This window comes from Panthera uncia (assembly GCF_023721935.1).
Source record: "Panthera uncia isolate 11264 chromosome C1 unlocalized genomic scaffold, Puncia_PCG_1.0 HiC_scaffold_4, whole genome shotgun sequence".
In the NCBI taxonomy this organism is placed as follows: domain Eukaryota; kingdom Metazoa; phylum Chordata; class Mammalia; order Carnivora; family Felidae; genus Panthera; species Panthera uncia.
This window is the reverse complement of record NW_026057585.1, coordinates 62340008-62483199: the sequence shown is the minus strand read 5'-3', so window position 1 is coordinate 62483199 and position 143192 is coordinate 62340008. Positions and strand designations below refer to the sequence as shown.

The 143192-nt window shown below is 51.6% G+C and overlaps 1 protein-coding gene across 1 annotated transcript; it reads right to left on the bottom strand.

Moving 5' to 3' along the window:
* Positions 1 to 27501: 27501 nt before the first annotated feature.
* On the bottom strand, positions 27502 to 118123 carry GLIS1 (GLIS family zinc finger 1). Its single transcript, XM_049617150.1, has 9 exons — positions 117952 to 118123; positions 110357 to 111239; positions 49372 to 49533; positions 44687 to 44797; positions 40896 to 41022; positions 36122 to 36278; positions 31071 to 31249; positions 30284 to 30451; positions 27502 to 27993 (listed from the first exon to the last, which is right to left on the bottom strand). The coding sequence occupies exons 2-9, from the start codon at positions 111149 to 111151 to the stop codon at positions 27836 to 27838; spliced, it is 1857 nt and encodes a 618-aa protein (XP_049473107.1). The 5' UTR covers positions 111152 to 111239; positions 117952 to 118123; the 3' UTR covers positions 27502 to 27835.
* Between the last annotated feature and the right edge of the window lie 25069 nt (positions 118124 to 143192).

The window sequence follows — 143192 nt, the reverse complement described above, 5'->3', positions numbered from 1 at the left end:
GGGCAAAGGAGCCCGCGTGATGCTGTTTGCAGCCATCTGGCTTGGCCCCTCAGCACAGAATAGGGCAGAGAAGGGCAGAGGATAGGCTGGAGAGGGGCAATCAGAGAGTCACTATTGCAGTCCACCCCTGTGCCCCTCAGTGTCTTTGCTCTTCTCTCAGGGCAAGAGACGTTCATCTTCAAAATGGGGGGCGAGGCAGGAAGTGCATCAGCTGCTGTATCGCCATGGAGTGCTGTCACTCAGTCATGCTCCCACCTGAAAGCTAAACTAGAGCACGAGCTAGGTGGCAAGAAAGGGGAAGGAAACTGATCGATCAACGTACGATAGATAGCGGTTGCAGTCACCATGTCTGTAGTGGATTGAGGGGCAGAAGTCAGGAATCATTACTACTTTCTTCTAGCCCTCATTCTATGTCCCCCTATGCTCTGTAAGGGCTGGTGGGAGTTCCGTATGTGGTAGGGTGACCCAGTTCTGAACACCGCCTCCCCTCCCCGCCCCCCACGGGGCCTGAGTCCTCGGTCATCCTGTCTTCGTTGCATGTTGCAGCTTCCCCCCAGCTGCCATTAGAGGACATGGAAGCATCTCTCCTTGACCGCAGTAAGTACACAGGCTGCAGGCAGACGTTCCTTTTCCCCATGTGCAGCAGAGCTCGGTTGCCTGTTGGGAATCAGGACCACCATCCACCCCCACCCAGGCCAGTATGGCAACTCTGCCTGTTAGTTCTGTAGATCGCGGGGGTCAAGGTGGCTAAGAGGAAGCCTAGCTCCTAATTTAGTGGAATCATGGCTGTGGTTCCCAGTGGAAACCGCTGAGAAAGGCTACTGGGAAATAGCTCCCCCAAACCTGCTGAGACAAAGGCTGCTATCATGGTGTGGATTCCTCAAAAGCAGACCCCCCCCACACACACAAGATGAGGTTTGGGGGAGAAGTGATTTATGAAAGAAGTACTCTTGGGGGAGGCCAGGAAGGGTGAGTGGGGAGCAGGACAGGGAAGAGAGAGAAGCCAGGCTGATGCCATTTCAGGTAAGCGCTCAGCCTCAGTGTGACAGCTCTGGAGTATACATTATGCCTCCAAGTTATCTGGATGAGGTCAGAGAATCGGGCTTTTGCGCCCCTCTGCCCTCAGTCACTGGTTAAGGGCTGCCCTGGAGGGTGATGTACATGCCCAGGCACCTCCAACCGTCTGACCTGTGGGCCAAGCAGGTTCTGGGAGCCCAGGGGATGGTCTCTGCAAAACAGCCTCAGATCCATCTGTCAGACGCAAAAACACACTGAAGCCAGGAGGGGCCCAAACATGGAAAAAAGGAATCTGAGGGAAGCTGGGCAGGGTTCGATACGATCTGCTGTGTTGCAAAGATGGGAAACGAGTTATGGCAGAGAGTTATGGAGGTGTGAGAGTGAGTGGACTATGGTGATGGTTGCATAACTGGGAATACGCTAAACACCATCGGGCTGTGCACATTGAATGGTTGAACGGTACGGCATGCGAATTCCATACGAGAAAGCTGTTATTTCAATTACAAAGTGAGCGGGGATGCTCCTGGCGGGAGACAGCACCATCCACTGGTCACTGATTAAGGCACACTTCCCATCCTATGTGACAGATCTGCTACCTCCCCGGGTGCTCCCTTCCCACTGGTGCTGTAAAGGAAACTTCAGAAGGCCGCCCCTCCGCCCCTGCAGGCTAGCTGCTAGGTGCAAGCCCACCGCCACGCTTCTCTCCCTGTTAATTGCAATCCTTGGTTGGAGGCAATACAATGTGGCAGGCCCTGGTGGCGGATAAAGCATTCTGCAGGGTCACAGATGGTGGTGCTGGCAGTTGTGTCCGGGAGAGAAGGCGACTCTATACCCAGATTCCATGAGGATTCATGGATGCACTCCTCATAATGGAAGACGCCCAATGTGATCAATGTGCCATCATCATGGCTTCCTGGGGAGCGGTGCCCAAAGCGGGCAGCTTGGCCCGAGTTATCGGCAGACTGGGCACTCAACAGCGGCAGTCGCCAGATCAGCTTTGGTAGGGGGAAGTCCATGCTGCTGAGCCTATGAAAAGCCCCTACCCTTGCCATTATGGACTGAATGTTTGTGTCCCCCAGTAATTTACATATTGGAGATGGGGCCTCTACTGAGGAAATTAAGGTTAAATGAAGTTATACAGGTGGAGCCCCGATCTCACAGGAGTAATGTCTTTATAAGAAGAGACACTGAGAGCTCCCTCTCTCTTCCTCTCCATGCACGCAGAGAAGAGGTCATGTAAGCACACAGGAAGACGGCACCACCTACAAGCCAAGAGAAGAGGCCTCAGAATGAAACCCGCCTTGCCGGCACCTTGATCTTGCACTTCCCAGCCTCCGGGACTATGGTTAGTGAAATTCTGTTGGTTAAGTCACCCAGTCTGTTATGGCAGCCCAGGCAGACTAATACACCTGCTGCCATGGTCGCTTTGCTCATGAGCCCATGGAGTGAGGACAGGACTCGCTGGGGAGAAAGATTAACTGACATCCCGAGGATGGGCCATCTTGTTCCTCTAGTTCGTGAAAGCCTCTTCTGCAGTGGTTACATGTACATGGGAGATGGATGTCTTCACACACGGCCTGTTTCGAGAGGCTGGTCCACATACCTGTCTCCTTGTCCCCAGCCTCCCAATCTTGTTCTTTCCAAGTTACTGTGCAGTCAGCTAACCCAGGAATCTCTGCCCACGAATCAGTGTGGACCCACACCTCAGGCTATCTCTTTTTCCACTGGAGGGGGCAGTCAGGTACCACCTGAAGTTCTGCCCACGGGAAGCTCTCCCTTCACGACTCTCTTTTGAGGCAGCCCCGAGTTGGGGCTGTAACGCAGCCTCCACCCACTCCAACGCACACTAATTTGTGACCCTGCCTCCTAGTGGTTTCTCTTCTGCTAACTGGTGGAAGGGAGTTCCCCCAAGGGGTTGTCAGAACAGCGGCACGAGGTTCCATGGGCATCAAAGCCATGTGTTCTTTGACTGACTTGTCTCAGTTTGGACACGCATCTGCATCGAATGCAGAAATGCTGCTGCTTGCACCTAGCTTTACAGTTCGGAGGAGCAGATCGACATCAGTGCGTTCCTTTGCTATTGCTGCAGTGTGACCAATCGCTACGGACTTCGTGGCTTAAAACAACACCCACTTATATCCCCACAGTTTCTGTAGGTTGGAAATTGGGTAACTGCACAACTGGGTTTTCTGCCCGCTGTCTCACCAGGCAGAAATCAGGGTGACAGCCAGGACCGCGATGTCATCTGAGGTTTAGGGTTCCCATCCAGACTCATTCAGGTTGTTGGCAGAATTTGGTTCCTGGCAGTTGCAGGACTGGGGTCCCCGTCTTCCTGCTGGCTGTTGGTTGGGAATCACTCTCAGCTCCTCCCGGCTCCTCTCTGGTCCTAGCCACATGGGTCTCTCCCAGCATGCTAATTTCTTCTTCAAAGCCAGCAGGAGATTCTTCAGTCAGCTAGGACAGGGTCTTACATAAGGCAATCACAGGAAAGACGATTGCATCATACTTAGACTCAAGCAAAGGGGATTATACAGGACACATACACTAGGGGGCAGGATTCTTGGGCTCATTTAAGAATTCTGGAGGCGCCTGGGTGGCTCAGTTGGTTAAGCATCCGACTTCAGCTCAGGTCACGATCTCACAGTCTGTGGGTTCGAGCCCCGAGTCGGGCTCTGTGCTGACAGCTCAGAGCCTGGGGCCTGCTTCAGATTCTGTGTCTCTCTTGCTCTCTGCCCCTCCCCCACTCGTGCTCTGTCTCTCTCTCTCTCTCTCTCTCTCTCTCAAAAATAAGTAAACACTAAAAAAATTAAAAAAAAAAAAAAGAAATCTGCCTGCACACCTATCATTTCATAGGGTTCCAGCTGGAAACAGCATGCTCAAACTGAGATCATTTAAGGGGGAGGTGTCCATAAGGGAACTCATAAAAAGATCTGGTAGGCAGTAGGAAAGTGCATAGGTTAGTGCAATAAATAGGAGCTTCATTAGCATCCCCAGGGCTGAAAGAATGAGGGACAGAGCAGCTAGTGGGACCTGGAAGGAGACAGTCATGTAGCGAAGTCTGCTATGACAGAGCAGTGACCTCTCCCAGAGACACCCTGGAGGAAGGGAGCTGGGAGAATAACTGCTGTGCCCCCTGCGCCACCCCCACTCCCCTCTCCAGTCTCCTGCCAGGGCTCCTCAGTGGTAAGCTCAGCCAGAGGCCAGAGGGCAAAGGAGCCCCTTAATACAGTCCCCACAGGTCGGCCTCCTGGGGCACAGAGCAGGGGAGAGGACAGGGGACAGGGAAACGTGGGCAGCAGGAGGACAACCAGCCAGCAGCTCAGGTCACATAGCCCTTTGGTGTCCCGAGGCTGTGGGGTCCAGTCTCTCCCAGAGCAAGTGGCCAGGCTGCTTTTCTAATACGGAAGAACTGCCAGTAGAGAAGAGCAGGCTGGGCTCCAGGACCTCAGCAGTCTGTGCTGATGCTGTGGGACATGCCGGGGATCCCACCCCCGCCGCACCCCCACATTCCACGGCCCGCCGGATCTGCTGGGCCACGAAGCCTGTGTGGCAGGGCAGCTGGTACCATAATCTGGACAAAATTCAGAGCCCTCTCCTACTTCAGGCCCATCCCAAACTGGCAGCTTGCTAATTCCCCAGTCAGTGGGTCAGAGCTGGCCCCCAGGTATGGTGTAGACAACTTCCAAAATCCAAAAAGATTTTTCATTTTAGAGGTCTTTCATTTTAGAGGTGATATTCCAGATCCTATCTCCTCCTGGCCTCTGCTCTCCTACTGAAAGCCAGAGAGTGAGGGAGCCCAGGAGGTGCTGTCTGCAGGGGTCAGCCCCTGTGGACACGAAGCAGGGTGGACAAGGGATCTGTGTGTGAGAGGCAAAGGGAGAGCAACCAGCCCACATCTCAAACCTGAGGGGCAAAACAGAGCTCTCACTTTAGCAAGCACTGCTTGCCCCCCCCCCCCCCCAGCTCGCCCCCCCCCCCCCGACAATGGCTGTGGCCTTCTAACTGGCTGGTTTGCCTCCCTCTCCTCCCACCCCTCACCGTGTTCTTCATACACAGCTAGAGTGATCCTTATAACCAGGAATGCACTCAAGTCACTCCCCTGCCCCAAACCCCACGGTGGCTCTCGTTGCTCTTCAAGTAAAACCCCAACCCCCGCGCCTGGTCTCCGAGGTAGGTTCTAGATCAAATGGCTCCCACCCGGGCTGGTCCACGAGACAAATTCATCATTGGTCCATGCATGAGCCACTCTGATTTGCTTGCTTGTTTTTAATCATGTGATAAGTACCCATGAATCCACTGCTCCAGACAAAAGCCCTCCACCCAGCCATCTGGTCCCCAATCCTGCTCTCACCTCCCCCACCCGCGGTCACCAGCATCCTGAATCCCAGGGCCTCATTTGCTCGCTTTCCTTTTTTTATTTCATCACATCCATATGTATTCCTAAATGGTTGGCTTTTTAAAGTTATTTTAGGCTATTGTCTTTGGAGCAAACTTTTTTCACTGGATATTATATTGCTCACACTCATCCATGTTGTTGTGGGCTGCTGTGGCCCATTTGTTTCACCCGCCGCATGACATTCTTGTGTGGCGTCCCAGGTTTCTCACACTCTCCCTCCTGCTGGCACTCGGGCGTGGGGGTTCGGCTGTGGGGCAGTGCTGCTGAGGACATCACCACCCAGGCCCCTATTGGTCTACCTCTCCCCTCCCCTTCTACCGCTCTTCCCCTCCCGCGCCACATGCCAGCCATGCTGGCCTCTTTGTACACACTCTGAGCTCATCCCTGTCCCAGGGCCTTTGCACCTGCTGTTCCCTCTTCCTGGAATGATTTTGCTGGCCCTGCTTTTTTATCTTTCTGGTTTCAATGCAATGTTACCTTCTCAGATGCCTTCCCTGGCTCACCTGTGTCTACAGCCCTCCCCTCCCAGGAACAGTCCCCATGGGCCCAAAGTCTTGGGCAGCTCAGGGAAGGATGGCTGGAGCATGGGGGCACAGTGTTGGGGTAAGAGGTGGGCCACAGACGCTGTTTGAGAGATGCAGAAAGGCCGCTAAGGTCCTCCCCCAGGCCTCTGAGGAGGGGCAGCTACCATATATACTCGAATATAAGGCAAGTGGATTTCCCCCCAAGTTTATCCCTCAGAAGAGAGAGGGCTGCCTCATATCTGCATCTTTATGTAGTTTCACACTTATGAGGCCCTTGTTCAATTACTTTATTTTGAAAACGCAGGTTTTACTTGCGAAATGCACATTGGACTAAACAAGCTCCAGCGTTTCTGACAGTTCTGAGGATTATCTGGAGAAGTGGTAGAAAAGAGAGATGGAGAGAACCTTATCACTGGCAGAGTGCCATTCAGAGGGGTGTGACTTGACAATCTTCAGGAGGGGAAACTGAGGCCGGGGGAGGTGGGTGACTTCCTGAAGTGCAGACCCAGGCCTAGAATACAACGTCCCTGCTTCCTAGATCTTCAGGCATTTCCAGGACAGTCTGGATGGAGAACAGCATCTCAGGCACAAGGGACGCAAAACCTTTCTGCTTTCTTGGCCTTGAAGGCAGGAATGAAGTTGTGTGCTTTGTAGCCAGGAGACCTGAGTTCTGATTCCCAGCATCCTCGATACCCAGCTGTGTGACTGTGGGCACATTGGCCTCCCTCTTGGAGCCTCGGTTTCCTCCTTTGCTGAACAGACACAATGGTCGTGCCCTGTCCTAGGATGTCGTGAGGGCCCCGCTTCTGCAGGGTGGGGAGCCGTGGACCTGAGGGGACGCTGGGTGAAGAAGCCGTGGCCCCTGTCTCCGGCAGTCCAAGGGGCAGGGTGGGGGCCTGCTCGGGCGTATCTTCAGTGCATGGAAGAACAGGGGCAGGAGTGGAGCTGGGGGCCCAGCAGGTCCGAGAGGTCTCTCCATGGGAACATGTGTTTGCCACCACAGGCCCTGAATGTCTTATAAAACTCACAATTTGTTCAAAAGAATAAACAGCATGGGGGGGGGGGCGGTGCAGAGCCTTCATCCAGGGCTGGTGGTGGGGCGGGGAGCGGCTCAGAGGCTGGTTTCCATTTAAACCAGATTTGGAGGCATCTGTTCTTGCAGAGCTCTGGGTCTGGGAAGCCCTGCCTGGTACAGCCTGTGTGCTTGATTCTGGCCCTGGATGAAGGACGCGAGGCCTCACTTTCTCCATCTGTGAAGCAGGGATAACAATAGGATTATTCTATACACTGTAGGATTAATATATGCATAGGGCTTAGAAAGTGCCCAGGAAGAGTGAGCTGTTATTCTTACAGGAGACAGGCATGTATGTGTTCTGTGACGCCTTGAGGGATAAGTGCTATGACAGAGGAAGCTGGGACCTGAGGGACCCAGGGAGGCCACTGGCTGGCTTGAAGACAGACAGAGGTTTCCTGGAGGAGAGGACACCAGTTTTCCACACATAAAATGGGGACAAGGTGGACAGAGATGGGACCTGGCAGATAAGCAGCACATGTAAAGGCTCTGAGGTTGGAAAGAGGTTTCCACACTTGAGAAACCAAAAGAAATTCCCTGGGCCTGAGACATCCAGGAGCCAGGTCACAAGGATCATGGGCTGCCCTTAGAGGTTGCCGGAACCAGCCTGGGGCATCACAGAAGCCTTCCTAAGGGAAGCGACACTCAGGCTTGGTGTTGAAGAATGAGAAGGTATTACTTCGTGAGGAAAGGAGAGAAGGGTGTTCTAGGCAGAGGGAATAGCACGTGCAAAGTCCTGGAGACCCAAGAGAGCAGGGCTTGGTGAGGTGTGAGCCTGGCTAGCTCATTGGGCGAATGGGATCAAAAGTGTGTACTGGGCTCAGGAACAGGAGGTGATGGATTGGGGCGCCTGGGTGGCCCAGCCGGTTAAGCATCTGTTTAGCTTTTGATTGCCATCCACGTCATGATCTTGTAGTTTGTGAGTTTGAGCCCTACATCAGGCTCTATGCAGACAGTGTGGAGCCTGCTTGGGATTCTCTCTCTCTCTCTCTCTCTCTCTCTCTCTCTCTCTCTCCCTCTCTCTCTCTCTCTCTCTCTCTCAAAAAAAAAAAGGTGATGGAGTGAATGTAAGGCAGGAAGGGTTAGTGAGTGAACACTTGTCTTTTAAAAACTGGGCTCTGAAGGGAGGACAGAGATAGGAAGTAGCTGGTGAGGGCAGGGGGTCTGTGTGTGTGTGAAGATGAGCTGAGAACTCTAAGTGCTGATCAGAAAAGGGCGGAAGAAAGGCTGCAGATGGAGGGGACGGGAGGTAGGGCGTGGAGGAAGGGGAGGACCAGGTTTTGTGGCCAGTTGTCACAAGAGGGCCATCAGATGGTGGGTCTGGGGGAGCAGGAGGAGAGGCCTGTGGCCGGGGGTCTAGGAGACAGAGAAGGAAGACGGAAGAAGGCTTGCTGTGAGCTCCAGTAGAGGCTGTCGCCGGCACCTAGACAGGGTTGGCTCGTGGGGGTCTCTGCGGTGTGAGCCTTGAATGGGTGGAGGGGTGTGGACCTGGGGGAGGGGCCCCGGGCCCCAAGACTGGGGCAGCCCTGGGGCTGGGATGTGAATCCCAGCTGGCCCTCAGCCTTAGTGTCCATCCTGGCAGTGTTGGGGGTCTGGGGCAGGAGGAGCAGCTGGCAGTCAGGCTGTGGGGAGGGAGGATGGTGGAGGCAGTGGGGGGAGCGGGGGAGAGGGGAGTGGCTGACCAGAGGACTCTGAGGCCCCTGGGGCAGGGGTAGGGGGTTGGTGAGGGTGGCTCTGGCTTCTCATCTGGTTTCCCTGGCTCTGGAAGCCCCCTCTCCAGGACCAGCCAGTGCAGGATGTTGCACCCTCCCCAGAACCTTTGCATCTACTCCCTGGGCACATGTCACACCTGCCTGGCATCTCTAGGCAGCCCTGTGTTCTTGGAGTCCTGAGTTGGTGGGAGATTAGTAATCTCCAAAGTCCCTTCTGATGAATTGGTTTGGTTGTGTCCAAGAGCTTGTCCAAGGTTTCCGCGTGAGTGCAAGGAGGTCCAGTCCTCTGGCCCCTTCCTCCACCAGGAGCAGCACCCCGCAGCCTGTCTGGGTCCCCCAGTCTCTTGCCACCAGCGCTTCCAGTGGGGAAAGTGCCTGTGGGAAAAACTGAAGGAACAGCCACTAGGGGGCGCCATGACCCAAGCCAACCAGCTACTTCTAGCGAAAGTGCTTGTGGTCTTTATTATATATTTCGAAGGGGCTGTTAGCTGCAATGAGAATTCTTAATTTTATCATGGTGTAGGGTTTCTCCTGTCCTTGAGAGGAGGCAGGGGGCCCAGCTCCGTTCCCAGCTCTGCCAGAGGCTTCGTGCCAGTCCTACTGAGTGCTCTCTGGGCCTTTTTCCCCTGGGTCTACGGTAGTATCTTACTCACTTGGGTGGGTGAAGGAAGGAGAGGGCCCGAAACTGCCCGTGCCTCGCCGCCCTACACACTGCAGTGATCGTGTGCTTGGCCCCACCCACCAACTGCTTGTGGAGGCCTCCATTCGTGTGTTCTTGGTCATGAGGGTGTCTTCAGGCTCTGTAGGGCTCTGGGGTTTGCTGAAAATGTTTCCACACTGGCCCAACCCTCACAACCCTCTGGGAAATCAGGGCAGGAGTCCTGACTCTGCTGGTGTGGAAACTGAGGTGCAGGGAACTGAAGCTTGAATGCTTTCAAGCTCACCTGCCTGAAAATGCCCACAGCTTTGCACTCTGGGCCTTGGGCCCAGGGTGGGCTCTGTTTCTTCCCTGCTTGCTCGGAGTGCCCAGGAGGCAGGAATCCCCTAGGACCAGGGTTAGGCGCCACAAAGATACTCATCACACCAGGAGAAGGCTGCCCCAAGGAAGGGCACTGAGCCCAGACATAGCCCTGGAACATGGAACATGACCGCCAACCTTAGAGAGCCTCAGAGGGGCCGGGAATCTGCATTTGTAGCACTTGCTCCAAATGGCTGTGAACCAGAGGACTGAAGGCCACCGAATGAGAAACCACTTCGTAGGTGGACGTAGCTTGTCCACGGGCACTAGGCCGGACGCACCTCCAAGCTCAGCAGTCACACTTCAGTTCCTTTCTTTTTTCATTCAACAAGCATTAACTGACACTCCCCCACTGACCTGGCTCCTGGTGAGACCACCCCGGTGCCAGCGCACTCAGAGAGAAACCGCTGCCCGCAGAGCCTAGGAGGGAGCCGCCCGCCTACTATAGACAATGCAGGGCGATGTGACTGGTGCCGTGACCTGGCAAGTCCAGGGAAGAATGTTGCAGACAGAGGAACAGCACGAACAAGTGCCTGGAAGCAAGAGGCAGAACTGAAAGAATGGGAGGGGAGAGTGTGATGGGAAGAGGGCCAAGGAGGACCTCTGATATGGAGGACCCGAGGCCTCACGAAGGCCTCTGAACTTTCAGCTGGGGGTAGGGGAGTTTGGATGTCTCTCACACTGGTCTGCAATTGTCTTTTCATTCGGAAGTCTCCCGCCAGCCTGGGGGCTCCCATTGCTAACTGTGTGAGCCCACCCTTGGTACCCCCAAAACTCTGCCCCCTAGTGCTGAGCTGTCCCCATTGGAAAGCAGGCTGGGAGGGGGCAGTGGAGTTGCGGGGGTGGGAGCTGAGGCTGCCAAGTAGGCAGTGAGGTGGGGGTGGAGGGGGAAGTGGGGAGGGAGGGTAGGGAGCAGCTGATTTGTTTTAGAGCGGGAGGCTCTGTGCTGCTTTCCTAAACTTCAGCATCAAAGGCTGCTTGGAAACGTGTATAGAATAAGGTGGAATATTATGGAAATGGTCTCCTCTGCTCTGTGGCCTGGGAATTCACGGTCATTGAGAAGAATTTCCCCTGGTCCCATATTTCCCCTTCTTTGAAAGTAAGGCTTTTGGATCAAATAAATGTAAATTATGGTCCTACGTTTCTTCTGAACTCAACTGACTTCACTAGCCATAACATAAGTGGATTGAACTTTTTTCAAACCATCCTTCCAGCATTGGAGGGTCAAGCAGACTTGCTTCCAGATTCAGTGCGGTAACGTTCCAGTTTTCATCTTTCCCGTGACCATCACTTGCAGTCATGGGCACCCGAGGGCTGCCTGGAAGAGGAGGCCCTGGCTCCTGCCCTAACTTGGCCATGCTAGTTCCTTACCCAAGTGTCAGTGTCTTCTAAGCTTCATTGTCTTCTCCTCCCAACAGGGATTAATTATACCTCCTGCTCATTCACTTTTATTTTTCTCAAAGTAATATGAACACATTGTTTCAAAGAACCAAATAGCATACCATGTATGGGCTGCAAACAAAAATCACCAGTCCCCACATTATCCCGCTCGCCCAGCCCCGACCCCAGTACCACCACTTTCCAGAGGCAGCTCCATTCAAATCCTGATGCCATTTTTTCTTACTCACTTTGATAACTTCAATACGTATTATACATGTACCAATACAAGCAATGTTAACTGCTTGTTCTTGACTCCTCACTTTGAGGTATTTCTATTGCCTTCCTGGGGAGGGCAGTGATGATCTTTCTTCTGGTGCTGCCACCACTTCCCTTGTCCCCAGGCTCCCAGTAGTTGGGGCACATACATTTTCATTAAATAGATATTCTGGATTTATGTAATCATGACCGTGTAACTGTACTCAGCTCCTCCAAGTGCTGTACTCTGATTGCTTTCTTTTTCTCCTACTTTTACCGTTTTCTGGAATAACTGCCTTGTTTTCTCGTTTGTCTGGTTTTCTTTTTTTTTTTAAATTTTTTTTTTTTAACGTTTATTTATTTTTGAGACAGAGAGAGACAGAGCATGAACGGGGGAGGGGCAGAGAGAGAGGGAGACACAGAATTGGAAGCAGGTTCCAGGCTCTGAGTCATCAGCCCAGAGCCGGACATGGGGCTCGAACTCATGGACCGTGAGATCGTGACCTGAGCCGAAGTCAGACGCTTAACCGACTGAGCCGCCCAGGCGCCCCTGGTTTTCTATGTTACTAGTGCTAATTCTTCCCAAACCAAACCCTCCTTTTAAAAAAAGTTTTATGTATCTAAATAATCTCTACACCCAACAGTGGGGCTTGAATCACAACACTGAGACCAAGAGTCACGTGGCTCTTCCGACCGAGCCAGCCAGGTACCCCTTTCCCTAACCCTTCTGATAGCCACACACACCCCCTCTCCTAATCACGTGTCAGAGCCCCAATTCAGCCCTTGACTCCCCCCGCAGCCCTGCTGCACTACTGTCTGCTTGGCCTTCTCCTTGACAGTCACTTGGACTGGACCCCCTCTTGGTAAGATCCCATGTCTCCTTGTCCTTGTTTTATTTTCTCAGTTTAGTGGAGCTCATTCTCCAGTAACTTTTCGAAAAATAGCCTTGGCATGTCTGAAAATATCTTTGTTCTACACTTACCCTTGGTTAATAGTTTAGCTGGGTGTAGAATTCTAGGTTGAAAATTGTCTTCATTCAGAATGTTTTAGACTTTTGCTTTCCACTTGTCTATCTTCCAGTGTTGCTCTGAGAAATTCCATGACATTCTGATTCCTTATCTTTGTATGGGGCTTTCTGTTTCTTCTCCATCTACTCTTTTTAGGGTTATGTCCTTTATCTTTGGTTTTCTGAAGTTTTCAAATGATGTGCCTTGGTGAGGGGCTTTTTCATCCATTGTACTGGGCATGCAGTGAACCCCTTAAGCTGCCACTCACATGCTTCTGGAAATTTTTCTTATGTTTCTTTGATTACTTTCTTCATTTTCTCATTTCTCTCTTTCTGGAACCTTTATTAGTCAGATATTGACTCTTTGGGTTGACCCTCAATCCTTCTTATTTATTTATTTTTTCCTATTCTTGATTTCTATGTGTTTTTACATACTCTCTGAGCAATTTCCTTCATGTTACCTTTCAAAATGTCTATCAAAGATTTGATTTCAGTTATCTTGTTGGTTTATTTGTTTTTTCTCTTCTGCCTGCTTGACTCTGTTTCCTCCAGGGTTTCCCCCCATGTGTTCTTGCAGGCACTAAAAATCCGATAGGAAACTGCACCTGATTTCAGTGGGGGAGGAGCACGGCTTGTTGGCTGTGGGCTTCACTGGGGTGAACTGGTGGTGAGTCAGCTTTTTCAGGAGGGCTCCAAATGCCCATTTCCAGAGGCCAATTACTCCAGAGAAGATTCTCCATCCTCCTGTCTTCTGCGGCTGCTTGGGTGTTTCTGGGCCAGGATCCCCTCTGGTTTGGTCTCTGGAGAATGACCTTCATCTCCCAGTCTCCTGGGAGTGGCTGTGCGAGTTGGGAAACGAGGTACCAGGGAGTCTAAGTGCTTCTACACTGACTTGCCATCAGCCCCCTTCTTTTTAATCCTGCCCCTTCCCCCTTCCTCGATATCTGGTGCCTGTGAGTCCTGAGCCATTCTGGGGCTCTGTGGGCAGCCCTGCTCATGTCTGGCAATGCTCCCCCCACAGACATGGAGCTGCTTCTGGCTCACTGGTTCGGGCTCTGCTCGCCACCAGCCGCATCTTCCACTGGCAACTCTCCCATTCTCATGGTCTTTTTGATTTCTGTACCGTCACCTTCACGGCGTTTTAGAAGGAGATGAGATCAACACTTATGTCTAATTTCTCTCCATTATTTCAGTTAGACTTTGCTCATGTCAGGCAATCAGAGGTGCCAAAGAAACGTCATTGTCATTATAACAGCCAATGTTTGTCCAGAGCTTGCTCCATCCCAAGAGCACTATGAAGTATGTGACCATGTATTGTCTCATGGGATTCTTACTGCCCCCTAGGAGGGAAATCATACATGTGAAGCTGGGCTCAGAGAGGTGGGGGACTTGCCCAAGGTCACCCAGTGAAGCCATTCAAATTCCTCAGCCAGAGTCAGAGCCCTGGATAGGGTCCTGGTTTGCCGACCTCTCCAGCCTCCTACCCCCCCATGCCACCCCTCCCCACTGCACTGGACTGAACCATGTCCAGTACTCTGCTCACCCCACATTCTCTCTCTCACTTCCATACCTTTGCACAGGTGGTTCCCCTGGAATAGGAACAAAAGACATTGGGGGATAGCTTGCTTGTAAGAATAAAGATTACCTCCTAAGGCAGGGGTGAAAGCCCTCAACACACCTCCCATGATCCTTTGTGTCTATAGGAGCACCTCTCCACAGCCTTTCTTTGTGGTTTCTCTAGAAATAAAACCTTTTCCTTTAACAATTTTCATTTGTGGGGCACCTGGGTGGCTCAGTCAATTAGGCGTCTGACTCTCGATTTCTTGATTTCTGCTCAGGTCATCATCTCACGGTCATGAGGTTGAATCCCAGCTTGGGATTCTCTCTCCTTCTCTCTCTCTGCCCCTCTCCTCCTTGCTCTCTCTCTCAAAATAAATAAATAAACATTTAATAATAATAATAATTTTGATTTGTATAAAAGGTTTGTATACCCTTCCTAGTGATTCCTCTTTTTTTTTTTGCACTATAGGAGAAATTTTTTAATTAATTAATTAATTAATTATTGAGAGAGAGCAGAGTGTGAGCAGGGGAGGGGCAAGAGAGAGGGAGACACAGAATGTGAAGCAGGCTCCAGGCTCTGAGCTATCAGCACAGAGCCCTACGCGGGGCTCGAACCCACACTTGTGAGATCATGACCTGAGCCAAAGTAAGCCGCTTGACTGACTGAGCCACCCAGGTGCCCCAAGAGTTGTTTTTTTAAAATAATTTGTGCCGGACCTGTTAGTTTTCTGTCTCTGAGGTGAGACAGCTGGCCAAGCAAGGGAAGGGTTACATACTGATGAGAAACACAGTGCCAGTGGGAAAAGTCATAATTAGTCATTTGCTGCTGCCAAGACACTTATTAGACTGCATGGACTTTGCCATCATTAAGAGGTTTGTTAGGAATTTAGCACACACTCTCTTTTTAAAAAAATAATGGCTTTATTGAGATAATAATTTACATATCATACAATTCACGCGTTTATAGTGTATGGCTCACTGGGGGGCCTGCGGGGCTCAGGTGGTTGAGTGTCTGAGGGGCTCAGGTCATGATCTCGCAATTCGTGAGTTCGAGCCCCACGTTGGGCTCACTGCTGACAGTGTGGAGCCTGCTTCAGATCCTCTGTCCCCCTCTCTCTTTGCCCCTCCTCCACTTGCACTCTCTAAAATAAATAAACATTTGAAGTGTAAAACTCACTGATTTTTATTTTATTTTATTTTTTAAAATGTATTTATTTATTTTGAGAGAGAGAGAGAGAGAAAGCACGAGGGGGGTAGGGAGAGAGAGAGAGGCAGAGAGGGAGAATCCCAAGCAGGCTCTGCACTGGCAGTGTGGAGCCCAAGGCAGGGTTTGAACTCAGGAGCTGTGCAATTATGATGTGAGCCGAAGTCAGATACTTAACCGACTGAGCCACCCAGGGGCCCCACCTCGCTGACTTTTAGCACATTCAGGGGTGTGCAACCGTCAGTACAATCAATTTTAGAACATTTTTATCACCCCCACAAGAAACCCCATACTCATTAGTGATGACTCCCCATTCCCTCTCAAGCTTACATTCCGGGACAAACATGCATCTGTTTTCTACCGCTATATAGTTGCCTAGTTGGGACACTGTGTGTAAATGGAATCACACAACACGTGATCTTTTGTGACTGGCTTCATTTCACTTCGCGTCGTGTTTTCGAGGGTTGCCCATACGGTGGCAATATTAATGCGCCATTTCTATCCACTGCGGAATAATATTCCATTGTATGGATATACCACGTTTTATGTTTACGATGAGCATTTGAGTCATTTCCACTTTTCGGCCATCGTGAGTCATGTTGCTGTGAACGCTCACGTACAAGATTTTGTCCATTTTGTACATTTGTGGGCTTGGGTTTTAATTTCCCTTGGGTTTTTATTCCACCTGAGAGTGGAATGATTAGGTGATATGTTAAGTCTAGGTTTCACTTTTTCAGGAGCTGCCAAACTGTTTTTCAGAGCCATCCTGGTGAGTGTAAGGTGGTATCCCACTGTGGTTTTGATTTGCATTTCCCTGGTGGCTAATGATGTGGAGCATCTTTTCGTGTGTGTGCGTGTGTGTGTGCACGCGCGCGTGTGTGTGTGTGTTTCCATTTGTAAATCTTCTTTGGAGCAATGTTGCTTCAGATCTTTTGCCCATTTTTTGACTGGGTTGTCTGTTTCTTACTGAGCTGTAAAAGTTCTTTATAGACTCTAGACACAAGTCCCTTACCCTTACCAGATACACAAATTGCAAGTCTTTTCTCCCATTGTATGGATTGTCTTTTCATTTTCTTAATTGTGTCCTTTGTTTTTGTTTTTGTTTTGAGAGTGTGCGTGAGCAGGGGAGGGGCAGAAGGAGAGAGAGAAAGAACTTAGGCAGGCTTCACTTCACACCCAGCACAGAGCCTGATGCGGGGCTCGATCTCAAAGCTATGAGATCGTGACTTGAGCCCAAATCAAGAGTCGAACACTTAACCTACTGAGCCACCCAGACACCACTTAATTGTATCCTTTGAAGCACAATTAAAAATTTTTTTTTAATGTTTATTTATTTTAGAGAGAGAGAGAGAGAGAAGGGGAGAGGCAGAGAGAGAGGGACACAAAGAATACGAAGAAAGCTCTGAGCTGTCAGTGCAAAGCCTTACGTGGGGTTCTAACCCACGAACTGTGAGATCATGACCTGAGCTGAAGTTGGACCTTCAACTGACTGAGTTACCCAGGCACCCCTGAAGCACAAATTTTTTAACTTTAGTGTAATTTATCTTTGTTGTGTTATGTTGCTATGCTTTTACTGTCATATTTAAAAAAATATTGCCTGATACAAGCTCATGAAGATATACATATTTTTTCTTAGAGTTGTATAGTTCTAATTCTTTCATTTAGATGTTTGGTTCATTTGAAGTTAATTTTTGTCTATGATGTAAGATAGGGGTCCAACTTCATTCTTTTGCATGCAGATATCCATTTGTCCCAGCACCATTTATTGAAAGGACTATCCCTTCCCTCATTTGTCTTGGCATCCTTGCCCAAAATCAATTAACCATAAATGTGAAACTCTGTTTCTGAACCCTCAAGTTAATTCCATTGATCTGTATCTCTGTCAGTACCACATTGCCTCAATTACTATATAGCTTTGTAGTCAATTGTGAAATTGGGATGTGTGAGTCCTCCAAATTTGTTCTTATTTTTTTGAGAATATTTTGGCTGTTTCGGATTCCTGGACGATAACATGAGTGTTATAATCAGACTGTCAATTTCTGCAAAGAACCCAGGTGGGATTTTGAAAGGGACTGTGTTGAATCTGTAGATCAACTTGTGGAGTCTTGCGCTTAACAATATCCAGTCTTTTGATCCATGATGATGGGTTGTCTTTCCATCTATTCAGGTCTCCTTTCATTTCTTTCTACAATGTTTTGTAGTTTTCGGAATACACATTTTGTCCTTTTGTTAAATTTGCTACTAAGCAGTTCGCTCTTTTTAATGCTATTGGACATTTTTTTCTTAATTTCACCTTTGGATTATTTATTGCAAATGCATAGAAATTCAATGAACTTCTGTGCATTGGTCTTGTATCCTGCAATGTTGCTGTACTCATTTATTAGCTCTAATGGTGGATTCCCTAGGATTTTCCATATACAAAATCATGTCATCTACAAATAGAAGTAGTTTTACTTCCTTTCTAAACTGGATGCCTTTTATTTTTTCACCCGATAGCCCTTGCTAGAACCTCTAATATCCAGTAGAAGTCAGTTAGGTCTACTGGTTTATAGTATTCTTCAATTCTTCTATTTCCTTGCTGATCTTCTGCCTAATTCTATCCATTATTGAAAGTGAGGTAGTCAAGTCTCCCCCTATTGTTGAATTTATTTCTCTTTTTAATTCTGTCAGGTTTTGCTTCATGTATTTTGGGCTCTGCTGTTCAGAGCATATATGTTTATAATTGTTATATCTTCTTGATGGATTGACTCTTTTATCACATGTACCCCTTTGTCTCTGATAACAATTTTTCAATTTTGTTTTAAAATTGATTTTGGACAGATGCACAAAAGATGTTAGAACAGCAACTTCTTCCACGGGCTCCTGCTGGGTTCCAGGCAAGGAAAATAAGAAGCCTATCTCAGCCTCTGTCAAAGGGTCACTCTCCCCTTCTCCTTCTCCCTCGAGCAGTAGTTCCAAGCCTCAGTGTCTTCTCCTTTAAAATGAGAGGATTGGGACCTAGAGTCGCTAAGATTTTCTGCAGCCTTTTTTGGACTCTAGCATTCTGTAGCTAGTATTATTACTGTGTTATTTTTAAATGTTTACTCTATCTCTAGCACTTTCAGATGTCTCATCCCATTTATATAGCTGCCAGGAAGGTAGACATTTTTGTCCTTATTTTATAGCTTAGGAAATGAAGTCTGCTGGAGTAAATTTGGAAAATAAGAATAAGCATGAAGAAGCAATAAATGTCACCATCAACCCCATCTTCCAAAGATAAACCACTCTTAACCTTTGGAAGTACATTTGTCTGAACTTTCTTCTGGGTGCATATATATTTTTAGGAAATTGTTTTTACACCACATGTACTGCCTTATTTCACTGTATAATGTACCCAAAATATTGAAGGAAGGATTTCCTCACAGTTGGAGCTGAACAAAGATGAAAGAGACCCCCTCATTGGTAGTAAGCACCTTATCAGTGGGAGTGTGTGAGCACAGCACTTGGTTCGCACACGGGGACAAGGACTCTAATGGGCTGTTTATGAGCCTGTCTTCTCCCCAGGACTGTGAGGCCGCCCAGGGCTGGGACCAGACTGACGAATCCCACTTTCCTGTGCCCAGCTCAGAGAAGACGTGGAGACAGTTTGATGAATTGATCGGCACGAGCCAAGGGACGCAAGAGGGAAATGAGAAACAGCTGAGTCTAAAGTCTCTCCGGGCTGGATCTCTTCAGGAAAAGGATTTGTGACAGAAGTGTCCCGACCTGGGCTCTACACTCAGGGGCAACTTTCCCACCTACCCTTTCTGTAAAATGGGGATTGGCCTTTCTGAGATGGCCTGGGTGCAACTCTAGGCCTTGCTGACAGACGGACCTTAGAGACTGGAGACTCGGGAGTTGGGGCCATCTCCCAGGGCGGGGGTGGGCGGACAGGGGACGACAGCTGTGTGGGAGTCTCCAGCCAACCTGTTGGCATCTACGCCATGTGACATACTGAGTGCTGTGTTGTGTGGATGGGAGACTTGGGTAACTTGACCTAGAGCAACTCCCTGTCATTGGGAGATAAGATACCTCAAAAAAAAGTTAGGGAAAGGCTGACCAGCTGGGTGGGGCCGTGGGAGTCCTGGGGCCCCGGCTAGGCGTCTGGAGACCTGTGAATCCAGCCTCTACCCCTCTTCCATTTGCTGAGTGGCCTGGGAAGGCCCCACTCCTCCCTGCCTCTCCTGGTCCCGAGCCTGTGACCCTATGAGCTCATCCTGAGACCCTGCACACCATCCAAGTGGATTGCTGGGCACTGACTATGCTCTGGTGGTCGTAGCTGCAGAACTGGACGAAACAATGAAGGTCAGTTTGGAGGAAGTAGGATTCAGAGAGGCAGCTTGTCCTGGTAAAAAGAAGAGGGGTCTCACAGTCCAGTGGGCCTGTCTGGTGCTCTGAGCCTGGATTTCCTCTTTCTTTCTCTCTAGGTTGTTTGAAGAGAGAATGAGTTAACATAGGTAGGTGGCTGGAACACAGAAGCACTTAATAAACGGTTCTAACGAGCAAGTCTTGGAAGTTATCGAGACCGAGGCAGGCACTTTCTTGGCCAATGGGAGGGAGTAGGTGGCACGGACTGTAGAAGACGTCTTGACCTTGGAGCGACGGCTTTGCTTTTAGACAGCCCTGGCCTGTCAGTGGGCAGGGTCACATTCTATCTGTTCCTGCAATGGAATGGTTTTTCCCTCCCCAATTATCAGCCTATGCAGGGAGATGGTAAAAGCAGTGCCCATTTCTGGGCATATGTCCAAATGGCCATCAAGAGGGCTCCATGGAGGAAAGTCTATTTCAAGAGCACATTAAATGCACAGAGAGACATTGAGAGAGAAGGCAGAGATTCGCAAGCTACGAGAAGGCAGGTCGTGTTGGGGGCACTTCTGGGTGCTGGGCCCTGAAACACGTTTAGAGAAGCCTACCTCGTTGGACAGGTAGATGAATTCTTGAAGAAGCCTCAAATTCTTCTTTAGAACAAAGTGAGGTAGAATGAATTACTCACTTGCTGAATTGATAAATGAAGGCCACCTCCCTGCCCCCCAGTACTGTGGTTCTTCATGGTCACCAGATGCTGCCACATCTGGTTTCTTATCTTGTCCTCAGTACAGCCCTATGTGTGACCATGGTTTTCCATTTCTCAGGTGAGGGCACGGAGGCCCAGAGAGAACATGTGACTTGCGTAAGGCTGCAGAGTCAGAATTTGAATCAAGGTTGCAGGACCTGACTAGACAGGCTGGGGTGTTCTGACCCGCGAGGCCTTTGCCCAAGATAGCATGGGATGTTGTGAGCACTGCCCTGGGAATCCTGAGATCAGATCCATTGCCAAATCGCCACATGTCCCCAGCCAAGCAGACCATCTTCCTGGGCCTCAGTTTCCCTACTTGCAACATGAAGCTTGGTTTAGAATTATGGGGAAAATACTTGGGGCGTTTGTCTTAACGGGCAGTCCTAAAACGGAAGCACCATGGTTATATTTCTCGAGCACCTACTATGTGACAGTATTGTCCCATTTAATCTGCCTCCTGAGGGAGGGCCATTGTCTCATCTTACAGAGCAGAACCCCAGACTCAGCGAGGGGACCTGTCTACAATTCTGAGCAAATCTGGAGACAATGGAATCCCTGCTGGCAGCACTCTAGGCCTCACCATCTTTTGAGAGCTACAAGCTTCCTGAGCCTCAGTTTCTCCATCAATAAAAATCGAGAGGCGTCTGCCTGTCACATTCCAGACCTCTCTGGGGCACGGAACCACCCAGTAAAGCCGATCTCCATGGAGATGGCTGCACAACACCCAGCGTCTTGCTTGGCCTGGCACACACCTGGTGCAGGACTTAGTGACTTCACCCCCTTTGCTTCCTAGCAGAAGACCTGATCCCCCCCTGCCCTTCTTTTCTGGGTGATCAGACTCCACTCCCCCTCCAGGTGTGGCCTCAAGTTGCTCACCGTCTGGCAGTGGCATGACCCACACGGAGGAAACCTCAGGTGAGGGCGAAGTGCCAAACTTGGGTGAAAACACCAGCTCACCTGGGCACAGCCCTGCACGGCCCACAAGGCCGTGGCTCCCGTTCCACTAGAGCTCTTGATTCCCCAGGTCGTAACTGGGAACTTGTCGCCTGATTCTGGGAACTTGTCACCACTTGGCATCCCAGTGCACTGTCGGGAGTCTAGGGACAGCAAAGTGCTGGGGCTCAGAGGTTGGCCAAGGGCAGGGTTTTGCAGTCGGGAGGAGTCTGAAGCCTGGCTGGGCAGTGTGTGAGGCTGGCCACCTCTCTGGCCATCAGTTTTCTCATCTGTAAAATGGGGACGGTAACAAGACCCTCCCTGCAGGGCTGTGTAAGGGTTAAATAATTAGCACGTGTAGAGCACTGACATTGCCTGGCCTGTAGCAGGTGGAGCCTCTGAACCAATGCTCCAGCCCTCCCTGGGCACCTGCCGGGGAGTCCTGCCCTCCCTCAGAGAGCTGATTCCATTGCTCAGAGGCAGGATCTGCATGTGGAGGTGTGGAAACTCCCAGATGATTCTAATGTGTAGTCACCGGAGGTAAGAAGATGGTTCTGCTTTAGCTACTCATCCTGCAGATGGGTAAGCTAAGTTGTCTGGGGCACAGCCTTTCCTTCTCTGCGACTTAATTTCTTCTCTTGTAAATAACCACCGTCCCTCGCTGCCCCCACCCTTTGGGGCCAGTCTGACCTCTTGAGCCTCGGTTTCCCCATCTGTGAGGAGAAATGCCAGTGAGATGCTGTCCCACCTGTGGACTGGCCACCTTTCAGACTCCAAAGACCGACAGAAGCTCACGTGCTCCAGCCTGCAGCCCTATATCAACACCGCTCTTCCCCTGCAGTCTCCAGACAAGGTTTAGTTTCCTAACGCATGGGCTCCTTGTTGGGGAAACATGAGAACAGAGGCTCCCATCATGGCTGCCCCTTCCTGCTGTCCTGAGCTGCCTGGGTGTGAGGTCTGCCAGCCCTGAACCTCTGAGAAAATATTTAGGCAGTAACCCAAGCCTTGGCCACCTGCTTTCCCTGCAAACGTGCAATTAATCACCTGGACACGCTCTGCCCTGTGTCCAGTCTCAGGAACGATGCCGGCATGGCGGGCCCCACTGCTGCCTGTGTGGGCATGAGACAGCTGCTGTCTCAGCTTGGGCCTGAGAAGCCTTTGGAGGTTGTGCAGCCCAGCCCTTGACCCAGGGGCAGGACTGCTTCATAGCATCCTGCCCACTCTTGCTTGCACACCCCCAGGGATGGGGAGCTCGCTTCATCCCAAAGTAGTCCATTCTACTTTAGAGGGCTTTGCCTTTTAGAAATCTGAAATTTGCCCCTCAGCCCCACTCCCTGGGGTCCCAGCCTACTTGGGGGTCTCCCAGTACTGTCAGCACCCTCTCTTCAGGGCATTCTGCTGAGCTCTGGGGTTGTGTTCAAGGTCCCCCCCACCTCACCTCGCCCCCGAGTCTCCCGTACTCTGCAGCCACCTTCAGGTGTGAGGTGAGCAGACTTCTCCCTGACCTGGCCCTTGTTCTGCACAAACTTTTATTTGTCACTGGCAAATTAACCCAAAGAACCAACTGCGTTCCAGGCCCTGTGTTGGGCCCTGGGGACATAAGGCCTCCAACATAGGTCCTGCTGTGACAAGACAGTCCTACAGCAAAGGTGAATTTGGGCCCCAGACCGTCCTCCAGAGCGCTAGCCTGAACTTGCCTCCTGTACCCATCTAGGCTGCCAGACAAGCAAGAAAACCCCGGCCTGGCCACACTGGGGCTGGGTCAGCTTTTTTTCTGGAAGATTTCAAACATACTTGAAAGTACAGAGAATATAATATAATGAGCCACAGAAAATAGTATCATGGGCCCGTCCTCCAGCTTTAGCATCATCAACTCGAGGCAAAGCCTGTTTCCATCCCCTCCATGCACTCTCTTCCAAATTATGCTGAAGCCTGGTTGCCCCAGTTCTTTGCTCTGCCCTAAAATCACCCACTGGACCAAATCCACCACCGTGTCCCCCGCTCCCTGGCCCTGTGGGAGCTCAAGCAGCTCCCTCCCTCCTGCAGAGACTGGGACACATCTCCTGGGTGGTAAAGCCTGGCACGTGGCTTCCTGGAGGCCTGATTCCTCACCAGCCCCTTGACAGGCCTTCTGCTCGGCCTGCTGCACCACAGGCCTGGGGCCCCTGGGAATAAATTGAGTTTTGGCTCCAGAGCCGCAGGGCTGATGAGAGCGGGCCTTTCCTTCCTGGTTCACGTTCCGATGGCGTTTCCCTTCAGAGACACGATCACTGAGAAACCTATAAATCCCTGGCAGGGCTGACGGCCCAGGCGAGTATATAAATCAGGACTTGTAAAAGCCTAATGATTCCCCCCGGACGGGGGAGAAGGGAGTGCGCCAAAACTCCTCAGGCTGCTCCCCTGGACCCCAGTCAGCAGGGGAGGGTGGGCCGGGCGCTGGTGCCACAGACCTGGTCTGGAATTCCAGTTCTGCCCTCACTCTCTTGGTGGCCTCAGTTCTTTCCTCCGCAAAATGGGCTTAATCGCACATACCTTGTGGAGTGTCATGATGATGTCACGTAGGTTCTCTCGGAGCCATAAAGCACGGGATGCTGTCATTTTTCAGGCCGACTGACAGGAGGTGGTGGACACAGTGTAGGCTGGGGACCAGGGAGCTTGGGTGGTCCCCTGTGGGTCACTGACCTGCTCTGTAACTTTGGTTGTGTCACTTTGCTTGGAAAACAAGGGGTTGGACGGGGTGGGGAGTTCAAAAATGATTGTTGTGGCCCTAATCTGCACGAGGTTCTGTGTAGATGGGCCCTGGTTCCCTTGCTCCTGGCTCTCATGCTCCACTGATGTATTCAACAAACAAGTACGGAGCACCTACTATGTGCTGTGCGGGCTGGGCAGTCAGCGGTGAGGAGGGCAGAGCAGGATCCACCTCCCGGGGCCCATGGTCCAGGGGGAGCTCCCCCTACCCGCTCCCTTCACAGCAGCGGGCGGAGGGCATCCTGAGGGATAAAGCGGGCATAGCAACCCCAACTCCCCCCTTGCTTGGTGTCCCATTCTCCATGTCCCCTGGGTTTCTCCATCCATGGAGTGAGAGGGGGCGGTGCCGGTGGCCTCAGTGGGCTTCTTAGTTCTGATGGTCTGGGTCATGGGGGACCCCGACGCCCAGCAGCAACAGAGACTCTGGAGGCAGAGGGAGTCCAGGCAGATCCAGGAATGGGGAATCTCTGTGCCCAGCATCAGGGGACACTGGGCCTGGTCATGAAGGGCAGAAGGGGAGGTCTTGAGACCCACTCTCCCCAGAGACCCCTGGCAGGTGGCTGAGGAGGGGGTCAAGTGACCACAGACCCCTGCCCCAAAGGCCTGTCTCACCAGCACTCTTCCCCTTTTTGGCCTCCCCTCCTTGTAACCACTAAGGCTCTATGTTGCCTTAGGCCCCAGACAATGAGGCAAGAGCCAGTGAGGAGGGGGACAAGGCAAGGAGAATAGGGGCACAGAAGACAGACCTGCAGTTTAAAGAGGGCAAGGGAAAGACAAACAGAAGAAAAAGAGACACAGGGAGTGAACTTGGAGGGGCAGAGGAAGGGGGGAAGGAGAGAATTGGGAGGGGGACAAAAGGGCACAGCAGAGATGGGGAGACAGAGGGAGGGCTGGAGGGGCAGAGAGCTGCTAGGGGACCAGGGGTAGCAGTGAGGGGGAAGCAGAGAGGAACAGGGAGGAATGGAAGACAGAGGAACAGGCAATAGAAGACAGAGGGACAGGGGGACAGAAGACAGAGGGACAGGGGATGCAAGACAGGACAGGGGGAGATGGAAGACAGAGGGCCTCTGATGGAGATGGGGACAGGGCAGGTGGGGGGCAGGCCAATATGAGCCTGGACTGGACGGAGGGCAGGGCGGCAGGGGCCGCCTGGAGTGGCTGGGCTGGAAGGGCAGTGTGGTCCCCTGGCAGGGCTGGGCACCATGCCGGTACCCTGGGTCCCCCTTTAGGGGCTCTCGGGCAGACTTAGCTCCACTGCCCTACAGACCCTGCAGTGCCCAAAGCCTTGGCCCATCCCCCGGGGCCTCTCCAGGTAAGAAGTGCCACCTGACCCAACGCCCCCTGTGTGAGGGTTGGCAGTAATCACCCCGCCCTGTGACGGCACCGCACTCCTGGCCGCAGTCCCTGGCACTCGGGCAGAGCTCAGGAGGGGCCTCGGTGGTCAGTGCTTTCTAAACAAGGGACGAAGCAAGCATGGCTGGGAAGGGAGCTCGGATCCAGTCTCTCGGCGGGTCCTGCCCCAGGGGCCCACCGGCTACTGTGCCCACTCGACCAGGATGGAGACCTGCAGGCGTCTGGGAGGAAGGCCTCCTGGCACCAAGAGGAGGAGCGGAGGCTCAGAGGAGACCCCAGCAGGGGAAGGGAACAGTCACATTTACAGCTCAGGGGCATGATAAAAGCTGCTATTACTGAATCCCTACTGTGTGCCGAGCCTTTGTCTCCAGCTCACTTGTCTTTTTCTCTTTTGTTTGTCTTTGCCTTTGTCCCCCTTTCTCCCTCTCTCTGTCTCTCAGAAACTAAATGGGATCCAACTGCTGGCTCCCTGTGTGTTCTCCTGCTCACAGCTCAGCCCTTTCATTATTAATAGAAATATGTCCTCATTGTACAGCTTAATTCTGCTTATCTGGAGTGGATTAAGTGCTTACAATGACATGCAGTATTGATTCCTGAGCATCCCTGTTAAAGGAATTTTGCCACGACCTAATTAGTTCCATAAAACCAGTGGAGGATGGGACGAGGGGGCCAGGGGAGCCTGGGAGTCAGGAGTCCTGGGTCCTCATCCCTGATGACATTAGGGATGCTGTGTGACACGAGATCAGAATCTCCCCACTGCGGGCCTGGACTTGGCCTGCTCTGGGAGCCAGAGGTGGGAGCCAGGTGCCCAGAGTCCTCCAGGGTAGGAAGTGTGGTGGGTGAGAGCATGTGCTCCGGAGCCCGATCCCCAGGTGTGAATCCCTGCTCTCCCACCCACTGGCTGTGCGGCACGGACACGTTACTTCCCTTCACGGTCCCTCAGTCTCTGCATCTGTAAAGTGGGGTAACCGTCAGGCCCTGGCAGGAAACAGACGGCCCTCTGAGTGGGGCGGTTGAGGAGGGTTTAAGGAGAGGACTCCGTACAACGGTGGGGGCCAGTGGCAGGCAAATGAGGGACAGTGCGGGGTCTGACTTTCCTAAGAGTGGGAGCAGCTCCAGCCCCAGCCCATGCCTGAAGAGGGAGGACAGGGGGCCGCTGCTGTGACCTGCAGTGTGGAGAGGGCCACCTGACTGGAGCCGGGACCTTGAGTGAGAATGGGGCCTGCCCAGGGACTCTTGCTCTCCGCCCGCACCCCAAGCTGGGCTCCTCATTGGCTGGAGCCAGCTGGGAGCCAGAGGGAAGGGCTGACAGGTCAGCCCTAGACACAGAGTAGCACTCGCGGCCTCCCTCGGTCGCGGGGAGAGAGCAGGCACGCACACAGGGTGCAGTCTTGGTTCTGTCACCACTTGACTGGGTGGCTTCTCTGAACCCCAGTTTCGCACTATGTAAAGAGGGATTGGCTAGATCTTTCCATCTGGTTTGCCTACCTAACCCAGCCACAGGGAACACAGAGGTGTTCCTTTGACCTGGCTCTGAATCCTGACTGCTTGCCCGCAGCTAAAGGGGGCTAGGAAGATCCTCGTAGAGCTGCTGGAGGAGGAGGGCCCGGCACGCAGTAGGCATGCAGTACACGTGACTTCCCTTGTTTCATTTCACTTCGGTGGCGACGAGGCAGAAATTTTCCTGGAGGACTTTTCTTTTACCAGGTGACCTTCAGGGGGACACAGTGAGATGCAGGACAGCGTCCAGGCCATCTGCACAGGCCTGGATGATGGGGAGGGAGACGGGCAGGGGGTGAGCCCTGGTGCCCTCAGAAGTGGTTTCCTCTCCCCCCTCCCAGACCTCTCAGTGCGGGGTGGACCTCTGTGTACCTGGGATGCTGTCTGCAGCCTGGCCCAACCGCGGGCCAGAACTTAAGTGCCTTCTTCTGCCAGCTGAGAAGTCAGTGCAGAGAACAAAGGTCTAGTCAGGTGATCCGGGTTCCAATTTTAGCCCTAGCCTTGGTCGGCTCACCTGCCTTGCGGCGCGGTCCTGGGACTAGCACATGGTGGGGGCCGCGTGAGGTGGGCGCCCATCCCCGCTGACGGAATCCAGGGCCTGGGCTGGTTTCCGAGCCTCGCACACCGGCTCTGTTACACACCCCTCCGCCACGCGGCTGGTCTCAGCCTCTACTCTGCTGGCTCACAGGCAAAACTAGGCCCCCATGACTCGTTTCCAGTTTTTAATGTTTTTCTTGTAAAACCCAAAATATAAAACTGGAAGGGGAATGGAAAACAAGTTCTGTACATTTTATATACACGAGGTCTGTGATTTCAAAACCATTGGGGAGGAAAAAAAGGAAGGCACAGTCAAGGGAATGTCGGGGGGTCACGGATCCTGATGGGTACCTCTGAGCACCCAGCTCGGGCTCAGGCGATTGTCCCTGGCCAGCGCAGGGCAGCCGCCGCAGACCCAGCACCCTGAGTTTGTGGGGAGCCTTGGCCTGGCGGCTCAGGCTGGGTGCACAGAGGGTGGGGACAGATGGCAAGTGGGCAAGGTAGTGTCTGCGATGGAGGGAGGACAGGTGCAGGCTGGGCCTTCCTTCAGGTGTCTGCGTAGATGGACGGGATGTGACTCAGGCAGTGGTCAAAGGCCCCATTGGGGAAGAAGCCGCAGTCCTCGGGGCCACTGGACACAATGTCTTCAGATGACTGTGGTGGCAGTGCTGTGGGGCATGGGGCTTCGGCCAGGGCCTCGTAGCCTGTGGGTGTGGGAGGGAACAGGGTCCGGGCTGGAGGATGCAAGGGCTATGCTTTGTCATTGTCTCCCAGCCCCCTGACCCCACCTTCCTGTCCAGGATCCCTTCACACAGTATCCCTTCAGTGGGGCCTGCTCAGAGCCTCTGTTCTTCCGGACAGGGGAGCTGCTCGGTGGGAGGAGGTGCTCCAGGCCTTGCACTGCCAAGGGACCCGGGGAAGCTGGACAGACAGCTGGCTGGCTTGGAGCAGTCCGTCACCCAGCGCTGGACTGTAGGGCCGAATGTGGGGGAGGGTGGGATGGGCTATCACAGCTCTTGTCCTCGGGGGCTGGGCCCCTCCTGGCAGAGCAGCACAGCGCATCCCCCACCCTTTCAGGTTCCTTCACCCCACCAGACACGAGAAACCCAAAGAAGGGACCAGCACTGACTGGGCTCTTACCCAGGTTTCACTGAAGTCTTACCTCCCTTCAGTCACAACAATCCTGTGAGGTAGGAGTCATTATTCTATATTATAACTGAGAAGATGGGTTGAGAGAGGCCAAGACACTTGCCTGAGGTCCTATTGCCAGTAAGTGGGGGAACTGGGATTTGAACCCAGATCCATTTGGCCCTGAGACACCTGGTTCTTCCATTGGACATGCTCCGCTGCTCAGAGGCCCTTACCCTGGAGGGGCCTGGAGAGGTTGTCTTATCCAGTCCCTGCCCTAAGGGCTCTGTCCCTGAGTTGCTGTCACAAATCCGCATAGCCCATGACAGGCAGGCCTCAGTCTTCCCATCTGTGCAGTGGGATCACGACGAACTACTACCCCGAGGCCCCACAGCCCCACCCTATCAGTCTGGATCAATCCCGCGTGTCTATTCTCAGCTTGGCAGAGGACATACAGGCAGATGCACGGGGCCTGGGACGGGCACTGAACACCGGGCTGCCACCCAGATAGCAGGGGAGACGGGAGGCCAGAAGAATCCACCACCCTGTTGTGGGGGCATGGAAGCTGCCTCTTGCCCATCAGAGTTACCTATTTCTGCTGCTAAACCCCAAGAAAGCTCGCCGCAGGCCGGATGGAGCAGGGGGAGGATGAGGTGGTGAGCCAGCAGTGCCGGGAACAGCAGCCAGGGCCTCATTCGCACACCAACCCACGCATGTGCACACGCGGAACACGCCCCACCCACCTGCACGCACCCTGTGATCGGCACACATCTGCCTATGGTGCATGTATGTGACCCGCGTCTACCTACAGACACACTTACACCACGGCTGAACACAGTCTGTGCACACACGGGTCATGGGATGGATAACACACAATGTGTCCACACAGACGGGACCACAAACACGTGACAAAAGAAGACGTACGTGGACGTGAGAACCTGTGTGTGAACAGGAACACATGGACCCTCACGCAGATGGACCCACAGGTTTCTGCAGGCTTGTCTGTGGCCTCATTACTGTCCCTATGTCCTTAATCCTCGATCCCCGGCTGCACACACCCAGAGCTGCCCAAGGGGCCTCTGGCACAGGGTCTCAGGCTCCCCTTTGGGGCCCCCAGCCTGCCCAGAACTTATAACTTCCAGCTGGACCCAGGCCTGGAGGCTGACTCGGGGTGGAGCTGGGCTTGGGGAACTCAGGGAGGGTCTGGCCGCCCCGCCCCCCACCCCCAACCCGATGCCCCTGCTCTGATCAGCACTGGCCCCGCTGGTCTGAGCCTGATTCCACCCTGGGCTGTGCAAAGCCCTCCCTCTCACTGGGTTTCTCCACCCCAGCCAGGGGGCATTACGTGGGGAAGGCCCAGGGCCCTGTAGGGGACACGGATGCAGCACAAGGAACAAGCACAACCTCTAGGTCCTGTCTTTCCCGGTAGGGTGGCCTCTCTGGCCTCATTTTCTTTATTTGTTAAAGAGAGATCAGTATTTGTCTCTTTCCCTGCTGTCTCCCCAGGGTCCACAACTGTGTACATACTCTGTGCTCACTAAATATTTAAAGGGAAACCTCAACTAGCCTGCAAGCGCCCAGTTTGAGTCTTCTGTCTTCAGAAACCTGCCAGAGTCCAGACACGTATCACACACCTGCTGTGTGACAGTGTGGAAGAAACACTGACATCGGAGGTAGACAGGGTGCAAATCCCAACTCTGTGGGGTCCTGGGACCTGTGTGAGCCTTTATTTCCCTTTCTGTAAAATGGAGAGGACTCTGCCCCTCTGGGCTGTCCCAAGGCTTCAGGACAATGTGCACAAGTACCCAGCACAGGGCTGGGCCTTGGTAGGTGGCCAGGGAAGAGAGGCGTGCAAGTGGGGCTCACCTGTGGCAGGTAAAGGTGCACTGAGGCTGTGGTAGCCATTAGGCCGCAGGGGGTTGAAGCCGTGGGCTTCCCCGGCCAGACTGTCCCCACTGGCTGCTGGCTCGGCCGTCCGGTAGCAGTCACCATAGGGGAAGCAACTTTGGATGGAGTGGAAGCTGCCCTGGTACCCTGCAAAGGGAGGCGGCAGGGGATGCGTTAACAAAGGAAAACCGCCCAGGGCAGAGAGGGGACCATCCCGCTGCACTGTCCAGCCTCCCGCATTGTCCTGTCCAGGCACGGTGGGTGCAAAGCAGAGAAGAGAGCCCCAGGGTGGAGAAGGTGCCAGGGGTCCTGGGCCCCTTTCCCAGTTCTGTCTGGCACCGGAGGGGGTAGGGCGAGGCGGCCTCACGTGGCTGTGCTGGACTTTGTGGCTGACATAGTGCTCTGAGGGAGGGGACCGTTGGCCCTCCATCCCCACCTCCTGAGATGCCCGCTCACTCACCTCCTCCAAGCAGCAGGCTGTACCCACCCCCCTGCCAGTGTAGATGCTGTTCCCTCCGCTGGGAGAGCCCTGCGATGCCTTGTCAATGGGACAAACGCTTCCTCACCCCTCAGGTGGAATTTCCTCCAGGAAGTGCCCCGGACAAGGTATGTCGGGTCACCCGACTCCTGGTTTCTCTCACGGTGGCCCTCAGTGCCCTCCGTCATTCCGAGTCCCCGCCTCCCTGCCCTAGGTCAGTGCCTTGTTCCTCCTGGACACTGGAGGAGTCAGTGGAGGTATATGGAGAGGCCCTCAGCCAGAGCTTACCTTGGGGACTGGGCAGAGGCGGGGGTGGAGGGCTCTGGAAAGGCGGGTAGGGTGGCTTGCTGGGGAGTGTGGGGAAGGGCTGGCCCCCTGGAGAATGGCTCTGGGAGGATGGTGGCAATGGTGGTGGCCCAAGCCCCTTCAGTGGGCTGACCATAGGTGAGAGGAGGCCGGGTCCCAACCTGGAGAGAACAGAGATGGCCATCAGCAGGAGAGGCTCTGGGGGCAGTGTGTGGGGTGGGGAGTGGGGGCCAGAGGCATGGCTGCTGCTGCTTGCTTCCCTCTAGCAACGCTGAGCTCACTACCTGCTCCGCTCTGACTTAAGACAGTGCAGTTAGAAGAGGAAGCTTTTACTTCTGAGTTTGTTCAAACTGGAATTAAATGTTAAAGTCCTCTGAGCTTCAGAATCCAAAGGAATCAGTAAAGAACTTCTATCTGGCATTTAGGACTGGAAATCAGCAAGGAACACTGGTTATAAACATGGGCCTTGGAGTCGACAAAACTGTTTTCTACCCATCTGCTCTCACTGGCCATGTGACTTTGGGCAAGTTGCTTAATGTCTCTTAAAGCCTTGGTTTCCTCACAGTGTGGCTGTGTCTCCCCCTGGTGCACTTACTACTCTTATCACCCAGGGCTAACCACCAGCCTCCCCCACTGGATCCTGACACTCTCCCTCTGTGCTTGCCGCTCCGGCCGCCTCTGGAGGACAAGCCCAGGAGCAGGTGCACTGAAAGCTCTCGTGCTTCCTTAGCAGAACATTCCATGGCACTTCCAGTCCCCACTTATTGAGCCTCTGTCTCGCCTCAGGCCCCATGAGAGAAGTTCTTGTGTCCGCCTCACAGATCAAAAAACCAAGGTTCAGAGAGGCTGCTCACCAACTCCTGGCCACACAGCACTGACCTCACAGGTTATGACAAGGGTAAAACTAAATAAATCAAAATAGACAAAGCACCCAAGATGACATCAGAGGTATTCTCAGCCACTCCACGAATCGTCATCGTTATTCTAAAGATGTGGGAAAGAAAACTAGAAGATAGGTCTGATGTCCAAGTTGGGCTTTATTCCCCTGCACAGTGTGCCTTCAGGGGCCTTCTGTCTCCATCCCTGGACATCTCCCCTCCACTTGCATACATCCTGTGATGGGGGGCTCACCACCTCCATTCATACAGAGCCTGAGGTGGTACAGGCCCAAGTCTGGGCTCTCTGGAAGCTCATGTTCTGAAACGCGGCTGTAGTAGTGTAGAGCTGTTTAGTTACCTTGAACCCAGCTGAGCCCATGTGGGTCATCTAACTGGACTGCATATCACTGTGAACTAGGTTCCTTCCTCACACTGCCACCTAAGCCTCTGGAGTCTGTTCACAGGAACCAACATGGCCCTGAGGTCGGATGGACTTAGGGGCTTTTGGGACCAGGCTGAAGGCTCCTAGCCTACAAAGCACTTACATGCATTGCAGAAAGGGTGGGGGGTAGCTCAAAGAGTCCATCTTCTTGTTGGCATTTGGGATTTTGGACCATCCACATTAAAATATAGTATAAATTCAATGTCACAGCTGTAGGTGACCTTTTCAGGCCAGGAATATTACCCTTGCCTACCCTCTAAAACATGATGGGTTAAAGGGACAGATCAGTGCCTTTCTCTGAAACAGAGAAAGATTTGGGGAGAGGCCAGTGGGCTCCACGTCTGTAACTCTGCTGGGTCCCCATCTGCTCCTCCAGCCTGGGCATCCTGCCGTTTCTGCCCCTTGGCTGCACTGCCATCATTCATATGTCTGGAACCCCACCACTGTGAGCGTGCTGAAGACAGAGGGAGGGCCTTAGGCCTGGGTCCCTAGTCCCCAGCCCAACATCTAACACATTCTAGGTACCCCTCAACCTCAAGTTAATGAACTGAATCCTCATCGAAGCTCCATAAATTCTCATTATCGTCATCATTAACATTTTTAGGCCTCTCTCACAGGGCCGTCAAGTGGGACAGGGTCTACCACTGCAGTCTGTAAACTGTAGAGGGCTGTGCACAAGCTGTGTGTCCTCACAACAAGTTCTCTGGCTGAGGCCAGAGAGGCTGGGCCGTGGCGTGGCCAGGGGGGTGGGTCCTCCTTCAAGCCCTCTTCATGGGGTCCACTGGCCTTACGCCCACCCCATCCTGGCACCCATACACAGCTCTTCCCCGACTTCCTGATCGTCCCCTCCCCTGGGAGCTCATGGGGAGGGCCAGGTCTCTGCCTCTGAGGCACTCTGTGCTTAGCACTGGGCCTGACACACAGCAAACAGCTGATAAATACTAACAAATGGGTTTCTTAATCACTCAGCTACAAAACCCAGAGATTAACAGCATTGCAGAATTAAGGAGAACCAGATCTGAAGGGGGAAAAAAACCACGCATTCTCAAAGTTTGTTTTTCCTGTCTCAAACCTGCCATAAATTCACATTTGCCACCTTCACAGCCAGTGAAATTAAACAGAACACGACTCTCCACAGCAGACGTGAAGGCTGAGGTTACGCTGCTCTACCTGAACTCTTTAAAAGGAAAAAAAGATCATCTGGAGCTCCTCTTCTGAGTCATGCAAATGATTCCTAAATCAAATATTTTTGCTTCAATTGGAACCTATAAAAATTAATATAAAACCTCACTGGCTTGGCAGACTGAGGGCTTCATACCTCGTATGGGGCTGGGGGAAAAAAAAAACTGCCTTATTCGGCGTCTAATCTGAGCCAGGGTAAATAAATTTGGTCATGAAGTCAGGCCCTCTTAGCATATTTTTGAGTGAATCAGATAATTCTGTCAAGCTATTTAAACGTCCCAGCAAACCACCGGGGAGCTGCGAGTGGCCTTCCCTGTTGACTTTGGCAGGAAGGGGAGGCTGAAGGCCTTTTCCCCGTCTTGCCTCTCTTCTCAGGGGCTGAAAAAAGAAACCCATTCAAGCCGGGCCCGGGCCTGGGCCTGGTGTCGGGCTTGAGGGCCCTCCTCTCCTGCAGCCCAGCCCAAGGAGCTGAGGCGCCTGGCTGTTGGGATGACCCGAGCCCTCGCTCCCACTCCCGTAGGCAAGGGCAGGCGGATGGCGGGCCCGGCTGTCCTGGTCTTGTCATCACTCTGCCTCTCGCTGCAGGAATTCTTGACCGGCACTTATGCAGGCGGCAGGCGGGTGATGAATGAGGCAGAGCAGAGAGCACGGGCCTGAGCAGGGAAAGGCCTGTGTGGTTTATTTTTCCTTGGTTGGAGATGTTTTGGGGCCGGCTGGTGGGTGAGCAGGTGGCCTGAGCCGGTGGGTGGGGAGGTGGGTAGTGTCCGTGGAACCTGTCCCAGATGACACATACAATGCCAGGCATGTGTATTTCAGTCATGGCTGATCCTCACCACCTTCTTAGAGGAGGGTATTTTAATACCTATTTTACAGAGGAAGAAACTGAGGCTCAGGGAGGCCTGGTTCTCTGGGCCCCCCTTTGAGCCCCATCAGGCAGCCTCTTCGTGCCTCTCCCCCCACTCACAGTCTTCCCACTTTCCCTGCTCCGTGAACAGCACTTCTGCCTCCCCAGGGGCTCATCTCTGGTGGCTCCTCCCTCCTCCTCTCCCTGCCCAGTGGGAGTTTCCCCAGCCCTGCTTATGCTCTGTCACTAATGCCTCCTGGTGTTCCTCCTCCCCACCCACCAGCCCTGGCCCAGGCTGCCATCCACCCACATTTGATGCCTGCCCTGGCAACCAGCCCCACACTGCAGGCTGCACTCTCCTCCCCGGACTGACCACATCTCTGCTCGGCACCCTTCGGATACACTCCTGCCGCAGGCCTCGTGATCTGGCCCTAGCAACCTCCCTCCTGAGCTTGTCACCCCACACGAAGGTTCATGTTTCCCAGAACACGCCAAGCTCTCACCATGTCTACACTCTCGCTGCTAGTCCCTCCCAATCTCTCCACTCGGTCAACTCCTACTTAACCTCGGAGGCCCGGCTTAGCATCACCTCCAGGAAGCCTTCCCTGACGTCCTCCAGCTCACTGGGTTCTCCTCTGGGCTTCCACAGCCCCTTCTGCTTCTTCCCTCAGAGCACTTGTCCTGCGTGGTCAATCCCTGCGGCTCTATCTCCCCTCCTCATGGTGAGCTCATCCAGGACTGGGCTCATCGGCAGCTCCAGCACCGGGCCCAGGGCCTGCCCACACCAAGGACGCAGGAACCGGACACCGAATGAATGGATGAGTGAGTAGCAGAAGGAGCCTAGTTCGGAGCCCTGGGCCACAAACTTGGTGATGAAGCCGGGCTGGTCCCAGGCACAGGCAGGCCAATGCCAAGGCTAAGGCTGTGGCCTTAGGGAGGAAGGGCAGAGGAGGAGGCAGGTACTGAGGTCAGGCCTTGGGGGCCAAGTCTGATCAAGTCCTGCTAGCGATAAGTGAAAGTGGCAGGCAAGGCAGGCGGTGGGGCTATGTGACCTCCCTCTGCCCATCTGCAAGGAAAACAGATTCTGGCAGCATTAGGGACCAGCAATTAGCACATTTACCACTTCCAGCCAATTAAGCGGCCACAATGGGAACCACATTGAATACAGAAAAGGCTACTCCTCTCTGCAGTGATCCTACAGCAAGGGCCCCGGGACAGCCCGGCAGGCTGAACCATGATCACAGCTGCAGCGGCCAGAAGTGGGGGTGAGGGCAGGATGAGCACCTCTGGTGTGGGCAGCGGGCAGTCTGCTCACCAAACGCATGGTCTGAGCCGAAGAGAAGCCAGGGTGAGACTCCCAAGGAGGCCTGGTACGGCAGTCCGGAATGCGGTGCGGGTGCACAGCGTCTTCCCACGGCTGCGCTCACAGGGGAGGCGCACACGAGGGGAGGCGGCACAAAGTTCAGATGCCAATACCATCTACCTGCTAGGGTCGCCGTGAGTTGCCAATGAGATGATGCCCGGGAGGTGTTTGGTACAGGGTGCGGTATACAGTATGTGCCGCATAAATGCTGGCTACTTTCGTGGTCAGTAGCGACCCCCTAGCGCGTGGGATGCCTGTCCTCGCCCTCGTCCCACGCAGGTGCCTGCTTGCTATGCCGGAGGAGGATTGGCTGGCTGTACATACCCATCCCTGGTGCTCTCGGCCGCGGGCAGGGGGGACAGATGGTGGTGGGAACTCGTGGTGGCGTCCAGTGGGTGGTGCCTGGAAGGGACATCGTGCATGGGGGGCAGGATGCCTGATGCGAGCCCATTATGGGGGGTGATGGAGCCAGGATATACACCTGCAGGAAAGCAAACAAACATCACTGGGCTTCGGCCACTCCCGAGCGGTGGCTGTGAATGACCCCGGAGCTGTGTGCCTGCTGACAGAAAGAGAAAGACACAAAAGGAAACCATCAAGGTTGTATTAACAGAAGGTTAGGGGCCCAAATGGGGAGACGATGGCTCCACGCTGCGGTTCATACCCTGGCTGAAGGGTTGCATGTGGGACTGAGGCCTACCCTGAAAGCAGGATAGGTGGTGGACTACCAGGGGCTGTCAGAGGCATTAGGTGGTCAGGCTGTGTGCGTGTGCACGTGTGCGCGTGTGTGTGCCCACACGTGTGTGTTTGGGGGAGGAGGGTTGCATGGAGCAAGCTACCTCAAGTCTCTGGGGCTGTTCTGAGAAAGAAGAGGTTTGCTCTGTGCAGCCCCAGAGGCAGACATGGGTCCTGGAATGGAGAGAAGCTTGAGAGGAACTCAGGGCTTGGCCATGGCTTCTCACGGGCAGAGCCGCTGGAGGGTGATGGGCCGCCTTTGGAGGAAATGAACTACCCATCCCCAGAGATGTGCAAGCACAGCCTGGATGTCCACTGTGAAGGACCCCAAATAGAGGATGGCTGTGCTAGCTAGATGGCAGGCCGGCCTAGGAGACCTATGGTTGTACAACCAGAGATGGTTGCACAGGCTGTACGCTGCACAAGGGTCCTGACTGAGGAGAGGAGTCGGCCATGCTCTAGTCTACGATTCTAAACCTCTAGAAGACACCTGCAGGGTGATACCACCTTTTGTCACCTCTTACTCCTAAGCGCCTTACCCTTGTTAAGAAGACAGGTGGGGGAAGAATCAAATGGGGGACATTAGGTCATAGTCAGATGTCGTTCCAGGGGCCTGACGGTCTGAGAGCAGTTACTGATGCCAGTGTTTCCCAAATGCCTTCACCAAGGAACCCCAATTAGAGGGGAGATCGGACCCCTATTCTGGGACTGGAGCCTGGGAGGGACTCAGCAAGGGTTCCATGTTTTTCTCCATTTTATCTGAAAAAAAAAATGGGGCCAATCTTATTCCCCTTTTTAAATCTGGCCACGTTTATTTGCATTTTAATAGAAACTGACATCCTTTTCCTAGAAATCAACCCATCAAGTTGATGCCCTGGGAAGACTCTGCAGACCGGGGGGCCACACGCAGAGCCGTCCTGATGCGGTGTCCATGCTGATTAGTCAGAGCTCACCTGGGCCAGCTGTTACATTTTGAATATTACTCTGGTCATCACGGATCGAGACCCAAGGCTCCCTATCACGAGGACCATCTGAGCACAAACCACATAAAGAAGGAAGTTTCACCTTGTCAGATGGCTGCCGTTCCAGGCTAGGCTGTCTCAGGCTGGCCCCTCTCACCCAGGCCTGCAATTCAGGGAGTTACGACCAGGGATTGAGGAGGCCAGGGCAGGGGTTGCAAGCTCAAATCTTCAACCGCAGCTAATCAGGCCTCCCAAGTGATACCAAAAGAAAGTCTGTTTAAAGCGAGGCCCAGGAAATGGCCTGGGGCTCCGGCTCAGGCTACGTCCTAGATAGCCAGGTAGGGTCCTATGGTCCAGGCTTCACTGGGCTGTGAGACCCCAGTGCTCTAAATGGGCTCTTGGGGGCCTTCCTCCCTTCTGCAGTCCTTAACCCTCTGTCTCAGGGAACTCTGCCCACGGACAGCCCTGCCCATCCATCTATCCACCACCACCCTTTACCACCCATCCTCCCCCCACCCCCCACACCCCCCAGCTTTGTCAGGAAGGCACTGGAGAAGATTTTGTGGATGGAGCCTGGCTCGGTGCTGCTCACGGCTTGCTCTGCTCACCACTTTTCGGCGCACCTCCTCACCTGCCATCTTGAACCAATTTGGGGGCCTGACAGCTAGGAAGGCCTAGAATCCTGATAAATCCTGCTTTCTCTCCCTCAGCCATGCCGACCTCGTGCTTCTCACATCCTCGCTGCCCATCACGTTACCTGGGTCTGCTAAAGGAGCCTGCCAGAAAAACTTCTGAGGGTTTCCTGTGAGGTGAGTTCGTCCTTCCTGATGAGAGACAGGTTTGGGGAAGTTTCCTACCATCAGACAACGAAAATTCGAGGTCATCCTTGCCAGCTCCTCCCTTGTCCTCAACTCTTCTGTTCTGGACTTCTCTGACCTAACACTCCTTGAATCTGTCCCGTTTCCCCCTGCCTTCTGCCCTGACTGTCCAGCCCCACGCAGACAGACACAGGGTGGGCCACTGAGTGTGTGAACTAGGCATGTCAAGCAGTGGACAGACAGTGGATGGCAATGAGGGAGTCATCATGAGGGGCAGCAGGAGGAGGACGCCATGGAGCCTGCTGGCCTCTTCCCCAAATGCACCATTTGAGGCTATAAATCAGCATCATCAATCATCAGCCATGAGCGCTTAACCTCTGGCCCTAACATCTGTTCCCAACTGTGCCTCGAGCATTTGCAGTGTTGCCTAAGGAAGAACCTGGCACTGAAACCCAGAGGGATCCAGGACTTCTGGGTTCTCCTGGTTGGTCCCTGTTTCCCTGCTGTGTTGGAAGCAGCTTGAGGACAGGGACCGGCACAGAGCCTGGCACACAGCAGGTGCCCAGGATGGTGAGATCTAGCATCAACAGCAGGGAGGCAGCAGATTCTCTGATTAAGGGCAGGGCCTGTGGCCAGACGGCCCGGGTTCAAGCCTGGCCTCTGCCATTTACCGGCTGTGGGACGTCAGCAAAAAGTTACTTAACCTCTCCAGGCCTCAGTTTCCTCATCTGGAAAAGAAAGAGCATAGTAGCATGTACTTTATGAGGCCGACGTGAGGATTCTGTGAACATGTACTTGTACAACCCCTAGAATGGCTTCCTGGGGTGAAAAATATTCAATAAATGCTGGCTGTAAGTTATTAGGAGATGGGTGAATAAATGGTTCCTCTTTTCATTCACGATGAGCAAGAATAATAATGATGACAAAAATTATCGGTCACAGCGGGTTTATATAAGTGATGGCGTCACAATCACATCTGTTGTCACAGCAAGTCTGGGGGAGAAACTGAGGCTTGAGGCAAGGAGGACACCACTCGCTTGCTATTGGAGCAGGCCTGCATAGGCGTATTACCCTAATGCCCCCGCCATCCATGCTGCGGCCTCAGTGACTTTGTTTCTCATCTGCAGCATGGGCTCATGGGGACTGAATGAGATGATGTTTGTTTAGTGACCAGCCCATGCGGGCGCTCAAGAGGTGGCTGTTGCTGGCCTAGCCCTTCTCCCTGGGATAGGCCCTGGCCTGGTATCTGGGAGAACAGGCTTCTAGCCTGGATCTGCTGCTGACTTCTCCAGATGACCTTGGGTCAGTCCTCCTCCTGCCCAATCCTGAATCCTCCCAGGATAAAAATGATGGGGCTGCAGGACTTCTTCACCAAGGAAGCCACTGCTAATCAGTCACAGCCCTCTTTTCTGCCGAGCCTCAGTATCCTCAACACATCCCTATTATCCCTTGGGTCTCTTTGTCGCCAGCTATTTTAGCAAATCTGATGCTGTGAGAAACAGCCATGGCAGAGGGGCCTCTAGCTGGAGGAAGGAGGGTGTGATTCCTTCTCCATAGATCCACCCTCCCGGGGTGTCCTTGCCCTTGTGGACCAATGTGAGGGTAGGGCAACCCAGAAAAAGTGTAAGGGCAACCCAGAAAAAGTGTAAACACCTTCTCTCCCTGAGGCTGTTTGGTAAATACTTCGACATAGTTTTAAATCTGTTGCTACCTCAACCCTGAGGGGAAAGCATTAAAAATTAGAAAATAAAAAATGTCTAAAATGGTTAGAGTAATTCAAGAAATCCCAGAGGGTGGGAAGAGCTTTCTGCTCTGATACTGTGGTTTCTTTGTGGGATGGGGAGGGTAGAGCACAAGTCTTGTCAGCTGGAATCCGCCCGCGGGCCACATCGCAAGCCACGCAGTGAAGCGTTCCTGCCGGACCCGAGACCCGCCTCCCGGCCTGCGGCCTCCTGGGGAGGCCTCCTATGTCGGCTGGACCAGTGGCTCTGAGTGTCCAGCTGGATGGCCCTGAAGGGTCCCAGGGGTTGAGGGGCTCCACCTCTAGGCCACAGAATTGAATAAGCTGGAAGTGATTCGGACAAATTTGCCCACCCTCTCCGAGCCTCGGTTTTCTCCTCTGAAGCCGGAAGCTGTGGTATGGAGTCCTGGTGGGGAGCATGTGGGTCTTTAGGTTGAGGCCCAGGCCTGAACCCTGAGGTGGGGCCTGAAGAAAGTGCAGGAGCTGCCTCGGTGAAGGGCTGGGGTGAGGAGACGGCAGGGTGTATACGGTGGCTCAGAGGCAAGAGGGAGCACGGGATGTCCAAGGAACTATGTTTGACGTGCCAATCAAGGCGGTGTGGGAGGCCGCTAGGAGGGCCTCGGCCCCGTGAGGCCCCGAAGGCCAGGCTGAAAGGATCCTGGGCTTCCTCCCCTGGGCACTGGAGCCACACGAGAGTGTGAAGGAAGGTATGTCAGAGGAGCGGGTGCCCCCCACCGGCCCCTGGGCACCCACAGAGCATCACTGTCTTCCTGCAGGGCTGGCTGGCTGTGAAAGAGCCCTCCTGGGCTGTGCACCTGGCCGCTGCCTCCCCACACGCATACCTGGGAGCAGCTCCGGGGCGCGGCCACCCTTCCTCTCGCCGGCCGCCAGCTGTGTGGACCCGTGGAGCTGCTGCAGGGCCAGACATTCGGTCAGAACGTCAGCCTCAGTATCAGGGCCTGTGTGCAGCTGAGGAACAAGCAGAGGGAGAGAGGGTGTTAGTGCGAGACCATCTTCCCACCGGCAACCCTCGGTTTAGGGGACAGGGCAAGGATGGTGGCTCCAGAGCAAGACCCTTCACCTCACTGCATCTCAGTTTCCTCATCTGTAAAATGGAGCGAACTGTATACGTTGGGTTAGTTCAGGTCTGAGAAGCAAACACCAGGAGTGAACATGCAAGGATTTTAACAGGGGAAGTGCCTGCGTGAGAGAAAACCAGGGACCTGGGCAGTCTGGGAGAGGGAAGAGGGAGGAAGGAGTTTGGTGGAAGCTTCTAGACTAGGAGTCCTCAGGGAGCTGAAGTGTGCTGGAAGTCACGGGGTCCTGTGTCTCCCAGGCATCAGCATCTCTGTAGGGCCTGCCACACTCAGTCCTTGACTGGGAGCAGCCTACAGGAGCCATGGCCTCACACATGTGCCCAGAAGGGTGTCAAAGTACAGCAGCTGGGGCCTCCCGCAGATAGCCAGAGCTCCGTGTGGCCCATTCCCGGGGCTGCCCCACAATGAACTCATGTGGGCAGAGTAACATACAGTGGGCACCCAGGGAGTGTCTTTCCTTCTCTCCCCCTTGCCCCCATCCTCCTTTCTTCCTGGTATGAGGCATGATGGAAATAGTCCAGGGCAACCCGAGTTCAAACTCCACTCCCATCTCTTCTTCCTCCCTGTGTGACACTGGACAAACACCTTAACCTCTCTGGCTCTCCCCTGCCTGTAATAAGCAATGACAATCACCACCACCACCCCCAAGGCTGCTAGGTGGAGTAAGGAGATGACAGGTATGGACAAGCTTGTGTGAAGGGCTGGCTGACCCCAGCTGGCCGTGTCCCACATGGTCGTGTGACAGTAGGCATGCTGGATCCATACATGGACTTGAGGTCATTGGCTGAGAGCAAGCCTGGGTGGGCAAATCCTTGGCCAACAACCCTTAGCTGTCTTTAAGGTAGACTCGAGCTCCATAGCCCAGAACGTCTTCGCCTTCCCAGAGAGGCCAGATGGGGACAGGGAGTGGCCAGTTGAGGCCCTTGGGACATCGGGCCATGAGGCAAAAGCTCATCTGGAAGGGAAGGGGCCCCTCTCCTAGGGAAGTCCCCAAGCCTGACTCTCAGAGCCCTGAAGATTTTGTCCAGATCCTCATTCCACCTGGGACAAAACAGACCCAGAGAAGGTGAGAGCCTTGTGCGACGTCACACCGCAGCTGAGAGTCAGCCCCAAGGGTTTTTCCACCTTCCCAGGCCAGAAGGGCTAGCACCCAGGCCTGGGGAAGGTGTGCCCAGCCTCCCGATGGGCCCTCGGCTCCCTGACCCAGCAGCTGTTTTCCATGTAAATTAAGTTTCTGGCAAAAGAGGGCCAAGGCATGTTCTTGCAGACCGCAATGTCGATCGGATTAGGAGCAGCAGGAGAGGAGAATTAAGGAAGAAAAGCATTTCTAATTCTCTCTGAAACGCAGCAGGGCTGCCAAGGAGCTGTCATAATACAAGGGTCGCTTTACCCAGAAAGATACATCGTCCCCGATGGCTCCTAATGGATGCTTATGGTTGGGAAGTTTGCAGATCTGCGGCCCCAGGTCCCTGGGGCTCAGTGCAAGCCAAGCATGGGGCCTGGGAAAACCAGGGCAGGATTCTGGTCCTCGGGCACCAGTCTGCTCGGGATAGAGGCCTCCTTGGCATGGAGCCCGGGCCATTCCCTGTCCCTGCTCAGGCCCTTCAACCTGAGATCAGTAGAGAGAGCTCAGGCCCCGGGGACAGGCAGGTCTGGGGTGGGACCCTTGGCTCCGTCACTCCTGCATTGCACAACCCTGCAGATTTGTTAACTCTCTGGGCCTCAGTTTCCACGTCTAAGATGGGGGATTAAAAACTGCCCACCCCCTAGATTCATAGAGAAGACTAAATGAGATACGGTGTGTGAAACACCAGGCTCAGCACTGGGTTCAGGTTCAGGTTCATCCCTCCCTCACCAGAGTGAATACACATGTGGTGTTTTCACCAGCAAGCTCATGTGCATACTCTGACGGTGTCCCTCCTCTCCTCTTCTGCTTCCAGTGGCTCCCCATTGCCTGCAGGATGAAGACCAAAGCCTCAAGCCTGGCTGTGCCCCTGCAACGTCTTCCCAGCTGAGGCCTGCCTGTCCCAGACCCATCTCTGTACGCCCCCACCCCACAGGACTGAAGTAGTTTTCTTTCTCCAGCCTCTAGACTTTCTCTGCTTTATTTGCAGCTGTATCTCAGAAAACAGTACGTGCTCCATAAATCTTGCAGGGCAAATTAACAGGCTCTCCTTGCTCTGTTGTCCACTGTCATGCTGATGTCCCTGGATTGGCCCTGGTTTTCTCTTCACCCCCCACCCCCACCCCATCCTCCCTTGCACTCAAGTACCCACCGCACATGGCCCTGGTGCTCTTCTGGAGATGCGGGATGAACCGAGAGGTGGGCTTTGCACCAAGTAGCTGTCCCATCCCCCTGCTGCACTGGGTCCCTCTGTGGCTCACACACTTGTTGTCCAAACAGAACTCAATGCTTTCTCCCGCAAGCCTGCTTCTTTCTTAGACCCTCTGTCCTGGTGAAGGGGGCCACCACCATCCTGCCCCCCAGAATCTGTTTCTGTTACTCCTCTGCCAACCCCCTTCTCCCCTGCCCCCACCCGCCGTCCCGCTCTGCCCCAAGCCACCCCCACCACCTCTCCTGCTTCCCAGCAGTGGCCTCCCTGCCTCAGGTTTCCCAACCAGCCCCAACCAATTCTCCATATGGCCCCCAGAGCCATCTTTCAAGGTGACACGTCCCTTCTCTGCTTAAGACCCCTTGATGACACCCACTGTCCTCAGGATGGCCCAAACTCCTCGGCAGAGCTTTGGGCCTGTCACGTCTGCTCCCCACAGGACGCCTCTCCTCCTTGCGTAGCTGCCTGGCCTCGAGACAGGCAAGGTGCCTGCTGTTTCAAGATTTAGTCACTCTTGGGAATGCTCTCCTTACTGTCTTGGCCTGCCCACTGCTTAATGACAACATGCATGCACCAACTTCTTCTCGGAGCTTTTACTTTGGGCTAAGTACTGTTCTACACCCTTACTAGTTTAAGCCTCACGGCAACCCTCTACACAAGTTCTCTGTTGCCCCCATCTGACAGTTGAGGAATATGAAGAAGAAAGGCGCTAAGAGATGTGCCCAAGGCCACGGGCAGGCTGGCTCCAGAGCACACACAACTGCAGTCCACTGTCCCCCATGTCATTTCTTCCATGGACCCTCTTGCTCCCACCCTATTCTCTGCATCCTTCCATTGCCATCTTTATTATATTATATTGAATTATCTCTTTATGTCTATCTCTGGTTTTCCATTTTTGTATCCTCGATGCCTACACAGGGCCCGACATCATGTATTTACTAAATGAGCCATGGCAAGTGGGCAGATGGATGACAGAGAAGCTGGTGGACGGTCTGTGGGCAGATAGATGTCTGGCCGGCTGGAGGTAAGGAAGTGAACTCTGGGGCCAGGTGGGAGGCAGATCCTGGACGATGGACAGGACCATCCTCGGGCGTGTGGGTGAATGCACGTAAGGAGTGCGGGCACCTGGCTGGATGCTGGACAGGTGTCTGGGAGGCCAGCGGGGCATCTGCAGAGGTGGGCCTGGAACGAAGACCGTCTTACCTTCTTACGCACCTGCTGCTCTTTAGCTGAATGGGCCTTCACGTGCTTTCGGAGGGAGCTGGGGTCCGTGTAGCGCTTGGAGCAGCCAGGGATCTGACAGGCGTACGGCTTCTGTAACATCAGAGGTGTAGAGGTGGGGTGAGTCAGGGCCATCTGCCAGGCCCCAAGGTCATACTGTGTGACCTGCAATTGGGAGGGGGCAGGCAGCAGGTTCACACCCTGTCCCTCCCTCTCTGTCCCCAGCCAGGAAGAATCCAACTCTGCCAGCCCTGCCCACAGCCTCGTAGTGAAGGAGGGGTTGTGTCTCCATTCTACTCTCGTGCTGGAACCTCAGATAAGTCGCCTCCCATCTCTGAGCCTCACTCTTCTCCCTTGCAAAATGGGGCCAACTGAGTTCTAAGGATTCTCCCAGCTCTGACAGTGGCTCTGAGAAGAATACACCCTTGGAGCCCACGGCTGCAGAGAAGGTGTGAGTGGACAAGGAGTACAGTGAGGTGGCGGCCTTGGAGAGGAAGAGGAGGGGCAGGGGAAGAGAGGGGACAGCACAGGGCCAAGCTGGGGTACGGCAGGGCCCCAGGCTGGGAGTGACTAATCACACCTTGTAGTGGGTCCAGAGATGCCAGACTGCTCTCTGGACCATGAGAAAACCAGATCCTCATTCTGATGATCACGGGAAGCTGGGGGAAGGTGGATCTCAGACACAGGCCTGGGGAGGCTGGGGGTCTGTGCCCTTTGTGTACTTCCTCTTATGGGCCCCCACTGCTCATGTAGAACCAATCCATACCCTTTACCACCTCCCCTGTTCCCCTGTTCCTGCCTGGGCCTCATGCTGCTCTCCCTGCCTCCCATCTCCCCTCCCACCACAGCCAGAGAGCCTTTCTCACGGACCTGGCCATGCTCTCACCTTTGAAAAATCCTTCCATGGCTCCCTCGTGCCCTCGGACACAGCCCATCTCCCGGTACTGAGGGCGTGCTGTGACTTGGGCCTGCTGAAATTCTCACCTCTCCTCCTGCCCCTGTCCTTGTGTGCCCACCCACCCAGCCCTCCTGGAATCTTCTTTCTGTCTCTACCTCCTGATCTTCCCAAGGGCACCACTGTGCACCCAGCAATGCTGGGTTTGTTCAGTGTCCTTCTCTACCAGGTGGTGCATTTCCTCGGGGGATGATCCCTTCGGATTCATCTCAGGTCCCAGGGACTGACCCAGGAAGTTGCTCCAACTGAATTCTGAGCTCTCCCTTAGGGGCTCCTGCTGAGGCTGAAACAGTCCTTCCCTAAGGCCTCCCTTTTTGACTATACCTAGTAGTCCTGATTTCTCAGGGCCCTCCGGCCTCTAGCAACTAGCAGGGAGGGTGTCTGCAGGATGTGGTGCCTCTCACATTAAGTACCGGGGACCACTATGTCCCTGTCAGACATGCCCATGTGGAACTGCCCCCCTCCCCCACCCCAGACCTCAGGCAACTCTGTCCCTGCTGGCCTGAGGACAGGCCAGTCCAACTGCAGACCCAGGGACCTCATGGGGAGGGGCAAGCAGAAAGAGACGACCATACCTTGGTGCTGCCACGGACAGTTGCCAGGTTAAAGAAACGGAGGAGAGCAAAAAGAAAGAGACAGTGAAGTGAGAGGCTTGCCGTGCTGAAAGGAAGGTGTGGGGCAGGAGGGTGGAAGGCACACTCAGACGTGCCCTCCCCAGCCGCTTGAGACAGACATGCTTGCACACACACACATGCGTGCACACACACACACACGCACACACACATGCACACAACGCTATGGGCCTGCTCCCACCCCAACACATGCACGTACATACACAGAGACATTCTCTCTCGTGGGCCCTGCCCTGTCCTGCCCCAGGCCCCGTCCCCGGGGGATGCTGATACAAATCCACACGTTTTTGCCAAAAAGCAAACAAACAGAGCTCCGTGTGTGCAGGCGCGCTTGCCTGGAAAGGGCGCGAGGCCCATCTCTGTGTTTGTTTTTCCAGGGCCTGACGTGTGCAGAACATTCCTCCAGCCCCGCTCCTCCGTGAGCCCTCAGGAAACCCTGTGGCTGTCCCAAGCAGCAGCCAAGCCCCAGGCCTGGAGTCACTGCCCCAGCTCCGAAGCCTTGTTAGTAACAAGGACACTCGTGACGGTGTAGTAAGGACACAGTGCCACAGCCGAAGCACAGATGAGGAAACAGAGGCTGAAGCTTTGTCCAAGATCTCGCAGTAAGAGTGTGCCAGTGACACTCTGTTAGGAGGCCTCCTCTCGTCTGGGCAAAGGAGAGACCATCGCCCCCTGGGGCCGTGGCAGTCAGGACTGAAAGCCCACACTGAGTGCCTGGGGATGCGGCAGGGTTTGCTCAGCATTCAGTCAGCGAGTCAGGAGGGAAAGGAGGGACTCACATTTGCCGTGCAGACCGTGTGTCAAGCCTGTCTTTGCATCATTTCAGTTGATTCCCCTATGATGTAGGTGTTTGAGGAAATGGAGGCCTAGAGAGGCTAGGGGCATTTCTTCGAGGTCTGAGCCCAGGTGGAGGGCCAGAGTTAAAACCTGGCTGGCTCTCTCTAGTCTGTTCTTCCACTTTCCTGCCCGTGGGGAGAATCCTCCGATCTCTGGCGCCAGAGGGAAGCTGGGAACATGACGGGGTCCCTTCTGGAAAACAAGGCCCAGCCTGCATGGGCCTGACCCACTGGCCTCTGGGCTGTGGGTGCAGGGCTTGGCGGCTGTACCTACAGGCTTCACCAGGACCTTTGGGGAGATGAAGGCCTGAGATAACCCCGTGGGCTCATTCTGGGCCTGACCTGACCTAGTCCTCAGAGCTCTGTTCACACACCAAGTGGGGGCCAGAGGCCTGTTGCTTTGGGGCTGGGTCCAGGAAATGCAGCAAGGAGGGAGGGAGGAAGGGAGGAAGTCAGAGTAGGTGACCCTGAGAGGCCTGGAGGGACATTGCTCAGGCTGGGGGTGGGGCGTGCAGAGAGGCCTGGTGCTGTGGGTGCTGCCTTGTGGTCTCTGGAACATGTAACCAGGAGGCTTGGGCACAAACTGTGCCCCTCGGGACCTGGGTGGGGGCCATGGGCCCCAGGGGCTGGGCTTCTGAGAAGGTAATGAAGACAGGGGTTTGTTAGAATGCCTCCACACTTGTGTCTCCAACAAAGCCTGTGATAATGCAGCCTGAGAGGGGAGGGGTGGAGAGAAGGGTCGGGTTCAGCCAGGGACAGGGCTCCTCCTTCCTACCCTGTCCCTTGTACTCCATTCCACCTCTCCAGGGTGGCCGATACACTGGCTTTTCCAGCAAGGGCCACTGGACTCTGCCACTTAGGAGCTGCGTGACAGTCTGTGACTTAACGTGAGTCTCAGTTTCCTTGCAAAATGAGGATAATGGCCCTTAATGAGGCCCAAAATGAGGATAAGGGCCCAACCCCTTTGTGGGTTGTTGCCAACATTAAACTCGAGGAGAGCATACGTGATACTGATTGTGAAGAAAATGTATAGAACATTGTGCCCAGGACCTGGCTGGGACCCAAAACAGTGACCTCCCTATGTTTTCTGCCACCCTCTTCCCCACCATCTTCTTTGGGTCTTGGCTTTCCCAGCTTATTCACATCCAAATAAAGGGTTTGGATCAGAGGGTCTCCAGCTCTGACCGCTGTTGTCTTGTGGCCTCCAACTTACCCTGGAGGGGTTAGTCGGCCTTGTGGGCCTCTGTTCCCTCATCTGTGTATCTGGTACTAGACAGGCTGGGCCGGATGGCCACTGGTCTCCCAGCCCCCGACCAGTAGAGCTCCCCAAACATCTGCCCAAAGAGCACAGGTACATGGACTCCGGCTGTGGAACTATCTCCTGCCGTACATGGGGGCTGGGCTCCTACCAGGCTGCACACACCCCCTCACACAGGCCCTGTAAGAGGGATGTGAGGCCCAGCTCGGGGCACTGAACCTCCTGGAGCCCTGCTTCCTCCATCTGTCAAATGGCATAGTGACTGACTGGCCTGGTCAGTATGAGATGGTGGACACGATGTTCTAGAAAGTGCCCTGTTAACCTCTGAGGTCTGGGAGAAAACGGGGAGACTGACACTGATAGAGCTGCAGGTTGTCACAGTTCGGCCCAAACAAGGGAAAGGGGGTGGACATACAGGTATCTGGAGACCAGAATTAGAGTCTCAGGCCCTGCTCACTTCAACCCCTCACCCACCGTGCTCAGGGGGTAAAGAACAGCTCTGGAGAGGCTCTGGACTGTCTGCACGGAGGGTGTGGGGTGGGCGGAGCGGGGAAGGCCTGCTCTGGGGCTGGCTGACAGGCCTGGGGAGAGGAAGAGGGTGGTGAGCCCACTCTCTCCATGGGGACGTGCCTGGCCATTGGTGCCTGGGCCAGTATCCACAGACTAAAGCAGTGGTTCTCAGCTTGGGGAGAGTTTGCTTCCTCCTCCCCAGGATATCTGGCAATGTTGAGAGACATCTGCCACAACTGGGAGAGGGAAAATTGCTCCTACCTGTCTAGTGGCTGGATGCCAGGGATACTACTAACTGTCCTACAAGGATGAGACTTCCCTCTCCCTGCATGCCGTCATCCTGCCCAGAACGCCCAGCGCTCGGGACGAAGGCAGGGTTTCTGCGAGGACCCTGGGTGCTACCCTGCATCAGACGAGCGAGGGACTGTGCACACCTCCCACACCCCTTCCCCCTCGGCCTCTGTCCTCGGGCCTACCGTGTCAAGGTGGGTGCGCTGGTGCTTGGCACGGTCGCTGGAGTTGCTGAAGGCCTTCTGGCAGCCTGGGTGCTGGCACAGGTATGGCTTCTCGCCCGTGTGGCTCCGCAGGTGAATCTTGAGGTTCTCCAGCCGTGAGAAGGCCTTGCTGCAGCCTTCGAACTGCAGGAGAGTCTGGTGAGGGGCGTTCCGCAGCCCCCGGAGGGCCCACTACTCAGCCTGGAAATGGCCCCCGTCTCCTCTGCCCCCAGTCCTGCCCAAGGCCTCCAGGTGCCCTGTTTCAGCTCCCCGTGAAGTGATCAGGACCCAGACTATATCTGGGAAGCCCTGGTGGGTCCAGAAAAAGTACTCCCCTGACTTAGAGATGGCTCCCGGTGCTAGAAAAGAAAGCGGTCTTTCCAACTCTGGATCTGGAAGGATTCCAGTGGCATGTGGAAAGGACACACCGCTGTTGGCAACCCTGAACGGACAGACAGGACAGCAGGTGCAGACAACCCGCATTCGGAACCTAAGGCCTGGATTTGAGTGGGGCTCTGTCCCAGTGAGGCTTTGGGCAGTGCCCTTGACCTCCCTGTCCCTTATTTCTTTGCCTACAAACTCGAGACCCTGTGGTCACCACCCAGGGCTGATATGAGGGCCTCAGGGTGGGGGGACGATGACTGTCAAAGGGCTTTGTCCACCTGGAGTGCGGCATCGGTGCTGATTGCTGTCAGAGTAACAACCATATGTGTAAACTCAGGGTCTTTGATTTATCATTTGGCTATTTGTCCAGTGCCCACCATGTACCAGGCCCCATGCCGGTGGGCATGCAGCGGGTACAGCACAGACCTAGCGATGCCCTTGGCCGCAGTGGGGGTGGACAGCAACAAATGCACCGCCTCCTCCCATGGCGCAGGCTGCCCCATCTCCGTCCCACAGCCTCTGTCCACCTCCCACCTGCCACCCCAGAATCCTCTAACTGCTCACTCCTCCCCACGTGACCAGCCGAGGTCTCTGAGGTAACAATAGGACCCCGCTGCTCCACCTCAGGCCCTGGGATGCCTGAGTGGCTCAGTTAAGTGTCCGACTTTGGCTCAGGTCATGATCTCACAGTTCGTGGGTTTGAGCCCTGAGTCGGGCTCTGCACTGACAGCTCAGAGCCTGGAGCCTGTTTCTGATTCTGTCTCTCTCTCTCAAAAATAAATAAACGTTAAAAAAAAAATGTTAAGCCCTGCACCCTCCACACCTTCCTGCCCCTCCCGACTCCCACCCACACCCTCAACACGGCAGGAGCCCACCGGGCAATCTCAAGCCTTAGTTCACACAAGTTGCTCAGCAAGGTACGTCCTCTTTCTCATAACCATCTATCCAATCTCCCCTCAGCCTTCAGAGTCCAGCTTGAATGCTGCCCCATGGCACATTCCCTGGTCCCCTCGTGTGACCGGCCGCTCCTTCCTGCTTCTCCTCAGTGTCTGGGGGGCCCAGCCAGGCCGGTGTTCCTGTGGTGGGCACCACGGGGTGGGAAGAGGAACCGACACGCACCCGAACCTGCTCTGTCCACCCAGGCATGGTGTGAGGTGTTGAACCACACCATCACTCTGAAGTGTGAGGCCTCAACACCTCAGGGACAGACGCTTCGTGTGGTGATCACAGGGCTGTGACATGGCAACGACAGGGTGCAGGCCACGACTGACGCCAAAGCCCAGGTGGCTCTGCTACGCCCACTCCCTGCAGGTGGGCAGGGGGAGGTGACCCTTGAGGAGGACGAGGCCAGAGGAACCAGCTCCTTTGCCCAAATCATTAGTTTCATCCCCCAGCTCAGGACAGACACGAGGACAGAGACTCGAGAGACAATGACTCTCTCTCGGGTGAACTCCCTTCACGTCTGTCTCTCCCTTGAAGGCCTGGCCGCAAGGGAGCTCTACTGGGGCTCATCCGGGGCAGGCCGCCTGCAGCCGGGTTTCAGAGCCTGCCCCGCCCCCTTCTCCCAGATGGTGCGCCTTTTCCATGCATCAAAACCAGGAGGAAATCCTGTTTGGGGAATAAATAGGCCACAACTACTCCCTTGCTCTCCTGCAATGGCCCTGTGCCAAGTTCACCCCGAAATGAGGTGGAGGAGCCACGGCTGGAAAGCGGGCTGCCTCTTGGCGCTCAGCCGGTCCCTCTGTTCCTCCTCTGGCCCATGCCAGAAGGGTGGACATCTAAGGCCGAGGGGCAGTGACTCCTAATGTGCTGTGTGCTTTTCCTGACTCTGGGGGAGTCCACCAGACCCTGGAGACCGGTGTTTCATCTTCTCCCCGCTGGCCAGCCTCCGTCTCGGCAGCGTTGCTCCGTTCAAGCTGTACCCCTCCTGGGTACCCCACCTTCCCTTCAAATTCGTTGATATTCTAATTCATACATTTTTCAAAAGCCTCGGATCTGCAAGCTTGGTGTTCATGGCCTTCCACCACAGCCCCGACGCCTCTCCTGTCTGCACACCCACCGTGTGTCCTGCTATAGCTGCATGGGAGTGTGATTCTCAATGTGTCAGGAACTTTCATGCCCCTGGGCCTTTGCTTGAGCTGTTCCCTGGGCCTGGAATGCCTCTCCCTCCCTCCACTCATCTTGCAGACGTCTACTAGAGGTGCTAAGCACTACCTCCTCTGAGAAGCTTCCCCAACCTCCGTGGCCGCTCCTTGGTCACACCCTGAGCTTAGGGGTTAGAAGATTTTTGCTGCACACTCACTTCTCACCATGCCTCTAGGATGAGGGTTTGGGAGTTCTTTTGACGGCAGGGCTGGCATCTCATTCACGGGACAAAGGGTGGGTTAGAAACTTGAGCCAATGGGAGCACGAACAGAAATTCCCAGGCCTGGGGACGTACGTGCCCTTGTGAGTGCACCCCCTTCCCTCCAGTGTCCATCGAAGTACCCTGATACCTGTGCCCTATATCTGTGTCACGCCCATGTACACTGGCCCAGCCCTGTCCTAACCCCACACCCGCGGAACCTCCCAGAGCTGAGTCCCAGGCTGGGGTGCGGCAAGCAGCTATCGGAGTAGAACCCCCGAGGTGGAACCAGAGGTAGTAGCAGTAGGTGGGGAGAGGTTGCTGCCCCATCAAGACTGTTCCAGGGTGAGGATGCTGCAGGTACCACGGCAGAATAACTCCCCCATGAGGCCAGCACCCAGACATGCCAGGGACCTTGAGGCCATGGGGGCTCTGTCTGCAGCTGCCTAGGTCCACTCGGTCCTCCCCATTCAAGCACCGCGCAGATGGCCCACAGAGGCAGAGAGAGGAGGATGGCACACTTGTGGGTTCACACCTAGGTGCACCCTCTCTGTTGGGCCCAGGATTGTCACCAGGGTGACCTCGTATCCCTCCACAGCCCTAGGGGCAAATATTCCTCTCCTCCTGCCAGGAGCTGGGGCTCAGGGGACCAGCACAGCAGTCATAGACAACCTGGGCTTGTGTCCTGGCTGCTCAACTCCCTGAGTGCTCCGGGAGGAGTCCCTCCTAGCCTTCGAGCCTCAGTTTCCTCATCTGTAAAACTAGGTGAGTCCTTCCAACTGTGGAAGGTGGCTGTGAGGGTGAAACGAAAGAGTGCCAGGTTAAGTGTTTAGCTCAGCACCAAGTCCCCACCTAGTGTTGTCACTGCTGCTCCCAGGCAAGGTCACCAAGCAGGTAAGCAGCAGGTGGCATTCTGCTGGGGTGGCGTCTCCCGGGCTGCCCCTCTGTAGAGTGGAAGGGTGTGTGTGTGTGTGTGTGTGTGTGTGTGTGTGTGGCATGGTGGGCTCCCACATCTCCCCATGTCCCGTTTCCACTTCTCACTCCTTCACCCCTTACCTTGCTCCCCATCCTCCTCCTCCAGCCTGGCAGCTCGGACTAACCATCCCATCACACCCTGTGCTTTCAAACCCCTTGGCTCAGGTGTAGGGGGCGGTTAGCCTGGGCTTGGGGCCTGGAGCAGCATGGGGAGTGGGGAACAGGATGGGGGCTTGAGGGACAGGTGTCCAGGGCTGTCCTGGTTCCACTTCTACAGGAGCATATGCATCCTGGACAGGTCTGTTTCCCCTTGTCTCTCTACCCTGGGGATCCAGGATCTGGAAGCCTAAAGCTGAAGCCTGCCCATCTGAGTTTCTTATGAGCCCCTTCCCGCTGTCTTACAGCCAGCGGCCTCACCAGACACACCTACGGCCCTTCCCGCTCTGTGAGTCTATTTCTACGCTGCACATTTAGGTGGGTCACCTCCACTCAAGACTCTCTAGGGCTCATCATGCCTTCTCACAGCCAGTCAATCCCCTTAGCATTGGAGGCCTTCTAGGGTCTGATGCCACACAGCCTGGGATGAAGGGTCCAGACTTGGAAAGCAGAAAGTCCAGCAAGTCAGCGCCCCCTCTGTGCCTCAGTGTCTTTCTCGGTAATACGAAGACAGAAACCAGCTCACGGAGTTGGTTGTGGGGTGAGACGATGTCCATGTGTGCATGACACACAGGACATACTCTGTAAATGTCATCACTGTTATTGTGATGGTGATTCTTTCTATCTTGCCCTCAGAAAAAAACACCAGCCTAGGTCAGGTTTTACCAGGGCAACCCCATGTGGTGTCCTTTGGGTGCCAGCAACAGCCTCTAATGAGAGCAAGGCAGCCTTTTGGGGGTGGGAATGGCCCGATGGGGCCCCATCTACTGGCCATGTGGGGGCTGGGAGGTCAGCATGGAGAGGTGCCCCACCACTGTTGTGTTGTGGGGGCACAGATGCTGCTGGAATAGACACACGCGTCTTGTAGCAGAAGGGTCTTATAGCATGGGTCTTGGCTTTGTTTCTGGCTTTGAGCTTTGGTTTCCCTGAGTGGGGTGGAAGATGGGTCCTAAGGCAATGCCACTGTGACCCAAGGACGTAAGGATGCTTCCATGGGTGGGGTCTGTCCCCCAGGGGGTACACACAAGGGCCTTCCTGACATTCCTCCCACAACACTCCAGTCCCCTAGGGTTCAAAGGCAGATTTTGCCCTGGACAGACAGACCCCTTCCTCCCGGCTGTCAATGTTGAGGTATAGAACCCTGCAGAGCAGACCTCCTGGGGCATCCCTCACCCTGTTGCAAGGGGGGCACAGGGAGAACTGTCTCTACCGTACCAGAAGGGCCAAGCCACAATCAGAACTGCCCTCTCTCGCAGAAAGAAGGGACTCCTCAATCTTCAACCCGAGGTTAGCAGGTTGGACAAACCCCCTGACTCTGAAAGTTGTTATGCACCCTATCCACCTGCCCCCGACCTTATCACTCACCCTCACTGCTGGTATCCCATCCGCACCTGCCCAGGCTTCCACCTATTCACTTCTGGAATTCACTCTCATCCTCTCATCTTTTTGCACATTGATTCATATCCTCTGCCTCACTCAGCTGCCCCTGTGTGCCTGGCGGCACTCTGGGAGCTGAGACTTCAGGGCAAAGAAGACCACAAAAGACCCATAAGTCCAAATGAAAGACATGTATTCAGCCCCAAGGAGGGGCTAATCTCAGGGGGCTTCTAGCTGGGGAGGTCGGAGGTCACTAAAGCCTTCTTGGAGGAGCCGGGACTTGACGCCCAGGCAGGGTTTGGACAAACAGGGTGGGAAGCACAGGGAGACTGGGAGGGGTGCTGAATATTCTGGAGATTAAGGGGAGCAGGGAAGGAGAGGTGGAAGTAGAAATGGGAATTCGGGGGCTCCCTTCATTCCCACCCATGCAGTGGTGATCCATTCTAGAGCAGGTAAGTTTAGGGAGTTTTCGATCCCATTAAGACACCACAGAAACTGCCCTGTGCACTCACTGACGTGGCTCAGCAAATGGGGTGGCCCGAGGCTATTCACTGGGGGGACTCCGGTGCCACTGCTGCTGGCTAGACTCCCCACTACCTGGACCTCCCACCTTCCACCTAGATGCCTGAGCCAGGAACCTGTTCCCTCCTCCCTGGTCGCTGTATCTGATCGGCCACCAGGTCAGGGAAATGCCACCTCTTAAACCATCTTTCACGTGCACCCTCTTCTCTTCTTCGCTGCCCCGCTGCCCTGGTCCACACCCCCAGCATTTCTCACCCAGGTGACTGCACTAGCCACCATCTTGCCTCCTGCCCCTCCTCTCTCAACTCATTCCCACAGGATATCTGGGATCTAGAACGAAAACTGAAGCCCACAGGTCTGTCCCAGTCCCTCCCTGCTCAAACCCTGCACGGTTCCCTAGTGCTTGGGGAGTACAAATCCTCACCACGGCATCCCAGCTGGTGTGATCTGGTCCCCGGTGACGGTTTGGTAGTGCCCGCCCCCTCCAACTCCCACCTCCAAACCGGCTTGTTTCAGTATCAGAGCGACATGGATGCAAATCCACACTTCCCAGCTGGATGGCCTTGGGCAAGTTCACTTCATTCTGCCGGAGCCCAGATTTTTCATCCATAAGTGGGGCATCGCTCGGGCACACCTGGGCACACAGTAGGTGGGTGGTCTCTGTGAACCACAGGGTGCATGCAGCATTCCGTCTTATTTGGGGTGAATGTGAAACACACCAGCTCAAATAACCAAACACACAACACAGTTTATCTGGCCAGAAACAAAGGCTCACACGCCATGGGCAGCAGAGAGGGTAGCTGCTGTGGACAGGAGGTACAAAGAGAGGGGAGAAGAAACAGAAAGGACTTCTGTCTAGAAAAATGCAAAGAAATGGGTGTTAGGGATTTCTTCTTTACTTTATAATGCACAAACGTGAACTATATCGTAAGACAAAACAGGTGAATTCAGAATGATGTAAGTGACTGGGAGACACCCTCTCGGACACCTACCAAGGGCCGGCTGCTGTGTGTGTCTCACGGGCTGTGTCATTTAATCATGACAACATGCTCTGCTGATAAGCCTCCTTCTTAGCCCCCCTGTGCAGATGAGGAAACTGAGGCTCGGAATGATGACACCACTGGCTCAACTCACAGCTGGTAACCGGCGGAGCTGGGGTCTGATCTCGATGGCTGATGTGCCAGTCTGTCCCTATGTGTCCCTAAACACTCTGGCCATTGCCTCAGGAGTAAAGCACCAACAACGGGGTTGCACTCAGCAGCTATTACTAGGATTTCCAGCTGGGCCCACATCCTGGGTTCCATTCCCAGGCAAAGGCCAGGCCCGGCCCAGGATGTAGAGCCGACGCTGGGAGAGGAGGACGCCCTCCAAGAGAGGAGATACCACCACACAAAAAGGAAAAACAAGGCGGCAGAGCAGAGAAGAAAGAGCACAGAGCGCAGAGTCTTGAAAGGCCCAGTTTCCACATGTGGGGCGTGTTACAAGAGAAGATTAAAATAACGGGGGAAAATACCCCGGGAACCGTGAAGCCCTAGACCATCTGGAGTTTTATAGTAACAGGCAGGGGAGAATCAGAACCTAATTGAAAAAAGTCCACTGCAATCCATTACCGCTGCGTGCAGCTCACAGAACCAAGGGCAGGAGATGAAAGACGGGGGAGCCATCCCAGGAGCCGGGGAGGCTGAGCCAAAGGGCCCTTTAAGTTCTGGCTGGGGGTGGGGGAGGGCACTGGGTCAGTTGTCAGAATCTGCAGGCCTGGGCTCACCCCCACTCAGCAATCTGCCCTCTCTGAGCCTCGCCCTCATCAACGGCTAAGCAAGATCACTCGGGGAAGCCCCAGCACGGTGCCAGACACACCTCTGGTGCTGAGCACGACCGTTCTCTCCCTCTGGCCCCTGGGAAAGGAGCAAGAGTGCCGTTCCACATGTAGGGCAACATGCCGCATGCCACAGACCCCAAGGTCGTGCAGACAGAGGCTTGTTCCCGGGGGCTCCACCACCGAGAGTCACCAACTTGGGCAAATCGTGTCCCATCCCTGCCCCCACTTCTCTCCTCTCTAAAACGGGGCTGCCACTAACTACTGTTGCAACTGGCACACGGTAGGCGTCTAGCGAACGTCAAGTTTCCTCCCTGTCGCTGTTGTGGCCCGAAGAGGAGCGAGGGCCTGGTTTCTCATGCTCTGGCTAAGAATCTGGACGCAAAGGGCAAGGAGGGAGTCTTGGGGGAACAGGGCATGGGTGGGGGCAGGGGAGGAAATGCCTCCACTTTTGGCATTTGCCAGTGACTTGCTTCTAAACAAACACATTTCTGGTTTAAGGGTAAAATATATTGGGTTACAACAGTCTGGCAGGCCATTCGGGGATCAACTTCTCATTTTTGTGCAAACTTTTAACTTACTTTATAACAATGATTTGGACGTGCAGTGCCAGATTCTTCTCCAAGATGTCAAATAATTCTGTGTTTGGCCAGCTTGAAAGGCCAGCCAGCCGGGAGCTGAGGTCTACTCCTCACTCCCGCACCCCTGCAGGGGACTCTGGCCCCGAGGTTACTGTCCTATGAGGCCCTCTGGGGTTTCCATGGAAGTCTCTTCAGAGCCTGTGCTTCGCCAGTCCTCAGGGGGTCCGGGCAAGAAGGGGAGGAACAGATATGGAAGGATCCCTGGGAGGTGAGGCTGGAGGGCCAGCCTGGACTCTACGCTGTGAGCCCACAAGGGTCTGGTCTAGCTTTGGGCACGCAGTGCTGTCTGAATAAATGAAGGAGTGGGCAGATGTGTGTACGAGGGAGACTATGACCCTAACAGCAACTATCACATTTACTCTGTACCTGGGACTGGGCCAAACTCTTCCTAAATACGATCTCCTTTGTCCCATTAGGACAGTGTACCACCCCCCCACACCTCATTATATAGGCAGAAACAAAGGCCCAGAGAGTTTAGGGGTCAGATTCCCAGAGCTCATGAGGGAGGGAGCCTGGGTTTGCCTCCAGCGCCTGAGCTCTGTGCCCTGGGCCAGCCAGGACTGAGATCCGAGGTGGCGTGGGGGTCTCTTCACAACTGCTCAGCTCTCTGCGTCTTCATCTTCGTAATCATCCAGAAAGGCGGCAGGGCGGGTGGGGGTCGGGGACATGGCACACAAAAGGCAAAGGGAGACTGGGCCAGAGGCACCACGGCTCTCCAGGTTTCCAAGGGGGGATGAGTGCTGCAGACCCCTTGTCTTTCCTCACCAGGACTGCACTGGAGGCTCTTGGCCGAGAACTCTCCAGTAGAAGGTCTCTGGGTCAGAAGCAGGTTCTTATTCCCAGGCAGCAAGGGCCAAGAGGACTATGCCACCCCTCCAGGTGGGATGGGAGAAGCGAAGGGGCTCAGAGTCTGCTTGCGTAGACAGGTGGGATCTGGGGAGGCTCCCGGTGTCAAGAGGAGGCCAGACATCATTGGAGATGCGGAAAGAGGCCCTACTAGGGGCCAGGGGCCAGCAGGAGACAGCACGGAATGGTTAGCACACGCACACGCACCAAGCCCCCAGCCGCAGACCTGGAGACACACACACACACACACACACACACACACACACACACTCTGCCTGATACCTCCTCTTCCAACCAAGCTCCACATCAAAGACACAGAACCCAGGACACCAACACACAGCACCGATTTAAACACATGGCCACACAAACACGACTCACGTCACAGAGACGCAGAGGCCAGCACATACACGCTCACACATGAACCAAGGACTGAGCTCCAGGCCCCACCACAGGCTCAAACGTACAACCCCCCCAGACCCCAGACATACTGACAGACAACCCCACGCACAGCACAGCACATGCAGGAACCAGCCCATATCTCGGCACAGGACGGCCTCATGATGGTTTGTGCGCACAGGGAGAAGACACTCACCCAGAGACAACATCCAGAAAGTCTTCCAAGAGGTCAGTAGATAAAGACACGCCCTCATACCATCTTAACACCCAACCCAGCCAGTCCTGTGGACACTCCCACTCCCACTCGCCTCTCTCCATGGCTCTAGGCAGCCCTCAGGGGCCCACCGTATCTCCCAACTTTCCCATGGCAGCTGGATGGACTGGCTTGGCTTTGGGGAGGGCACACATGACCTTAAAGAACCCTAAGACAAGGCCAAGAACGCCCTCTGGCTGTGCTGACCTCTAGCCCAATGCTCCCTCCTCCTCCCCGTGCTCAGCCACAAGCCACACCTTCCTGCCTCCAGGCCTTTGGCAATGCAGTGTCCTCTTCACATGAGGTCCATCTACTTGCCTGTCTCGTCCTCCCTGTCTTCTAAGGCTTTGGCTCAAGGCTCACGCCTGCTCCTCTCCCCAGTCTTTCCCTAACCCTCCCTGTTTCCGCCCTTCTCTGAGCACCTGGGACTGAGTTCTGCCAGGCCGCCATCCTGGTGCTGAGGCCAGGACTGCCCGCCTCTCACTGCTCACCCTTGGTGCAGACACCACACATGCCCTGGGGCCTTGCCTGCTGCTGGGCCTGGTGTCTAGAAACTCGCCCCCAGGAGGGGAGGCAGGCAGGCACAGGCCAGAGAGCCACATGCAGCCGACCCCATCTCCACGGCCAACCACCAAGCAGGAGTGCCTGGTCCCCTTTACTGCGGTGACACCTTTGCAGATGGCTGCAGTGTCCAACTGGAAGAGCTGCTTCGGGACGAGGAGGGAGAGGGACCACAGTGAACAAAAGGATCCTTTCCAGCCATGAGCTCCAAACCCCACCGCCTTCCCCCAAATAAGCTCGAGCCCCGGTCTGGGCAGGATATCTCCCCACCACCAGCACAGCTGGGGTTCAGGGCCGGTTCCTCTTCCTGCTGGCCCCTGTGAGGCTCAGTGTTCCCACTGCAAAATGGGGTGACGCTCCTGGCCTGAGATGCATGTGATGGACATCAGAATGCCATGCCCTTGGTACTGAATACAGGACAGGTGCTCAGGAATGTTAGTCCCCTTTTTGGCTCCTCTCTCCAATTCCAAACAGCAACAGCAGGGATGGGTCCAGATGTGAAAACATCAGGGTCTGAAGACCCGAGGCCAACTATGTAACCTTAGACCAGTCACTTGCCTTCCCTGGGCTCACCCCAAGGCTGCCTGCCCAGGACAGGTGGGACAGTGGGCGTGAATGTGCACCAGGGTCATACAGGTGGCAGCAGCATAATTCCCAGTGTCCTAGGACTGCTCGGGGGGGAAAGAGACCCCAGACTTCCCACCCATCTCCTGAAAGAAAACCTCACATCAGGCCACCGGGAAACATTACAAATGTACAACATGCAAAGCTCCCATCTAAGGTTGTGGGTGGGTGGGAGCAAGCTGCCCAGTGTGCACCTGGGATTTAGATCGTCCGAGGATGTCCTCTGAGGCTCCGGGCTCCCACCTTGAGGTGGGAGCAGCGTTCAGAACCAGGCCTGTGAGGGGCAGGAGCAGGCTGGGTCAGACTAGGTCCTGCACGGGCAGCTCTGGGGGCAGCAAGGGCCACGGAGGTCGGTGGAGGAGTCACAGAGGCCCTGCTCAATGTTAGGAGGAACCCTAGCAGGGAGGAGGGGAGTGGCCTGTTCCCGATGTTCAGGAACAAAACCAGGCAACTTTGTGTTCACTGGGGCTGTTTGGACGGTACAAGATGGCTCCCAAAGCTACCGGCTCTAAACTGGGCTGGACCTGCTACCCGAGGCCCAGCGGTATAAACGGGCCAGGATGACCCGCCTCAGCACCACTACCACTCCCTCATCTAGCCAGCCATCACTGATCATTTCAGGGGTGCCAAGGTGGGCTGACCCTGTGCAGGTGACGTAGGGCCACACTCTGAATGAGGCCAAGTCACATCCTCCTGCCATGGATTCGTAATGGGTTCTTAGTAACAGTGGGTGGAAGGAGAGGTGACAGTCTTGCACTTGTACTTGAGCTAGTGAAGGAAGGTCACTTACAATTAGGAACAAATTACCCAAGCAAAAACCCCAAATGAAACCCAACCCATGGAGGGGATGAGAGCTCAAGAAGAGATGCAGCAAACTGTTTTGGTGGCCAAGTGCCTCAGTCGGCAGAACACTTCTTCTTGTTGGCTCCACCAGCATCACAGCAACACCGTGAGAGGCGCTGTGGGGTTTCTCTGTAGCTGGGACTGCTGTCAGGGCCCCTCCGCCCTGTCCCCAACTGCCCCACTGTGCACAGTGACTTCCAGCTACAAGCCAGGCACCCAACTGGTCAGCCACAGGGGAGCCCCTGGGCCAGGTATCCAGGGAAAGCCCCTTTCCCTGCTGGGCCTCAATCCTCATCTGTTGAATGGGTATGTGTGGAACAGCATTATGCTTCTACTCAGGTGCCTCAGGGAAGAGATAACTTAGTAGAAAGCAGGGCAGACAGGAGTGAATTTCTGGCTTTTGGGTTTCACTATCCCAGGGACCGAATGGAAAGATCTCTGGAGACAGAGATGAGTCACGCACAGTTAATGTTTCAAACGATTTTTTCTGCCATAAACCTAAAAGTGCCCAACACGGCGCCTGGCACAGAGTGGGCTTTCGTAAATATCTGTTAATGAATGAAAGACCCGAGCAACAAACAACTGAGCCTCGAGCAACAAACAACTGAGCCTCGAGGGAAGTGAGGGGCAGGGAGACCCCTAATTAGTAGAGGTCAGGAGAGGTTTTGTCGGAAGAGCAAAGCTTCCTGTGTCCCTGCTCCTGAGACAGCGCTCCAGCTGTGACAGGGACAGAGGAGGGGTACCGAGATGTGTAGACAGCTGCAGTCCCTGGAAGTGGAGAGGCTTTGGACTTTGCTCTTACGCCTCTGGGGCCAACCCCTGGGTATGCAACAGCACCCCCAGCTAGACTTGTGTGACCTGAAGCAGGGCTCTCCCCAGGCGGGGCCCAGGCCCCCTTACAGGCAGGGCTCCAGATGTCTCAGGAGGTCCCCCACCCTGCACTATGGGGGAGACAGTCTGAGCTGGCCCTGAGGCAGCCTTTCAGATGCACGGCGCACAGGCAGAGTCTGGCCAAAGATGGGGCCGGATGCTGGACAGCTCAGCAGGTGCCAGCATGACAAAGGCCCTGAGGACCCCTTGGTTCAGTGTATGCCCCCCACCCCCAAGAACTTAGATACAACTAAGAGGAAACATGGCAGTGTTCTTGAAATGCAAGCATGTAGATGCTCAGAATGGGCAGGGAGTTCAAGGAAAATGTCCACGTTACATTTCTTTCTCTCTCACTGGAGTTTTCAGACTTGATGCTTAAACCCGACGTGAATAAGTTAGCCGTGGACCCTTTTGGTGCACTGCCTTCTTTGACCTTCAGGGCACCCTGGACACAAGGTGCCATATCACCATCTTTCACAGATAAGGAGACAGGCCATCCCAGAGAGCCTGAGCTCAGGGCACCCGTGGAGTAGAGGCAGCATTGGGACTGAACTGACGGGGGACTGATTTGTGGGGCAAAGCCCTTGGCCCTGCTCTTACACTGCATTCGACAAAAAGCAGAATGGTTAGGAAACACTAGGCCGTGGGAAAGAAATGGCAAAAAACATTAAGTGTCTCACCTTACCAGAAAATAGCAGTACTAGCAATAACAGCCACCACGCCGTTTTTCAGATTCCCTAAGAGCGCTGATTGCCCTTAAAACCCAAATCCCCCCGCTCTTCAGTCCAGCACAGGTTGGAAAACTCTGGAAGAGTCTGGGGGAGGCATCCCACCCCTCACCTGCGCCTCGAATGCCCCACGGTTCTGAAGGAGAAATGTGGCTTCTGCTGGGTCAGGTGTGCTGTCCGGCTCTCCTGGGAGCCTTCTGTCCCTCAGACAAAGGGAAACACCCTGTGGTCACCCCACGAAAGAAGACCAAGTGAAATGAAAAAAAGTGTAACCATATGATAAAACAGAAAGGGGTCCTTAAGGAGAAACACGCTGCAAGGCACTTGGCCGAGAACCAAGGGGGGCTGGAGGGGCGTTCCGGGGAGCAGGGCCCCTCCCAGAAGCCTGGCCCTGCAGAGCTGAGCCCAACTCAGGGGGACGCCTGGAATTCATTAGCATTATGTCAGGAATAATGTAAAATTAAAACATTTAGCTTTGGCTTCTAAAATTAAGGAGGACAAAAAGAGAAGGATGCCATTGTGCTGAGCCATGCAGCTATGACTTGGGCACCAATAATTTACAGAATATAAATCTCTGCCTTGCACTTGGGCCCAGCCCAAGACTGAGGACTGAGCGATGAGTCTGCAGCTCTGTCCTGGGGCAAGCCAAGTTGGGAGCCCATTGGGGGGGGGGGGGGGGGGGGGGGGGCGCAGGGCCCAGGTGAGGCTTTCTCACTGCTCACTCCCCACGGCAGTGCCAGGTTCGCGCCCACCCTGCCGCTCTCCTCACTGGCCCCTCCTTACCTCCCTGGCCACTGTGCTCAAATCCATCACCTATCCTGCAGTCAGACAGATTCCTAGATCGCAAGCCTGTCCTTATCACTGCTCAAAACCCAGTGATGGCTCCCTACTGCCTTCAGGATAGGACCCAAGGCCTTCAGCCTGGTGTTTCCAGCCTCCCAGCATCTGACCCTGCAGGCCTTCCAGCTGTGGCTGGCTCCCCAAGTTCCTTTTTCCTCTCCGGGCTCCAGTTACACCGACTACTTGGGCTTCCAGAACTTCCTGTACTTTCTCAGCTTTTGCATATGCTGTTCCCTTAGCCTGGAATTCCCTCAGGCATCAGGGCTAAACGCCAATAGTGGCTCCTCTGCAAAAGCTCTGGGCTTTGAGGCAGGCCCTGGGCCAGAGACCTCTCTGGGTCCACTCTGGTCCTGGGATAAAGGCAGGATGGCTGGGCCAGACTATGTAGGAACCCAAGACTCAGTGTTAGGACTGGCCAGCCTTTGGAGGCCCTTGTGTTACACATAGGGACATCGAGGCAGACCAGAGAGGGCAGGGCTGACCGAGGCTTCCCTGGCCCCCCCGCCCTAGCTTTGGCCCCTTGGATTCTTAGGGCAGGCTCTTTCTGCTCCCACAGGCTCATTCTGGGGTATAGAGTACCCTGGAGTCACCCAGGCCTGAGTTCAAGTTGCAACTCCCCTCCAGCTCCGTGAGAGCTGCAAACCATCTAACCTTTCTGAGGTTCCACGTCTGTCGGCATTACAAGAATGGTAATGATAGCATAGGGTCACCCCCTCCTAGGGCTGTGCAGAGTCAGCATCAGATACTGCTGCAACACCGACCATCACCCCCCTGTGCAGATGGAGAAACTGAGGTCTGAGGCTACAGAGGATGGGGCATCAGTGACAGGACAGAGTCAGAAGCTCCTGCCCCTGGGAAGGCAGTCTGAGTGCAGTTCCCAAAGCCTGACTTGTTTCAGTGACACAAGATAGCAGTTCATTCAGTTCTTTACTAGCCATTCATTCATTTCCTCGTTCACTCACTCACTCACTCAGCTAAGTGCACAGAACCAGATGTCCAAAATATAATGTAGTGAAAAGAGCAAGTAACCAAACAGTAAATACAGCATGATTCCATTCTACTAAAGAGTATAATTATCATATGTACAGAGAAAAGTCTGGAAAAATACTCTAAAATGTTAAACAAGGGGTATTTCTGAGTGGTGTAGTTAGGAGTAACTTTTCCTTTTTTTCTTTGTACTTCACTGTCTACTTTCTACTTCTTGATAGGTTACACTTTTGTTTTTAATTTTTTAATGTTTATTTTTGAGAAAGAGAGAGAGAGAGAGACGGAGCATGAGCGGGGGAGGGGCAGAGAGAGAGAGAGAGGGAGACAGAGAATCTGAAGTAGGCTCCAGGCTCCGAGGTGTCAGCACAGAGCCCGATGCAGGGCTCGAACTCACAAACTGTGAGATCATGACCTGAGCCAAAGTCGGATGCTTAACCGACTGAGCCACCCAGGTGCCCCTTGATAGGTTATACTTTTACATTTTTTTACTTTATGTTTTATGCTACTCTATTTTGTTGGAAGTTAAAACAAAAAATCACAGTGGTCAATGTAATCCTTTCATAGCCAGATTGAGGTTGCCGAACCAGACTTCTCAGCTCTCCATGGGGCTTTGGAGGAGTCATCCTGGGGAATAGGACCCGAGGATGCTCCCACCCTCAATGTGGAGCCAGAGAGATTGAGTCAGGTCTGGACCTGACACGTGCTCCCTCCGTCCTCTGTGATGTGGGCAAAGGACTTTGCTTTGAACTCAGTTTCCTTCCACATTAACATATGGGGGCAACACGATGACCTCTAGAGGGGATCTGAGGATCAAGGAAGACATGGATGTGACCAACTTTCCAAACGACGGGAGATGAAGCCCATGACAATGACAGCTGTGTACCTGTATCAGGGGACCCAAGGCCCACCCCCCTGGATGCCCTGAGGGACACAGATGCCTCCTCACAGGATGATGTCACTGAGCTGTTAGATACACAGTGGCCAATGATGACTGAAGAGTCTCTGGAGACGGAGTGGACAGTTTAATTAAATAATGGTGACAGACGGCCTCACTCCTAGGGCAGAGGACACACAGGCAAGTCTGAGCCACAAGCCCAGATGAGGGAGAGCAAGGCTGCAGTTCACTTCCCGGCAGCAGCCAAGAGCTCAGAGCACTGGGGAGGAGACAGTGCTCCTTCTACACCCATCTCTACAGCCTCGGCTGAGTGTCTGGGGACACGATTCTGAGCCAGCTGGATGGGGTGTGGGTTTCGGGTCAGGCGGACCAAGGTTCAAGTCCCAGCTCTGCTGCTTACTGGCTTGTGTCCTTAGGCATGTAATTAGCCTCTCTGGTCCAGAACTATCTTCTGAAAAGAGTCAACAAGCCTTCCTTGTGGGTTTGTTGTAAGGGCCAAATGAGATAAGAGGTGGCAGGGCCCCACCATCTTTGGGCTTGGGACAGGGCTCGACCCAGCAATACAACATGACAATGACGGGAGTCACACTCCATGCAGCCAGTGCCTCTGCTCCCATCACTGTCTATTTAGAGTGCCCTTCTGCCCCTGCCCCGGGCAAAATCCTGCTCATCCTCCAAGCTTCAGCTCATATGCCATCTCTTCCAGGGAACCTTCTTTGATTGCCCCACTGGTACAGCTAGGCCTCTCTGGGGTTCCACAGCCCTGTCCTTCACCTCATCACAGCCCCCCGGGACTCAGGATTATAACTGTCAGCTTCTGTACCCTTTCCTCCTGTCAGCTGGGGGTGTGAGTCAGACAGGGGATGGTCCACTGACTGGTCTCACTCCAGAGCCCAGCAATGGCCTTGACACACAGCGGGGGCTCAGGGCACATTTGCTGACTGGAACAATCTGCTCAGTCGCTGTTAGTCACCCTTGTCCAGTCCCACCCTCGGGTAGGGAGAAAGGCTCTTTTAAAATCACAGAAGGTCCGAGCTGGAAGGAGTGCTAGGGGAAGTCTGCCCCCATTTTACAGATGGGGAGACTGGGGCTGGGGAAGGAGAAAAGATTGGCTCAAGGCTGCCCATTAAGTCGGTGGTGATACCAAGACAGGGAGCCAAGTCTTCGGAATCCCAGCCTAGTGCTCTCTGACCTTTGGCCTCAAGGGTATTCGCCTCCTTCACCCAGAGAAAGGACGTCAAGGTCATCTCCTCTTGCATGCTCACAGAACTAGCTCTTGACTCCTGGGCCCTGACCTCTATTCCACTTTTTACCGCCTGCTCCTGCCTTTTAATGGATGGATGGTGCTACTTATCTCTGCAATGTTCCATGTCTCAGGCCCCGACCCAGGCCAAGCCCCCGTGACACACCTAGCCCCCCAGAACTTCACCAAGAGCCAGGGCTCCCCGGTGGGCCCCTCCAGGCCCACTCAAGCCTGGATCCACAAGGGCCCTGCTTTAAAGTGTATCTGCTAACTGCAAGCACCACAGTGGGTTTTCATCATCTTTGGAATGACTGTACATTCTGGAACACAAACTTGGCGAACTTGGCTCAGTCCAGGTCTGACAAACTCTATTTCCCTGCCTCTCCCTTCGTGCCGAGCCAAGCCTGGGCTGCCAGGGATTACCAGAGCAGAATGACGGTAATTTCTCATTAGAAATATGGTTCATAAAGTCCATTTCTATTTGACTCAAGGAGCCAGGAGCAGCCCAGAGAGGTCCAGCTCGAGAGTCTTTTTGTGAGGGGAGAGCAGGGAGGACTTTCATGTTCTTATAAATCTATGCTTATTGTGTTTTCCATGTTTTCCGCAATATGCGTATAAAACTTCTACAAATATTTGTTTTTAAAAACTCAAGGACAGAATCCTCTTGCATCTCCGACTCCTCCCCAATGGCCTGCCTCCCTCGTTGCTTCTTTGCACTGGGGCAGTTTCTGCTAAAATGGGATGAATCTCTCCCCTCCAGTTGCCAAGCTCGACCTGGACCCTGGGTTTGCTCACTTTACCTTCTCAACCACTCCACGTTCTATTTTATTTTTTAAAAAGTAGCCTCCGTGCCTAGCATGGGGCTCAAACTCACAGCCCTGAGATCCAGAGTCACACGCTCTACCGACCGAGTTAGCCAGGCACCTCAACAACTCTACGTTTTAAAGATGACTCTTGCTCAAAGCCACCCCAGGAGTCCAGGCTGACTAAGACCTGAATACAAGTCTGCCTGATTCCTCTTTTCCACTGTACCACTTTCCCTCTCTGGACCTCAGTTTCCCCATTTGTTAAATAAAGGGAAGAGGGTTGAAGATAATCCCACAGCCCCTTCTGGCTCTGGCATGCCACGCCTAGTGTGACTGGCTTCTTTCAGGTAAGCATAATGATTTCAAAGTCCATCGGTGCTCTAGCATGAATCAATATTTGATTCCCTTCTATGGCCAAGTAACATTCCATTGTATGGAGAGACCACATTTGTCCATTCATCAGTTGATGGACGGTCAGTTTGTTTACACCTTTTGTCTGCCAGGAATCGCGATGCTGCGGACATTCGTGTACAAGATCTGTGTAGACATATGTTTTCATTTGCTCTGGGTATAATACCTAGGAACGGCACTACTAGATCTTAGGGTAACTCTATATTTAACTGTTTGTGGAACTGCCAGACTACTTCCAAAGTGGTTGAACCATTTTACATTCCTCTCATCAGTGCATGTGGGCTCCAATTTCTGTACGTCCTTGCCAACACTTGTTATTACTCATCTTTTTTTTCATGTTTATTTATTTTGAGAGAGAGAGAGAGAGAAGAGAGGGAGAGAGAGAGCAGAGAGCAATCAGGGGAGGGGCAGAGAGAGAAGAGACAGAGAATTCCCAAGCAGGCTCCGGCTGTCAGTGCAGAACCCAGTGCAGGGCTCAGCCTCATGAGCCATGAGATCATGACCTGAGCCAAAATCAAGAGTTGGATGCTTAACTGACTCAGCCACCCAGGCACCCCATTACCCATCTTTTTTATTGTAGCCATCCAGTGGATGTGGACTAGTATCTATGATACTAGATAATGATACTAATGATACTAATGATACTAATGTCTCTTCAAATCCTTTGCCCACTTTTACAACGGATTATTTATCTTTTTCACGATTGCATCGTAAGAGCTCTTAATATATTACGGGTACAAGTCCCTTATCAGAAAAGTGATTGCAAAAGTAAAGCCATTTTCAAGCTAAAGCAACAACAGCTAACACTGACTGAGTGCTTACTATGTGCTGGGCCCCGTTGCCAGTGCTTTACATGTAATGAGTGTTTTCATCCCCACAACAACTCCATGATGCAGGTATTATTACTGTTGTTGTGTTATCATCATCCTTATATTACAGATGAGTATACAGAGTCATAAAGCAGTACCCTGCTCAGGTCGCCCATCTAGGAAGTGGCAAAGTGGAAGCTTTGGGGCATTAAGGGAAGGGCATGGTGCCCCTGGGGCTGATATGGGGCAGAGTGGCAAGAGAACCCTCAGAGTAGACCCGATGCTCCTGACAAGAGCCAGGAGATTTTCTGTCTCTTTTGCCACCTTCAGGAGAGCTGGGTTCGATTTTTTTCGGGAAGGATTCGTTTCCTTATAAGCCATACAGGCTCAAACTGGGTGGAAAAGGGATTTTTCTCCCAGGAGGTTTCAGACTCCTGTCCAGGAATCAAATCACTGCAAAAATCACAAAGGATGAGGTTTTGAGCCGTCAGTGCCAGAGGGAACCTCGCCCGTTAACACATTAGCAAGCGAGCATCCGTGGCCTTCCTCTGTAGTCTAGAAGGAGGCAGGCGGTAATGCTGGAGGAGCAGCGAGCCTGATGGGAGAGTCTTGCCCCAGGGGTTGGAGGATTAGGTGTGACTGTGTGTAGGGTGAACACAGACTCACACAGTGCCACGTTCCAACTGCCCTACTGCCATCTGGGTTCTGGACACCTATGCAGGTTGGCAATCAGGCAAGCTTTATGCCAGAAGATAGTTAATGAAACGTTCTTGTTATGAAGTAGAAAGAGTGGAAGTTCAGGAACAACCTAGATCCAACGACGCGAGCAAAGTGGAGTGAACTGTACCACCATCCGTGCGATGGACTATGATACTGCCATGAAAAACGATGGCTATGATGTGCCACGGAATCACGGAAGCTCCTTAGCCACAATGCTAAATTTATCAACGCTGATTCTTTTTATTTATTTATTTATTTTTTATGTTTATTTATTTCTGAGACAGAGACAGAGCATGATTGGGGGAGGGGCAGAGAGAGAGCAAGACACAGAATCAGAAGCAGGTTCCAGGCTCTGAGCTGTCAGCACAGAGCCCGACGCGGGGCTCGAACTCACAAACCGTGAGATCATGACCTGAGCCGAAGTCGGTCGCTCAACCGACTGAGCCACCCAGGTGCCCCTCAACGCTGATTCTTAATAATCCTCCTACCGGCACAGAGCGGTGAATACTTCATCCGACATTTGAGGGCTGGGCTGGGACTTGGACTTTTCTCACTCTAAAATCCCAGCAATGAATTTGAAGCCACCGCTTGTCGAGCACGTGCTGTGTGCCAGATGCTGCGCTAAGCGCTATGTCACACATGGACGGGAGCAGGCCCAAAGGCAACTGCGTCCCGTGCTGGTCCAGAGTGGTCTGCTCTCTCTTTTTGGTTCCGCAAAATTTCCAGCATGCGATTATGTCATGTTCATACAAAGAAATTCAGAACCCCGGCCTCTTGGGGTTGCAGCAAAGCCTGGGGAGGTCACGAATGAGGTGGCGTTCCGGGAACTGTGGCAGCCCACCTACACTCAGCATCTGAGCCCAGGAGGGAGGCCTCTCACAGACGATGGGAGACGTCCAGGCCTCGGGCTGCTTCCTCCCTCCCATCCCGTGTCCTCATCTGTCCAGTGGGGCAACCATGTCTGGCCTATTGCCTCCGTGCGTGCTGGGAGGGTGCCAGGTCAAACAGTCGCTCTACAGGCACCTGGGCAGAGCCCTGGAGACCAACGGAAGCCTCATGAAGTGGCTGCCTTTCTTCTCAGGGACCCTCTGTGCACTTCAGAAACCACCGCTGGCAACACTGGCCCTCCCAGGGCCTCTCCCAGGACCTCTGCGGTAGCCTGCTCCATCTCTCCCTCCGCTGCCCACGGAATCACGTCTTTGCTTGTTGGCCTGACATTCAGAGTCACCGCGTCATGGCCCAAGCGCCACTTCCTTCTACTCTCCCTCACCTCACACTCACTCTCACGCCCACCTGCTTTCCCTGAATGCACTGCATGACCTCTGCCTCCTGGCCCCTTGGCCTTGAACGTCCTTGGGTGCCAGTGCTCTCTTGAGCACCCTAAGCTCTGCTCATCTCCAAGAAATCTTCCCAGATGCCCCCTCTAATACCTCACATGGTCCTTGACTCGAGGAGGAAGGAGTGGGGGCTACAGGCTCCTGGGTTCAAATTGCAGCTGGGCCGAGCCAGCAGACTCATCTCCCCCAGCCAGTGCGAGCTCTACTCCGGCGCCTTTATACCTAACACACACACACACACACACACACACACACACACCCGATGCACATCCAGCATCCCATCACACGCCTAAACACACACACACAAAACCAACATCAACATACATTCCCATACCCGATACACACGTACGCGCAGGAAACAGATACACTCCTCCAAACACATGCGTGCCTTGATTGCTCACATGCACACCCAACATATGATCAACACCCAATGCAACACTATACACTCAACACATACACACACACAGCACATGCAACACACACCCAAACACTCAACCACACTCGCAAACTACTCTCCCCCAATATAAGCACATGCACGACCATACCACACCTCCTAAACACAAACTCAAGCTCCTACTCACCCGCAGGCACACAGATGTACGTCTATTGGAGGAGCGTGCTTGGGAGGGTGTCATGTGAGTATATGCTGGTGAGGGGGTGTTCACTAGGGGCCGGATGTGTGTGTTCACTAGGTGCTGGGTGTGGTATTAGGGGTGTCTGGGTATGCTCTGGGTGTTGATGTGTAGGGACAGATGGGGTGTGCAATGGTATATGTCTGTCTCAGCCATATATTTCCCCGACCACATCCCCAGTATATACACACTTAACTGCATAACACCCCCATCCCACAGCAAACGCTACATGCCCCCACCACAATCCCAAATGTATAATCTGAAATCATATACCTCCAATCTTACTGCAAACAACACCCCCACACCCACACAGATCTAATCATACAAACACGTGTACCCCCTCTCTCCTAATCCCTGCAATGCTTAACACACACCCGGGTATAGCCAACCACACACATACACACTTTCACAGACCACCTCCCCAGGCCCCAAGAAGGACTCTCCCCCCAGACTCTCCCCTACTGGCTCCCCAGGCCTCACCACACACCTCAACCTTAAACCTCTACGGGTGGAGACTGTGTCCCCATGGGAGTGGGACAGGCAGGTCCCTGTGAGCCTGTGTACAAACTGCATGCTTGGGCCAGTTCTGCATGGCGGGGCCCAGGTGGCTCCCAGACTGGCAGCCCCCACTGGGCCTTCATCCTCAGGTCCCCTGGCTACATTCCTGCCTGCTCCAGAGGTTTATTCTTCCCTTGTTCATTGATGATTAAAATACTTTCAAGCCAACCACAAAGATTGTTGTCTTTGTCTTTCTTTCTTTCTCTCTCTCTTTTTTTTTTTTAATATAAAAACCAACAGATGCATTTGGGGACCCTCTGATTTTCCTCCAGGGTGATTTACATGACCACAACCAGTTCTTGGAGAAGAAAAGCAAACATTCCCGTGGCCTAATAGAAACATTCCCTCCCTGCCTCCCTCCTCTCCTCTGCAGGCTTGGCTCATTTCCAGGGATGGCTCCCCACTTGGAGGCTGAGGGCCCAGAGGAGGATCCGGCCACACCAAGGCCACAGCCCCTTGTGGGACTATCTCTACGAGCCTTTTCCTATTTTTAGTCTTATCATCAACCCTGGAGGGAGGAGTTGGGCAGGCAGAGACGAACCACCTCAGTGACAGAAAAGAAGGAAGCTGCCATTTATTTAATCGGACCTTTTAAACAAATAATACCCCCTGGAGGGTAAGTACTACTGTTATTTCTATCTCACACACAAAAAAACTGAGCTTAGAGGCAATAAGTAACTTGTTCAAGTCCTCAACTAGTGGCAGGGCTCAGACAAAGCAATACAGAGCCGTTATTTGAGCAGATTCCATAGGCTGAGGAAGGAGACCACCAACCTTCTCTGCCTTCCTAAGATACTTCACCTTACCTAGCTGGCCTGCAGTGGCCGGTCAGGCAGCTGTAGTCAGTCCCACCCTTGGGAGCCTTGATGAACACAGGTTGTGCTTCAGATCCAGAGGACACCAAGAAAGCACAGCCAGGGCTGGAAGGACTTGTGGGGTCACCTCACCCAACCCTCCCCCAGGATAGGAAACTACTCCATGGCCTCCTTGCCAGGAACCATTCCCTCGGCTTACACACCTGCTGAGATAGTGCCCCCCACCCGAGGTAGCCTTTTCCTATCCATCTACCACCTTTCCATCCAACCATGACTCATGCATCTACACGCTCACCCATCCATTACCCATCCAATGTTAAGTGCCTACAAGATGCTGGGCACCCTTGTCACAGCTGCTGGTGACACAGTGGTGAACAAGACACTACATGGCCTCTGCCCTTCGTAGCTCACATGCTAGCGGGGTGACACAGATAACAACCAAGAAAGCGAACCAATAAGATAATGTCAGACCATGTGAGTGCAGTGGGCAAAAGCACTTGGCCCTGTGATGTGATGGGAGTGCTGTGGTAGGGAAGAGATGGTCAGGGAAAGCCTCTCTGAAGAGGTGGCATTTGAGACAAGACCTCAAGGATGAGAAGGTGCAAGGCACACTGAGCTCTCGGGACAAAGAATCCCAGGTAGGGGGAAGAGCCAATGCAAAGGCCCTGAGGCAGGAAAGAAAGCAGGGCAAGGAGGCCAGCATGGCTGGAGCAGACTGGGCAAGGGGAAAGATAGCCAAAGGGGTCTAGAGAGATGAGTGAACCTGTTTTGCTGGGTCTGGCCAATGATCTGGGAGACAGGGCCCACTAAGACAGTGTAGTGTCAGCCTTGACAGCCTCCCTGGGTGTTCCTAAACAGTAAAGAGGACACTAGACCTCTCCAAAGTCTGGCTCCAGGATCCCCTGCCAGGGCCACTTCTCGGTGCAGAGAATGCCATCCTGAACCCATGAGACCTCAAGACTCCACCCCGCATTCTCTAACCCACACCCCACCTTATTGCAGCCCCTTCCATTACATGCCCTGTGAGACTTTCACACTTGAAATCCCATCTGATGGGGTGCCTGGGGGGCTCGGTTGATTAAGCGTCTGACTTTGGCTCAGGTCATTATCTCATGGCTCATGAACTGGAGTCCCGCATCGGGCTCTGTGCTGTCAGCTCAGAGCCTGCTTGGGACTCTCTCTCTCTCTCTCTCTCTCTCTCTCTCCTTCTCTGTCCCTCCCCTGCATGTACTCTCTCTCAAAAATAAACATTAAAAAAAAAAAAAAGGAAATCCCATCTGAGCATTCCAAAGTCAAGGAAGGGAGGACGAGCATGACAATGTCCTTTAAACAGATGAATAAACTGAGGCACAAAGACCTAGGACAATCATCTGAGGTCACCTGGTGAGTGGGACTTGAACCCTAGCCCTTTCTTTGGGGTGTCCAGAGGACCCCATCAATCCCACCACAGCCCTATGAGGTAATGTTTGGGCAACTGAGGTAATGACAGGCAGTAGGGACCAAGCCCTTTACATACGTTAGCTTATAAAATTAGAGAACCAAAGCTCAGAGAGGTGAAGCGACCTGCGCAAGGTCATAGAGCAAATCTGAGGAGGGGCCAGGACTTGACTCAAGTCTGGCACCAAAGGACTTATCAAGCAGCTTGTTCAGGCAAATTTCCTCTTCTGAAGCTGATTTGGACTCAGGTTTGAACCTGAGTGGTGGGCAACAGGGTCACCGGGAGAAGATTGTGGGGTTAGATGGTGAGGGGTCACCTCAGGGAGGCAGTGACACAGGTCCCACCAATTCTGACCTGTCATCGGGCCTCACTGGCCACTTCTGAGAAACTGAGGGACACTAAGAACCTAAGAACCACTGCCTCGGGGGTTCAGGAGGGCTCCCTACCCTGACATTCCTTCTGGTCCTGCTGAAGCCACCAATGAAGGACACTGTCATCCTCTCAGGTTCCATCAGGGCCTATGAGGCTTGAAGGGGACATTCTCTGAGGTGCAGAATGGATAAGACCTCATAAGAAGGGCAGAAGACCTGGGGATCTGAGAAGGACTGGCAGCTCCCAGGGCCCTGAAGCTCTCTCTCTGGGCAGACATGCATGCTGCCCACTGGGTGGCTTCTCTAGGCTCAGCAACCCACAGAGCTGGCATGTTCCAGAAAGTTCCACAGGGACTTTCAGGTCTAAAGCCTGGCCACCCCTCCTCTCCATTCAGGTGACTCCATTCCCTTCCCTACAAAGCAGTGTGTTAGGACAAGAGAGGCTCCTGGGCCACCCTGATTCCTTAGTTCCTCTACCCCAGACCTTGTCTGTGGCTTTGAAGGCTGTTGAAAGAGACAGGGCATGGCTCTCCTGGCCGCGTGCAGGTTTACTGCAAGCACGGGTGTGCGTGTAGGCTGCAGGACTGTGGCCCCAGGGACGAGCTTCAGGAGAGGTTTAAGGAACAAAACCCCTCAGCTCCTCAACACCAGGCACATCGGGGAGCAGCACTTAGTCAAAATGAGGCGAAGAATTCACTCCCGGCTCTGGGAGGAGAATGCTAAGCTACAGACCGTGTTCACCCAGCACTCACAGCCAGCCACCCTCAGAGCCAGCAGCCTGGGACTCAGCAAGCTTTGTGCCCAGCACACCCACCCACTTCCCCAAACCCCAGGTGATCCCGCAGGCCAGGGCTGGGACCAGAAACAAATTGTATCCGTTTGGCCATGCCTGCGTCCTCAGATCAGCTTCAGTGGTGGGCAACACCATCATCCGTTTTACAGATGAAGAAACTGAAGCACAGAGCATTCGTTAACTTGCCCAGAGAAAGTAGTTGCTGTTGGGATTTGACTCAAGCAGCCTGGCTCGGGAGAAAGGTCTAGGAGGCCGGGTCATCAGCACTTGGTGATGCACTAGATGTAAGGAAGTGAGGAAGAGTTCAGAAAGCCTCTTGGGGTCCTGGAGGAAAGGGATGGGGGGTGGGGGGCACCAGTGGGCTTCCAGAGGCAGAGGCACCACACCCTGTGGCGGAGGCCAGCCTGGGAAGAGCAGAGCCTGTGACCCCATCAGGTGTGCCTTGAGATAGACAAAGTTCATGCAGATGGCATGGGTGCGTGGCACCGACGAGCAGCTACCATGAAATATCTTGTCACTCCAATTACATTTCTGAATGTCTCTCCCAATTCACTTCCTGTAAAATCAGACAGACTAGGTAAATATGTATCTTTTTCAAATGAAGCACATTATAGTACCTAAACGGTTTTTATCAAGTTCTTTCCAGTCTCTTGCAAATTTCTGATTTCTAAATAATCTCTTATCTGTTCCATATGCCCCTCTGAAGTCATTGTTAACAGAACAGAAGAAAACACGTAAAGAATCTGCCTTTCCGCATGAGCTTATGCTTGACTCCAGTTACTGCCAATCAAATGTCTTTAGGAGAGCCCCAATCAAAGCAGGATGGAGCCACTAATTAGACTGGGAACAGGGCTCTAGATGATGAGGGATGAGGCCCTGCAGTGGGCAATGCTTGTCAGGCAGAAGGGCACACGGTCAAAAGCACACATGTGTAAACAATGTGCCGGGAGCCTGGGCTCAGGAAATGGAACAGCACATGGGTGGGGCTGTGGGGCAGGGGGACACATTCAAAGGGTCCAACGTAGAGAAGGTAGCTTAATGACCCCGGAGGCAGGCTGAGTGTCATACCGTGTGCCATCCCCTGGGGTTAAGTCACTGCTCTGACACTATCAAAGCGATCTTTTGAAAGCTGATGGTATCACTCCTCTGGATCTCCAAGATCATGTCCCAGCTCCTCTGTGTGACCCAGCCCTGCGAGACCTTTCTAGTCCCCATCTGCTGCTCTTCACCCCAGGCCCTATACTCTGGCCCCAGCAGACTCCCAGTCAGTCCTAGAACATGACCGTCCTTAGCTCACACTGTCCCTCCTTCTCTTCCTGGCAAACTCCCACCCCTTGGGCCAATCTGCACGTCTACTCCCTTTGTTCCAGTTGCCTGGCTTCCACCCGCCAAGACTCAGGGCAAGGTTGAGAAGGGTGTTCCATTCGTGTTGTGGTGCTCAGCACCAACCCAGAGCCGGGCCCAGAGGAACTCTTGGCAAAGGCCGAATGAGTGAGCAAACCAATGCCCATCCTCCCCTGGGATGAGCCAATTAACTTGTGCAGTTCAGGACTCTGTAGGCCTAGGACTCTGTAGGACTCTAGGCCACCTAGAATTTGTCACAGAGCCAACAAGGCCTGTAGGTAAACGGAGCACAATCCTGGACTCGTCTGTGCTGTCCCAGAAACCAAAAAGCTGAGAGGCACAAAGCCCAACCTGGTTAAGTGTGTGCCACAGCTGAGAGAAGACTCAGACGCACAGTTAGAAGAGCCTAGAAAACGTTCTAGTCTTGAACCCGGGGGCTTCGTAGAAATGGTAACCCATAATGCAGTAGGCTTTGCTGGCCTCTGCCATTTGTATAAACCCTGTCTTTTCAGACCTTGGCTTCTCTAGGGGCAGAGACTAAATCTTTTTTGGCTGTGCCCATCCCTCTCAGAGCCCAACTTGGCACAGAATGGACAGGCACTGGGGCTGCTGACTGGAAAGAGGACCTCGGAGCCCCAAAGACCACAAAGTCACAACCCTGCCTCGTCACGCGTTCAATCCCAGAACTGGCCTAGAACTTGGGACTCTCTGAGACAGATGGACTCTGGGTCCCTGCCCTCACCAAGGACTTCTCCCTTGACTGCTTGTCAATCCCTCAGCCCTGGCGATTGTCTTTCTAAAGATCCCTCCATCTGCTCTGGCCTTGCCCTGATCCTGCCATGCCACTTCAGGTTGGGATGATGACTGGCAGGCTCTGACTGGTATCTGGCTGCCAGGCCTGCCCCTCCCGTCCATCCTCTCACTGTGTTGCTCTCCTTGTCCTCAGGGTCAAGCCCAACTGCCTTAATGAGGCACAGGGTCCTGGTCCTGAGGCCCCTGTGAGTCTCTCCCTTTGCTCAACCTCCACCGGCAAGCCCAGCTCCAGCCCATCTCAGCCCCTGCAGCAGCCACCCCGACAGGCTCGTGACTTTAGGACTCCAGGCCCTGCTGCCCGAAGGACCGCAGGTGGTATATTACACTCTGCTCTCCACTCCCACGTCTGCCTCTGCTCCTGCCCCATCCGGCTTCAGGCAGCCAGGCAGAGTACCAGAGAAGAGGCCAGCCCCATGCCAGAAGTGTGGTTCTTTCAAGAGCCTGAACGTGCATGCCATCACTGAGCACCTCCTATGTGCTAGAACTGTGATGGGCTCCCTATTGCCCTTGCTCATCTGTTTGATTCCCACAAGGCAGAGCTATCTACTTAACTCTTCCCAAGTCCCACTCTGCCACCCTAGTCAAGTTATAGATGAAGGAGTTCGGCTCAGAGAGGCTAAACCACTTGCCCAAGGTCACACAGCAAGTAGTAGAGAGCCAGGATTGAAACCAGGTCCCCCTTTCTAATAATCTCCTAGGGTCACTTTAACAAGCAGCTAGGCCACAGGGGCTCTAGGCTTGCAGGTAAGCTGAGCAGCAAAACAGTTAAGAATATACTGCATTTATAAATGGTGTGCAACTTTACAAGCCTCCAGCTATAATTTCATCATAGCACAGACCCTGGAAAGTCTGCATAATCCTGGAAGGCGCTGGATTTCAGCTGAAAGACGACTGTGACTGCTAATTGGATCGTCAGCCTACGCTGTAAATCAGACCAGAGTGTGGGCACCTAAATGCAATCTTTTTTCAAACAAGTACTGTATGTCTTTACATTATTGTTGGCCAACCAGGGCCTTAAATAGTTTCTATGTGACCAAGTTCATAAATCTGCCCTCACTCCATGGCTGGCAAATGCTGCAGGAGAGGCGATCGCACTCCCAAGGTAAACAGTTGGCTGGCTGGCAGCTGCCTCCCAGCCAGTCAAGAACAGAGCAAAGGGCCTGGGGTGGGGGCTGGGCTCATACACGGGAAGCCTCAGAACATGCTGGGCTTGGCAGGGGCTGATGGGCCCAGCAACCCATGGAGCAGTCATCCTAAGGAGTGGAACCAAAGGAACTTAGGCCCCTGTGAGCCAGAGTGTTCTGGTCAGGTGGAACATGTTGGCCAATAGCAGGGCCAAAGGCCAGCTAGGGAAACTGGAGGGAACTCACCCTGACCATGAACCTACAGCATGCACATCTCTCCACACTCCTGGGTGGCCGGCCTCACTATCCCCATTTCAAAGCTAGAGAGACAGAGGCTCCCAGAGTTTATGTTTATTGTCCGCAGAGCCAGCAACTGTAGAAGCCACAGCGTGGGTCCAGGGCTGACTAGTTCCAGAGCCCTTTTCCATGTCACACAGGAACAGAGTGTGTGGCACTCGGAGGGCAAACGGGTTACAGATACTCGCCAAATCAGAAGATCTATCCGCTAGGAATGACAAGTGCCAGGGTGATTATGAGGGCAACATGACAGATCGAAGGTAAGATGATGCCGGAACACCATGCGGGGGGAGGGAGGGAGCTTCCCAGAGATGAAAGAGCAGAGGCTCATGAAGACGCTGTAGATGTGGGTGGGGTCCCTGCATGATGCAGTAGAGAAGAGCCATTGTCCATTCCCGGAAGCAGCGTCTGCTGAACACCGGTGCACCAGGCCCTTGCCAGGTGACAAAGAGCCAAGCAGAATCCGTGACTTTAAGCATTGCCACTCAAGGAGCTAAGAAGCCGGCAGAAAACAGGGCACCAAGAATTCCACCGGCCACAGAGATGAGACAGACAAGGAACCTGGCAACATCTGAGAAGTGCAACTCTCCCAGTGAAACACTCAGAGCCACACCTCTGCAGTGACTCACGATGTACTGAAACACACTCCTGCACCCACAGCTCACCCCTCTGCTTCTAAGGGATGAGCCAGCACCCCAGACCACGAGCTGAGCTGGCTCAAGATCACCCAGCAGAAACCTGTCGGAGCCACAAGGCCACCCTTCCTCCTGAGTCCGAGCTGTGCTGCGTAACTTCCCACCACACCACACTGCCTCTCAACCAACAGGCGGGTGGCCTACCCAGCTCCCTTAGACTCTAGGACACCCACAGGTACTCTCACTTCCTTCTCCTCCAACAACAACACAATGATAATAACAGTGATGCAAATGAACCTTAACCACTTAAAACATCAACTTCCTCCTTTGTAAAATGGAGGTGATGACAGAACCAGATCTGCCGGAGGATTAAATGAAATAATGCATGTAAAGCACTCAGCACCGTAAAAGATCAACAACATATGGTGGTTATACTTCAAATAACATTTTTACGGTGCTTTGCCATATATGATTTCCTATGATTCCTACAACGACTTGTGGGGCAGCTCTTCTTTCTTCTTCTTCGTATCGGTGAACATTTTACAGATGAGGAAACTGAGGTTTTGCTTCCAGGCAAAGAACCAGATTATGCATAAAAGAGTTTTTGTTGAGTTGTTTGTATCCTAGAAGGTAAGAAGACTCTCAGAGGCTCGGGGAGACACAAAAGCAAGAAGCCATGAGCTCAGACTAGACAGATAAGGGGAGGAGCTGTCCCGTTAACATCAGGACGGCAGCAGGGTTGGGGACCTTTGACTCCTAGACTGAGCTTGGGGTCTGGCTGGAGTTTGGAGTGACCTGATTCTGAGTGCTCCCTGGCTTCTGGCAAATGCAAACACTAATCTTCCAGAGAGGAAAGCAGGTCAACTCATGCCTCAAGCGTGCCCAGAGACAAAGACCAACTACATGACCTCACACTCAAAATTACCCAGCAACTAGGGGACAAGCACAGGGAGAACTTGAGGAGACAAAGAAGCACAAAATTAGATGCTCCCTCCAAAGATTTCACAGTTTAAAACTATCAGACTGTGCATATAAACTGCTATGGGTGAAATGTTGAAAGAAATAAAGGCTGGAATCACAAAATATGAGCAAGTAATAAGACGGAGTCAAAAACAACCAATGAGATTTGGGAAGGATCAGGTAGAATTTTTAGAAATTAAAAATATAATTGTTGACATAAATGTTTAAAAACTGAAATGGGTGAAACAGCAGATCAGACACAGCTGAACTGGAAGAGCTGAAGAAATTTCAGGAATTCAGACCAAGGAGATGTGCAGCTTGGAAAATAAGAGGTGTGGAGGCCAGAAGAAGAAGGCATGGATACCTTTAATCAAAGCCTCAAAGGCAAAGAGGAAAGAATGGAAAAGAAGCAATATTTCAAGAGACAATGGCTGAGAATTTTCCAGAGCTAGGGGAAAAAATTAAAACAAGGTCACACCTACTCACAGAGTAGTGAAAATGCAGAGCACCAAAGTACAAGATCATAAAAGCAATAGAGAAAAAATATAGATAAACCCACGAAAGAATGACGATTCTATCAACAGGCTTCTCTACGACAGAATGGGAACCAGAGGCAATGGAATCATGTATTCAAAATGCTGACAGGAAGTAACTGTCAATCCAGAATGGGGCACTTCAAAAACTATCTTTCAAAACAATGGTGAAAGAAAAGACATTTTCGGATAAACAAATGAGAGGGGAAGAGAGACTTACTCAAGGAACCTCTAAGGACCTCTAAGGAACCTCTAAGGAACTTACTAAGGAACCTCTAAAGGATGAACTTCAGGAAGAAGTAAAAGGATTGCAGAAGGAGGGTCTAAAATGTTCAAGAATTAATAATCATGGGCAAATAAATGTGTAAACAGGTAAATATGGAGGTGGAGCTAAACAAACATTGTCTTAAAAAATAATAACGTTCTCTAATTTGTGGCATTGAAACCAGGACAGAAAGAGAATACTGTATGACAACTGGATATAAACTTGGATGGAGTAATTAGAGGTAGTGTTCTGAGGTCCTTCTGTTACTGGGGAAGGGATTAAGGTATTCACTTTAGGCTCCCTTAGGTGAAGAATGCATGATGGAAATTCTAAGGTAATCACTAAAACAAAAGAATTAGAGTATATAACTTCCAAACCAGCAGAGGGAGAAAGGTAATAAAGAGTAAAAAAAAAAAACAAAACACAAAACAAACCCTCTCTTAATCGATCAAAAAAGCAAAACAAAACAAACAACAAAAATTAAGCCCAAAACGAACAAAAAAAGTTAGCATAGAAAAAGCAGAGGTAGAAGCAAAATGTAAGATACCAGCAACATATCTACATACATTAGTAATCACAATAATTGAGAGCAGACAAAGCTCTAATTAAAAGAGAATACGTCCAAATGAACTGAAGAAGCAAACCACAGCTTCCACTATTTGCTAATTACAATAAACATACTTAAAGCATAAGCACATGAAAAAGTTAAGTCTGAGGATTGAAAAACCTAGATCATGCAAATGCTACCCAAAACAAAGCTGTAATGGCCATATTAATATTAGATAAAGTAGAACTTAAAAAATTATTAGGAGTAGAGTTATCTAAATGATAAAGGTTTTAAACTTCTAGGGACCTAATTTTGTTGCAAATATTGATTGAAATGCGGAGCCTACCAACTTGGTGGGAGATGGCAACACCTTTCTCTCAATTATTAATAGGTCTCACAAAGAAAAAATTAGCAAGGCTATCAAAATGTTGATCTGTTGAGTGAAAATAAAACGTGCACATTCTTCTCAAGTACATATGGAACACTTATACAAAACTGCTTCATAAGTCATAATGGTTGATATTTTATAAAGAAATATTCTCCAACTACACTGAAATCAAATTAGAAGTCAATAACAAAAAGGGAAAATATTCCCCTATGTTTGGAAAATTAAGGCTCACTGGGTAAATCAAAGCATCATAATGGATATTAAAAATACTTATTCAGAGCTCAACAATAATACCAACATTACATATAAAATTCTGAGATGCAGTAAAAGTAGTATTAAAAGAAATTTATTTTGCAAATGATTATACTAGAAAAAGAGAAAGTCTGAAAAATTAACGTGCTAGGCGACCCATTTGAGAAATTAGAAAAAGGGCAGCAAAATAAACTATACAAAAACATGAAAGGAAAAAGATAAATACAAAAGCAGAAATTAATAAAGTAGAAAACAAAGACACAATAGAAAGAATCAACAAAGCCAGGAATTAGCTCTTGGAAAGACTAACAACAGAGACAAACCTCTGGTGAAATGAATCAAGAAAAAAAAAGAGCAGGCACAAAAAAAAAAAAAAGAATAATGTTAGGAATAAAAAGGGAGACATAACTACTGATCCAGCAAAGACCATAAAATAAAAGAGAACACTATGACCAATTTTATGCCAATAAATTTGAAAACATACACAAAATAGGCAAATTCCGGGGGTGGGGGGACTGACTTCAGAAGAAATAGAAAGCCTTACTAGTTCTATGCTAATTGAGGTGACTGGAACAGTAGTTTAAAATCTTCCCACAAAGATAACTCCAGACTCAAGACAGTTTTACAGGCAAGTTTTGCCAAATATTTGAAGAACATATCATTACAATCCTATACAAACTTTTCAAGGAATAGGAAAAAAGAGGAACACTCCCCAACTCATTCTATGAAGCCAAAAAAAAAAAAAAAGATACCAAAATGAGAAAAGTATGCAAAAATAGAACTACAGGCAAGTGTCACTCATGAATAAAGATGTAAAATCCTGAATTTAATAATAGAAAAAAAAAGTACACCATAATCAAGTAGAGAAAGGTGGATCCTAAGAATTGTAAGATTGATTTAACAGAAAAATGATTTAACAGAAAAATCTAGAAATTTTACTCATCATATTTACAAATTGAAGTAAACTATACATATATATACATATGAGAACCTCAATGGATTCAGAAAGGCCATCTGATAAAATTCAATGCTCATATTTTCTAAAATTCTTGTCAAATTAGAAATAAAAATGAATGCCTTGAATAAGACAAGGATGTCCTCCTTCTTTCCTTTTTCAACATCACACTGAAAGTCCTAGCTAATGAAGTAAGACAAGAAAATAAAATAAAAAGAAGAGATCAGAAATTAAGAAATGGAATCTTTTTTTGCAGATGACACGACAATGCAGAAAATCCAAAAGAACCAACAAAAAACTATTGGAACTAATAAGTGACTATTGCAAGGTTACAGGGATACAAGGTTAACAGGCAAACGTCAATCACTTTCTTATGTGCCAGTGATGAACAGATGGAACTAACACTGAAAACACAATAATATCTACATCACCACACACATACACCCTGAAAATGAAATGCTTACATACAAACCTAACAAAATAAGTACAAGATCTATAAGAAAAACTACACAGTTTGTGTGTGTGTGTGTGTGTGTATGTATGTGTATGTGTGTGTGTGTGTGTGTGTGAGAGAGAGAGAGAGAGAGAGAGAGAGAGAGATGAAAGAAATCAAAGAATTAAATAAATGGAGAGATATTCCGTTTATGTATAACAAGATTCAACACTGTCAGGGAGCCAGTTCTTCCCAACTTAAACTACAGATTCAACAAAATCCCAATTTAAATCCAGCTTTATGAATACTGACAAACTGATATGAAAGTTTATACAGAGAGGCAAAATCTACAGAAGAGCAAAAATAATACAGAAGGAGAAGACTTCTGTACAAAGTTGGAAGACTGACACTACTTGACTTCAAGACTTACTATATCAATACAGTAATCAAGACTGTGTGACACTGGTGAAAGAGCAGACAAAAGATCAATGGAAAAGAATAAAGTGCTCAGAAATAGACTCCCATAAATAAAATGAACTGATCTTTGACAAAGGAAAAAGGGTAATACAATGGTTAAAAGGTAGTCTTTTCAAAAAATAGTGCTAGAGCAACCAGACGTCCACAAAACCAAAAAATCTAGACACACACCTCACACTCTTCACCCAAATTAACTATAAACAGATAACAGACCTAAGTATAAAATGAAAAACTATACAATTCCTAGAATACAATATACGAGAAAATCTTGACGACTTTGGGTTGGATACAACACCAAAGGCATGATCCATGAAAGAAATGATTAACAAATTGGACTTCATTAAAATTAAAAATTCCTGCTTTGCAAAAGACACTGTCAAGAAAACAAGAAGACAATCCAAAGACTAAGAAATATTTGCAAAAGACATATCTGATAAAGGACAATTATCCAAAATATACAAAGAACTCTTAAAACTAAACAATAAGAAAACAACCAACCTGGTTAAAAAATGGGGAAAAGGTCTGAACAGACAGCTCACCAAAGAAGATATATAGATGGCATAGAAGCAAATGAAAAGATGTTCCCCATCATATACCATTAGGGAATTGCAAATTAAGACAATAAGGAAATACCACTACACTACCACTACCACTACTACCATTCTATTAGAATGGCTAAAATCCCAAACACTGACAACACCAAATGCTGGAGAGAATGTGGAGCAACAGGAACTCTCGTTCATTGTTGATGGGAACGCAAAATGGTATAGCCACTCAGGGAGTGAGTTTGGCAGTTTGTTATAAAACTAAACATACACTTACCATATAATCTAGAAACTGCACTCCTTGGTATTTACCCAAAAGAGTTGAAAACGTAGGTCCACCCAAAAACCTGCACTGTATGTTTACAGAAACTTCATTCATAATTGCCAAAACTTGGAAGTAACCAAAACGTCTTTTAGTAGATAAATAAATTATGGTATATATCCAGACAGTGGAATAGTATTGAGTTCTAAAAAGAAATGAGTTATCAAACCATGAAAAGACATACAGGAACCTTAAAATACATATTGCTACATGAAAGAAGCCAATCTGAAAAAGGCTACATCTTATGATTTCAACTGTATGACATTCTGCAAAAAGGGAAAATTATGGAGATTACTGGTTGCCTGGAGTTAAGGGATAGGGAGAAATAAATATAGCACAGAGAATTTTTAGGGCAGTGAAACCATTCTGTATGATATAATGGTGGATACATGTCATTATACCTTTGCCAAACTCACATATGTACAACACCAAGAGTAAACCCTAATGTAAACTATGAACTTTGGATGATAATAATGTGTCAATGTAGGTTCACTGATTGTAACAAACGCACATTTGAGTCCAGGATGTTGATAGTCAGGGGGCTGGGGAAGGAAGGGGATACATGGAAACTCTCTGTACTTTCTGCTCAATTTTTCTGTGAACCTAAAACTTCTCTAAAAAAATAAAATCTATTTAAAAAAAAGAAGTGCTTTTCATTTTGTAGAAGGTATCTACAGAAATCCTACAGAAAGCATTATACCAATAATAAAATGTTAGACGCATTTAAAATCAGCAGTAAAACAAGGAGGTCCACTATCATTGTTTCTTTTCCAAGAGATAGAAAGTATAAAGACAGAAAACGAATAAATAAAATTATCATTACTCACATATATTAAAATCTATATAGAAATACCAAAAGAATCTACATCAAAAATTAACAGAAATAACAGAAGAACTTGTTAAGATGGCTGGGTGTAAGATCAATATACAAAACAGCAATTATATTCCTATTCACCAGGAAAAAAAGGTAATTTATAAAGAGATCTAATTAACATTAGCAACAAAGAACAAAAGAAACCTATGAATAAATATTTAAAAGAAACATATGTAAAACATGTATGGAAAACGTATAAAACCTTGCAGAAAATCATTAACAAAGACCATGTTTACCGACAGGAATAATTAATATCATAAAGGGATCCATTTCCCCAAATTGATCTATAGAGTAAACGGAATGCCAATCAAAATCACAAGATTTTTTTCATGGAAATTAAAATTTTTTTATTTTAAATGTTAAATTTAAATGTTAAATTTTTATTTTAAATGTTTATTTTTGAGAGAAAGAGACATACACACACACAGACAAAGCACAAGCAGGGGAGGGGCAGAGACAGAGGGAGACATAGAATCTGAAGCAGGCTCCAGGCTCTGAGCTGTCAGCACAGAGCCTGATGCAGGGCTCGAGCTCACAAACCATGAGGTCATGACCTGAGCTGAAGCTGGATGTTTAACTGAGCCACCCAGCACCCCTTTCGTGGAAATTTTAAAATTGATTCTAAAATAAAAATGGAAGGGCTAGGGTTAAAGTCCCAACAACAGTAGAGGAACATTAAAAGAGACTGGAGTGGGAGTGGGGGGGGGGATGGACTTTTCCATTAGATTAGCAAAGACTTCTTACAAAAACGATAGTAATTAAGTTAGTATGGTATTGGTACAAGGATAGAAAAGTTGACTGATAGAACAAAAGTGCCTAGAAACAGACTCAAATGTAAGAAACTGATATATGACAGATGGCACTGCAGATCACTGGAGAAAGGATGGGCAATTCAACAAATGGTTATCCACATGGAAAAATATTAAATTGAGTCCCTACCTCACACCATACACCCTAACTACTTCCACTGGATTAAAACCTTAAATGAGAGTTAAACTTTAAAACTTGAAAAACTTGAAAATAAATCCTCTCATTATGATACAAGATGATTTACTTGCAACATCTAGGTAGAGAAGGATTTATTGTAACAGACACAAAAGATAAAAGCAATGAAAAGAAAGACTAATAAATTCAACTCATTACAATTAAGACTTTCTGCTCAAGAAAAACACCATCAAAAAGGAGACATTACAAGTCCTAAGCTGGCAGAAAGTACCAAGAATTCCTATAAACTAATAAAGAAAAAAGCAAACAGCCAATAGAAAAATGGGGAAGGACACTAAAGACATTTCATAGAAGAGAAAACGTGAATGGCCCACAAACTATGAAAAGGTACTAGTAATCATTAGTAATCAGCTAAATGAAAATTAAGAATACCACCCGATACCCTTTCACACCCACCAGACTGACAAAGTGGTGCAGTGTTTTTGAGGGTGTGGAACAACAGAACTTCTATACACAGGTTTCCCCTGCTATGCAAAAATAGAGCATTCCTGTGAAGACTTCTGTAAGCCCAAATGGCATAAAGTGAAGAAGCAATTACCATGAATAGAAAAATATTTTGAGGGTTTCCAGACTCAAAAAATAAACTCTCTTAGGTTTTTCTGGTACCTTAGGACACCTTCCGCTAACAGATGTACAAAATAAACGGAGATAAAACACAGATGCTCACAGACACAGTTCAAAGCCATGCGCTGGATGCTGAGACGCTGAGTGTGGTCCCAGGGAAGGAGCGTGGCCATGCCATGTGGGCTGCTTGGGGCGCATGCTGCCCATATAATGGCTTGCTGCAAAACAAACCCTGAATGGTTTTTTGGCTTTTTTATTTTTATTTTTATTTTTTTATTTTTATTTTTTTATTTTTTCAATATATGAAATTTATTGTCAAATTGGTTTCCATACAACACCCAGTGCTCATCCCAAAAGGTGCCCTCCTCAATACCCACTACCCACCCTCCCCTCCCTCCCACCCCCCATCAACCCTCATTTTGTTCTCAGTTTTTAAGAGTTTCTTATGCTTTGGCTCTCTTCCACTCTAACCTCTTTTTTTTTTCCTTCCCCTCCCCATGGGTTTCTGTTAAGTTTCTCAGGATCCACATAAGAGTGAAAACATATGGTATCTATCTTTCTCTGTATGGCTTATTTCACTTAGCATCACACTCTCCAGTTCCATCCACGTTGCTACAAAGGGCCATATTTCATTCTTTCTCATTGCCATGTAGTACTCCATTGTGTAAATAAACCACAATTTCTTTATCCATTCGTCAGCTGATGGACATTTAGGCTCTTTCCATCATTTGGCTATTGTTGAGAGTGCTGCTATAAACATTGGGGTACAAGTGCCCCTATGCATCAGTACTCCTGTATCCCTTGGGTAAATTCCTAGCAGTGCTATTGCTGGGTCATAGGGTAGGTCTATTTTTAATTTTCTGAGGAACCTCCACACTGCTTTCCAGAGCGGCTACACCAATTTGCATTCCCACCAACAGTGCAAGAGGGTTCCCGTTTCTCCACATCCTCTCCAGCATCTATAGTCTCCTGATTTGTTCATTTTAGCCACTCTGACTGGAGTGAGGTGATTATTTTAGCTTTTTTAAAAAATAAAAGTGAAAATCGTCTTCCGATTTCTTCTGGTTAGCAAAAACGGGTACTAACATAAAGTCTTTTGTAAAAGTAAAGTGGCATAACATGAACTTCTGAAAAGCAGGGGGGCCTGCTATTGCCAGTGGAAGTGTAAATTGATAGAAGGACTGTTGAAAACAACCTGGCACTATCTCCCATTCCCTGACCCAGCAATTCCATTTCTAGGCACACATTCTAGTGAAACTCTTCCACTGGCCTAGAAAGACACATAAAGACACACGTTCACAGCAGCACCGTGAACTGGCAGGAAACCGACACAACCAAAATGTCCACCAACAGGAAAATGATTAAAGTTTGGATTACTCACACAATGTAATATTACACAGTAGTGAAAACGAATGACAGCCACATACCATAATAAGGATAAAATCCTAAAAACATAATATTATGTGGAACAATTGCAAAGACCACATACTGTACGATACTATTTTTATAAAGTTTTAAACCAAGCAAAACTAAACAATGCACTGTTTATGGATAAATATGTGTGATGAAACTACGTACAGAAAAGCAGAGAATGCTAAGCAGAAAAAGAACAGGGGTTCCAGAAACTCATGGATGTTCATTTTGCTACGCTTTATTAGGTACACATATTTGCATGTATTCTTTTGACTGTATCAAATAGGATGTAATTTTTAAAAATGTAAACATGAGTAAGGGCTCTGGGGCTAATCAGCGCTTGTTTAAAGCCTGGTGCTTCTACCTCCTAGCGTGTGTCCTTGCCAATTCTCTTCGCTTTCCTAAGCTTCCGTTTCTTCATCTGTAAACCAGGGATAGTGACGCCTCCCTCCTGGAGTGTTGGGAGCCAATCCTAACTTAGCACAGTATCTGGCATGTATGAAGCAATAAACGTTTGCTATTTTTATGGCCAGGTATCCCCCGCTTTCCGAAAGTCTGCATTATGACCCTTGGCATTTATCAAAGACCTGCATTTTGGCTTCGCAAAAGTTTTCACTATTTTCCAATAGTGGGGGAAACCTGTATTGCTTGTGATAACGACAAACATAGTGTTGGGGCAGGGACCCGGGCCACCCCCACCTCCCACTCCAACGTTCCTTCTACGCTGCCCTTTCTGCCTGGTGTCCCTAGGCCGCTGGGGGTTGCAGCAGGGCGAGTTTTCAGGCCTTGTCAGAGGAGCAGCTGCAGTGGGCAGCACAGTGGCCAACACCCCCCATGCAGTCACGGGCCGTTTACATTCCTGGAGGATTAAAATCCTCAGCCGGCACTGCAGCGGCGGCCTCGGGGCCCTGGTGATTAATAACCTGGCTCTAGTGCTAAGAGCTCTCAGAGGATGGCCGGCAGGGAACAGGCGGGATGGCCCGGGCACCTCTTGGATGCACATGAGCTCTGGGGACAGAAATGAGCCTCTTCCAGGCCCTGGGTGGCACTATCGCCTGGAGCTGGGGCAAGGGAGGGAGGCTGGCAGTTCAGGTCCTCTTGACTCGGGCATGCAGGTTCCACCCCTAGCGGGTTCCATGTCTCTTCTTGCTGTGCAGACCCCAGGCAAGCTGCTTCATCAGTCGGCCTTCAGTTTCCCATTTGTAAAACAGCACCTGGCTCAAGTGCATCAGAGGCTTAGAACAGTGTCTAGCACAGTAAGGACTCCATCGCTTTTAGCTATTATTATTATTTTTAGTTATTTTTTAATGTTTATTTATTTTTGAGAGAGACACAGAGCATGAGCAGGGGAAAGGCAGAGAGAGAGGGAGACAGAATCTGAAGCAGGCTGCAGGCTCTGAGCTGTCAGCACAGAGCCCTATACGGGGCTCGAACTCACAAACTACAAGATCATGACATGAGCCAAAGTCGTACTCTTAACTGACTGAGCCACACAGGTACCCCTATTATTATTATTATTATTATTATTATTAATTATTCTCAGGGCTCAGAGCAAGGGCTGGTACAGAAGTTTCAGGGAATGTCTGCTGACTGAAATCACCAAGCAGCAGGCCAGCCTCTGCACCCACACTTTGGGATGAGAACCTCACCCTTTCCCTCCACTGGGGAAGGTCCTGCCCGTTAGAAAGTCATTCCTGGTACCGAGCTGAACTTGCTTCCTGACAGTATCCTCCTCTGAGCCTTGAGAATGGGGGAAGGGCAGTGGGGAGGAGAAGCCTCCCCACTCCCCACTGGTACCCACTCTCCAGGTCCCGAATCCAGCCTGCTCTTCTCAGGGGTCCTCCCCTGGCCACTCTGGCCAGGAAGAATACAGATACACAAGACAGGTGCAGGCACCCACCCCTTATACAGTCACATAGTCACAAACCAACTCACTCACAGGAACATACACGACACCTGGCCCCTGGAGACACATTCAACCATACAAACGTGCCCACAGATACTAACACGCAGTCACACGTGCACACGTGCACACGTGCGCACACACACACACACACACACACACACACACACACACACCAGGTACATGTAGTTAGAGACATGGTGATAAGCACCCAGAGACAGCAAGCACAAATGCAGGCCCTCAGAGGCATGTGGAAACTTCAGAAGCCAGACGGCCAGGGTCAGAGCTACCTCAGGGCAGGAGGGCTCCATGCTTCCCTAGAGATGGACTTGACTGACCCTGAACTCATCCCTTGGGGGCAGCTCAGGCTAATGCCAGAGACCACAGGTCTCCCTCTGGCCACTCTCAGCAAGCCTGGCATGGGAGGGGCGGTTTTTTTTTTTTTTTTTTAGAAATGGCAGAAACAGCCTCTGCTCGACTCCATGCCACGCAAGCTGTTGGACAAATTACACGACAATGACAATTAGAGCAGCAATTGTTGCAGGCCAGTCAGCCGGTGCACACAGACCTTGCAGCCCGCCTCCCCCCCCCCCCCGCCCCCCTCCAGACAGCAGGACTCGGTGATCCGGGACAGGGCCTCACCCACCTCCGGACCATTTGCACTTCTGACCTCCACTTCTGCGGTCCTGCTCTGAGCTCCATCGAGGTCACTCTCTGTAAGGCCCCGGTCAAGCACAGTTCTGAGCCTCAGTTTCCCCAAGTGTTACTGAGCCTTTGGTCGGCTTCCCCTGCAACTTTTCCACCTAGCCTGTCTTTCTCGTAGGCCCCACTCACCTCTGTGTCCCCAGCATTTCACACATTGCTGGGCATATTCTAAGGATCACTAAAAGACTGTTGAAGGAATGATTGAACCCCCTCTCCACCCTGCAAGACAGGCACATTACCGTATGTGGCAGACCCTGCCTCCCATCCTTGTACACAAATCTTCCTCTCAGGGTCTGCTTCTGGGACAGCCACCTAAGCACCATTTTACAGAGGAAGAAACGGAAGCTTCAGAAAGGTAAAGAAAATTTCCCCATGCCACATAGCATAGCCAGCCCTTGAGGTTTAGTTCTGGGGAGGCAGCTCCCCAGACCTTATCTGACTGGGGTGGCTGCTGGTCCCCAATAAAGAAAGCAGCTGCACTTTGCCCTCGTGTCCGAGCCACACTCGTGGTTCCAGCTGTACCATCGACGAGGGCCACTGTGACCCTCGCCTAGCTCTGGGGTCTAGACACGAATATAGTTAAAAGGAGAAGAACTGAGTGCAGCCAGGGATTGACCTCAGGCCCGCAGGAGGGGGGATGCCCACCTGACCCAAAGCTCGGGCTCCTTTGGAGGGCCTCTCTAGACACACAGTGCAATTACTCCAGGCACAATGCAGGCGGCCCTGTCTGGCCCTGACATCTCATAAGGGTTCCTCACTGGACACCCTGGCCCGGCACCGAGGGTTCTTGGGCCAACTTGGAAAACTGCTTGCAAGCACAGTGTTCTCCAGCAGCCTATATAAATCTGGAGAAAAGGGTTTATTAAACCCTGAGAAACTGCAACCAAAGACACTACGTTCTTGGAGAAGCCTCCAAAATCAAGTCATTACCTATTAATTAACAAGAGGGGGGCAGAGAGTTTGGTTAGTGGCCTGGCATGACCGTCTGCATGTTGGCTCTCGTGAGGCACAAGAAGCATATACGCATGTATGTTCACACACACCTCATGCCCCTCCTGCTCCAACCTACTCTCGGGTCTCTGCAGCCCTGTAGGCAAAGCCTGGGCTTCTCCATCTGACACACGAGGTCCTCTGATATGGCCCTATCACCTCTCCCCCATTCCATGTTCTGAGTCACTTGCAGCTCTCATCTCCATGCTGTTCCCTCTCCTTGGGACACCCTTCCCATCCTTTTGCATCTGGATAATTCTTACCTAGCTCTCTTCCAGAAGCCTCTTCCCCCTGGATTAAATCTTCTCCTCTCGGTTCCCATTTATTTTCCTCCAGGGGAATTCATCACAGGGTCTAGTAACTTGGGCCCTCGTCTGTCCCCCCTCTAACCATGAGCATCTCCAGGACAGGACTCCATGCCGTGTGGAAAATACTCAGCACAAAGCAGGCGCAGAGCAGGCACATGGCGGTGAATGGACACACACAGAAGCTGCTCTGAGCCGGCCCATGCACCTGCCCAAGGCACTGGGGACGGCGCAGGAGCTGATGCACAGAGGACTCCCCTTATCCCAGCAGAATGAAGAGGTACCCCGGCCCACTGGGCCCACTGGGCTATCTCTTCCTGGAGAACAGGCCAGCCCAGTCAGTAGGGGGTGGATGAGAATCCGAGAGGGCCCAGGTGAGCGAACAACCCAAAGCATCCCGTACTATGTGATCCAGCCGATTCACTAGGCAAGACAACCCACACCGCCACACTGCCCTCGCTGTCCCCTGTGACTCCACCAAGCTTTCTCAGTGGGAACAGCCCACTTTTCTCTGCCTCTTCATTTTGGATGGCCACTGTTCCTTCCCAACCTCCGGACGCCCACCCCCTTTCCTCCCTGGCTCCTAGAGAAGTGGTCCCTGGGCACCTCCCCCTCCATACTCAGCAAAGTCCCTCTTTCCCAGTTCAGGCTCGCTCCCTGGCCCAGGGCCTCATCTTAGTGACTCCCTGCACTGGTCTTGGGCCCCCAATCCTCCCTCCTCTGCTCACCTCAAACGCACCCCCTCTCCCCACCACATTTTGGGTTCCGGCTGCAGACTTGCACATCTGAGTGGGAGTCTGAGTGTAGCCCCAGACTGCAGGGACAAACTTAGCTCTGGCACTGTGTGACCATGGGTAAGTTACCTAACCTCTCTGTGCCTCAGTCTTCTCATCCACAACAGAGAGGTAATAACATGTCTCTCCCAGTTCAAGATGACACATGTAAAATGCTCAAGCACTGTTACCACGGCTACCTTTCCTTCCAACTAGCTCACCCACGGGCCTCCTGTCTGTCCTGGTTTCTCAGATCTCCATCTCCCTCCCTGCCCAGCTCAGACGCCTCTCACTGTCTTCCCAAGCTTCTCGGCTACTGCCCAGCATCACCCCACTCTTGGGGCAAATCCACAGATGAGCTTTGCCTGCGTGGACTCGGCTCCTCTGTCGGAGCCACCCAGCCCAGTGCGCAGTTTCCCTCCAACGGCCCTCTCCGCCTCTCCAAAACTCCCCTGCTCTCCTCCAGCCTGTCTCATCCAACTTCCAGCAAGTCCAAGATTCTCTCTCTTGAAACCAAGTTCATCACTTGGCTCTTCAACCGACCACCGTGCTCTACCCTACCACCCAAACGCCTTACCTCTCTCCCCCTGGCTTTGGCCTCCCCTATCCTGTAAAGGCCAATAGGCTCACTCCAGCCCCTCCCATATCACTGACCGGGTTGGCCCCCAGGCTGATGATGCCCATCTTCTTGCATATCCCAACCCCAGGGACTCTCCGGCTGGCACTTCCCTACTCAGCATGGACCCAACCGGCTCACACCCTCCTCTCCTGTGCTGCTAAGGCTGTACCAGCATCCTCTCGATGATCCCAGGCCAGCGTGAAGCACCAATCCCTCGTTTAACAGCTTCATCCCCTTCTGCCCACCGTCTCTCCTCGGTATCTCTCAGAGCCAATCATTTCTGTAGCTGACACATGTGCTGGTTTGACTGGCAGCCCGGTTTCCCCCACACTGAAGAGTCCCTCAGTGTGGGAGGTGAAGGTGTGAAGAGGGAGGGCCCTTATGCCTTCCACAAAGGAGGAAGTGATATTCCGTCGGCCTGAGGGAGACTAGAGAAAGGCCAGGCCACTGGGATGTCCTGCTACAGCTTTGGCCCTGCAGTGAGAGCACAGAGGTGTCTTAGAGAAGCAGGTGGAGGCTCCCTGCTTGCAGGCCTCGCTCCTCTTTCCTTAGACAGATGGTCTGTGCTCACAAGGGCCTGCCGATAAATTCTAGGGGGTGGGGGGGCGAGGGGGGACACAGGGCTCATTACGGCCAGAGCAGCCGCCTCTCTCCACTCTGCCACAGCTCTGACCAAGGTGTCACCATCTCATGTCCTGGCCCATGCTAGCGCCACCTCCTGGGATGCCCTCTCTCACCTCCTCCATGATGCTATTCTGACTCTGCCTTCCCCTAGGCCCAGGCTGATAGCTACTCCTTTTCCTAGCCCCCCAAACCCCCTGAGCTCCCTCAGAGCACACAGCACACAATGTTACCCTCTTTTTAAGATCCATAGAGTCCCCTTAGGCTATGAGCTCCTCGAGGAAGGGACCGACTATGCCCCAAGTAGTAAAGCGTGACATCTGCAGAGAAAGGCCACTTGCCAAAAAATTCAGGTCCCGCTGGATGATCAGGGCCAAGTTACTTAACTTCTCTGAGCCTCAGTTTCTTCATCCGTAAAAGGGGGATGGACAGACTAAAAGCAGGACGCAGACTAGAGAACACAAGTAAGGTACCTTCACTGCCAGTATTTACTTGCCCCTGCTTTTCTCAAAGAATGTTAGCAAAGTTATTGGTGAAAATAAGGTCTACTGTTTTGTTCAGTGACTCTGCATTATCAACAATCAATTCAACAGCCTTCCTCCAGCCATTTAATCCAGGTGACTCCCACCATTGCCTCAAAAGGATCTGAGAGCGCAAAGAACTGGTCCCAATACACAACTGGCTGGTTTGTTCCCTTTCCCAGACAGCCAGAATTCTGCAATTCAACAAGTTGCCTTCTTTGCCTTGGCTTCTAGGAAGCTCCAAGAAAACACACAATAACTAAACAAACTTAGGTTTTTCATGTATTTACATCCTTTTCTCTCACTGTCAGTTTAACTACATATAGATCTTTTATTGTAAATGTCCATGAATCCTTAATGGAAGCCAAGAACTCGATGATAAAGAAAAAAAGATGGACTAGAATAGAAGGGAAGAGACTGGAACATCACAACAGGATTTCTGGTGTTTCCTCTATCTATTCCTCTTTACAGAGGATGCAGCTGAAGCCCAAGGAAGGAAGGGGAAAGGCGAGGCATGGATCGTACTTCAAGCGTTTCCAGCCTCTGCAGGGCTTGGCTTTTGGGTTGACTTATCCATTGGGCATGCAGGCACAGTGGCGAGAGTCCACAAAATTTTCAGGGCCTCGTGAAAATGTTTTAATTTAAAATAGGAAGAAAAAAAAGGAACTTCTAGGTCAAAGAAAATGTTTTAATACATAATATGAATATGTGTCTTTATGCCAATGCCATCATAAAATGTAGTTTTTAGTGTTTTTATGGAGGGAGAAGCTGAAGCCAGAAGTGCTGGGGTTGGCAAATGCCATGGTGAGGCCCTGTTCCCTTTACCACCTCACCAGGGAATACAGGAAGCTCCTACTTCTCACTTGCCCAACTTCCTGGGGGCCCAGGCCTAATCCATGCTTCTCCGTCTGACAGGATCCAATGGGAGCGTTTTTACGAATATTCCAGAGGGAAGTGGGGCCTTGCCAGGTGAATCTAATTTATACCCTTCGGTAACCACCTCAGACAGCTCTTGAAAAGCTGTGGGAGGGGGATCTCCTGGCTGATTTCACCAACCGCTTGTCAGGACAAACCTTCCTGGGTTCACAATGTGGAGACAATTAAAGGCTGGCGCTTTGAAGGCACGAGCCGAGAACTTCCTGACAGAGGTGTTGACTGCAGGCGGCAGACCCTCTGTTCCTCAGGTCTCAGGACCACACCTCGTCTTCCCCCAGCTCTTGGGCTGGGCTCACTGTGCGGGCGGCAGCAGCAGCAGCAGCAGCAGCAGCAGCAGGGTTGGGCTGAGAGACACCATATAATCCCTGGGCACAACAGCTGACAGGACTCAAAGGACAGGTGTGGCAGGGGAATACCTTGCCTTGGGCATGACTGCGGACCCACTGTGTGACCCTGGGCCTGGATGCGGACCCACTGTGTGACCCTGGGCCTGGCTTCAGACCAACTGTGCGACCCTAGGCCTGGCTGCAGACCCACTGTGTGACCCTGGGCCTGGCTGCGGACCCACTGTGTGACCCTGGGACTGGCTGTTAACCTGCTGTAGGACTCTGGCCAAGGCTGCTGACCTGCTGTGTGATTCTGGGCATGACTGTGGCCCCGTGTGTGACCCTCTGCTGACCACCCTGCTTGTTCAGGCCCCTGTGTCCTTCCTGTGAAGATGGGGCAATGTTCTCAAAGACACGAAGTCATTATGAGGATGATACGGAGCGAAGAACCCTAAGCAATTGCACCCAGATAAGGCAGGATTACCATTCCCACTGAACAGAGGTGGCAACTGGGGCCAGAACCAGCAAACAGCTTACCCAGCCAAGGTCATGGTAAATTAGGGGTCAGGCAAGGCCTTGGACCTGGAACCTGGATTCCAGGAGCCTTGAGGGCAGGGTCTAGATCTCTCCAAGGAGTGGTTCCACCTGCAGGCTTACCTGGATTCAAGTCTCGACCCTGACTCTTCCTGGCTGTAAGACCTCCCCATGTTCTCTTCTGTCCCGGTGTATGCAGTCATGAGCTGCAGAGCCCCTCCATCCTGACCTGGTTCCTGCACCGCTTCTCGGGTCTGGAGCTCCAGGCAGCTGTCCCCCAACCTCTTCCTTCCTCTGACGCCTGCAAGGCCACCCTGAGCTGTGAGGCCAGCTATCTTTCTGCACGTAGAAGCCAGGACAGTGGGACATGAAGAGTCCTTGGACTCATGGTGCTGATTCTTGATCCAGCACCCCCTCCCTGCCATCCAGTGCAGGTTAACTGGAAGGATCAGCTCCAGATCCATGAAAAGCCCAGATTCCATGTGATTGCTTTTGAGGAGTCCCAGTAACGAATTAAGATTCCTTGTTAGGGGTTCCCTGGGTGAGCTCAATGAAAACAAGGAATAATCAGCTCATGCTTGATTACAGAAAACTGTGTGGACACAGAGAGTAAGCTGGAGCGGTGGGAGGCCAGGGGCTGATACCCCAGCACTTAACTTCTCTGAGCTACAGTCTGCTTATCCATAGAATGGGGCACTAAAGCCAACATCAAAAGTTTACTGAGAAAACATGAACAAAGGGCTTAACCTGGTATCTGGAGGAGAGCACATTCCTAACAAATACCACCTTCCTTCCTTCCTCGCACTTTCAAGTAGCTGCTTTTGGGTAGTTTAATCGTTTCCCTTGTTGCATTCTTGGCTGTAATGCGTTTTTGTCATCAATTAATACAAAATTGTCTCCTCCAGCTCTGGGCCCACGGTCATAACGACAGAACCTGTGGAGACCGAATTAGTGGGCAGCTGCTGCACGTGGGGGCAGAGGCCGAGTGGGCAGAGGTGGGGCTGGGCAAGAGTATTTGGGGGCACAGGGAACAGCCAAGCGAAAAGCCTGAGGAAAGAATGAACTTGGCGTGTTGGAGGAATAGTCAGGAGCCGGGTGGCTGGAGCAGAGCAAAGCGTGGAAGGAACTGAGACCAGAGGGCTCACTGGGGGCCCCCACACTTGCCCTTTCTTTGTTCTCCCTCTCCTTCCTCCCCCCCGGGATGATAAAGACGGCTATCTGAACATCTGAGTCCAAAGGATCTTTAGAAGTCCTGGAGACTTAGCCTCCCATTTTGTAGATGGGAACACTGAGGGCCCAAAGGGGTCTTGTGACTTTCCCAGTTTGAGCTCTGAACTCGTGGGCCATGCTCCACCTCTACTGACCAAATCAGGGTCCTGAGTCCTAAGAGCTTTGAACTAAGCAAAGACCTCATCACCCAGGTGAAGAAAGTGAGGTCCCAAGGCCAGGTGGCTCTGAGTGCTTGAAGAAAGTAAAGCGTGGGGGCAGGCAGGGGAAGAGCATGCCTGCGGGCTTCTGCAGGGAAGCCAGGCTTCCTTGGGGCCTGACACCCCCAGTGATCAATCATCATGCTTTCCCAGTGCACGTAAAGAGGTGTGAGCTTTGACACCTACTGGCCGCTAGAGTCTCCCTGGAGCCTGCTGGGCAGTGCTTCACAAACCAGACCCTGTCGGGAGGGGAAGGTGATGCTGACAGGCATGAGCTGCACAGGCCGCAAGTCATCTCCCGCTGTGTGACCTCTAGCGGGTCATCAGGTCCCCATCCGTCAGAGGGTGCTGCAGGGATTGCGGGCAGCATCCAATGAGACGCCCTGGTGCAAACGCAACACAAGCCTGTGTTCTTTCAGGATACAGGAGGGAAAGACGGTACAGACGGAGACAGTGCACAAAAGCCCTCAACACGGGGCCCGGCGCATAGTAGGTTCTCAACAGTTAGTGGCTCTGTGGCGTGGGACGGGCACTGGGCTGGGAGGCGAGGGAGCCGAGCTCTCCTTCCTTTGCCCTGTGACCTTCAATGAGCCAAATCCTCTCTACAGGCCTGTGTCCACATAAGCAAACAGCAAGAGTACAAACAGGCCTTGGGACTGACAGCCTCAGTGAACCACCTCCTCTTCCCCTGGATGCCTGGGGAGAAGGAATAGGAGCAGGGAGCAGGGTTTGGAAGGGGAGGAGGACCTCCAGGAAATATCTGAGAATGGCAGACTCATTTTTCTCCCTGGAGCCAAACCCTCTTGACTTCCAATTGCTATGGTGACCGTTGGCAACTAAACCTGGTCAGAAATGACCCCGCAGGCCAAAAGGACTCCTGAAACGTGGGTTCAGAAGATTCTGGGAAGCACGGACTTATGGTTAAATGGGGGTACAGAGGCAATTGTGGGCAGTGGGAAGATCACAGAGCAGGGAGCCAGGGACATGAGGCGGAGTCCCAGATGGGACATCTGGCCAGGTAGCAGAAGCTCTGGATTTCAGTGACCTCACTGTAAAACGGATTCTGCCACTGCCCTGTGCATTCCCAGGGTCCTGCACGGGAACAACCCACCAAAACTCTGCATCCCAGGGCCCTGGGAAGGTGCAAATGTTACCTTCAGCTCAAAACGCTATGCGTTTCAGCTCTGATTAAACAAAGAGGCTGGTGGATGGTTCATCGAACACTCACTGGGTGCCGGGCCCAGCAGAGACTTCCCAGTCTTGCCCACAGGAATGCACAGGCTTGCAGAAACCTCCAGTCCCACTGTCCCATCTGCAAGAAATGCACAGTCCAGCACTCCTGTGCATGTCTGCCCTCTCGGGCTCATGTGACAGACTCGTCCAGAGGGTCGGGGGCATGTGGAGGGCAGGCGTGGGCTGTGCCCCTTCAGGAGGCCACCTCCTAGCTATTTGGAAATCGCCACGTACAAAGCCACAGAGTCCCAGTGATGGGCTCCCATTTTATCACTACCCACGTCAGAAGAGCGATCGTGAGGAGGCAGTGCCGCACCATTCGGTGCTGTAATCGCTTACAGACCACGGAGGCCCCGGTCCTGGCAGTGGAGGAAGATTTATTGTGGGGATGGACGGAAAACAAAGAACAGTTGTGCAAACTTTACAGAGCCACATTATGGGAAATGCCTTTCCCATTTCCCACTGGTGAATGTGCTGGACGCTGCTTCCAAAGGGAGTTGAGCTCGGTTACCCGACCTTACGGACACAGTGCCCCTGCGTGGCTTGCTGGGCTGAGCCAGCCTGGCCCGCGGTGCCCAGGCCCTGGCTGACAGCCAAGCTCTGCTGGCTGGGGGTCACAGTTGACCTGGGCTGCGCGGGTGGACCTGGGAAAGAAGGCTCTCTCCTGCCTCCGTGTCCTCATCTGCCTGCTGTCACTCCCCCTCCGAGGACTGTGTACCCACCACATGCCCAGCGTTCTTCTCCATGTTAGCACTCATTGCGTTGCTCTCCTGCTCAGAACCTTTCCACCACTCCCTCCACTTTCCTCGGGGCACAGGCCAAGCTCCCGATACTGAACTTGGACGCCCCTTACGGTCCAATTCCAACTACCATTTCTGCTCCCAGCGCCGTGCAGGTAACACACCCCAAGCACAAGGAGACACCTATGTTCCCCCCGAGGGCCGAGACTGTCACATCTCAAAACTTTTGCATGTGTTGTTCCCTTTCCCTGAAAAGCCTTCCCTCGCACACACCCTTCAAAAGCTCCTACACACCCTTCAAAGCCCAGCTCTCGTGACATCCTGGGGGAAGCCTTCTCCCCCTTCTGTTAATTCCTTCACCATTCCTTACTGACGCTGCACCCCACGCTTCTAGCATCAAACCTGCCACGGTATGGGTGTCAATAAAGCTGGTGAAGGGTTGGCAGGGGTGAGGAAAGAGACAACACAGACAGCACAAGGCTCTCTCCTGAGGGAGGGGCACAGGTAAGGAGTCTTGAGTATCCCGGGTCTTAGAGTGTCCTCGGTGACTGAGGCCACAGGGTGGTGAGACCGTGACCCGTCTCACAGATGAGGGCAGGATCCTGAGGTCCATCACTGTGGCAGTCCAAGTGAGGCACGGGAAGTCAGCTCAGCTAACCCATCTGCCATCCAGTGGAGACAGCGCCTATTAAGGCTCAATCATGAAGTTTACCATTTCCAGGATGTTCCTCTCAGAAAACATGGTCTGGACACTTTCTTAGAGTCACTGTTGATTTTATCTGACTTTCTCATTCTAATAAGACAATCATTTCAATGCCATTTACATTAAATTAAAAAGCTTTTTTCCCCCCTTTTATTATTTTAAATTCAATTCAGAAGGTTGTTTTTTTTATCCTTAATTTTTTTTCATATTCCATAAAGCAGTGCTGAGTTCACAAAACTTGGCCAGCGTTCCCATACCCTCAAGTTTGGTGCTCCTAGGATGCGAGCGAGACCTTGGGTTTGATGACTCAAAAAAAAAAAAAAAAAGAAGAACAAGGGCTCCTGTTTTCAAGTGCCAAGTATTTGCCAGGCATGAGGTAAGTGCTCCACATGCATGATCTCATTTAATCTCACAACTGTCTCCCCTGTACACACACACAGGAAACTGAGGCTCCCAGAGGCCACGTGGCTTGCTTGAGGTCCCAGGGCTGGTTAGGCCTCCACTTGGCTCATGGATTCCTGACTCAGAATTTAAATAAGGCAGAAGGGGGTGGGCAGGGATGGGGATGAGGTAGGGGAGGGGGTGGGGAACTGGATGGGGCCGTGGAGGTGGAAGTGAGGAGGGTGGGCTGTGGTGCAGGGAGGGAGGAGGCCCTGGAGAGCTGCAGGCTAGGAACTGCATTTGGGGAGCCTGTGGCTAACCAGCACCGCGCCTGATGGAAAGCTTATCTGGGAGGAACACGCCTATGAGGGTGCCTGTGTCCTCTGAGGCCCGGGAGTCAGGTGGCTCCCTCCTGAAGGGCGCTCTGCGGTTTGTAGATCACGGCCCCTCTGGCTCTCACAGACACTCTTCTGGGGCGAGCATCACAGCCCTCATTTTACAGACACAGAAGCAGAGACTGGGGAGCGAAATGATTTGCCCGAGGTTACACAGCTAGTGCGCAGGAGAGCTGGAATGAGCCCCCACACCTACCTCCAGTTCTCCTCCCTTCCCCCAGGCAAGTCATTTCCATCGGGGGCCTCAGTTTCTCCTCCTGTACAGGGCTCTGACCCAATCACAAGGCCAGAGCTTCTAGGAAGCCTCTCCTTAGGAAGTCCCCTGAGTTTGATTTTTACAAACTAGAGGAGAAAGGGAGGCAGCCCAGTTTGAGCCAAGTTCTGTGGAGCTGGAGCGTTGGGTCCAAGAGGGTAAAAGGCACTAGTGTAAACTGGGCTCCCACTGGACACAGAGTGCTAGACATTATCCCATTTCACAGCTCCGGAAGCTGAGGCTCAGCACAGCGAGGTGACCTGTCCAAGGTCACACAGCCAGTCGGTGACCAAGCTGGGACTTACACCAGCCCTTTCTGTTCCTATGGGGATGTTCACGACTGCACAGCTACTATCCGTTTCAGACTCTCCCTTTTCTCTTTTCCTAGTACAACCTGCCCAAAACAGTCTGAACTATCTGCTGTGCATCTACTATGTGCCAGGCACTGCCGAAGCACCTCACATACGGCATCTCATGGGAGCCTCCCAGCTGTCCTGCTCCCTCCACTTCACAGGTAAGAACGCAAAGCCTTACAGAAGCCAGGTTACTCACACACGGTCACAGGCTGTCAGGTAGCAAAGCCACGTGTCAAGTTCAGACTTTCTTGCAGAAAAACTTTAAGCACCAGACTAGAGGGTGGATGTGCCCATCTTTAGGGCCCTGCCCATCTTGTGACTTCACTGGAAACTGCTCTGGAGGACAGTGCCCAGGCTGCTTCATGCACAGAGCTGGTCAGAGCCTCTGCACCAGAGGGCAGGCTTAGCTCCTCTGCCTCAAGGCTGAGCCAGACATCAGAGGGCACACGGTCCCCAAGACACTTGGCCATACCAGGAAATGTTGCTCTACGTGGGGCAACATGTGTGGGGAGAGTGGGAGGCATGGAAAGGGGGGAAGTGGAGGAGGGGACATTGGACTGGGTTCTGAAGGATGGTTAGGAGTTGCTGGGCTGGGAAAGGTATTCTAGACAGAGAGACCAGCAAAAGCCAAGGCCCAGAGGACTGAAAGGAGCTGGAGTGTGCAAAGACTCTCTAGGAGTTTGGTTGCAGAGGAAACCTCAGGGCAAGGAGAAATAAAGCAGGTATCCCACGGCTACCATTAACTTGCTGGGTGATAATGGGCCACTCTGCACCTTCTCTGGGCTTCGGGTTTCCCACCTGATAATAAGTAGACACGAGAACTGCTATGATCCCAGGAGGTACCCCAGTCGCGGTCATTGAAAAGGGCACATCTGCATGCCAACTTAAAAGCTTCCTTTGCCTAGAAAGGTCTTTCTACCCAGACCCTTCCCACCTGAGAACAAAGTGACACTCAGACCCCATTTCCAAAGTGGGTGGACTTGTCACCTAAGCTGGTTGGGCCAGCTTGACCTCTCCGTGCTCATTTACAGCAGGATTTTCAAGGGCAGGGGTTTTAAACCATGCTCTACTTTGTAGCTTTTTAGCTCACCAGAAAGTAAGCTTGTCTTCGGGTGACTTATTTATTTATTTTAAAGAAGGTGAAATGGCGGCGCCTGGGTGGCTCAGTCGGTTGAGCGGCCGACTTTGGCTCAGGTCATGATCTCACGGTCCGTGAGTTCAAGCCCCGCGTCGGGCTCTGTGCTGACAGCTCGGAGCCTGGAGCCTGTTTTGGATTCTGTGTCTCCCTCTCTCTGACCCTCCCCCCTTCATGCTCTGTCTCTTTGTCTCAAAAATAAATAAACGTTAAAAAAAATTTTTTTTAAATAAAAAATAAAAAAAATAAAATAAAATAAAGAAGTTGAAATGTCTCCCCCCTCATCCCACAAGGGCCCTCTCCTCCAAGATAGAACAAAGGAGTCATCATATCAGCAAGGCAGGGGGCCTGCGACAGGCTCTCAAGGTGGTGGTGGGGGGGTGGGATTCGTGTGGGAAAACAGTTAAATGCAAAAATGCAAGCGTCTATTGGTTTTCTCTGCTTAACAAAGCCTCCTCCAGACCAAAGCTGGCTTTGATTCCCTTCTGTGACCCCTGGGTCCACCAGGGCCTGGCATACAGGAGGTGCATGCTCCTTGACAGCTTGCTGAAATGAGTTTCAAATCTGGATATTTTCTTCATATTTATAGGCAGACTGATGGTCCTCTGCCTGGGAAGCGGCTTGAGGTCACAGCTAGCATACAGTCTCTGGAGTCAGGCTGAGACCTGGGTTCAAACCTCACCCTATGATGCACTTGAGACCTAAACTTGGGCATGAACCGGACTACCCTTTCCCTATCTGTAAAATGGGGATAATGATCCAGTCCCCAGGAATTATTCCTCCACTCTGAGGAATGCCTGTGTGGAAGTCCTATATAAGCTGAAAAATTCCCAATAATGTTCCAGCCGCCTTGACTGACTTAGACAAGGTTATACAGCCAGGCCTCAAATCCTCAGCGTCTGGCTCCCCTCCCTCCTTCATCCAGCAATAACAGCATGAGACTCAAGGGTGGCTGGTGTCCTCCCCAAGGTGCCAGAAGTCTCGTTATCACCTCATCTTTGTCTCAGGACCCCCAGCTCAGCATGAGGCTGAGCACACGGGGGCACCCATCTTTTGGGTGAGGCAAGTGTTTCTGGGAAGGACTCTTCCCTCATCTGCGGTCACTTTCCCCACGGTCTAACTTTCCCCAACTTTTGGTTACTAGCCCCTTCAGGAAACTCCCTGTCCACTGAAGCTGCCCCATTTGCTGTGGGATCCTGGGCCCCTCACTGTCTTCTCAGGATCTGTCTTCCCTGTCTCTTCTCTGTAACGATGAAGATGGACGGAAGACCCACCTGCGCATGCATTTTGGGCTCTAGGAAAATTCCCGAGAATGAGTTGGAGATGTTGACGTGAGTCAGCGGTGTCCGCTGGCCCAGAAACATGCCCAACCCACGGAGCCAGTCTCAGGACGTGGGGCACGGGGGGAGCACATGCCCAGGGACCCACTCATTGTGGTTTAAGAAGCACCGACTCGCCTCTGTGTGGAAGAGGCTGAGCAAAGGCAGGTGGGTGGGGGGCCGTGTGGCCCGTGGAGTGGCCCAGGCAGCTGAGCCGGGTGACAAAGAGCAAGCCATTTCATCCGTGAACATCAATTTCTCCTGAAAGAATGGGCATGGTGATGCGTGGTTGTACCTAGCATACCTCAGAATGTATTAGTTCTCTTCTCCCTGACGACTTCCAATGAGATATGACCTCACCGCCAGTCAAGATTCTCTCTGACTCCCAACTCACAGCCTGGCCGGGCAGGTGGGCAAATCTGACGTGTAGCTGTGCCCGGCCACTTGGCCGACTGTGAACCTGATCTGGCCTCTCTGGGCCTCAGCGTTTTGACCAGTGGTTTTCTGAAGATGGACTAGGACATGGCTAGCCCTGGGCCCGGGTATTAGAATCTCGGCGTCTCAGCCAAGAGCACCTCCTTCCGCCTCCCTCACCTCTTCCAGCACCCTGCGTTTTGTTTCTCAGGGGTTGGGGGACTGAGGCAAAGCCAAAAGGGAGAGCCGGAAGCCCCAGGATTATGGGAAAGGAGAGAAGCTTTGGCCCAGGCTGGCCCTTCTAGGAGGTGGGCAAGGCCCTCCCAAAAAGCCCAGCCAGGTGGCTCGTGTCTGATTCCTTGGCTGATTACGGCCAACCAATAATGCTCGGCTTTCAGTGGGCTGTATTTCCCTGGTGCAAGGTCCAGTGGTGGAGAGGGGCGTAACGGATGGAGACCAGCGGCCAGAGCAGGTGCAGCTACCAGAGGAGCCCAGGCAGGACGTGAGCCCAGCCTCCAGCCGCACACCGGGCCTGGGAAGGCAGGGACCAGAGCCTCCTCCCTATGTCCCCACCCCAGTTGCCCCTTCTAGCTCCCGTCACCCGGAGCAGACACCGTCTGGCACAGAGCAGGTGCTCCACATTGCTGGCAGACACCTGACCAGGCCACCGGCATGGGTGACGGCCCTGTCCACCTCACCCACAGTGAAGGCCGTTGGAACTGGCTGACCTCAAGTCCAAGCTCCACTATTGACTGGCTCTTTTGGGTTTCTTCATCTGTAAGATAGCCACAAATGATCCTGTTGTAACTCTCAGGGCTACAGTGTTAATCTCCTGAGATGGTCCACGTGACGGAGTGTGACGGGGGACAAGAGAACTAACGAAGCACTTCCCTGTGTCATCTCTTTAAACCCTCATGACAAAAATCCTAAAAGGGAGGTACGATTATCATTCCATTTTACAACCAAATGTACTATGGTTCAGAGAGGCTAAGTCACCTGCCTGATGTCACACAGCTGCTACGTGGCTGGCCCAGGAGGGAACTGGGTTTGTGTGGCTCCAGACCTGCCTACACATACCGTCCACACTGCACTCACGGCTTCGGTTAAAGCTCTTCACAAAGGCAGGAATTGCTGTCATTATTATTGTTATTTTATGAAACCCAAGGTTATGAAAGGTTTTCCTTTTTCACTCTCCCTCTCTTTTTCTTGATGGGGAGGAAAGCAAACTACACAGCCCGCTAATTTCTGCAGTCTCAGACAATCAGGATTCCAACTGTCTGGGAGAGCCAACCTAAGAAAGCAAGAAATTAATCTTTTCAAAGTTAACGTCTTCGAGGCGTCGCGGCAGTATTTGGGTTGGACGTATCCTCGCTATCCTAATGCAGATGAAACCCCAAATTTAATAAGGCTAAGACAACTCGGACAACATAAGAAACATAACAGGATATTGCAAAGAGATTAGGGAGCTTCCTCTGGATGGCGTGGATGGGCCGGGGAGAGGGCAGAGCTGGGGGGCGGGGGGATGGATGGCGCGGCCTACCGCGGGGGCCCCCGCCAGCCGAGGCCCGATCCCGATCCCGGGGTGGACCTGAGAACCTGGGCAGAGGGCAGCCAGCTCCTCGCCGCGCCTCCGGGCCTGCCTGGTGCGTGAGCGGAGGCTCCGCGGGCTAAATGTAAACCAGCTGGCAGGGACCGGAGTGGTACAGTTGGATGGGGCGGGGAAGGCTTACCTCATGAAAGAACTGTGGAAACGGCTGCTGGAAAGATAATAAAAGGATTAACTGCTATTTTAGTGGGCCATTTACTCTTCAATCAAAGTGTCTCATCTATTTCCTGTTCTCCAGAGGATCTGGGCCCAAAATTCCTTTGTCTATTACAGCACATGGTAGCAGAGGCCTGTCATGAGAAATTAATAATTTTACAGGGAAGGGAGACTGTACTTATTTGGGTGCGGGCTGGGGCCTGCCCCTTCCCCTGGGTCACCTACTGCACCAGCATCACAGGAAGGGGGAGCACTCCCACAGCAGGCAGGGAGATGTTCAGAGGAGGTCTCTCCCACCACTCCAGATGATGGCACCCAGCAAAGCTAGCCCGAGGACCTCAGAGAATGAGGAGTGTAACGGGACAATCAACACAAACAAAAGCATCACACTTTAGAAAGATGTGGGTTCAGATTTCACTCTAACAGTTACTAGCTGTGTAACCTCAGGCAAGTTATTTTTATTGTTGTCACTATTATTACCACGATGATTAGCAGTCTCTGTTATTATTGTTGTTGTTACTGTGTGCTCCTAACTAGCTGTGTGATGTGGGGCAAATTCAGCAATCTTTCTGAACTTCAGTTTCCTCATCTGTAAAATGGGAGTTAATAGTCTCCACCCTGTAGAACTGCTCCCGGGATTGCATGGAGTTATCACTTAGAATGGCTTCTGCACACAGTCAACACTCAGAAGCTGTTTGTTGGTGTTATCATCAAAATCCTAAATCCCTCAGGAGGCAAGATAAAGTGTTCTCATAGTAGCAGGGAGAAGGCCGGCTGGACACCACTGAGCGTTGTTTCTTCATCTGTAAAACCTTGGTTTTACAGGGTTTTTGTAAAGATTTAAATGTCAGCTTGAACGTCACCTCCTCCATGAAGCCCTTGTGGGCCTCCTGTCCTTGGGTCTATGCAAACTCCATCCAGAACCTGTCCACACCCATCTCCCACCCCTTGCTGACCACAACTGCCTTCAGGCAAAGACCTTGGAAAGTCTACGTCTGGGTCGCCGGAGACAGGCAGGAGTCAGGTGTAAGCCAGTGTTCTGTGGAGTCCGTTGAACCAAATGAGATCCTGGAAGGCCCAGGAAAAAGAACCATAGAGAAAGATCCCCAGACTGCACTGAGTAAGCTGGGCCTCTCTGACCCAATTACTAGGCCTCCGTTTCCCAGCAAATGGGCAGGGAAGGCTAGATTATCTCAAGGTCCCTGCCGTCCAGCACGGGCACTACTGGATGCTGTAATTCCACACAAGAGGCCCTGGTGGGCGGAGGCCCCGGACCGTACCGCGCCAGGGTTTGGGCCTCCGCCCCGGCCCCCACAGACAGGAGGACCCCCACAGGAAAGAAGACATCAGGGACCACCGTTCAACAGCTGTCAGCTCCAGGGTCTCAGAGACGGTACCCTCAGTCTTCCAGTAGTCTGCTGGTCATCTCCTTCCAGAGATGGGTGGCGGCGGGGCGGGGGAGGGGGGGCATGCCTTTCAGCAAGCCTTGTGTTACAACACCCCAGAGGAACAGGGGCATGCCCGGGACTGGCCCGGCCCCCAGCCCTTCCCAGCATGGCTTTAGCCCCAAAGCACACGATGAAGTCAAATCCTCAGCCTGCCCAGTTCAGCCTCTCCCCACAACACTAATACGCCAACCGCAGGCTCCCTCCTAATCTGAGGCTGTCCTTTTGCAGAGGCTGTTCACTGCCTCTCCTCCTCCTCTTCAAGAACCGGCCCCCTTGAGCTGAATAAGCTGGTCTAGCTGGATGCCCAGGCCACAGCTCCACAAGCAGATGGGGCCCCAAGGGTGACCACCCAGTCCCAGGAAGGTGGAGTTTATACTGCTGGTTGCCAAAGCTTCCTGCCTCCCCCGGCCCCTGTAAATACTACCCTGGGCCTTGAGCAGGGACAGAGGGGCACTCCATCCCAGACCGAGTGCTTCATGAAGAGGCGCCCAGCATCAGTGACAGCATGCACGTGTGGGGGAACCTGACCTCGGCTATGACGCTGGCCTTGCAGACCAGACACGTTGCTTTCTCTCCTGCGTCACCAACGCCCCAGTGGCTGGAAGATGGAGCTGGGCCTTAGAAGACTGGGTGGCTCCTCCAGCCTCTCCACTCCCAGGCGGGAGCCTCTCCCGGTGGGGTAGCTGGGCCTTGGGGTTAGGCACAGCAGCTCGGCGGAGGGTATCAGGGACTAAGACTGATAGGGATTTCTACCACCGTGAGAGCATAATACAGAAATGACCAGTGAGAAGGGCTGGAGGCCTCGGTGTCCACTGTTAGTGTGTGTGTGTGTGTGTGTGTGTGTGGGTGGGTGGGTGTGGGTGTGGGTTTCCCTGGAAACCTCAGGCTCAACCCCAGCCATGGCACTGCAGGTGCCATCCAGGGCCTTACCTGTTACCCCTCCCCTTACCTCCAAACCTGCTCCAGGGACCCAAGCTCTCAAGCCAGATGCCTGTGAGGACACAGTGCTCCTTGGAGGAAGCCAAGCCTGTGGGCCACTCCAAGGCCCGGAGAGCCTCCCTGGGAAGGCTGCCCGACCAGTGGTGGGTGAGGCACTGAGCATCTGTGTGTAATACAGAAGGTGGCCGGGCCTGCTCTGACCTCAGAGTGTGTGTTGTCACCACCTGAACAAGTGTGTTTGACCAGGTCATGTGCCCTGGGGTGGGGGAAGGGCACCCGGTGAGCAGAGGAGCCAAAGATTCCCAGTGACACGGGCACTGATTATCTTGACCAATGACCACATCCACAGCACTGATCCTTCCCCTCCTCGACCGCAGGGGATCTCAGCCAGCCCCCAGGGAAGGAGCCCCCGGTAGGCCACTCCTAGCACGGAGGTGGGGGCTGCTCTGCTTGGCCAGGCAGGGGCACGGCCTGGTGGCCGTGGGAACTCACCATGCATTTGTTGGGCTTCTCACCCGAGTGCACCCTCATGTGGATGAGCAGCTTATAGCGGGCATTGAAGGGTTTGTAGCGGCGCACACAGCCCGCCCAGAAGCAGGTGAAGTCCTCGCCCTTGCGCTGGTCAATGTGGCTCTTCTCGATGTGCCGTACCAGCTCCTCCTGCTGCTCGTAGGCCGCACAGCAGTCCACCCAGCGGCACGCCTGCCGTCCGGCCACCCCCCTGCCCACCAGGCCCAGCCCCAGGCCTCCGAGGCCCGAGCCGGGTGGCAACTGAGACACGGGGTAGGGGGGCGGCAGGCCTTGCTGGGGAGGCCCAAAGAGATCTGAGAACTCATCCGCAGGCTCCTGCTTCAGGAAGCCCGCTTTCCGGCAGGCTTCAAGTTGCAAGCCGCCCTCGTGGCTCTCTGTGGTTGCAGGGCCAGGCCGGGCTCGCTTGGGGGGCCCTCCCGGGTCTCCCGGCAGAGGGGGGCTCCGGAGTCCATTCACACAAGTGACCAGAGCCGTCTGGGAAGAGCGGATGATGGAGGTGACATCGGAGGAAGCGCAGGGGGAGGGGGAGGCTGAAGAGGTGGAGGGCAGGCCCAGGAGGCAGCAGCGCTTCAGGCCACCCTCGGGGAGGTGGGCCTCGGGCTGGGGGCCCAGGCCAGAGCTGGGTTCACTGCCCAGAAGGTAGCAGGAAGGTGCGGGGTTGGCGAGGCCTCGGCCCGGCAGGTCCAGATCTGAGTGCAGGCCAGTGGCTGGCGGGGCCCGGCAGTGAGCAGACAGGGGTGTGCGAGCTTCCGTCATGGCCCGGTAGTCAGGCAGGGACTCCTGCTTGATGTGCTGTGTGGCCGGAAGGCCACCATTCACATACGTGGCCTGGGGTCTGGGCGACCTGAAAGACAGTGACCAGAGAAGCTGTGAGAGGGTGGGCACTTCACAGCGGGGAGACCCGGGCAGGAGACAGCAGGGAGCCTGGGACCAAAGGATGGAGAAGCCCAGAGCAGGAGTGAAGGTTGAGGGCTGGAGGCAGAGGGAGAGAGAAAGCAGAGGCTGGATGTGGTCAGCAGGAAAGAATATGGGGGAGAGAAAAAGGGGAGGAGCTGGAGAGAGGTTCCAGAAAGGGAGGAGGTCTGAAAAGGATGCCAGGAAAGACCACCGTTTCATCCTTTTACCTCTCCAGCCCCAGATGCCATCCTGTCCTATTGCTGAGGCTTCCCTAGGGTCTCCCCTGACCTTCTCCCTGTGACCTTCTAGTGAGTTCTGGAGGAAGGAGGCTGAGGCGGTCATTTTGAGGGACATCCAGGTCCAGTATGTTTTATTTTTAATTAAAAAAAATTTTTTTATGTTTATTTTTGATAGAGCGTGAGTGGGGGAGGGGCAGAGAGAGAGGGAGACAGAATCCAAAGCAGGCTCCAGGCTCTGAGCTGTCAGCACAGAGCCCGACGCGGGGCTCAAACCCAAGGACCACAAGATCATGACCTGAGCCGAAGTCGGATGCTTAACCGACTGAGCCACCCAGGAACCCCAGGTCCAGTATGTTTTAAATGCTGCCTATTTGTCCCTTAGATCTTTCTTAATTTTTGTAATCTTCGTTAATTTCTAGAAATGTTAATTATGTGACATTCTGCCCCAAGCAGTCTGTCTTTTCCACAGTGAATATCAGTAAGTTGGGGGTCTGAAACACAAGTCACGACGACAGGGGGCATCCTAGGAATGACTGCGGAAAAGCCAGGTGGGGTGGTCCCAGGTTTCAAGCCCAGACACTGTGACTACATAAAACTCAATTCTGGGGTGAGGCTATGGGCGGGCAGGCAGGCTGGGAGGGCAGCTCGGGGGAGGTGGGAGACCGGGGTCTGAGACCAGGCTCGGCCACTCCCAGCTGCACAAAGCTGGGCAAGGCACTCTGGGCCCCTTTCCTCATTGCACGTTCTTCTCCCGAGCGTGACTACGGTGTGACGCGCAGGGCCGCACGTGGTGCTGTCTTCCTTAGGCATGTGGCGCACGCGTTCTTAGAGAGGGCCTTTCCCAAACGCAGGACAAATAAGTGCAGGTAGAGGCACCAGGGCCTCCAGCCACCAGCAAGGGGACGTAGATGAAGGGTCAGAGAAGCCCCTTGGCTGGCTGAGCAGAACAGGAAGCCTGCCGATGGGCCCACTGTCCTGACTAGGACACGCCATGTGTCCTTGGGCCTGAGCCTCAGTTTCCTCACCTGTGAAGCAAGGACTAACTCTCACTACCTCAGAGGGTGGCTACCAGGACCAAGTGGGACGGCAGGTGCCGTGACAGTCCTCTGGAAAGGGGGACAGCAGGGTGAATGGTGCCTTCGTGACCGCCATATCACCGCCAGTGTTCTGGAACTCTTTGCAGATGGGCTGTGGGGTCATCACCTGTCCCTGTTCTCCAAGCCGCCCGGCAGCCCCCAGCCCCTCTGTCTCTGGCTCCCTGCAGCTGCAGCAGCCCCAGCACTACTCAGGAGGAGGAGAAGGAACGAAGGGGCACGGGAGACAGGAAGGCAGAGCCCAGAGGCCCTCAGAGAGCATGGGCTCCAACCTCATGACTCCACAGACAAGAAAGGAGCCAAGAAGGCACAGGGCTTGCCCACAGTCACGAGCAGCAAGCCAGTGATGGGGCTTGGGCCAGGAGCCAGGCTCCCCTTCTCCTGGAGGTGTGCGTTTCTTCACTGTAGACCCGAGGCACTTCCCGGATAAAGGCTTGCGGGAAGGCCCTTCTGTTTCTCAGCTACACTTGACCAATAATTATCTGCCTCACCCAGAAAAGACCTCCCTTCCCTGCCCAGAGCTTGGCCACCAGATGGAATCAGAAGGATCCTGCACTCCAAGGTGGACAGCAGATGCACATCCCCCCCTTCCCCAAGCCTGGGGACGCTGGGCCACCACTGCCAGCAGAAAGCACTGAGGAGCTTAAAGAGCTGATATGAAAGTTGTGACTTTGTGAAGCTTAAAAAAATTAAAGCATAGCTGTTTTCCATATGGTTGTCATCCTGGGCGTGGCAGGGGTGGGCCCCAGGTAAGCATCTGTTTGGAATAATCCCTTTAAAGACAGCATCAGGGGGTGCCTGGGTGGCTCAGTCGGTTAAGTATCCAACTCTTTCTTTTCTTTTAATGTTTATTTATTTTTGAGAGAGAGAGACAGAGCACAAGCAAGGGAGGGCAGAGAGAGAGAGGGAGATACAGAATCCGAAGCAGGCTCCAGGCTCTGAGCTCTCTGCATGGAGCCTGATACCGGGCTCGAACTCACGAACCGTGAGATCATGACCTGAGCCGAAGTCAGATGCTTAACTGACTGAGCCACCCAGGCGCCCCAAGCGTCCAACTCTTGATTTCAGCTCAGGTCATGATCTCATGGTTCGTGGGACTGGGCCCCACATTGGTCTCTATGCTGACAGCACAGAGCCTGCGTGGGATTCTCTCTCTCCCCCTCTCTCTCTGCCTCTCTCCCTGCTTGTTCTCTCTCTCAAAACAAATACATAAACATTAAAAAAAAAACCAGCTTAGCATCAGGCTAAATAATCAGCAGAAGAGAACAGGAGAAGCAATCAAGAGAACAGTTATAGCACCTATGAGTATCGGGTGGGGAGGGGACAGCTCAGGCTGTGGTGTCTCCTGGCTCCAAATGCTAGCTGAGACAGCCCCCTGCTTGTCCTCGTGGGTCCCTCAGCCCCTGGAAGGCCGGCAGCGATTCCTGCCCTGCTCTGCCTCTGAGCCCTGGGTTCCCCAGACAACCCCCATCACATCTCTGGAAACTGTGAGCAGGGGTCCTTGGACAGAGCAAACAACTGCTGAGCAGCCCTGCATGCCAGGAACCTTCCTGAAGGCTGTCCCACGCAACCCGACCCCAGCAGAACCGATGCATGGTATCTGCCGAATGCATAACTGAATTCTTCGGGGGAGAGACCACCATCTGTTTTATACTTCGGAAAACCGAAGCAACTTGCCCAAGCCCTCAGAGGCAGTTAGTGTTAGAGCAGGAATCTGAACCTAGATTGTCTGAATCAGAAGCCTGGGATTTTCCCACAACAATGTGCTGCCAGGGGCCCCAGCTTCCTCTTATATAAAATGATGTAATTTGATGACCATTACGTTTCCTGGCAGCTTCAGTGTTGTGAGTATCAAGAACTCCAACTCTGTCTGTCATCCTGGTCCCTGGAAGGGAGCTGCTGAAATTGGGAAAACCAGTGTTTCTCGGGCAGAGGTTCAAGCGGAAAGGAGGGTGTCTTTGGATCTCATGGGGTCCATGCACCCTTTGGTTCAGGGGCTACAGCCTGGGCTAGGGGCCAGTGAGGTCGCTCTGCAGGCTTTTCCCTCTGTGCTCTGTGATGCTGAGGACACGAGATGTTTCATAAACCAGGTCCCTGCCCTCGAGAAGCTTCCCTTCTCACAGGGGAGACCGAGGACCGGCTCTCATGGGAACACTTAAACTCTGCTAAGAGGCGGAGAGATTTCTGGCAAACATAAGTGATCAAGGGGGAGTTCTGAAGGCTGAGGCATGAAGGTGGGGAAGTGTGCAGCCCACGGGTCCCAAAGCCAGGAGGTCAACGTGATGGGTGGGCAGGCAGCAGCCAGATCACAGGGCGCCTTCCCACACTACTGGGGGCCTGTGCACTCTGTGTTCCTATCCTCACCTTACAGGTAAGGCAACAAGGCCCAGAAAGAGTAGCATCCTGCCCGGGGTTACCCAGAAAGCCAGTGATGGGGCTAGACCTCAAACTGCATGTACGAATACATTCTATTGACCACAGCAGTGGCGGGTAGAAATGACAAAATCAAGGTATCGCTGACATTACTTAATACTCTCACCACTTGCTGGGTGACCTCAGGCTGGTTTTGTGGCCTCTCTAACCTTAATTTCCCCACCCTCTGGCAGACGAGAATTGAGTGAGCTAATAACATGAAGAGTGCTTGGCCTAGTGTGTGGCACATAGCAAGTACTCCAGGATTGTCACTCATTAGCAGCGAGGATTAAATGAGAGATGTGCACAAGCACATTTCAGGCACTCAAAAAGCGGGAGCCATTTTTATTAGTATTAGAAAGCTGGGCCCGGGGTGCCTGGGTGGCTCAATTGGTTAAGCATCCAACTTCGGCTCAGGTCATGATCTCGTGGCTCGTGAGTTCAAGCCCCGCATCGGGCTCCGTGCTGATAGCTAAGAGCCTGGAGCCTGCTTTGGATTCTGTGTCTCCCTCTCTCTCTGCCCCTCCCCCACTCATATCGGTCTCTCTCTTTCAATTTTTTTTTAATTCTTTTTTTTAACATTTATTTATTTTTGAGACAGAGAGAGACAGAGCATGAGCAGGGGAGGGTCAGAGAGAGAGGGAGACACAGAATCGGGAACAGGCTCCAGGCTCTGAGCTGTCAGCCCAGAGCCCGATGTGGGGCTCAAACTTACGGACCGCGAGATCATGACCTGAGCCGAAGTCGGACGCCCAATTGACTGAGCCAGCCAGGTGCCCCTGTCTCTCTCTTTCAAAAATAAAATAAAAACATTAAAAAAATTAAGAAAGCAAAAAGAAAAAAAAAAAAAAAGAAAGCTGGGCTGGAGGCAAGGAGGTCTCCCAGAACCCAGGCAGTGGGTCAAGGAGCCAGAGATCAGGAAGGGGGCAGTATGAAGGGAGGGGAGGGGTCCCTAACATAAGGCAGTCCAATGGGAGGGAGAAGGGACAGGATCCAACTGGATGTGGGACAGGGGCTAGAGCCCTCTGTTGCTTTAGGAAAATGAGGGGGTATGATGCTGCCACATCAGCAGAAAAAATAGCAGCTCCTCAGATCAATGCATATGTGGGGTTCTAGGTACAGGCTCTAAATTGTCAAAATGACACTCAAAATGACAAATATTTTGGATCATCTGTATCAAAATAAATAAAAGAAAAATCCCACCTGCTTTAGCTTTCCCTAAGTTAGCATAGCTTCTACCCTGAGATAGGAAGAACTTCCCTGGAGAAACCAGATGCTGCTGGGGGAGCCTCAGTGAATAATCAAGCAGATAAATGCACTGGCCTGTCACCGACCAACACGTGGCTCGAAGTCGAAAAGATGCTTGCTCCTTGTTACGTACTCAATCGCGTCCCTCCAAAAATCCCATGTTGAAATCCTAACCCCTAGTGGGATGGTCTTTGAAGCCAGGGCCTTTGGGGGGGTAAATGAGGTTAAATGAGGTTGTAAGAGTGAGGCCCTAATGCAATATGATTGGCATCCTTAGAAGACGAAGGGCGTGCAAACAAAGGAAAGGCCATGTGAGGAAGGTGGCCATCTGCAAGCCAAGGAGAGAAGCCTGAGGGGACACCATGACCTCAGACTTCCAGCCTCCACCACTGTAAGAAATACACTTCTGTTGTTTTAACAACCCAGGCTGTGGTGTTTTGCTAGGGCAGCCCAAGCAGACTAACACACTCCTAGAAATCAGAAGTCTCACTAATACCAATGAAGGCCACAGGGATCCTATGTGCTAAAAAAAAAAAAAAAAAAAAAAGGCTCCGTGTGGAAGAATAAGCATCCTGCTATTTAGTAATATCTCTCACCTGAAGCTCTTACTGGACCATCAATGCCACTGAGGAGCTCTCTGCTTCTTTTTTTTTTTTTATTTTTTTTTTAACGTTTATTTATTTTTGAGACAGAGAGAGACAGAGCATGAACGGGGGAGGGTCAGAGAGAGAGGGAGACACAGAATCAGAAACAGGCTCCAGGCTCTGAGCGGTCAGCACAGAGCCCGACGCGGGGCTCGAACTCACGGACCGCGAGATCGTGACCTGAGCCGAAGTCGGCCACTTAACCGACTGAGCCACCCAGGCGCCCCTCTGCTTCTTTTGCCAAGGCATCTCCAGCATCCTACAGTGCCCGGCGCACAGCACATACTTAATAAATGATAAAAGAATGAATTGCGAACAGGCAACTGGGCCAAGTTTTAGAATCTCTTATCTGTGAAGCAGGCCTTGGCCAGCATGCCCAGGCGGTGAGGTGCAGGCCCTGGGGCTGAGCTATGGGAACAGCGGCCTGCCGGCGGTTGACCTCTGCCTGTCAGAGGTCACAAACCAGAGGGCACAGAGGCACCGCTGGGACCCCAGGAGGCAGATTCCAGCCTAATACGCAATCTGATAGAACATCTGTCCGCAAGTGGACGTCACTGGAGATGTGCAAGCACTGAATGAAGGTCACCTGGCAGGAGGGCTCTGCGAGGTATGGCCTCCTGGGGCAGGAGATGGCCCCAGGCGGAGGAGCCCCTCCCTCCAGGAGTAGTCCAGGGTTTGACAGCACAATGCATACAAACCCTGAGCTGGGTTTTCCATCCCCATCCCACCATCTATCGTCCTCTTCTGAAATTACTGATTCTCTGTGAAAAGCCACCTCAGCTTCCATAATGGGGAAAGACACCCCAAGAAAACCATCTCCGTCTCTCATGAGGCAACGCGACGCGAGAGGTTCAAGGCCTAGACCAGGCAGCCACCACTGTGCTACCGGGCTCTGGCTGGTCCCCCGCCCTCCCGTGCAACAGTTCCCCTGCGTATCCCACAACCGGGCAGACCAGGTGAGGTCCCTGACCTTCAGGAAGTATCCACAGAAGGCAGCTGATGGGCGAGGATAGAGCACCTACCTGCTAGGGTGGGGGAAGTGCAGGAGCCTCTCGCAGGCTGGGGGGTGGCCCCGGGGTGGTGGGGTGCCCGCGGGGAGGAAAAGGCCCTGGCGGCAGGTGGGGCCAGGGCCCTCCGCAAGGTCCAGGTCCAGCAGGCTCTTCTCCGAGCCTGGGGTGCAGTGGCCGTAGCTCCCGTTCACTGTGCAAAGAAAGACAGGAAGAGGAGACAACGTGAGTGGAGACAGCATGCAGAGGGGTGCAGGGAGAGGGCAGTCTCCGGGGCACAGCGTGGGACAGAGCACACTAACTGAACCTCTGCTGCATTCAAAGCACTGGGGATCCCTTATTTAATTTCCATAATCAGCAGCAGGATCAGGAATAAAATCCCCAATACTTAGATGTGGATGCCGAGCTCCAGTAGTCGAAGGACCCTGACACAAGCGCTGAGCCCTGACGACGTACCAACACCCTGCCACGTGCAGGAAACAGTGGCGAACCAGGCAGACGAGCTCCTGCCTCCTGGAACGTAACCATCTATGACCCTCACGTTGGTCACCGAGCGCTCATGTGACAAGGTGCACGGATGCATGCTGGGGCTGCGCTGCCGGGCAGGCCGGGTGAGCAGCTCTGATGTCTGTATGTCTCGGAGCAGGTGCTCGCTCAACAGCATCTGTTCTTGTTCTCACCGAAGCTCAATCTACGTTATTCCCCAAACTGCACCACATCACGATTCTCCACGGTTCTTTGACAGCCTAACTGTCACATGCCCCGCCTTGCCCAGCTACTGGGTTTTTATGAAGACTAATTGAGGGAGAAGATATGAAAACCCTGAAAAAAAAAAAAACTGTACACAGTGTAACAAAACTGTTAGGCACAGTTGTTAGAAGTTACTTCCTCTCTCTGGGCCTCAGCGTTCTCTTCTACAGCACGAGGAGGGTTAATCTGGAAGCTATGTTCTCAGTCTTTCTGTCCTGTCGCCTGGCAGCCATAACCCTAAGGAGGACAAGACACGGCCTTTGGGGCCTGATGGACCTCGGGGTGAGCCCCGACTGCCCCTAACCAAGTCTGTGCCTTGGACACATCCCTCCCCGAGGCTGACCCTCCGCTCCCTGGTGTAAAATGAAGACAGGCGCACCAGCTCTCCAGAGATGGCCGTGAGGTTTTGAGAGCTGAGGTGCAAAGCCCCTAGCACAGTGCTGGCACCTAGTGGGTGAGCTCCAGGAATGGAAATTGTTCTCATTGTCAAACAGCACTCTGAAAAGCATGAAGTGTCCTACAGATGTGATGAAGCATTATTCTTTTTTATTTAATGTTTTATTTATTTTTGAGAGAAAGAGACAGAGTACTGGCAGGGGTGGGACAGAGGGAGGGAGACACAGAATCCGAAGCAGGCTCCAGGCTCCGAGCTGTCGGCACGGAGCCCGATGTGGGGCTCGAACTCACAAGCCATGAGATCGTGACCTGAGCCGAAGTCGGACGCTTAACTGGCTGAGTCACCCAGGCACCCCTATGATAAAGCATTATTAACAGGCCCAGGTATTTGTCCAGTACGGTCAACTCTGAGCAAGACAAGCCGTTAAGATGAGCAGGGAGCTGCCCCCAGGTCCTGATTTTAGCCGCCGAGACTGAGGATGAGGAGAGGCACAGCGGAAGCAGAGGCTCAGGGAGCTTATGTCACTTGCCCGAGATCACACAGCTAGTAAGAGTCTGGGCTGGATCTCTGGCTCAGGTCTGTCGCACCCAAACCCCAATTCTGAATCGCTACGTGACAAAAAGTAGCCTCTTAGACAAAAATGCAACCCCATCCTCAAGGATCCACCTCACCCAACCCTAATCCTCGCCCAACCCGAAGGGGGGCTGGAGGCTCCGTGCTAACTTGCCGAGTGCCCACAGCTCTGACAGGTTCCAGGCATCCACCTGCCGAGCACATTGCAGTTTGCAGCCCGGAAGCAATGCTCCCAGGGCCGAGGCGGGGCTCAGCTGAGCCTCTGCATTCCCAAGCACAGGCGAGCCTGCTGGAGAGGGCACGCATGAAGATTTGCTCAGAAGCGCCTGTCACCTTCCCTGGGCTCATTCCTGCTGCGAGGAACGCTCACTCCTGCTGGCTCCGGCTGCTGCTGGGCCAGCCGCTCACAAGCCTATTTTTTAATAACTTGGTTGTTTTTTAATTAAAAAGAAATCCCTGGTAACAAATGTGAATGGCCTGAGTTAATGAGAGCAGGCTGCCGCTCGTTTAGCCCCAGCTCTGCTTGGCGGTCTCTCCCTTTTCCAAATCGTTTCTGCATGCGATTTTATTGTCCCATTGAGGCAGACCCTGGGCCTGGGCCTCAGAAAACTGTGGATAATTTTATGACCATTAATAGCATTTGGAGCAAAGAAAGCTTAATCATCACACAGAGCTGTTTTGCCAGGGTCTTTCTCCCAGTCTTTGGGTTGGGGAGGTGGTTCTGAGCTTCCTCCAAAAACCCACCAGACCCACTGGGGGCCTCTGGGTTGCTTACCCTCCCTTCACTTAAGGAGTATGTGTGGAGCGATGGAAGGTGAGCCCCCAGAAAGGCACTGGGGAGCCCAGCACTTATCAAGCCCCTCCTAGGCATGAGGCACATGGTTCCCTTCAAGTGTCCATCCCTGTGTGGCGGGCTCATTAGAGCCATTTTTCAGATGAGAAAAACTGAGGTTTGGAGAGATTAAGTGCCTCTGACCAGGCTCGGGGGTAAGAGGTGGGGGTCACAATTCAAACCCAGATCTCTCAGACTTCAAAGCTTGAGTTCGGTCCTGCTGCTTCTCAGCCAACCGATGAACAACTGGGGACCCCCAAACAGGCATCCCCACCTTTGACTCCAATGAAGATCATGTTGGGGGGGGTCTTGTGGGAAGTCAAAGTACAACCATTCCAATGGCTCCTGAACTTCAGTCTTTGTCACAGGATAGGACCACTCCATCTACAGACAAGCACATGAAGGCTCAGAGAGGTCTAGTGGTTTACCCAAAGTCACACAGGGAGTAAAGGGCAGAGCTGATATGCAAACCCATCACCTCCGTGGGAAAAAACAGTTATTACCCGACAAATAATTAAGGCCCATTGGCTTCTTCTCCACCGGATATGTAAGATGTCTTCCTACAATAAACAAAGAAGCCAGCTCTTGGAGGGAGGAAAGAAGGAGCCCCTCAGGTCACAGTTTGGCACTGTTTAGGGCTCCAAGCCCATCCAAGCCCTTGTCTTGTGTGACCCTCACAACACTCTGGATAAATGCATCAGCCTCCCTAACTCGCAGAGGGAGGGGAGCATCAGAGCTGGCGAGCGACTGTCCCAGGTCTCGTGGCAACTGCTGGCACAGTTGGGGCCCAAACCCAGGTCTCCCAAAGCCCATGCCAGACCCTTCCCTGGGCCACCTGCTTTCTCAAAGGCTGGAAATTAAACCATAGACTATAATGTGTGTCCCAGAGATGCTGTTACCACTGCCCACCACGGGTCCCAGTCAGCCAGGGGGCCTCCCACTGCCCTCCCGCCTACTGGTATCTTGCTTCTCCGTCCCCAAAGGCATCCCAAGAACCATCCCTGCTCACTCTTCATCTCCAGGGAGCAAGGGCGGAGTCTTTCCCTGCACAGGCAGAGGAATGAGAAGGGCACATTGGCCCTGCTGCTCTGAGGCAGGCTGGGGGAGGGAGGTGCTCTGGGAAGGGCTATGCCCGCAGCCATGTCTCTCTCTGTGCCACTGGAGCCAAGAGCAGATACTAGACCTGGTTTCCATGTAAATGAAGCTTCACTGGAGACTTGGAGGGTGAGGAAGTCCTATGTTCGCTTTTATAAGTTAGTGAGAAATTCTAGAATGTTGGGGCTGGAACCGACTGCCCACTCATTTAATGAACAGATGAAGAAATTGAGGCTCAGAGAAGGAAAGGACCTGCCTTGGTCAGACAGCAAATCCACAGCACAGCCTGGATGGCACCCCCAGGACTAGGTAAGGGTTTGGTTTAGTTTCCTCTTTAAGTCTCTATTTTCTCATCTGTAAAATGGTGCTAACAGCTACTCACAAGGTTGTGAGGACAATCACAAGAGATTATGGACACAATGCCTTTGGCATGGTGCCTAGCTCACAGCACTTGAAAAGAAATGAGGATGATAATGATAATCATTTTCTTCTCCTATTTATCCATGAGGGAGGCAAAGCCCCTGTATTCTAGCCCCAGAATGTCAGGTCTGGTTAACCCTGAGGCCAGACTCAGGACAAGTCTCCAAGGCTCAAGGGTCACCAAATGCAGGACCGGGCAGCCTGAATGAGGTCACAGCCAGCAAATCTGAAGCAAATGACTCCAGTTACACACCAGAGAGTTTTGCAAATTACCGTAATGACTTGGCTATAAAGTGGTACCACATATAAGGTGACTCCCCACAAGAATTTTAATTTATGCTCAAACCTGCCAAGTCTGCACGAGAAGAACAATGATGCATTCAGCATCTCAGGCCCAGATGCCACCTCCTTGCAGTCCCAGGAGCAGCCAGCAGCTGGGTCTAGGAAGGCCTGCACAATGACTGTTCCTCGTTCACCAACAAGCAGAGTTTTACTGTCCACCAGGTGCCAGGCTGGCGATAGGGTACCACACTTCACAGTATAGAAAACATTTTGCAGCCATCACCTGTGACCTTCACCACAATTGTCAAGAGTTGGCTGGGCAGGCTCAGAGGGGGCAAGCAATTTGCCTAAGCTCACACAGCAAGTGTAGGGCTCAGACATACACTGAATCTTCTGACTTAGCTATCTAGTCTAGCAAACATTTTTACTCTAACAAATGTTTTCTAAAAAAGGTCAAAGCAGCAAATATTGTAGGTTTTGCAGGTCACAGTCTGCCACAACTACTCAACAGTGAAAAGCAGCCGCAGACAATATGTAAATAAATGAATGGGGCTTTGTTTCAATACAATTTTATCTAGAAAAACAGCTCATTGATTCTGGGGCTGTAATCTGCCAACCCCTGAGCTCATGCAGCATTTAGACATAGGGTTTTTGCAGTTAGAAAGACAGAGGTTCAAAATATGAAACCATCGCACCTTCTTGCATCTGTAATACGGGGAGATTTTTAGAAGGTGGAGTTGATGTGAAAACCCCTGGAAAATACTGAATGCAGGGCTGGTCCCTTGCAGGCATTCAACAAATGAAGTCCCTTTGGCCTGGATGGGGGGCCCTCACAGCCTGGGCCCATCCCTCCACTTGGGCGTTACCTTGCACTCCCATAGTGCTTTGCTGCTATGCTGCACACATCCTCACCCACCCAGTGAGGACAGCCTGACACCCCCCAAACTCCTCTGGGCCCTCAGAGCTTGGGAGCAGTGCATCTCCTTCCAGGATATTCCCTGCCCTCCGAGCTCCCCTACCTCAGCTCACAGCAGTCTCTGTGAACAGCTACCATTCAAGGTGTACTTTATGCACACCCAGCGCATGCCAAGTACTTGAAATATTTTATTTCTAAATCTCCACCATGTCACCACAAAATCAAGATTACACCACTCTGTACTGCCACACCAATGCTTTCAAGTGCAGTTAGAACCCTGCCTCCCCCACAAGTCTATAAAAACCTTCGGGACAAGAGTTGTGGAGCCCCAGAGCTGCTAAATGTCAATGCCTCCTGAGACATTATTTTGTCCAACTTACTTCACATACAGAAAACATGAACCTAGATGAAGGACAGGCTTATCTTGGTCACACAGTAAGTAGGTTCTTTAGACACCAAGGCCCCCTTGGAGATATTCCCCTCATTCCTAGCACACGGCTGGACCCGCAGGAGGTGCCTGGAAACCCTGGGAAGGTGGGTGGCTGGAAGGACTGTCACTGCACTTGTTTTTGTGACACATCCACCCAGATTGAAGCCCTGGTCCTACCCTGAATTTTCAGGTTATGTGACCCTAGATGACCTACCTCACCCTTCTGAGCCCCAGTTTCTTCATATGTAAAACAGGGATAAGAATCCCAGCTCCAGAAAAAGGCAGTGAGGAGTAAATGAGTTAATGTATTTAGAGGCACGGTGGGTGCAGCACCCTAGAAAAGGCCCCTCTGTTTTACTTTCTTGACGGGCTGAGGAGACAGAGTAATCGCCTTCCCAGGGTGACCTGTGTCTCTTGGGACAGAAATGCGTGTTGCCAAGTAGTGAGCACTAATGGCCAAAGAAGGGCAACTTCAGGCTAATGGGGTCCTGAGTCTGAGCCTGGGCTCTGCAGGCTCGGTCAGGGTAGAGCAGGGCCCTGGCCCCCTCTCTGAGCCTCAGCTTTCCCCTCTGAGTAGTGGGAGTGCCAGGCCAGGGCAGGAGGAACACTAGAGATCCCACAGAGTGGGAGACAAGAGGCTCCACTTCACAGGCCCAGGAAGGGCGAGTGGTTCTCTCAGGACACACAGCAGAAGCAGGGCCCGCACTGCCACCCTGCAGGACCCCTTTGGCCTCACCAGGCTGCATTTTATGTGTGGTATAGGAACCCTATACCTCCCTCTCCTCACCAAACCCAAAGGTCTCGCAAACAGCAGGAGGTGGGGGCTTCTGAAAGAGGAGAAGCAGGAAGGCACACAGCCAGATTCGTTCTCATGTCCACAGACCAGGTGGGATGAGCTAGCCAAGGTCCACTCACCCACGCTGGAGCCACCTTGGGGCATTCACAGCCATCAGGGGGTCTGTAATCTTGTCAGGGCTTCTGGAGCCGCAGAGCCTAATGCTCAAGGCCTCACACCGGGCTCATGGCTGCCCATCGTCTCTTATCCCACATCCCCCAAACTCTATAAACTCCCCCTTTAAAGCTAAGCTAGATTTATTTACGGGAACTCAGACTAGTGAAACCTGAGAAGTACTAGGCTCTTTCCATGCCAGAATTACCAATGCCATTTTCCAGAGCAAGAGTAACTGACTTGTCCAAGGTCACGCAGCTGGCAGAGGGTGGAGTCGGGAGATGCAAGCCCAGCTCTCTCGGACTTGGAAGGCAGGATTGGCCTGATGTTGTTGCCCATCATGAAGGGATTTAGAGGCAATGCAGTGATTGCTTCCCCAGTGTGTTAGTCCACTTGGGCTGCCATAACAAAATACCCCAGCCCGGCTGGCTTCAACGATAGACATTTATTTTCTCACAGTTCTGGAGGCAGGAAGTCTAAGATCAAGATTCCTGCTGATTTGGTATCTGGTGAGAGCTCTCTCCCTGGCTTGTAGATGGTGGTCTTCTCACTATGTCTTCCGTATGGCCTTTCCTCAGTGTATGCAGAAAGAAAAGAGAAAGAGAAAGAAAAGAGAGAGGGAGGAGAAGGAGAAGAGGAGAGGGCAAGAAGGAGGGAGGGAGTGAATGCACATACCCTCTGGTATCTCTTCTTTTAAGGACACTAATTGTATTGGATCAGGCCCTACCCTTATGACCTCATTTACCCTGAATTACTTCCTTAGAGTCCCCATCTCCAATTACAGTCATACTGGGGGTTAGGCTTTCAACATATGGATTGGGGAAGCACAAACATCCAGTCCATAACACATAGTATTCATTCCTTAACAGAGTCCCATATTTCCTATATCTATGGGGCTTGAGAAGGAGACTCAGTATAGATAGCATGTGGGATGCAGATTCTGGGGCCTAAGTAACTAGGTTTGAATCCTGGTTTTTCCATTTACTAGCTGTGACCTTGTCTGGGTCAAACTATTTAACATCTCTGTGCCGGTTTATGAAGGTGAAATGGGTTCCTATACCACACGTAAAATGCCTACGATAGATAGTACCTCTGGCACATAGTAGACGCCATGTGAGTGTTTGCCTCATTGTTTCTTCATTAACCCACTCCAGAGGGGGCTGTGGAAGCCTGAACCAATCACCATGACGTTCTCTTGCCAGCCACAGTGCCACAGTGATTGGCACATAATGCAAGTTGGTTTAACTAGAGTCCTGGAACTTCTGTTGACAACTGGGGAAAGAGCAGCCTCTCCTCCCTTACATGCAAGTGAGGAGGCGTGAGGCCCTGACAGCTAGGGGGAGCCATCTTGTCTTCCCACGGGAAGTTGGTTGGAAGGCAAGAACAATAAACCAAGAGACACTAAATCAAAGCATTGGTGGCGCTAAGAACGTTTTGTGTGAAGAGTGAAGTTCCTATACAATTTTAAGCCTATCTCAAATGGGTTTTCTGTTACTTAAAACAAAAAGCATCCTTACTAATACAATATTCTTCTAGAAAATAATTCTTATCTACTGTGACAACTTTTGTTGTTGGGTAGTTCATTTATACCATTTACATTTAATGTAAGTAACTTATATTTTGCTTTAAATCTACAATCTTACTACTTGTGTTTTATTTGTCCCACCTACTCTCTATTCTTTTTCTCTCTTGCAATCTTTCAGATCAGGGATTTTTTTTTATCATACCAGTTTCTATATCTATTAACTTGCTAAACACACATTCTTTTATTATTAGTGGTTTTCTAGCAATTATAGTCTCCATTGTAGACTTATTGCATGCAGTCTAATACAGACTAATATATTTACTATCTCCTGTAAAGTGCAAGAACCTCAGGACTACACACACACACACACACACACACACACACACACACACACACTTTCTTTCTCTTGCTCTCTCGCTGGGTTATTCTTGTGTGTATTTTAATTCTACATATATTTTTAAACCTCACCAGATATTATCAATGTTTTATATAGTCTATATTTATTCAAATATTTTACCTTCTACTGATTCCATATGGGAGTCAATTTCTTTCTACATGAAGGTATTTAAAAAATTGTTAAGTCTGCTGGCAAAGAATTCTCTCAACTTTTGTTTGTCTAAAAATATTCTTTTTTCACCTTTACTTCTGAGTGATATTTTTGCTGGGTATAGAATTCTAGGTTGGCAGTCACCTTCTTTCAGTACATTACAGATTCATTCCACTGTCTTCTCGAGTTCATCATTTTTGCTGAAAAGTCATCTTTAAGTCTTTCAAGATACTACATTGCCCCCCATCTCTATTTTTAAAGTTTTCTCTTCACGTTTCATTCTCAACAGTTTGACTATGACTAAGATGTCCCTAGATGTGATTTTCTTTTATTTTAAGTTTATTTATTTTGAGAGAGTGAGTTGGGGGGGGGTGGGCAAAGAGAGAGGACAGAGAGAATCCCAAGAAGGCTCTGCACTCTCAGCATGGAGCTTGTGTGGGGCTCCAACTCACAAACAGTGAGATCATTACCTGAGTCAAAATCAAGAGTCAGACGCTTAACCAACTGAGTCACCCAGGCACCCCTAGATGTGAATTTCTTTGTATTTATTCTGCTTGAAGTTCATAGGGCTTCTTAAATATGTGGCTTGATGTCTTCTGTCAGTTTTGGTAAACTGATGGCCATTATCACTGTGGATATTACTTCTGCCCATTATCTTTCATCTACATTCCTGGGGAAACAATGTATGTTAGACCTTTTCATCATGTTCTATAAACCTCTTATGCTCTTTTCTGTATTCCATCTTTTTAAACTCAAGCTTCAGTCTAGATATTGTCTACTAATCTATTTTCCAATCCATTAATCTTCTCTTTAGCCATATCTAATCTATTAAATCCACCTTTGAGTCCTTAAGCTTATTTTATCTTTTAATTTTCCAATTCATTTATTTTTACAGCTTTCAGATATGTTGAAATTCTCCATTTCTCTATTTTCTCAAACATATTCATGACAGTTATTTTAAATGCTATGTCTGATAACCCCAAAATGTGGACCTGTGAATCTGTTTTTATCATGATTCTCCCCCTCTTGCTCCTGTTTCCTTGTATCCCAGATAATTTTTGACTAAATTTCCAATGTTGTGTATGAAATTTTTACAGGCCTCAGATGATGTTACCTTCCTAAGAGAGAATTTCCTTTTGTTTCTTTAAAAAAAAAAATATTTATTTTGAGAGAGAGAGAGCGGGTAGGGAGGGAGTCTGTGTGAGCCAGGGGAGGGACAGAGAGAGAAGAGAGAGAAAGAATCCTAAGCAGGCTCCACACTGTCACAGAGCCTGACATAGGGCTCAATCTCATGAATCATAAGATCATGACCTGAGCCCAAATCAAGAGTCAGACACTTAAACAGCTAAGCACCGAGGCACCCCTCTTTTGCTTCTTATAAGTAGTTAAAAGAGGGGAAGATCATCTTTATCCACTTTAGGCTTTAGCTGCTTTAAAGCTGGGCTTAAGTCTTTGTAAAAGTAGATCTATGTCTTGCTCATCCTTTCTCCTAGGATGCTGCCCTTCAGGGGTCCCAATTAAAAGCTTGGGAGGCCAGGGCTCCTCTTCCTTGGTTGACACTAAACTTCAGTATGTGTCTTCCTAGAACTTGAAGCTGTTGAAAGCTCTGCTTAGCTTCTCAACCTCTTAACTGCCATACTCTGTTGATTTCTCAGCCACTTAGCCTGTGCCACTTAAGAAGCAACAAATATTTTGAAAGGAAAAGCAACACACTGAATGTTAGGCTTGCATTTTGCCACTTCCTGTCTCCATGGAATCTTGGCCCTTCCAGAACTGCCTATCTTGGTAACCCTAAACTCCAATTTTTGTCTCTCCAGCAAAGTAAGGTTGTAGAAAGCTGTTCAGCTCTCTCTTAGTCCTACACCACTTGCAAATTGGCAAATACCTGAAAGGAAGAAGTGGTACAGAGTGTCAAATCCACATCAATGCATTTCTTTTCTCTTCAGAATGTTGGTTTCTCAAGCCCTGGATGTCTTGGTAGTCCTCTGATGTCTTCAAACAGTTGGTTTTTATATTTTATACAAACTTACTTGGTATAGCCAAATGTAAAAAGCCCCTTCCAGCAAATAATTTTAATGACTGTCTAGTATTCCATCATATGGTTGTACATACTTTATTTAACCTAGCCTCCAGAATTGGGATTAAGACTGTTTAGAAAAGTTTAAAGCTAGAAACCATCATGTAATGAATGTCCTTATAGACCTGTCTTCATGTCCGTCCATATTTACAGCCTTAAGATAAATTCCTAGATGTGGGATGGCTGAATCAAAAGACATGCAAAATTTTAAGAATTTAGCTACCTGCAGTTCAAATTGCTCTCCAAAAGTAATATGAATATACCATTTGATACCATCAGCAGTATAGGAAAATACCTGTTTCCCTGTACCCTCGCCAGTCTGGTATTCTTGTTAAAACAAACAAACAAATCTCTTAATTTACCAGTTCAGGGTTGTTTATAACAGAAAAGAGTAGGAGACAGCCTGTATATCTAATAATACAACAACTATTAGGTAAACCACAGTAAGGTTCTTCAGAAATTTCACGTGGCCATTAAACATGATACAGTAAAATCTCACCATAATGCAATAGCATGGCGCAAAAACTATAATTAATTAGAAGTACAGAGTTATGTTATTACATAATTTAAAAATTATACTTTTGGTGGTTTTCCAGCTAATATGTGGGAAAAAAGTTCTTAGTTATTAGATATGTTGGGAATAGCCCATTTACCACAAAATACACAGCACACAAGGAACTGAGAAAGTCTCATGTGGTTGTGAGGCGGTCAGTTCCTAAGACCAGCATGCCTTGCAAGCCCCAGAGAAATGAACAATCTCAAAGCCCCGTTTGTGAAGAGAAGGGATGGAGGGCAGAGGCAACGGCCAATCATGTTTTATATGAATTTGCCTCATCACGAGGCATCTGATAGGTTTTGCTGGATTTATCAAAGGCTTTAATTAGAAGGGAAAATATTTATGAGAAGTATATTCAAAGGAAAGGGCAGGATTCAAAATTCCATAGACATGAAAATAACCTGGGTTGTAAAAAAAAATGCAAAATTTCCTTTAATATCAAATGCAAAATGTACATCAAATGCTACTAATTCCTTCACCCACTTAACACATGTACACTAAATGCCTATGTGCCAGGACTAGGCACTAGGCACCAGAAATGCAGTGTTCTAGGTACCAGTCACCAGGAATGCAGGGATGAATGAGGAAGATAAATCCCTATTCTCCCAGTGTTTTCATTCTGCTAAGAGAGAAGAAGACAATTTCAAAGGCAAACACACAAATATATCCTACAATATCAGGTAGAGATAAACGTTGTGAATTAAAATAGGGGTAAGAAGCTAGAAAGTACAGAGATGGAGATGGTCAGGACAGGTGTCTCTGAGGGGTCTGCACAGAAACTTAAGAGAAGGAAAGATCCAGGTGGAACCAGGAGGAAGAGCATTCCCACAGAGAGAGCAGCAAGTACAAAGGCCCTGAGGTAGGAGTGTTTTCCAGAGTAGGAACACAAGAAGTCCAGGGGTGGCTGTAGCCCATCGAGCAGGGGTGAAAGGGGCAGGTGATGAGCAAGCTGGACCTGACTGGCAGGGTCTTGGGAAGGTCCTGGTGAGGATCTGGGTTTTACCCTGATGCATCAGGAAGCCATCAGAGGGGGAAAGCAGGAGCAACCAGATCTCACCTATGGTGTGGGATCACATCTGAGTTTTGTGTTGAAAATAGACCTTAGAAGGAAAAGAGTAGATGATGCAGGGAGAGCGGTGGCTTCATCATAGGAATGTTTTCTAAACTCGCCATTCCTTTGGGGGGTGAGGGTACTGTCCCAATTGCTGACTGTAATGGTGTTTGCACTCCTGACGTAATGACTATGCATTTGTCAAAACGCATGGAACTGTTCACACTCACATGTGATGTAAATTTTACCTTACACAAATTTTAAAATAATTTCTTTTGAAAATCTCTGTATTACACATTCCAAAATATTTTCTATTATTTTAATAAAAATCTGTGCCAAAATCCATCCTTGAGTATAGACCCAAGATGGAGTTGGCTGTCCCTAACATGGCACAGACCATCTTCCAGCATACCCTTCCCTCCCAGCCCACCACAAGCACTTCCGGGGCAGGGTACGTGTGAGCACGCCCAGACACCAGCCCGGGGGACCTCTGGGTACCTGTCCTCTTAATGGCTTACAGAAGAGAACAGCCCTAAAGGACATAGGCATGTTCACATGAGGTAAGGGAACTGATTCGAAAGATGCGCTGCCCAGTACGTCCTCAGGACTCAGGGCTTCCTCTCCTCAAGAGGAGCCTCTGCCCTCCCCCTGCTTCTCACAGCCTCCTAGCCTGTCCTCCTCCCCACCCTCTCCTTCTACTCCTCCCCTCCCCCTCCCAGCTCCATCCTTGGGAAAGGCTGAAAGGCTGCACCCACATTGGTTGTAAATGACTGCTAGTGTGCTCCCCCCACTCCCCAGGAGTGACTGAGATTCCAGGCTGAGTGGGGAGGGAACCCAGGGGCTGGCTGAAGAAAGCATTATGTGTATTTAGCGTATGTAAATATGCTGGGGGGTGGGGCGGCGGAGGGCTAATAAACTGGTATCTCTTAAAAGTCTGTTTCTACACTTTCTCATGCTGAGCCATCAAGATTCCAAAATTTAAAATGAGAAATTTCCATGCATCTGGGATTCTAAAATTCCACAGTTCTCTCCTTCTGAGATGATGCATTTTTAGAAAGCTAAGCATTTCAATTACTACGGTTCTAAGATTCTGTGATGTCACAGATGAGACACGAGGAGATTCTCTGGTTCTGGGATTGTAAAATCCCACATGTCTCTAATCAGAAGTCCTGCCACTACCTAGAGTGCCCTGAGCCCACGCACGACCCTGGCTGGTCCAAATCATCAGGGAGCAAAAGTGATGATCACCAAGAACCACTTTTTATCCAAGCCCCAAACAGCCCAAGAGTCATAGGATGACAAGAAATTCAGAGGAAATGACTGTTGAATCTATAAAAACTTCTCAAAGACAAACATATTCCATCTGTCTTTTTTTTTCAGTAAATACAGGACCATAAATGTTTATGTGAGGCATATATTTATTATTTCATGCTTGACTTAAAAAAAGAAAAAAAACCTCTTTCCCTTTAAATCAGGCTAATTAACCTCTATGTTCATGCTGGCTCTTCCCCCTAACTGATGAAATATTCCCCCAAAGTGCTCAAAAGTATATGAAACAAGAAGAAAGACATAACAATAGGGAGAAATGCCCAGCTCCAGGCAGCTGGGGGAATGTGGGGTAGGATGTGAGATGCCAGCACATTAAAATCCCCATCCTCCCTCTTGGGTCTCCCTGGGAAGGATCAGTTGTTTTGACTGAGAAAATACCACCACCTGCAGGAAGACACCTCGACCTCCAGGAAAGGGTGCATCATGGGATGCAGCCCAGAGCAGGCAGAGGGAACCTTTCCTCATCCCTCAGAGAGAATCAGAGTTTCAGACTCTGGAAAAGATGGTTTGTTTCGTATTAAGGCCACAAAAGGCTGGCAAAGCCTACTGAAGAAGTCATAGAAGTTGCTTCGGCTTCTGAAAAAATTCCCGACCTTGGTACCCCAGATCTGAATCCACACAGCTCCCAGGGCCTCTCCTCCAGGAAGCCTTTCTGCTCTCCTCCTCTGCCCTCGTCGAGGAACTACAGCCAGTGTTCCAGTCTGCACTGTCACCCACCAGGCCCAAGGGGCATCACTGCAACAGGGACTCTCCAGAGTGTATGTTCTACCCCAGGGAGCATGCTGAAAATCACTGGGGGAATTTCTGTTGGTCACAAGGACTGGAAGTCACTGTCATTTAGTGGGGAGGAGTCAGGGATGGGCCCCAAGGAGGGTCAGCTCTCCACTAACTTTTGTATATCTTTCCAGATACTTAAAAGAACTGTAAATGAGCAACCTCACCACCAATGCCTAGAACATAGCTCCATCTTACATATAAACAACTTGTTCATGGTCTTAACATATACTGAATTTTCCAGGAATGGAACTACCATGTAAATTGAGGAAAGACTGGCTTGTGTTTTGTTTGGAACTTGCCCAGGAGTTGTTCACCATTTCAGAAAATCACGTCACCCTCGGTCACTCAGCTTGTGATGTCTGTGTGTCTGTAGCTGGCAGGTTTGGGGATGCCGCACGCAGGTGCAGGCAGCTGACGACTTCATCCCGTCTCCTGGCACGGTTGTGCCTCAGCTTATGCAGGGAAATGCACGTTACTTAGGAGTTCCTTCCCTTTCATTTCTTTTTTATAATACAATTGAAACATTATATGGAATTTTTAAGAATTATGGTGTAGGCGGGTTACATTATCTGCGAATTTCATTTTAGGAGAGTAAAGGAGGCAGGACAAGAAGGGCCCTGTTAGAAAAAGGAAGCGCTGATGTGAACCCCCGACCGCAGCCAACTCATTTTTCAGATGGGGAAAGCAAGGCCTCCTCCACAGTCGCATAGTGAGGGGAGTACCGGAGAGCCTTTTGGCCAAGTGTGTCTGATTCTACAGTGCTCAGACACACAGAGGGAGGGCCCATGTCTTGAGGTCTTTGAATCTCATGGTCCGTTTCTGGATTCAGGGACACAGAGAGAGCCCTGAACCCAGAAGGACCGTCAAGAAGGCAGGTGCATGGTTCCCAGGTGGGTCCCCAGGGAAGGGGCCTGGGGACACAAGGTGGGCTGTGCCACGATGACTCTGGGAAGCCCCCAGAGAGGCAGGCCATAGAAGGGGCTCCAGCAGGTGCAGTCCCCGGCACTGGCTGATCAGCAGCGGCTGGGGGGTTGAGACTGAGCTCACCTCCGCACCCCTTTCCTCCCCCACCCCAAACCTTCCCCACTCTCCTGCAATGTTCCCCAACTCAGCTCTCTTCTCTCCCTCAGCCCCCCATTCCCGCACTTAACCACTCTCAATCTCTGCCTCAGTTCAAACAGCGACCTCTTTCACCTGGACGACAGTCTCCCCTCTTCCCTGAATGCAATCCCTGCACCCCACAGCAGCCAGGTGGTCTTTCCAAAGCACGAGAGTCTGACCAGTCCCCCCCTGCTCCTCACCCTCCAAGGCCCCCACAACCCATGAGATAGCTTCTGAAAGTCTAAGCCAGGAAAACAAGACGGAGCACCTTCTGTTGGCCCCAGCCCCTCTCCCGCCGTTCCCAACATGCTCCCTGCTGCAGCTGAGGCCAGCTGCTCACAGACCTGGCCTGTTCTTTGTTCCTCTGAGTCCCTGCCATTCCCCCCACACCACACATGCCCCCTGTGCCGCCACCCGCCCCGGCCCTGGGTCCCCGTCAGAGCTCCCCGTGCACCATGCAGTGTGGCTCAGGTGGAAACTTGAAGAAAAAATGCGGAAGCGAACACATCCACGAACGAGGCCTTGGATGACTCGTGAACCCCTGCTGCCAGGAAAGGCAGATCTAGAAAGGCAAGAGAGACAAGAAGCCTTTTCTCTAAGATTCAGCCCCTGGGGGTGGGCCGGCCAGGCGCAGACTCCGCTCCAGCCATTACAGCTTTACTGACCGAAACCCACGGATTCCCCTGAGAAGTGGGGGATGGAAACGCAGCGAACATATCCACAAACGTGTCTGAGGGTCTGGGAAGCAGCACCTAGCAGTGTTTTCATTCCAAACAGCAGCAGGCCTCTGTGGGGTGGTGGAAGTGTGGGTGGACGCAGCCCTGGCCCAGCCCGGGCTCTGCTCCCAGCTGCACCGCCCGGACTTTGCAGGCTGCAAGGAAGAGGTTTCTAGGAAACGCAGCTGATGAGGGACAGCCCATTCGAGGATGCTCGTGGCTGCTGTGATTGCAGAAAAGTCTGCCCACGAGGTCACATTTCACCTCCGTGGGGAGGCAGGCAGGTTCTCATTAAAAGTAAACGCATCAATGGTGTATTTTGGTCCAGTGGCCCTCACGTTCAGTGCTGACCCCATATCTCACACTTGGGGTCAAGAGTCCGAGGAAAGGCCCCCTGGGCAGGGACGCCGAGCCTGGCATTCTAGGCTTCCCTGAAGACTCACTGCACGTCTTCAGCAGCTCCCAGCCCCTGGGCCTGTTTCCTTTCCTATAAAATAAAGGAAGTGCACTGGAGGCGCCCCTAAATGTTCGTGTCCTTTCTAGACCCAGACAGCCATACTGAATTCCCTGTCAAAGGCCTCACAACCCAGAGGAGGGGCTGGTCTTGGATAGGCCCCAGCCTCCCCTGCCCCAACCCAGGCCCTAGCACTTGGGGCTCCTCACTACCCTGGGGCCTGCCACCTCCCAAAGGAACCCAAGGCTTTCTCTGGAATGTGCTGAGAACAGCACCTATCCCTCCCTGACACTCCTACTCCAAGCCAGGCCTGGGTACTGGACACTGAGATGAGCCAGACGCTGGTGATGCCCTCAGGAGCCAGCCAGTGGTGAGTGACATGGACCTTTAAATACAGAAGGACATCAGGACGGATCAGTACCAGTACTGAAGTGCCCCCCATCCCCAAGGATGAGGTGGCATACCTTGGTACTCATCCTTTCTCCAGCGTCGTGGCCACTTCCTCCTGACCCTGCCTTGTGACTGGCTGCTCCCAGGAATGCTGGGAGTCCCACTCCTGAGCCCTTACTGCATGACATAAGTTACGTCCGCACCTGGTAGGGCAGAGTACTATGCTAAGTGGGTCACATGAGCCTCTCAATAGTCTTGCTAGATAGATCAGTTAGCCCATTTTACAGGTGAGGAAACCAAGGCCCGGAAAGGTGAAATGACTTCTCCCGAGTCACACACCTAGAAACAAGCCGACCTGGGACTTGATTCTAGACTTGGAATAACCCCTTAGCCAGGGTTATAGTGTTCATCCCATGCCCCACCCACAGGACAACCCACAGGCCCAGGGAGGCCATTCCCAGTGGGACCACAAACACACATCCTAAGAAGCATCACCTCAGTCATTCTGATGTTAAGATGCCAGGGCTAAAACAGGCTAAAATCTCTATTACAACGATCATCTAATCTCAGCCTCCTGTTTTACAGAAAAGAGAAACTGAGGACCACAGAGAGCAAGGGGGCTTGTCCACGTTCACACAGACAGTGGCCAAGTCAGGATCAGACCCAGTTCTCTGCAGTCCCCAAGAGGCACTCACTCCATGGTGCCTCACTTCTACCTCTTAATGGCAGCTGGAGGGGGTAACACTCTCCTTAGCCTCCTGGAAGAGATAAGATATTCATAGGCACAACTTGGTTTATGAGTGCGTCTCAAGGATTCTCCCGTCAGTTCTGAAGGCAGAGGTCATCGTTAACCCTACTGGAGAGATGAAGAAACTAAGTCTGGGAGGCAATGAGGACCATGCCGGTAAACTGCCTGGGGTCACGCCCAGGCTCTCTCTAGGTAAACTGCCTAGGCTCACGCCCAGGCTGCTAGGCTGCTGGCTTTGACCACACGGCACCTCACGGTAACCTGTATAGCCCCACTGGGCCTCACCGAAGCCTATGGCTATCACTGACCTGTGCTTCTGATGCCAGCTCAGTGTCACGGCATCATTTCTTCAGGCCAACCCTGACATTGCAGGGTGCCATCTTAACGCAGGCATCTGGCTAGAGAAGAGTGGGGACAGAAAGGGGCAGGAGGGCCTGGGCTCAGGACGTGAGGTCCCCAAAGGCTGCCTGCTTCCTCCTCACCCTGCTTGGCTGCCAGGTTTTGCCGGGTGAGCCGTGGCAGCTCACTGCCAAGCACAGGGACCCTGTCAGCGGGCCGGCCATGAATGAGTGCAGTGTTTGGGAGCAGAGTCAACAAGATGGATGTTGTTTCGTTCCGGCTCCACGCACCGTAAACATTCTGTGGCAGACGCAGCGCCAGGTGGCTCGCTGGCTCACACCCGGCAGCTGGACCAGCCTGCAAAGGCCCATTAACATGGACATAAACAAGGAGGGCTGGGGGATGGAAGGCAGGGAGGCCTCTGGGGTCTGTCCCACTTTCAGAGACAACACAAAGGACACAAAGGAGCAGAAATCCAGGAGCCAGGCTGGAGGTGGAGGTGGCCGATCGAGGAGGAATGAGGCCCCGCCTGGTTCTAATCCCAGCTCTGACGCTGATCCTCTGTGCAACCTTCCACAAATCTCACACCTTATCCAGGCCTCGGTTTCCTCATCTGGAGAAACAGGAAAGGGCTTCACTGTCAGGTTGCAATGAGGCTCACAGAAATTCTTTCTGAATGAGCTGACTGCACCAGCAATTGCTTAAAAACAAGGACTGTATCTGATTCATTCTGACCAAGTGGTTAACAGCATGGGCTTTACAGACAGACAACCTACCTGGTCTGGAATCCCCACTCTGCCACTCATCTGCCAGTGTGGTCATGGCCAGGTAACCCAAACTCTCTGAACCTCCCCCTCCCTTAACTGTAAAATGCAGACGATCATGCTTGTTGCACAGGTTTGCTGTAGGGGTCAAATGCCACAGGCACTTAGCCCAGGGCCCAGCACACAGTCAATGAAAGGTCACTCTCATTCTGTTAATTATTTGTAGCTCCTAAATCTCCTGGAGGAGGGTCTCACGATGAAGCGGGGGTGGCCAGGTCTTCTGGGATTCTCCCCTCCTGATCTAAGATGATCTTTGGATCCTGGACCAGGCGCTCAGCCTGCCAGGCGCCCGTGTGGGCCTCACAGCCTGGCCCCAGACATCAAGCCCCAGGCCCATGTGGGAGGCAGTCCAACTTGACGAACATCACTTCTCCAAGAGCCAATTGGCCAAAAATCAACATGTCAAATGACCAATTTATCAAAAGCCAATTAGCCACAAATTACTTTGCCAAATGGCAATATTCCCAAATTACCCAAACAGTTACCCAAAACTTGTTTATTTTAACCATTTATAACGATGACAATTTGTGTTGGAGGAGACAGTTTTAGTTTTAGTAAGTTTTCATTCTGTGTTCAGAGTAGCATTTTAAAAAGTATTAAATTGGTCAAAATCAAGGATCATAGATTGATTTAGTCTTCTTATTTAGTATTTATTCAGTTTATTTCATTATCAGAAATCAAGTACCATTGTTTCATACAGGAAATCTTAAAGTTACACTGTGTAATAGGCTGAAGAGTGGCCCCCGAAAAGATAAGCCCACATCAAATCCCTGGAATGTGTGAACGTGATCTTGTTTGGAAATACCGTCTTTGCGGATGTAATGAAGTTAAGGGTCTTAAGATGGGAAGATCTTCCTGGATTATCCTGGGGGCCCTAAAGCCAATGGGAAGCATCCTCATGAGAGACACACGCAGGAGAGGAGACAATGTGTCCCCAGAGGCAGAGACTAGAGCAGTGCAACTACAGGTCAAGGAACGCCAACAGCCACAAGAAGCTGGAGGAGGTGAAGATCGGATTCTATCCGTTAGCCTCCAAAGCCAGCACCTGATGCCAGACTCTTCCCGAAGGGTAAGAGAATAAATGTCTGTTGTTTTTAAGCTACAAAGTTTACGGTAATTTGCTACAGCAGCCTCAAGAATCTAATATACATATTTCTAAATCATTATTTTATGCCATTTCCTATTTTGCCAACTCTTTTCTTTTTAAGGGATTCTTTTGCTAACTTCTCAAGAAACCTAGTGACTTGAGATTGTTTATCTCTGGCAATTAACACACATCTGTGACAGGGCTGCGTACATGACTTCTTAGTTTATTTATTACTTTACCGATCGTTTAGGACTTTTTATGGCTTATAAATAACTTCTTACTTTTTTCTTTAAAATTTCATATTTATGGGTCACCTAGGTGGCTCGGTCAGTTGACTGTCTGACTCCTGATTTCGGCTCAGGTCATCACTTCAGGGTCATGGAATCCAGCCCTGCATCAGGCTCTGTGCTGAGTGTGGAGCCTGCTTAAGATTCTCTCTCTCTCTCTCTCTCTCTCTCCCTCCCTCCCTCCCTCCCTCCCCCCCTCCCCCCCTCCCCCCCTCTCCCCCATCTGAATGCTCTCTCAAAAAAAAGAATAAAATAAAATTTCATATTTATGGTTAAAGATATCAAGTTTGTTATCTATTATTTTAAAAAATCAGTGAATCAAATCCAGCAATATATAAAAAAGATAATTCATTATGACCAAGTAAAGTTTATCCTCAGAATGCAAGGTTTTAGATCAATCAACATAATTCACTAAATTAAAAAAATAAAGAAAAGCCATATGATCAGCTCAACAGATGCAAAAAAAAAAAAAGCAATAAAGCAATACTTATTCATGATAAAAACTCTCAGCTTACTAGGAATAGAAAAGAATTTCCTCAATACAATAAAATAAAATCAATGATAAACTATAGCTAACATCATGCTTTATGGCAAAAAAAAAAAAACAAAACAAACAAACAAACAAAAAAAAACCTGAATGCTTTTCCCTAAGATTGGGAACAAAGTAAGGATGTCCACATTCACTACTTCTCTTCAATATCTTATCAGAGGTCATAGCTGGTGCAATTAGGCAAGGCATGAAAATAAGAAAATAAAGAGTCATAACTCTTTATTCCCAGATGACATGACTGTTTACATGGAAAGTCCTAAGTAATCTCCAAAATCAAAAACACAGAAATAATAAATTAATTTAGCAATGTCACAGGACACAAGGCCAACATATAAAAATAAATTATAATTCTATATACTAGAGAAAATGAGGCAAAAATGGAATTTAAGGAATAATACCATATATAATAACATCAAAAAACATAAATTGCTTAGGAATAAGGTTAACAAAAGTTGTATAAGACCCTTTACCCTGAAAATTACTAAATACTCCTGACAGAAAGTAAAAAAAGACCTAAATAGGGGAGCCTGGGTGGTGCAGTTGGCTAAGCGTCCGGCTTTGGCTCAGGTCATGATCTCACATTTTGTGAGTTTGAGACCCGGGTCAGGCTCTGTGCTGACAGCTCAGAGTCTGGAGGCTGCTTTGGATTCTGTGTCTTCCTCTCTTTCTGCCCCTCTCCCGATTGCGCTTGGTCTCTCTCTCTCTCTCTCTCTCAAAAATAAATAAACATTAAAAAAAAAAAAAGAAGACCTAAATAAATGGGGAGAGATACCATGTTCATGGATGGAGGATTCAACATGGTTAAGATGTCAATTCTATCCAAATGGACTATAAACTTAATGCCATCTTAATAAAAATTCCCACAGGCTTTTTGGCAAAATTTGTCAAGTTAATTCTAAAATACATCTGAAAATATTAAGGACCTAGAATAGCCAACGAATATTAAAAATGAAGAACAAAGTGAGAGAATTTAGACTATCTGATTTCAAGGTTTTTTATAAAACTACAGTAATCAAGACAGTGTAGTGGTGGTAGAAGAATAGGCATATAGATCAATGGAACAAATAGAAAAGTCTATAGATAAACCCACACGACTATGAACAATTGATTTTTTACCAAGGTGCCAAGACAAACCAATGAGAAAGAAGTCTTTTCAGTAAATGCTTCTGGAACAACTAAATAAGTGCATGGAAAAGACAACCTTGACTCTTTTCTGACATCATACCCAAAAATCAACTCACAGTACACCATCAATCTAAACATAAAGCTAAAGCCATAAAACTTTTAGAAGAGAGCATGACTTGGGACAGGCAAAAGTTTCTCAGAACACAAAAAGCAGAAAATATCTCAAAGAAAAAGTTGATACGTTGGACTGCTTCCAAGTTAAGAATCTTTGTTCTTAAAAGACACCACTGAGAAAATGAAAAGGCAAGACAGAAAATGTGAGAAAATATTCCCAACACATATATCTAACAAGACTTGTATCCAGAAGAGATAAAGAACTTTTACAACTCAGTAACAGGACAGACAGTGCAACTGAAAAATGGACAAAGGACTTGAATAGACTCTGAAAGAAGATATGCACATGCCAATATGCACACGAGAAGGTGTAAAGATGCTCCACATTTTTAGTCACCAGGGAAATTAAAACGGGGAGACAGCCAGTCCTAGCAACCTTGGCTTGCTGAAAGGTTGGACCTGCACACCTACTGCTGGACTGTCTTCTTGTGGAACAGTTCTGAACAGAAAGCAAAATGTAAGCCCAGCTTCTGGCAGCTTCAGGTCTGGATCACATACCTGGTATTAAGCTTCTTTTTTTTTTTAATTTTTTTGAATATTTATTTATTTTTGAGAGAGAGAGAAGAGACAGAGCATGAGCGGGAGAGGGGCAGAGAAAGAGGGAGACACAGAATCCGAAGCAGGCTCCAGGCTCCGAGCTATGAGCACAGAGCCCGACGCGGGGCTCAAACTCATGAGCCGTGAGATCATGACCTGAGCTGAAGTCGGACGCTCAACGGACTGAGCCACCCCAGGCGCCCCTTAAGCTTCTTTTCCTGCTTCTGAGCAGGAAGGAGTCAGAAAAACCTTCCAGAGGAGATGACTCTCGAGCTAAATCCTGAAAGATTATTTTCCAGAAAGGGCAAGAAGAGCATCAAAAGTGCATGGACCACCAACCAGCCAGAGATATGCAACGGCAGGAGGCATGTGGGGGTTTTGAGTGTTCAGAACTAGGACCAAGAAGCCCAGGAAGTAAGACGAGCAGGGCTGGGGCAGGTGGGGCCTGGTGGGCCACTCCAGTAACCTTGGACTTTATCCTCTATTATGACAGAGCCATAGATTTATCACTTGGCCCAGGTCTGGACCAAATCCCAATATGCACGCCATATTATTAGCCATTCATTCTTCATTTATTTAAGTATTCATTCAACAGACATTAACTGTGCACCTACTGTTAACATTCCTGTCTCCCTCATTCCCAGCCCACACTCTTTCCCTGGGAAATGCAGCCCCTATAGAGTAAGCTCCTACTATACGCCAGGAGCTGGGCCTGATGCTATTTAAGCAAAACCTTATTTAATACTCGTGTTTTCTCCATTTTGTAGATGAAGAAATGAGAAGCTCAGATCAGAAACTGATTTAAACCTAGGCCTATCTGACTCCCAAACCCCTATTCAGATCAATCCATCCATCTGTGCAGAAATGATGCCCAAGTGCACGCTGTAGGCCAGGGAGACAGGTGGGGGACACAGGTGGCCACAATGCTGCCTCTGAAGAGCTCACGCCTGCCTGCCCACAACTGCCTCACCTATCAGAGGTGGAGCCACCTTCCATCACAGAGATCTAGGTGGGCCCCCAGATGCCCGGGCTGAGTGACCTTGGAGCTGTAGTGAGGACACTGACCCAGTCTCCCTGGCTCTCCTCTCTAGCCACTCACAACAGTGGATGCACTATCCCTTCGCCTCCTTGTAGAACTACCAGGCCCAGAGTTGGGGACTGCTCTTGGGAATGGCATGGGGGGCAGTGCATGGTGCCAAGGTCTAGCCTCCTCTGCTCTGAGCCCACACCTCTGGTATGACCAGACCCTGGCCAAATACTGAAGCTCCCATTACTGCAGCTAGTGGGGTCACGAATCCAATCACAGGCAAGTCACATAAACAAACAACAGACAACCCATTACTTCCCCGGGAGACAGCCTCCCCTACCCCCCCTCTGGAGCTCTTGCCAAGTCTGACCTCGATAGCCCAGTAGTCACAGGCTTTACACACTGCCACCTCACTCCAGGAAGCCCCAACTTTGCTCCAAACCTTCTTCAGGGACCCCCATTCCCCAAGTCTGATGGTCCCCCACCTGTATCAGGAACCCCTGAACTAGTTGGGGGCTAAGTTCTCTGCCTCCTTATTAGCCCCTCACTGTTATGAGCTGAATGTTCATGTCCTCCCCAAACCCACATGTTGAATATCCCCAGGGTGATGGTATATTTGGAGATGGAGTCTGGGAATTCCCAGCCTCCACCGCTGTGAGAGAGAAATGCCCATTGTATCTTTGTTATAGCAGCCTGGACCAACTAAGATGCCTGCCTCGTCCTCAAACATACCTCAGGAGCTTTGCATTTTCTAGCCTCTCTTCTCCCAGGTCTACACAACAGTTTCTTATCACCACTCCAGTCTCAACACAAACATCGCCTCATCCAGGAAGCCTTCCCTTGCTTCCTGGGAGCCTCACGGTCATGCCGTCCTATTTGACCTTTACGGCCTTTTGTGTTCTTTAACAGCATCTTGTTTCTTTGTTCACATCTTTGATTTTCTACTCTCTGCGGGCATGGACTTGGTCTGTGTTGATCACTTCCCAGGTTAGAGAACACAGCCTGGCTCACGATAGGAATTCACAAATACCTGTCACATGCATGAATCCCAGAAGGCCCAGCTTTCAATGATGCCTCCTCAGTGAAATCTGCCTGGACACCCTTGCTCAGCTCCCTCAGAGGTGTAGACCTCGCAGTCTCTCCCCCAGGTGCCCGAGGGCACGGCTGTGGCTGATTCACTTCCACATCCGGCACCTTACACAGGGACTGGCCTGCCACAGGGGCTGAATACAATTTCACTGAATAAATAAATGAATGCAATTCAGCTTCACCACCTGTGATATATGTGGAAGGACTCTGCAAACTGTGGAGTGCCATGTGCACATGCATACGAGCATTCATACACACACCACACACACACACACACACACACACACACACACACACACACA

What these genes read in the sequence shown, in the direction of transcription:
- GLIS1 (XM_049617150.1), bottom strand. Translation starts at nt 111,151, where the DNA reads ATGACGGAAGCTCGCACACCCCTGTCTGCTCACTGCCGGGCCCCGCCA. An exon ending in AGCGCACCCACCTTGACACG is followed by an intron (nt 44,798 to 49,371) that starts GTAGGCCCGAGG and finishes CTGATGTTACAG; the next exon opens with AAGCCGTACGCCTGTCAGAT. An exon ending in AGCAGCAGGTGCGTAAGAAG is followed by an intron (nt 41,023 to 44,686) that starts GTAAGACGGTCT and finishes CTTGTTCCTCAG; the next exon opens with CTGCACACAGGCCCTGATAC.